The sequence below is a fragment of the Cervus elaphus genome, chromosome 12 (assembly GCF_910594005.1).
Source record: "Cervus elaphus chromosome 12, mCerEla1.1, whole genome shotgun sequence".
NCBI classification, from domain to species: domain Eukaryota; kingdom Metazoa; phylum Chordata; class Mammalia; order Artiodactyla; family Cervidae; genus Cervus; species Cervus elaphus.
In genome coordinates, this window is record NC_057826.1 from 93,289,458 (window position 1) to 93,433,636 (window position 144,179).

General features: G+C 43.9%; 1 long non-coding RNA gene and 2 pseudogenes across 1 annotated transcript; all 3 read right to left on the reverse strand.

The window, feature by feature from the left end:
• Window positions 1-2,063: 2,063 nt before the first annotated feature.
• On the reverse strand, window positions 2,064-66,593 carry LOC122705194. The gene is made up of 5 exons (XR_006344055.1): window positions 66,420-66,593; window positions 37,133-37,177; window positions 34,455-34,605; window positions 5,203-5,296; window positions 2,064-2,631 (listed from the first exon to the last, which is right to left on the reverse strand). It is a non-coding gene; the product is annotated as an uncharacterized LOC122705194 (long non-coding RNA).
• A 29,816-nt stretch (window positions 66,594-96,409) lies between these two features.
• Window positions 96,410-96,570, reverse strand: LOC122704411 (annotated as a pseudogene).
• A 5,114-nt stretch (window positions 96,571-101,684) lies between these two features.
• LOC122706012 lies at window positions 101,685-101,915 on the reverse strand (annotated as a pseudogene).
• Window positions 101,916-144,179: the final 42,264 nt, after the last annotated feature.

Consider the following 144,179-nt stretch of genomic DNA (forward strand, 5'->3'; position numbering starts at 1 on the left):
TCCAGTGTTCAGAATTAGCTGAGATGAAGAGTCATACAAAGAGAGCTCAAATTGTCACTGGCAATGCTGACGGGGAGCCATGACTTTAGACCTACAGCCATGTGGGTTTGCCATCAATTTACCCCAGTGAGATGAACTTACTTACCCAGGTCCCAGCCTAGCAGGACAAGTCAGGGACTCCCAGAGTGCTGGCCTTGACTCTGGTCTGACCAAAAACATATCAGAATGCCTATGTCCTGGAGACTTGCTTGTTCCAAAGTAAAACCACTGTTGAAGCAGTTCAATCATAGGTTGGAAAAGAATTTCCAGACACAGTGGGAGTGGAGGGGAGTGAGTTTATTAAGAACAAAGATCAAAGAAAGAGTGGGCCCTGCGAGCACTGTTGGCCAACCTCCTGACAGACCTGGGAAAATTGACAGTTTTCGTGGGTTAATAGCCAGTTTTTATAGCCTCAAGACAAAGACAATTCCAGCTGGAAGGTTGGTGTTAGCTGGTTGATTGGGGTGTGATAGGGTGTTTACTGGAAGGGGCATCTTTTCCTAACTGGGAGTCAGCCAGGCTTATGTGTGACCTTGTTAGTGATAATCAGGGGGCTTTGGGCAAGGTTACAAAGGGGCTCAGTCACCTTCAGAGGTGACCTTGGTTCTGGACTCCGCTTCTGTGGCCTTGGGGCAGAACTCAACAATAACCCCAAGGAAGACGATGGACCATGCTCAGTTGCTTCCACCAAATTCACCAGTCAGAAATCCCGCCTCCTCCCATGGGCAAGAAAGGGTGAGAGGTGATGAAACAGGTCAGGAGAACTACTCTAGCAGGAATTCCTTTGCATCAGAACCTGAGGCGCTGGCACTTCCCTCATGGTCCATGGCTAAGACTCTGCATTCCCAACGCAGGCAGCCCTGGTCTGATCCCTTATCAGGGAACTAGATCCCACATGCCCCAACAAAGATCGAAGATCCCACATGCTGCAACTAAGACCTGGAGCCGCCAAATTAAACAAACAAACCTGAGGCCTGAATCACTGGCTTTGGGGGAAGCCAGCTGCCGATCATAAAACTCTCAAGCAGCCCCGTGGGTGGGGAACTGAGGCCTCCCGCCAGCCGCCCACACTGACTCGCCAGGCTTATGTGTGAGCCACTTAGGAAGCAGACCCTAGCCCTAGTCAAGCCTTCAAACGCTGGTACCTGTTGCGAATGATAACTTTTGTCAGTTAAGCAAATCAGATCTCCATTTGATGAGCAGCTAATCAATGAAACAGATAACCTGAACAGCTGAGCGTGGATGAAGAAGATACATTTGATGTGTTGGGCAGTAAAAACAAGGTGTGTACTGAAAGGAATACCTGCTACTTGATCCTAGAGCTCGGTTCCACAGGCAAGGATGCAGTCTCGGTTAGAAAGCTATAATTTGGTCCCGTCCCTTCCTAACAGCTAGTGTCATTTTCTCTAATCTTTCATTTTCTCTTTTCCCATTCCTTTATGTATCTGTGTACAAGCATATTGCATTTGTTTGGGGCTTTAAAAATTTTTTTTTTTTTAATGGCCAGTGATGTGTTTTGACTAGCATCAAATGGACATGGGGTGAAGGAAAGCTGTTTTTGTTAAACCTTTTTTCCATAATGGCATGCTAGTTCAAACTTTATCTTTATTCTTCATATTTTTAACAAAGAAACTGAGGGATTTAAGATAAGGTCTGACTCTTGTAGGACCACACTGCCTTAAATCCCAAGAATGAAAACTCGAAGAGTAGAAACAAGAATAAATTGTACTGGCTTCTTGTGATTTAAGTTTATGCATGTCAGTTTCTTGGGCAATGAACTCAATATCCTCAACCAAAACAGACAAAAGGGTCACATAACATTGAATGTGATCTCAGTGAGACAGCAGTGAGCGGTTCTGAAGAGAGACTTAATTCCCTGACCAAGAATTGAACCTGAGTAGCCTGGATGAAAATCAGGAATCCTGGCTATTAGTCCACCATCGGCTAGAGGCTAGAAGCAAAGTGGCCTTGGCTCTGTCCCCCGTTAGAAAGCAAGAATGTTTCAAGGAGAAAAAATGGTGAAAACAGGTACAAAGTTTTATTATTAGAGACACAGCACAGCGTATGGGAGGGCACACAGTGAAGCAGTTTATTTAAGTGAGAGGCAAAGCAGAAATATAGGTCTGGAGAGAAAGGGTGTGGCGTCCTCTCTGATGAGGAGGAGCGTAATAAAGAGGTGATTTAAATCATTTCAATAGGACAGTCCTTCTGGGTCCTTGCCTTTGAACAATTATGTATTTTTTCACACCTGACCAGCCCTGGGACACTCCCCTAGTACATGTACACATCTTTTTGCTAAGATGGATCCCACCTCAGAGGCCTGTGGGTGCATGTCCACACTTGTTATGGGGGAGCGGTAGTGACCCCTCCCTTTTTGACCCCCAAGGAGCCTTCCTCCGCATGTGCAAACAGGGAAGTTTTCCTTGGTCTCAGGAGTGGTCATTTTTATCTCTTTACTTTAGCAGAGTCCAGCTTCTGCCTCTAGCTTTATCCTTGGAGTATCTGGGTGAGAAGAAAACTTCAGTTTTACTCCATTTGACAAACACCAGTTGTCCAGCCCAGGGGCCCGTCTGTCTCCTTCCTCATCTAGACCTGGAAACAAATAAAAAAGAAGCAAACAACAACAAACTCAACATCAAAAAGACATTACAACTCTAGAGGTCTCCTAACAGCATAACTGAAGAGATGCTGTGATGCCGTGTAAAACAGAGAAATGGTCAAAGGGAAAAACGATGTATAGCAAAGAAAGACAACTAACAACCATAGAAAAGGGTGAGGAAATATTTCCTGCTTGACTCTAAGCCACATGCCAGACAAATGTTCCTGGCCTCACTTTTGGAAAACCGCCTGATCCTGAGAACCAGCCATCATTGTTGTTCCACAGGAACGTGATCCACGAACTTGGGTGGGAGGTTATTGTTGTTGCTCAGTCACCCAGTCGTGTCCGGCTCTTTGCGACCCCGTGGACTGCAGCACGCCAGGCCTCCCTGTCCCTCACCATCTCCTGGAGTTTGCTCAAGTTCATGTTCATTGCATCGGTGATGCTGTCCAGCCATCTCATCCTCTGATGCCCTCTTCTCCTTCTGTCCTCAATTTTTCCCAGCATCAGGGACTTTTCCAATGAGTCATCTGTTGGCATCAGATGACCAAAATACTGGAGCTTCAGCTTTAGCATCAGTCCTTCCAGTGAATATTCAGGGTTGATCTCCCTTAAGATTGGAGGGAGGAGGGTGTCCTAAATCTTTGATAACTACAGATGAAGTTCATACATCACCAACAATGCTATCAAGTCAGAAAAGGAAAAGTGTTATTTGACTAGAAAACATCCACCATTTAACCATTGGCTTGAAAGGTGCATTCCCATCTTCCACACTTTCATTCCAAGAAAAAAAGACAATTGCTATAGAACCAATGGTAACAATCTACCTTGGATGTTGTTAGTCTACTTATTTGAAACCCAGAGAAGTTTTTTCTTTCCTTAAATAGAAGCATGCTCTAGCAGTACCTATATGCTGTTTTACCTAATTCCTCACGAATCTGTACACAAAGTAAGGCAGTTATTATGGCCCAGAGAGATGCTGTCATGTTCTGACTATGAAGACTCCAGGCCTCACAGTCAGGCACTGCAGGCAGGATGCTCATTTCCAAGGGTCAGGAGTTTCCCACATGCAGGCGTGTGTGAGCACGCGGGAATGCCGTGACTGCCATCGTCATACCGCTTGTGTTAATGTACACTGGGGGATTTCCCCGGGCTCCTCTGCATCAGATCGGAACTGGTGCCCACATTAATAAGTGACTTGATGGTGTCCTCCCTTCAAAAAAGAGAAAAACAGAGCTCCTGCTGCTTTTCCTAGTTTGGGGCTGTCCAGGGCAGCTCTGTTCACAGGTGAGGCTTCATGAAAACAAGATGCACCACTCACAGCTCTCTTTGAGCCCAGCAGGCTTCCAGAGCCCCTGTGTTAATTGTGAGCACTGGGTGGGTCCTTTGTTACGAGAGGAAGGAAGGACGTCGGAGGGCGAGGGCTGCCTTCGAGGACATGAATCTTCTTCCCCCTAGCCCACCTGGGTGGTGTCCGTGCACCGCCTCCAGGACAGCTGACTCAGGCCCCCCTGACCCCCTCGGCCAGTGCCCTCAGTAGCGCAGGCTCTGGTCAGCGGAGACCCTGCCTTTCCCCCGGCCCCATGCCACCTACTCACTTGGAGTAAGAGAAAGGGAACAGTTTTCTCCCTTTTCCCCCTTTCTCTATTGCTGCCTCTTTCTTTTTCTCCTCCTTATGTCCTCCTTGCCACATATGCATGCGCACGCACACACACACACACACACACACACACAGACACATCCTGTGATGACGTGATATCATAAGAAATATGTATTTGGTGTTCACACCAGTTCCTCACACAAAGCTTCTAAAACCCTTATAAATCCCTGAGCGCAGGTCTGAGAGATGCATCTTTCTTTATTCGTAATAAGCGCACCTGAGCTTGTGCCCATGAGGTGACTGGGAGGATGCGGGCTGGTTGCCAGAGGAAGCAAGCACAGTAAAGGGCTGGACTTCAGCCCTGCTCCCCAACCAGAGAGAGGGGAGAGGCTGCGGGTCCAGCTAACCACCCACGACTGGGGATTTAACCAGCAGAACCCACAAAAACCCTGAATGACTGGATTCAGAGAACATCTGGTGGATGGTAACTAGACCTGTGGGGTTCGTTTTGAAATGTGTAGAAGTATTTGTTGATTGGAAAAAATGCACAATGTGAGGGCTTTGAGTTCAGTTATATTCCCTGAATATCTTCACTGCAGGCTAGGAGATAGCCTCTCAGATAGCTCTGAAGAACTGCTCCAAAGTGATAGGGGAGGAGCCAGTGTACAGATGAATTTTTTTGGTTCAGAAACACATATAGCCAAGCACATGTCTTGCTAAAAGATAACAGCTGGTGGGAATTCTCTGGCGGCCCAGTGGTTAAACTCTGAGTTCTCACTGCAGGGATGCAGGTTTTTGATCTCTGGTCAGGAACTAAGATCCTGCAAACCTCAAGGGGAAAAAAAAATTACAGCTAATCACAAAAAACAGATAACATAAGTTAATAATTTTAGTGCTTATCTCTGGATGGAAAGATGCAACAATCTGGAATCACGGAAATTCTTCCTTAGCTATGCATCTTTACCGTCTAGGGGACTGGATATCCACAGCGCCGAATTCCTTCCAGGATGTCTTGCAGTTCTGGGATGGCAACAGGTAAAGACTTGATCCTTGCAGAACTGGAATGGAAGGCAACATCTTTTGTTTGTGTACTGAATCACTGTGTTGTGTAAAAGAGCTAACATAGTGTCAAGTTACACTTCAAAACCAAACAAACAAACTGTGGTTACCAGAGGTAGAGATGGGGTGAGGTACGATTGAATGAAAGCAGTCAAAGGGTACAAACTTCCTATAAGAATTGGGATATAAGGTACAACATAATAAGGACAATTAACACTGTTGTATGTTATATACAAAAGCTGTTAAGAGTAAACCCTGAGTTCTCATCACAAGGAAAAAAAGCTTTTTTCTATTTCTCTAATTTTGTTTTTATATTAGATGATCGATGTTCACTAAACTTGTGGTAATCATTTCCTCATGTATTTAGGTCCAATCATGATATTGTATTCCTTAAACTTATACAATGATGTGTATCTATTATATCTCAATAAAACTAAAGGGAAAAAAAGAAACAGTGGATCTGGTGGGTAGGAAGGAATATTCTCCAAGCATTCAGATATCCCGCATTTCATAGAGTAGTAATATTTACATATTTACATAGTTGGATTCTTTAGCATTTTCTTTTCCCTGAATTACTTAGTGTTCCTTTTTTGATTATTTCTTCACTTGAAACTCACGTTCATATATTAAATACCAACTTAAGACTGTGTCTCAGGTTACGCCAGTCAAAAGCAAAACAACCTCTCTTTACTTCTCTTCCCCAAACCATACATTACATCGATAAGTAGAAAATTCTAAATTCTGCAAGGGCAGGAATCTTTGACTATGCTGTGGAGCAACTAAGCCTGTGAGTCACAACGATTTCGCCTGTGCCGAAGAGCCCCGGAGCTACAACAACTGAGCCCATGTGTCACAGCCTCTGCAGCCTGTGAGCCCTAGAGCCTCTGCTCTGCAACAAGAGGTCACCAAAGAGAAGCCCGGGCACTGTGATTAGAGAGCAGCCTCCACTCGCCTCAGTGAGAGAAAAGCCCAAAGCAACAGAGACACAGTACAGCCCAAAGTAAAATATATCCCTACATAAATAAAAAAGAGTGCGTTGTCAAGGACTTCCTGGGTCCAGGGTTAAGACTGCATGCTTCCACTGCAGGGGGCAAGGGTTTGATCCCTGCAGAGAAGTTCTGCATGCTGTGCAGTGCGGACAAAGGAAAAAAAGAAAGAGTACATTGTCAAATGGGTTACCTCTGTGGGAATACGGGGCTCAGTCCCTCTGGGACCGAGGAACGGTAAAGCCGACTTCAGAACTGTCTCACTAAGAGGTGAGGCGCTGGACTTGGACTCCCAAGGCCAACGTTCGTTTGTCTAAGGAGGCTCTGTGGACAGTCACTCTCTGCACCCGTGGTCTGCTGCACTTGCAGGCTGAGCACACACCTGAACCAGAGAGAGGGAGGAGGTGGGAACCAGAGAGGTGGGAGGAACTGTAGGTAGTTCAGTAACCATCCTCCAGTGAGTCTCCAGGGCAAGCTTATATGCACTGAGAGCATCTGCTGCAAACTGCCATCACAACCAAGGCACCCTGCCTTCTGCCACTGGGTAATTGGTCCAGGCTAGCATATAAGATCTGAGTCAAGGCTAGTCATTCCCTCAGATCTTTGTGAACTTGCACTGAGACAAGTAAGGCATACCTTGTCTAGGGTCAGAGATGAGAGATGAGAGTCTGGGAGCTGCAGGCAGCTAGGTTTCAGTCACATGGAAGAAGCTGACGTGACAGAATGAGGTTTATCAGTGATGGAGGCGGGGATGAGATATTAGAGGGAGTTCCAGCTGCATTCCAGGCTCTGGTCCTTGAAGCTCGTTTTCCCCAGGCCTCCAGTTTACATCTACAAGCCAAAATATTTCTTCTTGTACCATGCACGTTCAAACTGGGCTTTCATAACTTGGAACCAGAGAAGTCTCGACTGCTTTTGAACGACCCCCTTTCCAAAATGATTTATTCCTCGAATCTGCTGCAGTTCCTACAAGTCATTCAAAAGAGAGCCACTCTCTGGAATTAAAACATTGCCCCTCCAGAATCCCCAGCAATGTGCAAATACCCCAATACATTTAACATCAAAAACCAAGATGCAAAATCATATCAGGCAACCTAACAACTTTAGAACAGGAAAGCGAAGTTCAGCTGTTCAGTCCCTCAGTCATGTCCGACTCTGCGACCTGGTGGACTGTAACACACCAGGCTTCCCTGTCCGTCACCATCTCCCAGAGCTTGCTCAAATTCATGTCCATTGAGTCAGTGATGCCATGCAACCATCTCATCCTCTGCCACCCCAAGTTTAATTGGATCATGTCTAAACTGAGAAATGGTTCTGAGGGCATCAATTAAATCTGTGACTCAAGGCATTTTATCATTTCCTCTGTGTAAAACTTTCGGCCTTCTAAAGAAATGGGCATGCTAATTAGAAAGGCAGGCACCGAGGGCATTTCCTGGCATCCAATGGTTAGAACCCCTTTCACTGCTGAGGCCCCGGAGCGATAGCTAAGGTCCCGCAAGCCATGCAGCACAACCAAATACATAATAAAAATGAAGTAAAGAGTAAAAAACAAGCGTTGAGAATGGAAAATAAAAGTTGGACAGTGTAAAATCTCTGTAAAATAGAAACAGCTCTGTGATAAGGTTGATAAGATCTCCAGGATATACTGTGTTAGTTTTTATTCAAGAAAGAGGAATAATAAGAATATGTATATGTTCACATAAATAAATATTGAAAGGTCATCCAAGAAGCAAAGGTGACTAATAAAAGTGGTTACCTGGGGGAGCTGTGTGGACAGGACAGGCAAGGAACAAGGCTCCTCAAGGTATGCACACCCTTATATATGTTTTGATTTCATGTGCATGTCTTACCTATTCAAACTGAGATTTAAAATATAATAAAGTTAACCCACTTTTCCCAAGAGCTGAAGTGAACAGCACAGAACTCCAGAGATGAACCATTGACAAGCCAACTGACGTTGACCCAGACAAGACAGCTGCATCTAATGAAGACTCAGGAATAATCCACCTACCTCAAAACCAAAGGGCTTTAAAAAATCAAAAGATTTTTTTAAACTGCATGCATCTCATTTTGAAAGGAGAAGGAAGAACTAATGATGTCAAGCACACAGGAAACTTAAACCTAAACATAAACTTAGGAAAATGCTATGAAGAAAGGAAAAGATTGGCATTTTCTCCTCAATGTTGAAAGAGGGAAAAAGAGAAAGAGGAAAATACAGGAGTAAATAATGTAAAAATGTGAGAAGTCCACACATTGCAGGGCTAAGTGTCTTTTTCATGAGGGCATTCATCTGGAAGTCATTTCTCAACATTGATTCAGACATGTCTTGATTAATACAAAGCAAAATTTATGAATGGGATAATGATACAATCTGAGTAATTCAATAAATTATTCAGACTTATTTAATTCCAATTCCATGGATATTAAAGTTAATTAATGTATATAAAAGCTTTTTGGGAAAAAATGGAGACTACTATAAAAATATTACTTTTTAAGTTAAAAAATGATCATTTTTAAATAAAGATTTAAAAAATTGGAATGTTTCCTGATTTATATCTGAGATAGTAATACTATTTCATTCTTATGATGTATATGAAGAGAGTTAATCAAAATGAAGATTTCTTAACTAATAACGCTTGTTTTCATATTTGCAGCAAAATTGTCATAAATAATCTCTCATTGCTATCATGTTATTAGGATTAGGTGTTTAAATGAAAATGATGAGAGTTGAAATATAGAAAAATGTAGACCAGAATAGGAGATAAATGGGTAGTCAGCAGACGGGCATAGGGAAGAGCGTTAGGGGACAGAACTGATGGAGACTGTCCAGTTCTAGGAGGTCTCGGTCCCCATGCCCAGCATCATGGAAGGTGAATGAACGCGCCAGCCCGTGGGAGCAGGCAGCAGCTGGAGAGCACCTGATCCGTCCACGGAGGGGACAGGAGGTTCAACCCCAGCTCATCACCTGGGCTTGGGGTTTCTAGGTCCTCACTTCTCTTTCTAAGAGGAGATGGAAATCTGGATTTTTATGTGAACTCAACTGTTTTTCATATCATGGCCAAAGCTCAAGAAGGCTGTAACCTATAACAGACTCAGGCATCCAGGTCTGTGGGGAGTCTTAAAATGATAGTGACTTATATGAAATCAGCCTTTTACCGTAAATAATAGGAATTAGCAAATTACAGCCCAGAGGAATCCAGCCTATCTCCTTTCTATAAACAAGGCTTTATAGGAACACCGCCACACACACTTGTTCGCATCTTGTCAGTGCTGCTTTGTGCTGCAAATGGAGTCTCAGATATTTACTCTCTGGCCCTTTACAGAAGAAGCTTGCCAACTGTCATCATATTTTGATCAGTAGCAGATCTGAATCTGTTATGTTGGATTATGGTTTAAGAGGATCCTACTAAATTTTAATGTCAAATTAAGCAAGAAAAATTTCTTTCCTGGAATATAGGTTAGACCATATAACTGTTTTGCTTTAAAAATTTAACTCAATTGAATCTTATAGGATATGGTTGTTAAGAACATTTAGTAAAAATTATTTTCCATATTTACTGACCTCTGTGTGTTGTGTTAGTCGCTCAGTTGTGTCCGACTCTTTGCGACCCCAGGGACTGTAGCCTACCAGGCTCCTTTGTCCATGGGATTCTCCAGGCAAGAGTACTGGAGTGGGTTGCCGTTTCCTTCTCAATACTGATCTCTGTAGATTATAGGTAAGTGTGTTAAGAAAAACTAAGCAGATAAACAGCAAGGTCTTATTTATAGCACAGGGAATTCTATTCAATATCCTGTAATAAACCATAATGAAAATAATATGAAAAAAGAGTATATATATATGAAACAGACTAAGAAAACCAAAAAATGTCAGAAATGCCTTTTCTATGATTATGCAGCAAAAGTAAACCTAAATCTTGAAAAAAGAGAAATTACTTTTCACTTGCACCATCTAGAGGTGGAAAATAAAATTGCATGCTATATCTTGGACCATTGCCTGCTGCTGCTAAGTCGCTTCAGTCGTGTCCGACTCTGTGCAACCCCATAGACGGCAGCTCAACAGGCTGCAACTTCCCTGGGATTCTCCAGGCAAGAACACTGGAGTGGGCTGCCATTTCCTTCTCCAATGCATGAAAGTGAAAAGTGAAAGGGAAGTTGCTCAGTCGTGTCTGACTCTTCACAACTCCATGGACTGCAGCCTACCAGGCTCCTCCGTCCATGGGATTTTCCAGGCAAGAGTACTGGAGTGGGTTGCCATTGCCTCCGTGCCTGCTAAGTCGCTTCAGTCCTGTCCCACTCTTTTCGACCCCGTGGACTGTAGCCCACGAGGCTCCTCTGTCCATAGAATTCTCCAGGCAAGAATCCCGGAGTGGGTAGCCACTCCCTTTTCCAGGGGATCTTCTCGACCCAGGGATGGAACCCGCATTTCTTACATCTCCTACATTGGCAGGCAAGTTCTTTACCGCTAGCACCACTTGGGACGCCCCATACCTTACCAGAATAAGGACTTCCCAGGCGGGTAAGGAACACGTCTACCAATGCAGGAGACTCCGGTTCCATCCCTGGGTTGGGAAGATCCCTCGGGGCAAGAAATGGCAACCTGCTCCAGTATTCTCGGCTAGAGAAATCCATGGGCAGAGGAGCATGGTGGGCTACAGTCCATGGGGCCACAAAGAGTTGGACATGACTGAGCAACTATCACACACACACACACACACACACACACACACACACACATTGTTTCTTTATGGCTAGACCGTATTTATTTCGGGCCCACATGTTGTCTTTTTAAATTTATTTATTTTTAATTGGAGGATAGTTGTTTTACAACATTGTGTTGGTTTCTGCCATACATCAACATGAATCAGCCACAGGTATACCCATGTCCCCTCCCACCTCCCACCTTATCCTACCCCTCTAGGTTGCCACAGTCATGCTGCTTAGATTTTAAACCTTCTGTTATTATTAGTCACTTTCTTATGTGACATTCAGTCAAAATAAACTTTTCTTTTGCCTGAAGGCCTCCTTTTAGGTCATCTTGAAAACTGAAAGGTGTAAGTTTTGGACATCCTTGTGTATGTGTGTTTGAACATCTTTGTCTTTTCTTAACAAGTACCTTCATTGTATCAATAGGTAAAGACTTCTTTGTAGGATTTTTATAATAACCCATATGTATATTCTCCAAGGGCTTCCCTGGTGGCTCAGATGGTAAGGCATCTGCCTGCAATGTGGGAGACCCGGGTTCAATCCCTGGGTTGGGAAGATCCCCTGGAGAAGGAAACGGCAACCCACTCCAGTACTCTTGCCTGGAAAATTCCATGGACAGAGGAGCCTGGTAGGCTACAGTTCATGGGGTCGCAAAGAGTCGGACACAACTGAGTGATTCTCCAAGTTATTTTGTACTTGAATCCTACTGTTAATCCTACTATTATGTTTCTGTCCAAACAAGGTGATCACTTGTATAATGAAAATAGATCACCCGTTTGTTTAGACTAGCTGCAACCCCTTTGTGAGTTTTTTTTTTTTTTTGGGCTACCAAAAGAGAATTTTGAAAATGTGTAGCATAATTTTATTGTTTTAGGTTGATTTCCTTATGTCATACAACTGAAAAGCAAAGTTTTTCTTTTTTTTAATATTGTTGGTCCCAAAACAGATGTCGTAAGAGTTGTCTTATTCCACTTTGACCTCCCATGTTATTTATGACCCAATTCTAGCCAACACCTAACTCTTTAGGTACCCCCCCACCTCCCCCTCTTTAACCATAACCATTCTACCCCTCTTCTCCAGGGGCTGTATTTACCCTTTTGAAAAAAACTCAGCTCTAGTAACAGCCCTGGGAAAGTCTAGGAAAATATTTGAACTCTTGAAAATGCTTATATTTCATTGAACAATCTGAGTTTCAAAGAGTTTCATTAAAAGCCCACTACTGTTTTTCCTGTTTCTATTAAGATATAGTGAAGAATTACTTTTTAAAGAAAAGCTTGCTTTTGAGACCATGCAGTACCACGTAAACCTCTCAAAGTCACAAATGTCTCTGACTTCTGAGAGTAACGTGAAGACTAGACAAAGTGAAGTTGCAGGTTGGTGCAATGGATTTACGTATTCTTGTTAAGAGAGGAAAGAGAAACTTCCCTCTAAGGTAATACTGGCCTCCAAACAGTCAAACTTATTTTATTTTTTTCCAAACAGTCAAACTTTTTAAAAGCACTAGGATAACAGAAACTTTTACTTTATAAGTACTTTTATTTTTATTTTATATCAGGAAAAAACAGAAAGTATTTTTGTTTTTCCCCAGGTTTATTGAGAAATAATTGACATACCTCACTGTATAATGTTAAGACAAACAGCATAATGGTTTGATTTACATATACTGTGAAAGGACTACCACCCTAGGTTTACTTAACATCATCTCATATAGACATAATGAAAAGAAAAGAAAAAAGCAATTTCTAAATTAATATTATTGCAATAGATGAAGATTTAATACCTGTACCTCTCTTTCCTCATCCTTTCCCCAAATTTTATCATACTTATAGTCATGTCAGTATATGTTTGCATCATTATAACAATGTAAATATTGTTCACTACAGAACCTATTAGAATACTGTGACTGCATGTTTTTTCTTTTCTCTATTTTTAAAATTGAAGTATAATTGACCTGCGACACTATGTTAGTTCCGGGTGCATGACACAGTGACTCAGGATAATCTATATATAACAGAATGATCTCCACAGTGAGCACAGTTACCATCTGTCGCTATGCAGAGTTATTACAGTATTGTTGACTATGTTCGCTGTGCTATGCATTTCCTCCTGGTGACTCACTGACTTTAAAACTAGAAGTTTGCACTTTTTCCTCGCCCTCACCTACTTCACTCAACCCCTCCCAGCCCGTAAGGACTTTTAATATCAAGAATAAATATCGAGAATGGGTAGCACAGCACTCCCCGGTGGCTGAGTGGTACAGAATTGCCTGCCGGCGCAGGAGCCGTGGGTTTGACTCGATCTGGGAGGACCCCACATGCTGGGGAGCAGCTGAGCCTGCGCCCCGCAGCTATTGAGCCTGTGCTGCAGAGCCCGGAGCTGCATCCACTGAGGCCGGCGCGCCCAGAGCCAGCGCTCCGCAGCAGAGCATCCCCACTCACCTCAGCGAGAGAGACGCCCACGCAGCAGCGAAGACCCAGCACAGCCGAAACCACACAAATACAATCGAAAAGAAGAGAATTCGTAACAGGCATGCATCAGCGAGAACCACAGCAAAGCCTAGCACGTGAGATTAATACTCCTCACGAAACACAAAGTGTTTAGGTCTTTAGTGAATAGAGTGGTGACTTCATTCGGGTAATTTATGCACATAGTTTTCATAGCTAAACAGGACAGCGGACTTTACTGGTGATCCAGGAGTTAGGATTCTGAGCATCCACTGCTGGGCGGGTGGTAGTTCAGTTTCTGGTCAGGAAACTTCAGAACTCACTCATCTATCTGAATCCTACGCTTGCTTCATTTCCCTCACTTTTTACCTGCTAAGCCAATGCATTAAATATATATATATATATATTCCATTTTATTTAGCATTCATAGATATTCTATACCAGAAGTGTTTTTCAGGATATATATTATATTGCCAGAAATGTAAAATCTCCCAAGTTAACTTTTAAAATTCTACTGAAGTTCCTTCCCTGGTGGTCCAGGGGTCAAGAATCCCACTGCCAATGCAGAGGGGACATGGCTCAGTCCCTGGGAAGACAATCCACGCTGTTCTAGAGCCTGCAAACCACAACTGCTGAAGTCCACGTGCCCTAGAGCCTGTGCTCCTCAGTAGACATCACTGCACTGAAAAACCTGCACCCCAGGACTAGAGAAAGGCCGCGGGTAGCAATGAAGACCCAATGCAGCCAAAAATAAATACATTTTTAAAATGGAAAAAGACAAATAAAATCCTATTGAAGTCCCATTATGCCTTTAAACACACACACACACACGCACGCACGCACATATAAAACATCTAGCAGATAAACTGTTAGTTTTTTTTAAATCACGTGATGCCAAAGAGTATGTAGATAAATAGTACCCTTCCACTTGTGTTTTAGTTAAGGGGGACAGGTACATGTCTTGTATACTTTATTTGTATCAAAGTGTTCAATACTTTGATATAAATAAAATACTTCTAGAATAATGCATCAATAACTGCCAACAGTTCCTTCCTGAGACAGAGAACAGGGGACTGGGGGTCTGAGGGAGGAGGACATTTTTATATTGCTTGAATATTTGACTCTGTGTTTGTTTTTGACTCTGTATGTGTTTAATTTTTAAAATGTACCTAAATTTTCTGAGAGGAGTTCTTACCTCTAGTTTCCACTGAAAATGCATAAGTGATATAACTTTTGTTGCAAGTCGCAACCAAACTGCTTTAGATTCACACGAACTTCTGCTTTAAAGAACTCATGTATTAAATAACTTCCTACTCTAACCTTTGAGATTCACGGAGGAGCCTGAAAAGGTGCTGAGGACGGCTCCAAGTCACAGCAGAGAAGTGCGGAAGCAGTCTGCTTGTAAGTTTTTTATCTGCTTGTTATGCAGCGCGGCTCTCTCTAAGATATAATCTTAGATTCTCACTAAAGAGGAAATGAGTGACTTCATCAGACCTCTCACATCCTCTTTGGTGGAACTAGATATTTCCCCCCAGAAGAATATATCTACAACTGAACTAATAGCAATGAATATAATACATTTTCAGTTTTAAATGGTATCTTTTTCTGTAAATAAACATTTATATTCATTGAAGTGAATCTGAGCTATTAATACTATAGAAGTAGCTCCAAAGCATACAATGAAAAAACTAGTTTTAGAACAATATATATATATAAAACCACTATAAGTTTAAAAAATTAGAGCCCAAACTTAAGGTTTTGTAATAAGAATATGTCTGTAGGACTGTCTACTCCTCTGTCTGTCTCTTGTCCGTCTACACCGTATTGACTTCTCTATCTCTCTCCCTCAGTCTCTCATCTGCGTCATATGTGTGTATGGATATAGATACATATGTACAGAGCTATTACCGTTGTAATTCTGCTTTACTCTCTCAGCACTGAACTTTTTATTGAAGTAAAAGAAATGGATAATGTGTTAGTTTCTGGCATACAGCAAAGTGATTCAGTTACATATATGTGTATATATATATTTTTTCATATTCTCCTCCATTATAGTTTACTATAAGATATTTAATACAGTTCCCTGTGCTATACAGCAGGGCCTTGCTGTTTATCTATTTTATATACAATAGTTTGTAGCTGCTAATCCCAAACTCCTAATTTATCTCTCCCCCTCCTCCTTTCTCCTTTGGTAAGTAACCATAAATTTTTTTCTATGTCTGTGAGTCTATTTCTGTTTTGTAAATAACTTCATTTGTATCATTTTGGGGGGCTTCCTAGGTGGCTCAGTGGGTAAAGAAACTGCCTGCCAATGCAGGAGACACTGGTTCAATCCCTGGGTCAGGCAGATCCCCTGGAGGAGGGAATGGCAACCCACTCCAGTATTCTTGCCTGAAGAATCCCATGGATCGAGGAGCCTTGGTGGGCTACAGTCTATGGGGTTGGAAAGAGTCAGACATGACTAAGCACAGCACACATAACTTTTTAGATTTTACATGTAAGTGATATCATATGATATTTGTCTTTCTCTGACTTATTTCACTTAGTATGATAATCTCTAGGTCTATTCATGTTGCAGCAAATGGCATTGTTTCATTCTTTTTTATGAATGAGTAATATTCCATTGTACATATGTATCACATCTTCTTTATCCATTCATCTGTCAGTGAACATTTTCTTCAAAATTTGGTACTAAATACACATACATACATGTACACACACTTTAAATTTCTTTAATTATTAGAACTATTGAAAAACATTAGATGTCTACTGACCACCTGTATTTCTACATTTTTAACACTTAACGTTTGTGCTTATTCCCCAAATAACAGTAATGACTTCACTTCCTAGTGTGTGTGTGCTAAGTCACTCAGTTGTGTCCAACTCCTTGCGACACTATGGACCTCAGCCCACCAGGTTCCTCTGTTCATGGGATTCTCGTGGCAAAAATACTGGAATGGGTTGCCATGCCCTCCTCCAGGGGATCTTCCAGACCCAGGGATCCAACCCAAGTCTCTTATGTCTCCTGCATTGGCTGATGGGTTCTTTACCACTAGTGCCACCTGCAAAGCCATGTGTGTGTGTTCTAGGTACTGAGAGATGAAGTGCACAGAGTTACCACAAGAGGTCCCTAGCATACAAGTTATATCAAAATTTGAAGTCTGTTGGGCTCAAGTTCCAACAAGTCAGCATCTTCAGGAGTAGACAGGTTCATTCATTCCCGTCTTAGAACCTCCAAACAACTGTCCTGGCCTCATAAGAACAGCCCTTCTAACAGTGACAAAAACTACTGAAGAGGACAAGGGGCAGGAGCTCCATCATTTAGAAAGCTACACTGGACTCTACACTCCACCTCCCTCCCTCCTTCGTTTATGAAGATCTCTTATAACTTGACTCTTCTTGTTAGATATAGTCACTCTCAAATTTCAAAAGAAATATAATCATTTTAAGCCTGAGAGGACTTTGCATCATTCATTTGATTGTCCCGTAAATATTTATTCCTCTTTTCATATTTAACCAAGAGAATGATGGGCCTTTTTTAAAACTCAGCAAATGAAGATTCACTACGATGTGCCACTATCCTATGTGCTGGGAATATAATGATGAGCAGAGCCAGACACTGACCCCGCTCTTGCAGAGCTCACATCGGTGCCATCTAGCTAGCACCTCGGAGCAGACTCTCAGGAAATTCATCCCCACAGGTGCCTTTGCCCTGATAGGAGACGTTGTGTGCAGCCCACACAGGAAGTATCTGCTGCTCCAAGGCCCAGAGCATTGTCTCCAGGACCCACGATTATGTCCTGGTCTGTTCTGCATTTCAAACCATCTAGCTCTGACGTCTGAATTGCTTTTTAAAAACTTTAGAGTGTAATATACCTACCCCCAAAAGAATTCAAATTATACTCATGTAAGGAACAAAAATGAAAATCACCCATAGCCACAGTCTTCACAGCTATTTGTAAACTCCTTTATAGACATATCATTATACATGTGCACATTGGACAAATACTTACTGACTACTCACTATGGAGAAAGCATATTCCAAGGGCTGTGTCTTAGTCTGCTTGGGCTGCCATGACAGAGCATCATAGACTGGGTGGTTTAAGCAACAGGAATTTATTTCCCTTCCGTTCTGGAGGTGGCAAGTCCCGTCAGTGGGTATCTGGGAGAAGCCTCTTCCTGGCTTGCAAGGGTCTCCCCTCTTGCTGAGTCCTCACATGGCCTTTCCTCTGCCCAAGTCGGGGGTGAGGAGGGAGCTCTCTGCTGTCCCTTCTTGTGAGGACACTAATTCTATTTGATCAGGGCCCACACTTATGACTTCATTTAACCTTAGTTACTTCCTCACTCCATCCAAATACAGTCATGCTGGGGGTGAGGGTCTCAACTGAAAAACTGGGGAGAGGAAAGCCAAACACGCAGCCTGTAACAGGCTGTGAAGCCTCTACAAATGAAGGAGGCACAATGCTTGCCCACTTCTCACTAATGTAGGAGTTCATGGTGCAAACTCTGTTTCTGTCTCTTTGTGCTTTCTTTACATTATTAGCTTTTGGAATTCCCACCAAGCCTGGATAAATGAGGTAAGGAAAGGAAGAGAGATTTGAGAAAGTTTTCTTTCCCTCTTGGGTTGGAAAACACTCTCTGGGAAAGGAAGTTTGAAGCTCTTACCTGTTCCAGAGATCCCCGCTGAAGCATCAGGTCTCATTTTCTGGCCTCTCCTCGAGGAAAGGAGGTTATTAAATATATAAGACATGGACAGCTCTCTACATTCATCTAGGCTACAGAGGAGCAACGATTGCAAATGGGCTGGATTCACTCCTTCAGAACACGCTGACTGCTGACACATAGAGCTGAGAACAGAGAAACGAGTGAAACACAGTCTCTCTACCCTCGAGGCACTCACGACCCAGTAAGCCAGTGACTAGAAGAAAGGGTGAGAAGTGCCATCTAAGAAAGAGATAGTAAACTCGAGGAACTCTAGAAAAAGAGAAAAAGAGACCCAGAAAGACTTCTGGGAAGAAATTACACAACCCACTGAAGTCTGAATAAAATCAAGAGTGCGTTCAAAGGAAAGGAAAAAGCAATCCAGGCAAGGCTATTAAAACATGGAGACCACCTGGACAGAAGAACTGTGTGTTAAGGCAGACCTCTGAAAGGGCAGGTTGCATGTGTTCAGCCGGGGCACCTATCTAGACTGTCTTTGGGTAGCATGACCCCTCAACAGGTTATCTTGAGATTTTATCAAGATGGCAAAAAAACCTTATTAGTTAATTAAAAAACATGCTATGCTAAGATGGCAAATCTCATCCCCAGAGAGGCCTGTGGGAATCCTCAGAGCGGCAGAGGAGAACGTACCTCTTCCAGATCGCTTTGTCACATATGCACATACATATCTTTGTGCTTTACTTCGTGAAATAATTAAATGGAATTGAGCTGAAATGAATTTCACAATCCACCTAGGAGCTTTTGCCAGAAGCCTGATATTCATTCTAGACTCCTTTTTTCTTCTTTCATTTCTTCTTTTCTTTCTTGTTTCTTCTCTTATTTCTCCTTTTCCTCTTTTTATTTTTGTACTAAACAAATAGCTGTCAAACATCTACTCTGGGCAGGCACACTATCAGACCCTGGAGAGACAGTGATGAGTAGGGTCCCTTCTCCATGGAACTTCTGACACATAGATAATCACACAAGTATATACATAAAATGTGCTATGAAAGAAACTCATGCCTTAAAATCAGGGCCCCTGATTTAGCTGGGTAGTGTGGTGGGATCAGGTAAGGCTTCTCTGAAGAAATAACACTTCGGCTGAAATCTGAAGTTGAAAATAAGTTAGCTAGGGTGTGTGTATGTGTGTATGTGCACATGTGTGTGTTTGCAGGTGGGTTTGGCAGTTAAGCAGACCTGACTGAGGAGATAAAAAGGCTAGGATAAAGTCTTTGAGGGAAAAAAGAACTTTCTAGTTCCTTCAAGGTCACCATGGCAGGAGTTTGGGCAGTGAGTGACAGCAGAGAGATGAGGCTGGTGATCTAGACAGAGGCCAGTCTTTGGAGGACATATTTTTTCATTTAAAGGGCAAAGGGAAGCCATTGCAATATCTATATCCTTCCTAAAATATTCCAAATTTTAAAAGATCATTTTATGGAGTATGTTCATATGACACATTGGATTTTGCAGCAGCCAGGGTTGAAATAATGTTGTAGGATTCTGACAATGACATTGGAAAGAAATGAAGAGATGCAAGAGATATTTTGGTCAAATAGAAAGGTCTAGGTGATGGGCTAAATACGAGAGGCAATACAGGAGAGGTTCTAATGGAGGGTGAGTCATAGGCTGGTGGCTTGCACTGCTAAATGGGACCTTTCCCCAAAGCAGGGAACATCTGAGGAGACCACAGCCCCACACGCCCTGTTTTAGTTTCAGAAAATCTCTCCATCTCCTCTCACTGGGTTTGGTTCCTTGCATGAAAGGCCATGAGTGGTCAGTCTCCTTACCCTGGAAAGTGACCAGTGTAACCCCAAATGAAACTAGATTTTTCAAAATGAAAGCCAGGAGAGGGGACTGTCTTATGCAACATCTCTTTTTGGTCTACTACACAAATGCCTCTGAACAAAGACACATAAAAGTTCTAAATTGGGGAAGAGAAATTACTGGAAGAAAAAAAGATACCAGGTAGGAAAAAAATCAGTAGGAGGACCATGGGATACATAGTCCTGGAACTCAGAAGAAAAGTCACCTCTCTGATGATAATTCCCAATAGGCCACATCCAATTAATCACAAATCCTATTGATCCTGCTTCCTTTAATAGCTTCTAAGTTAATCCTGTCACCTCTAGTTTCATTTCCCTGCCTTAGTTCAGAGTGGTGATGAGGCTCTCCTTACATCATTACCTGAATTGCTATAGTAACAATCATATAAGGATTGTGTTTGGCTTCATGTAAAAGAAACCCAACATAGAGTCTTAACCAAACTGAAATGAACAGTGTGGAGCTGGTGCAACAGCCCAAGGAAGTTAGCAAGGACTGACCAAGAGCCCCCTAACCGCACTGCAGGTAGAGAAGTGGTGAGAAGGGAGAGCAGCATCTTATCAGGAAAGGAAAACAGCTCCAGGAATTCCCAGCACAATTCTACTTCTGCCAGAACTGTCGTCACAACAGTTTCAAGGGAAGATAGAAATCATAGCTACTTAGCACTATTCCTACTCCCCTGGTGGTACAATGGATAAGAACCCGCCTGACAATGTAGGGCACAGGGGTTTGATCCCTGGTCTGGGAAGATTCCACATGTTGCAGAGCAACTGAGTCCATACACTGAGCCGTGAGCCTAGAGCCCACGCTCTGCACAAGAGAAGCCGCCACAATGAGAAACCCACACACTGCAGCCTAAAAGTAGGCCCTGTTCACCGTGACTAGAGAAAGCCCATGTACAGCAATGAAGACCTGGTGCAACCAAAAATAAGTAAATTTTAAAAATAAGGAATGGATAAAAATGGACAAAGACAAGGTCACGGATAGCATTTGCCACAGATGATTAGCTGGTTTCAACGTTGCTAATCCTGTGCCTTTGGCCATAGCCTTCTCCCAGTGACTGCTAGAGGTATCATTTTCAAATCAGATTGCATCACTTTCTTGCTTAAAATACTTCAGCGGTAATCCATGGCTTTCAAGATAAAATTCCAACTCCTGGCTTAGCACACAAGGCCCTCAGATTTGGTCCCCACCTCTCTCTCTCATGGCATCTTCCCTCTCTCTCCTGCAGACCCCACTGTTCCACCCACTCTTGCACACCCAGGAATCTATGATGCTGTTACAAATCCACACATTTGTGTGCTCCTCACTGTCTCCCCAGGGTCTAGTAGTGTGCCTGCCCAGAGTGGGCATTTGACAGCTATTTGTTGAATACTAAAAAATAATAACAAAATGAAGGAAAGAGGTAATTTTAGAATAAATAATAGGCTTCTGACACAAGCAACTAGGTGAATTACAAAATTCAATTTGGCTTAATTCAGTTTAATTCTTTTATGAAATAAAGCACGGGGATATGTGCAAGCATGCTAAAGAGATCTGGAAGAAGTACATTCTCCCCTGGTTTTATAAAAATATTGCTGTCATATTGTAACCTGAAAGGGTTAATTTTGACTCCATGCTGAATTTGTTCCTCTCACTTTAACCCTTGTTTTGCCATTTTTCTTATTATAAGCATATACACTGGCCTGTCTCCTGATGAGGGTTAAAGACAAGAGTGAAAAAGCTGGCTTAAAACTCAGTCTTCAAAAAACTAAGATCATGGCATCCAGTCCCATCACTTCATGGCAAATAGAAGAGGAAAAAGTGGAAGCAGTGACAGATTTTATTTCCTTGGGCTCCAACATCACTGCAGACAGTGACTACAGTCATGAAATTAAAAGATGCTTGCTCCTTGAAAGGAAAGCTATGATAAACATAGACAGCCTATGAAAAAGCTGAGACATCACTTTGCTGATAAAGGTCCATATAGTGAAAGCTATGGTTTTTCCAGTAGTCATGTATGTATGGATGTGAGAGCTGGACCATAAAGAAGGCTGAGTGCTGAAAAATTGATGTTTTGAACTGTGGTGCCAGAAAAGATTCTTGAGAGTCCCTTGGACAGCAATCCAGTCAGTCCTAAAGGAAAGCAACCCTGAATATTCATTGGAAGAACTGATGCTGAAGCTGAAACTTCAACACTTTGGCCACCTGATGTGAAGAACCAATTCACTGGAAAAGATCCTGATGCTGGGAAAGATTGAAGGCAAAAGGAGAAGAGGGTGGCAGAGAATGAGATGGTTGGATAGCATCACTGAGTCAATGGACATGAGTTTGAGCAAACTACGGGAGATAGTGAAGGAAAGGGAAGCCTGGAGTGTTGCAGTCCATGGGGTCACAAAGAGTTGGACAAGACTTCCTGATTGAATAGCAACAATGGCCTACTTCAGGGAACCCTGCCCCCCACTTTTTGACTGTTAAAGTACCTTCGTTCATAAACCCTGTCCACCTATAAGGTGCAGGAAGAAATTACATATCCCCCCACCTGAGGTTTGCCATCTAGAAGATATTTGCAAGAATTAAACAATCTTTTTACTGTGTTTCCTCACCTCCCTCCATCTGTGATCCATAAAATAACTTGGCATCCAATCCCTGACAAAATAGTTGTTTTGAGACATTAGTCAGCTATCTTCTAAGTCAGCTGACTTCTCGAATAAAGTTGTACTCCTTGCCTCAACAACTCATCTCCTGGATTTATTGGCCTATTGTGCAGTCAGCAGAATGAGCTTGGACTGGATAACAAGATTAGTAAACAAAGGATGTTGCAGCCATTCAGCCATCACGTTACAGCTGCCACAACAGTGAGCCCTGAGGGAACTCAGGATGGAGGCAGGATGCCTGCCATCAGATCATCAGACACTGCAGCCATCCCGATGGTGTACCCTAAGAAGATTCAAGAAGAGAAAACACAGAATACTGGCCCCAGATAGCTGAGCAGCCAGACTCTTACATCTTCCAATACGCAGAAAAGTGCTAAATTCCTTAACTTGGGATATCTGGTTTTCTTTAATTATCAACAATCTTTTTATGTTCCGACTACCTGGTCTTTGTTGCAAAAATTCCTATATATTTCCTGGCTCCCCATTTTGCCTCTTTGGAGCAGTTTCTCAGAGTTGCCTGAGATGCTGTGTCCTGGGCTGAAATCCTCAGTTTTTCCACTGAAGAAAACATAACTCAACTTAAAACAATTTTTGTATTTATTTACTTTTTAATTTATTTTTGGCCGTGCTTGGTATTCGTTGTTTCATGGGCTTTTCTTTAGTTGTAACAAGCGGGGACTACTGTTTAGCTGCAGTGGGCGGGCTTCTCATTGCAGTGGCTTCTCTCCTTGTGGAGCATGGGCTCTAGAGTGCAAAGTCATTAGTAGCTGTAGCACATGGACTCAACAGTTGCAGTCCCAGGCCCTAGAGTATAGGCGCAGTAGTTGTGAAGCATGGGCTTAGTTGCTCCATGGTGTGTGGGATCTTCCTGGATCAGGGATCAAACCTGTGTCTCCTGTGTTGGCAGGCAGATCCTTTCCAGTGAGTCACCAGGGAAGACCAACTCCCAACTTTTAAATTGTGCTTTTTTTTTTTTTTTTTTAAGCCAACACTCTCCTATTACAGGGGCTTCCCCCATGGCTCCATGGTAAAGAATTTGCCTCCAGTGCAGGAGACTAAAGAGATGAGAGTTCCATCTCTGGGTCAGGAAGATCTCCTGAAGAAGGAAATGGCAACCCACTCGAGTATTCTTGCTTGGGAAAATCCCATGGACAGAGGAGCCTGGCAGGCTACAGTCCAGGGGGTCACAGAGTCGGACATGACTGAGCAACTGAGCATGCACACATGCACACACAGCACACTGAAGCAGAAATAAATTGTGTTAAGGCAAAATTATGAAAGGGAAGGTTGACTTTGCTCCTTCAAGGGGATCTATCCAAGTAGGCTGGTTATCTTTAGGTTATCTTTAGACTTCATGAAGGTGACCAAAAACTTACTGATAGTTACAGAACATGTGTTATATAGACTTTGGAAGATAATGGTGTGTCAGTGTGGGTTCATTGATTGTAACAAAGGTGTCACTCTGAGGCTTGATAGTGGAGGAGGCTGCAGGTGGGGGAGACCCGGGTGAGTGTATGAGAACTTTCTGTACCTTCTGCTCAGTTTTACTGTGAACCTAAAACTCCTCTCAAAAACTAAAATCTATTAAAAACAATATGTTAAAGATAACTTACCCCAAAAGATAAAATCGTGATTCTCATTCAGAAATAAAATGAGCATGTTGAAGATTGCATTTTACTCAGAACTAGAGGGATCAGACAGATGTTAAAACTGGTTCAAAGGAAAAGTCAAAGAAGAACACTTAAATAACTGGAATATGGGGATGAATGTGCAACTGGAGGCAGATGAACTTCTTCCTCAGTGGGGGAGGGAATTCATTCGAATATCTGCTGGACAGGATAGAATTTGCCTGCCTGTAGACACTTGCATGCCTACAACACCAATCTGCATTTCTGTTACCTATGAGGAACACAGCACTGTAAAATAGTTTCCATAGAATTAGCATCTGGACCATGGAAGGACGTGCTATTGTTTGCCTTTGAGGCACACATTTCCCCTCAGTTCAGTTCAGTTCAGTCACTCAGTCATGTCTCACTCTTTGCGACCCCATGAATCGCAGCACGCCAGGCCTCCCTGTCCATCACCAACTCCTGGAGTCCACCCAAACCCATGTCCATCGAGTCGATGATGCCATCCAGCCATCTCATCCTCTGTCGTCCCCTTCTCCTCCTGCCCCCTATCCCTCCCAGAATCAGGGTCTTTTCCAATGAGTCAACTCTTCACATGAGGTGGCCAAATTATTGGAGTTTCAACTTCAACATCAGTCCTTCCAATGAACACCCAGGACTTATCTCCTTTAGGATGGACTGGCTGGATCTCCTTGCAGTCCAAGGGACTCTCAAGAGTCTTCTCCAACACCACAGTTCAAAAGCATCAATTTTTCAGCACTCAGCTTTCTTCACAGTCCAGCTCTCACATCCATACATGACCACTGGAAAAACCATAGCCTTGACTAGACGGACCTTTGTTGGCAAAGTAATGTCTCTGCTTTTTAAATATGCTGTCTAGGTTGGTCATAACTTTCCTTCCAAGGAGTAAGCATCTTTTAATTTCATGGCTGCAATCACCATCACATTTTCCTTACATGCATACAACAAACCATCAAGGTAGTAGGTTCAAAGGTTCCACTTCATAATTTCACCAACACTAGTGATGACCTGTCTTATTTTTATTATAACCACTTTACATTTTAGCAGGGGTGACATGTTATCTCATTGCAGTTTTAATTTGCTAATAACTGACGATGTTGAGCCTATCTTCATGTGCCTATTGGCTTTTCCTTGATCTTCTTTGGTGACATATCTATTCAAAGGTTTGCTCATTTTATGTATTTAATTATTTTAAAAGTTTACCCATTTTAAAATTGCATTGTCTTTTTATTAATGAGTTTTAAGAGTTCTTTACATATTCTACAATTGGGTATGTTACTTGCTTTCTCACAGTATGGCAGCCAGGTTCTAAGAAAGAGCCTTGAATGAGGAAGAAATTAGAAGCTGCCAGTTCTTGTAAAGCCTGGGCTTAAGTCCCAGAATGTCACTTCTGCCACATTCTCTTGATCAAAGTTAGGTACATGACCAGCCCGGATGGAAGTGGAGGATAAATGAGCTCCTCTTCTTGTTACAGAGAGCAAAGTACACATGTAGGAAGGGCATGGATTGGATTTGGCTATCTTTGGAGTTGGGCTGTCAGCCTTTCAGGTACTTTAATAATTCTAATATTTGTAATAAATTACATGAGTATGGTGGATGTTAAGACATTTTAAATGATTCAAAATAATTTTTGAATTTATGAAAAAAATTCTCTTGTACCTCTTGAATCAAATTCCAAATCTAAATCAGTTACTTATTTTTTTTCAGCCTCAGGACATGCAGGATCTTAGGTCCCAGAGCAGGCATCGAACCTGTGCCCCCTGCAGTGGAGGGTGGAGTCTTGCTGGGCTGTGGGGGATGCCAGGGGCGCTGCCTTTCTCTTGCTGGGTGGCATTTCAGAAGGTGTTTCAAACCTTTTATGTGTCTTTTGATGGTACTCATTATCAGAGCATGGGTTTCATAAAATGTGACTTTCCCATGGCTTTCTTGTCCTTATTTATCTTTTTAGCTCAGTTACTCTGTGGCACGTGGGATCTTCCCGGATAAGGGATGGAACTTGAGTCTCTTGCATGGTCAGATGCATCCTTTACCACTGAGCCACCAGAAAAGCCCCAGGTTTCTTTTCTTTTTTTTTTTTTTAAGCTTACTGTTTCTAATAGGTATGCAGTGCTACTTCACTGTAGTTTTAATTTCTAAATTTCTAATGATGTATGATTTTTGAGTATCTTTGATAATTTACTATCTGTATGCTTTGTTTGGCTAGGTGTTCAGATTTATCCATCTTTAATGAGGTTGTTTGTTCCAGATTTTTGGTATTATTTGAGTACAACCCTTTTTATCAGATATGTATTTTGTAAATGTATTTCTCTGTTTGAGGCTTGTGTTCAGGTTTTATGAATAAGGTCTTTTATAGAGTTTACATTTTTAATTTTTTAAAGATCATGTTATAAATTTTATATCCTTTTTTGGATAGACTTTAGTTTTTTTTTTGTTAAAATTCATAAGCAAAACTGAGGTACTGTAGACACAGCTTTGCATTTTATCTGTTGAGAAGTTTGAGTGAATTTGGTGTAAGTTGTAAGGTTTCTTTCTACTTTCATTTGATTCCATACGGTTTCCAATTATTTATATAACAATTTTTGGAGATGTCATAGGAAGTTGGTTTCCCCAAGTGAAACTGCGTCCATGAAACATCAACTCTTTTCAGCCGCTGGGAATCACTTTCTGCTTTTTCTATCTTTGAATTTGACTTGCTCTGAGGTGATTCCACTATTGAGATGATTCCACTATCTCATGCTAGTGGAATCACAGAATGTTTGTCCTTTTTTGGTCTTGTTTGTTTCACTTAACATAATGACTATAAGGTTCTTTCAGATTGTAGCATTGTCAGAATTACTTACTTTTAAAGGCTGAATCATATTCCATTGTGTGTGTACCACAGTTTGTTTATGGAATTGTCTGTCCATGGACACTTGGATTCCTTCCATTTGTTAGCCAGAATACGAGCGTAGAAATATGAGTTTGTTTTTTTCAGCCCATTTTTTCAAATCTTTTAGGTACATAACCTGAATTGGAATTGACATATTGTATGTTAATTCCATTTGCTAGTTTTTGAGGAGTTTCTGTCATGTCTTGCAGAGTGGCTACACTATTTCACTGTATTTCTTGTATAGTAGAATACTGCTGAAGTTTTTGCGTGTACCCTATTTTGCATATTCATTCACCCACTGATGGACAGTTGAATGGGTTCTACCTTTGGGCTATTGTGAATAATGTTGCTATGAATATTTGTGTGCCATTTGTTATTTGAACAGCTGTTTTCAGTTCATTGACATGTATATCCAAGAGTAGAGTTGGTGAAGTAAACAGTATGTATATTTTTATCTTAGGAAATGCCAAACTATTATACATATAGCCTGTACTATTTTCCATATCCACAAGCAAAGTGTAATGTTTCTGATTTTCTACATTGCTGTTAATATTTTGATCTTGATTATAACCGTTTAGTGAATGTGAACAAATATAGCACTGTGGTTTTAATCTGTATTTCCATCACTACAGAAAGGAAATATATGTCCATTTCTACTGAACATGTAGTGGGGTTACCTCACCTGCTGACTGACTCCTGCATTTATTGTTTGTAGATTTGTGAGGATGGCCAGTCTGACAGGTGGGATTTGATTTCCCTATTTCAGCCTGGGAACATGGGGTGCAGAGTTGCTGGCCTGAAAGTACAATCTTTCCTATTTCAGCCTGGGAACCTGGGGCACTGAGTTCCCCACCTGAGATAGGAACTTTCCACCATATTTCAGCCCAGGAACCTAGGGGAGCCCAGTTCCCCCCTATGAAATGGGAACTTATTCTAGTATTTCAGCCAAGAAACCTGGGGTGCTGCATTCCCTGCCTGAAATAGGAACTTGTCCCCCTAATTCAGCCCAGGAACCTAGTGGAGCTCAGTTCCTTGCCTGAAGTAGGAACTTCTCTCCCTATTTCAGCCTGGGAAACTGGGTTGCTGAGTTCCCCACCTTAATTAGGAACTTTCCCCCATATTTCAGCCTAGGAACCCAGGTAAGCCCAGTTCCCCATATGAAATAGGAACTTATCCCCAACCTGGGGTGCTGTGTTCCCCACCTCAAATAGGAATGTGTACCCCTATTTCAGCCCGGGAAACTGGGGCGCCCAGTTCCCCACCTGAGATGGGAACTTTCCCCCCATTTCAGCCCGGGAAGCTGGGCGCTGAGTTCCCTGCCTCAGTTAGGAACTTTCCCCCCTATTTCAGCCCAGGAACCTAGGGGAGCCCAGTTCTCCACATGAAATAGGAACTTACCCCCCTATTTCAACCCAGAAACCTGGGGCACTGCATTCCCTGCCTAAAATAGGAACTTGTCTCCCTATTTCAGCCCGGGAAGCTGGGGTACCCAGTTCCCTGCCTCAATTAGGAACTTCACCCCTATTTCAGCCTAGGAACCTAGGGGAGCCCAGTTCTCCACATGAAATAGGAACTTATCCCCCTATTTCAGCCCAGGAACCGGGGGTGCAGAGTTCTCCGCCTGAAATAGGAAATTTTCCCTATTTCTGCCTGGAAATTTGGGGCCCAGCATTTCCATAGTTCAGCCCAGAACCTTGGCATGCAGATAAACATTAGGGAAATACATCTTCAGAGTTAACAACTTTTGAATTGCTTTTGAAAAAATCATCAAAATTTTTATGTATCTTATGATGGCACTCATTATCTGAGTGTGGGCTTGGTAAAATGTGACTTTCCCGTGGCTTTCTTGTCCTTATTTATCTTGCTGGTAGATTCATTGGCCTCTTTTGACTAGTTAATTCTTTTTGAAGCAGAGCTTGAAATGGTCCATCTACTTTGTATGATTTTTAATAATCTCATCCAAAGTAATTTCTCAATTGTTTCTTCTATTGTATAACATTCCCCATTTTCATTTTGTTCTTTTTTTCTTCTATTTTCTTTTGTGTTTATAGCTATATACCCCATATTTTTTGTAGTTGAAGTACAGTTGATTAACACAACTATGTGTGTTGTGATACAGCATAGGGGATTTTTTGCAATATTTTTACGGAATCCACTTTATTGAAATATTAACGAATTGTGAGCTTTTGTTGGTTTTAGAGATGAATTGCTTGTGTGTATCTTGATTTGCAGATATTTCTTTGCATTACAGGTTGCCTTCTTCATTCCTGAAGGTTTACTTTTTTGGACACCTGCTTTGAAATTGAAGTAGGTTGCATTTTCCTGGTTTGGGTTTAATTCTCATCGAGCTAGGAGATGGATTCCAAAAGACCTCTCAATGAAGTCATCCAAACCCAAAAAGACCTTGTAGTTGATATCCTCACATTTCCTGCCTATGTTTCCCTTAAGAAACCCTCCTGACCTTTAGATACCTATGATTTGGAGTTCATTTCGCGTGTGGTGTTGGAGAGTGTTCTAACCTCATTCCCATTTTCTTTGTTTTAATAAGCCTCTCAGGATCCTTCACAGTGTCTCTTATCAATGTCTATTGCCAGCATCGGGGGAGGAGTATTCCCTCTTCTCCATGCCTTCTCTATCAGTTAGTGTTTGTCAGGTTTCTGACAATGGCCATTCTGAGTGCTGTGAGGTGATTCCTTCCTGTGGTTTCGACTCGCATTTCTCATATTTAGTGGAACTGACTTCTTTTCATGTGATTTCTTTCCAAGGGTGAGTTATGTTAGACTCTGCATGACTCTGCAACAGGAGTCATGTTAACCCGTGATGCAGCTACGTGTAACTCGACCCTGTTTTAAGTTCTTTTCTGATGACCACCCCTTGGATGTTTGTTGAGATCAGCTGTTTTTGACTTTCAGACCCTTTGGCCTTGAGAATATTCAATGCCCATCAGTACAGCTTTCCAAGCTGTTGTTACAGAAAATGGCCACAAGGCAGAATTACTCATCCCACAAGATTCCCCCCACCCCCTGTCATTTCTGTGTGATTATTTATTGGAATAGAAGTGATTTCTGATTTAATGTGTGTTTCAAGTGTATAGGAACTTGATATGTTTATCTATTCTCTTTCAAGTTCCTGTTCCCATCGGGGTGATTACAGCGTGTTCAGTAAACTTCCACCTGCTATTCAGTAGCTCATTTTGGTCATCTATTGGATACATATATGTGTGTCTACATTAATTCAAATCTCTTAATTTACATCACCAGTACCTAGAGATTGAGGGCTCCTGCAGAGGGCAAGAGGCACTCCACAAACATCGTGGGGTCACACTACCTACCACATCCTCCCAGGACCCTGAGCCCCAAAACAATCCAGCCTTGGGACCCAAGCCTGCCCAGTCTCCAGAGATTGCCAAGATAATCCAGAATTACCAAGAGATTAGTCAAGGTAACCATGGGATGAGGGGAATAGAATCAGTATATGTTTCTATATTTATTGTGTTTATCCAGTTATTTGAACTTGAGTATATAGGTGAATTACAAGGCAGTGGATTTTTTTTAATTTTTTTAATTCATAGTCACTTGATTCACTCACACATTGATGTACATATGCTGTATTTCAGGGACTGTTCCTGTATAGATTATGACAAAAACTGGAGTATCATTCCTAGTGTTATCCAGTAGGTCCTTGTGGCTTATTTTCTAAATAGGAATGTGCACGTTAAAGAATTAGCTTATTTCTAAGTGCCCAAACCTTTCTTCTCTGCTAACAGTGAGACAAGCTTTTCCTAAGTCTGTGAGCTGTTTATCTTGGCTCAAAGAGCTCCTATGTATCCATTTTTAGAGTCCACCTACAAGTGACATCATATTCCATTTTTCACTCCATGTCTCTCTTACTGCACTTGCTATGGTCATCTCTACCTTCTTGCCTGTGCATTCTTCCTTGTGGCTGACTCATATACCATTGTGTATATAGAACCCATTTTCTTTATTCGTTTCCTTGTCCTTGTACCCTTAGTTTTGCAGCAGCGTACCTTCTTTGGAAACCGGTCCTGCACGGGTGGCATGGGTACCCTTGTCTTCGAAAATGCTTCTTTTCCCTGACTGTATGCTCAGGCACGTGATTGCTGTTTCCTCATGCACGTCCATGTTTCATTTTCTGAAGATCCTTCATACTGTTCTTTCTAGTGGATGAACCAACGGAGACTTCTAGTACCCCCGTCCGAAATAATTTCATGATGGGAGTTTCTATTCCTAAACTTTTCCCATTTTTATTTTGTGAAACTTCATTCTTAATTATTTCTGGTGTTTGCAGCCATCCATCCACTCTTTCTTTTTCAATTGAGGTACAGTTGATTCACATTACTCTATTTGCTTTGGGATACAAGAGAGTGAGTCAATATTTTCATGGAATATATACCATTTAAACATATTGCAAAAATCTCGGCTATAGTTCTCTCTGCTGCATACGATATCCTATTATTTTTCTTACATTGTACATAGTGAATTTTATTTCTTAATTTCTATTTCAATCTGGCAACACCCACAACCAAATCCGCACAGGCATCCTTAGTTTCTGGATTTGTGAGTCTCTTTCTGTTTAATAGATAACTCCATTTATCTTGTTTTAGATGGAAATTAAGTGTGATTTCCTTTGGCAGTTTTCTTTGTGTTTCTGACAACCTTGCCTTAGGTGAGAATATGTAAATAAATTCTCTTGAAAGAATTCTCAGGAATAGTATAATGTGAAAAGGACTTTTGTTCACCTTTCAGCCCGCAGAGCTGCCGACCTGACATACTAACTTCTCCCTATTTCAGCCCGGGAACCTGTGGTGCAGAATTTCCCGGCTGAGATAGGAACTTTTCCCTATTTCAGCCCAGGAACTTGGGGTGCACAGTTGCCAACCTGAAATGACAGGAACTTTTCCTCATTTCAGCCCAGGAACTTGGGGCGCAGTGTTGCTGGCCTGAAATAAGAACTTTTCGCTATTTCAGAACAGGAACTTCGGGTTCAGAGTTGCCAGCCTTAAATAGGAACTTTTGCCTGTGTCAACCTGGGAACTTGGGGCACAGAGTTGCCAGCCAGAAATAGGAACTTCTCCCTATTTCAGCATGGACATTTGAGGCCCAGATTTTCTATAGTGCAGCCTGGAAGCTTGGGGCACAGATAAAAATATGGGAAATACATCTTCAGAGTTAACACCTTTGAACTGTTTTTGAAAATATCATCAAAATTTTTATGTATCTTATGATGGTACTCATTATCAGAACGTGGGCTTGGTAAAATGTGACTTTCCCATTAAATAAGGCTTTCTTGTCCTTATTTATCTTGCTGGTAGATTCATTGTCTTCTCTGGACTACTTAGCTGTTTCTGAAGCAAAGATTCAAACGGTCCATCTATTTTGTGTGATTTTTAATAATCTCATCCAAAGTAATTTCACAATTGCTTTTTGTATTGTATAACATTTCCCATTTTCCTTTTGTTCCTTTTTTCTTCTAGTTTTGTGTTTGTAGCTATACATCCCATATTTTTTTTTTGTAATTGAGGTACAGTTGATTAACACAACTAGGTGTGTGTTGTGATATAGCATAGGGATGTAATACTTTTACGGAATCCACTTTATTGAAATATTACTGAATTGTGAGCTTTCTGTTGGTTTTGCAGATGAGCTGCTTGTGTGTATCTTGGTTTGCAAATATTTCTTTACATTCCAGGTTGCCTTCTTCAATCCTGAAGGTTTACTTTTTTGGACACCTGCTTTGAAATTGAAGTAGGTAATGTTTTCCTGGTTTGGGTTTATTTCTCATTGTGTAGGAGATGGATTCCAAAAGACCTCACGATGAAGTCATCCAAACCCAAAAAGACCTTGTAGTTTATATCCTCACATTTCCTGCCTATGTTTTCCTTAAGACTTTTATAGAATCCCTCTTGACCTTTAGATACTTATGATTTGGAGTTCATTTCATGTATGGTGTTAGAGAGGGGATAGAATCCACCTGCCCTTTAGATACCTATGATTTGGAGTTCATTTCGTGTGTGGTGTTGGAGAGTGTTCTAACCACCTTCCCATTTTCTTTGTTTTAATAAGCCTCTCAGGATCCTTCACAGTGTCTCTCATCAATGTCTGTTGCCAGCATCGGGGGAGGAATATTCCCTCTTCTCCACGCCTTGTCTAGCAGTTTGTGTTTGTCAAGTTTCTGACAGTGGCCATTCTGAGTGCTGTGAGGTGATTCCTTTCTGTGGTTTCGATTTGCATTTCTCATATTTAGTGGAACTGACCTCTTTTCATGTGATTTCTTTTCGAGGGTGAGTTTTGTTAGACTCTGCGTGACTCTGCAACAGGAGTCATGTTACCCCTTGATGCAGCTCCGTGTAACTTGACCCTGTTTTAAATTCTTTTCGGATGACCACCCCTTGGGCGTTTGTTGAGATCAGCTGTTTTTGAATCCCAGACCCTTTGGCCTTGAGAATACTCAATGTCCATCAGCACTCTACCCAGGGTAGGAACCAAATAAATAAGTAAACAAACAAAGAAGAGAGCAGATATTAAATAATAACGATAATGAACCCAAACATCTGTGCAGAGACAGGCTCAAGGGAAAGTCACACTGTTCATTTCAGGAACTCCAGCAGTTAATTCCCACTTCCTCCCATCAGAGAAGCAAACCTCTAACACTGCAGGAAGAGTGTCCACTGGCCAATTGCACAGGATGGAAGGGAACCCACAGGCTTTATAGGACCTGGGGATGGAGAGGAACCACGGATGGGAAGGACCGAAGGATGGGAAGACCCTGAAGACGAGAAGGACCCATGGACAAGGAGGACCACCTAACGAGTTGACTGGGCTGCTTTTCCTCTCCACTATCAGCAACTCTGTGTTCCTAGCATCCAGTTTGACCTGTAAAACTCTGCACCCTGCTTGTACAAGCTCTCAGTAGAGATGAGATGCATATTCAGGAGATTTTTATAATTAAATTACAGCACCCCACAGGACACCAGGTCCTGGCTGGTCCTCTGGGAGCAGGACTTCCCCTTCCTCCTCTATTCTCCTTCCCAGTCAGATTGTACATGGAAGGGGGACTTCTGTCCACTGGGACTGAATCTGAATAACCCTTGATCCAACCTCTTCCCCAAATCCAAACCTAACTGCATCAAAGTCACACTGGAGAACATTTCCTTTGGGAAAAAAATCCAAACTCCATGAAAAGAAATATTGTCCAAAGGACTTGGGTGAACCTAAGAAATCTGAATATTTTATAGTCAGTCAGCACCTGGCCCAGTGTTGGCGCCCCCTTGGCCAGAAGACTGAGGGAGGGAGGGTCTGGTGAGGGAGACCTCTGGGCGCCGCTCACCTTCAGCTCCCCCCCGGGAGGCCTTGATTAAGATCGAGCTCACTTTGCTGCTTGTTGAACCAGTAGAGACTTAGGATCACAGGCTGTCTTTTCCTTAAATATTTGTAACATCCCTTCCACACTGAATGAATGAAAAACGCATCTGAAGGAACTGTGGGGTGGGGGGGAAACAGACAAATGTTAGCACACACTGAACAATTACACCTAGAGATTTTAATACACAGAAGGTTTAGTATTGCTTGGTAAGACATCACGACAGTGACAACAAAGATGACCTGTCTCTGTGTCCCCTCAAAGCAGGTTTATAAGAGGTGAGCCAAGCCCAGAGCAGGCAGCTTACTGTGAGATGCAGACACGCCTCTGTCGCTGGGGTGGACCCCAGTGCACCTGTGTTACCGGATCCACCAGGGCCTGTGTGCATGGTGAACTGGGACTGAGGACACGAGGTAAGATCATCAGTCAGGCTGACCTGGAAAATCACTGCAGCTACTTCACTCAATATCCAAGCCCACTTATGGGGGAAGGCTTGGGAGGCTCAGAGGAACCGACGCCTGCCGGGGCTCTTCTGCCCTCAGAAAGCCTGCGTTTCACAGCACCACTCTGTCTGCACAGACCCAGCTAATAGAAACAAAGCTGCTTTATTTCCCAAGGCCTCTATTTTGTAAGTAAAGCCAACCTTTCTTCTAGCTCTTCTGCTCTACTCTAATCCCCCGTATAAGAAACAGTCCAGAACTGGTAAGAAAGCCAGACTAAACGATGTCAAAAACAAAAGGCAAAAAAGTCTTCTTGAAACATTACAATTCATCTGGGACAGGATTTCTTACAAATATTATTGAGCTATTTTCTCTTTTCACTGGTCACAAAAAAATTAAACCTTTTCACATTTCTGCTAACAAATATACATAAAATCTTGCTATTTTTATAATACTGCTATAACATTTTACAGGGAAATTGATGTTAAATCTACATCAGTGAATGCACTCAATTTCTCTCTGGTTTAAATTGTCTCATGATATGTGTAAATTGTTTAACTGGACCAGATCCACTGTGAGTGGAACTGGTCAGAATGTATTTGTGGACTTCCTGGGTAGAAAGAAAGTTGCTTGTCTCCTTAAGTGTGTTTGTTAGCAAATGCACTTATGGCCACAACGTGACGAGGACAAAGCACAGTGTCCCTGGTCGTGCTTTTCTTTCCAGCCCTCGGGGACGTCTGCCTGTCGAGGTCCTATCACTGGCGGGTCAGGTGGGCCAGCCGGGCTGGGCAGCGGGAGCAGCGGCAGGTCTGCGGGGTGGCTTAGCTGTGCTCCGCTGTGACCACTGGGGACACGGATGATCTTCTTGGGTCCCTGTTCTCTGACCTGTTGCTGGTGGTTTGCAGCGTAAGGTAACCACCACAGTGGAGGTGCGAGACTGCCCCTAAACACAGAAGCCCATTTCATCAGTGCTTCCCTTCAGAGAGGATGGGCACACTGAGGCAGAGTCTGCAGCTCTGCGGCTGATTCGTATTGATATTTGGTAGAAACCAATGCATTATTGTAAAGCAATTATCCTTCAGTTAAAAATGAATTTAAAAAAAGAGCCTGCAGACTTTGCACTGCCCACGACAAAAGGAGCAAAGAAAACAAAACAAACACACCACCACCACCACCCATTGTATTTCCTTCCATTGAAGAAAGCCTTGCCTGGATAGAGCACTGATTTCTGTGTTTGATTTTTAAATAACATTTACATAGAATAGTCCAGAAAAAAGTTTATGGTAGGTCTTAATTTAAAAATTTTAAAGTACGTACTTCATGATGTACAATTCATGAATTCCTTTAACCATGTTGGAACTTTTTGCCTCATCTAAGAATTAAATGCAAAGCCCAGCAACTGTGACTGAACTATATCATTTCATAAACTCTCTATGCATTTGATCCTGGAACAAAGTTTATGTCTAAGAAACCAGTGTGAACACGTGAATAAAGAAAACACCAGAAAACACAACTTATCTAAGTGTTTTCCATTCTATTTTTTTAAAGTTTGGCTTACATTATAATTTGGGGACACACTGTCCTGTTTAAATATTCTGTAAATTTATAACAGATACAACAGGCCAGGTGATTTGGAGTAATGAGCATCTTCATTAGGAAATAAACCTGCACCTTTCCCATTTGCTACAGCGTGCATTAAGCAAGGTATCACACAGAACAGAAAATGAGAATTAATGTATTTGAGGCAGAGGGTGTCTGATGCTTGAGACATTTGGAGAAGGCTATAGCCCCACATTTGAATGGCTGGAATGCACAGCTGATGCTGTCATGATATGTTGTTTACTGTAGCTTCCTCGTGTGGAGGAAAAGACACACAACCCTGATTACAGGCTCTCCAGTATACCACATTCTGGGTCAACATCTGATGTCCACTTCTGCCTGCAAAGTTTCCAAGGCTCCTTTTAATAAAACAGCGTAGGACAACAATAGAGGTTTTCATTTTAAGTAAAGCATTCTTATTCCATTACTAAAACACAGTTATAAGAGAAAGAGGAACATGTGTGGGCTTGGTGTTTTAAATAACTGAAACATTAACTTTTTCATGGGGTAAAGCAATCAGAAATTTGTTTATTTGGTTGCACAGAGCATAGTAGAGAACAGATCACCTTATTTGATTTAAATCTGTAACTGTTCTGGTATACAAACCTGGAGTTTTAGCAACTGTTTCATAAACTTCTCTCATTCCTTTACCTACAAGTAAAAAGACACAAATTACCACTTTCAAAAAACATTTTTAATAAGTTTGAAAAAATGTCAAACTGAAGCAATGTTTATTTCTCCAGATTTCTTGAATGCACAAAATAGGAATATCTTATACATCCCCACTTTAAACCCATACATTCACAGTAGAATGTTGGGGTCCTTTAATGGACTGGAACCTGGTGGTACGGAGTTGATGATAAGAAAGTAAAAGAGAGAAAGAGAGAGAAAGACAAAAAAAAGACCCAGGGACCTAAGCTCTGATGGAGCAAAGGTGCTTTAATGATTTCTCTATGAGTATATATAGGCTGTGGTACAAGAAACTTCTTTCGGGAATGATAGAGATCAGAAAACCAAAAGTACAGAAACCGTTACCAAGGGAATAAGGGGTAATGTTAGTCACAAGGTCAGGATACAATCCATATCTCAAGAAAGGGGAACGAGACTAAGCAGTTTTGTCCTAAAGAGAATGTTTACTAAAGGAGACCCAAGCCTGCCTCACACAATGACCTCAGTCCCTGGGAGCAGCGTGCTGTTCCACTTGAAAAGGGACAAAGGACTCATGAGAGACAGCACTTAGGAATCCTCCCGTCAAACATTCCCTGACAGTAGAATATCCTTTGCTTTTGAGGGAAATCTGAGTTTCTTAGTGGAAATCAGTTTGGACTTAACTTGTGAATTCAATGTGTTACAACAGAGAGCCTTCTAAGGAGGGTGTATATATCCTTTCTTAATCCTTTGTGGGATCTCCTGCCCGTAAGGGAAAGGTAATTTACAAATATACTATAAAAGAACGATAATCCCTCTTAGTTTTCCAAGTCCCCACCCCGATCAATGAACTCATGAGGTAATAGTGAACAACATCAAAATATTTCCCCTGCAAAACATTTAAATCAACTTAGATTTAACTCATAATCTCTTCGCTTTCATAGTTCTGTATCAAACTACAAATTATCACTTTCTAAAAGTATGTGTTCAACTATTTCTGTGAGAAAGGGCCAAGAGAAACGTAAGTATCTTAACTCCTAATGTGAATTCGACAGAGAGATTTCTGAGGGCATTCAGACACATAGAGGGTTGTTTCCGGGGAATTCTAACAGAGTCAGAGGACTCCAAGGAAATCCTGACAGAGAGAAAGGGGTTTACGGGGACTCCTGAGAGGCAGAAGAGGGTTACCAGGGATTCCCACCAGATATAAGGTGGTTTCTGGGAGATTGCTCACCAATAGAAAGGGATTTACAGAGGATTCTGAGTGTAAGAAGGGCTATTCCGGGCTATTCCTGAGGGTCAGAATAAGGATTCCTGGGGATTCCTGAGGAGTACAAGGGGGTTTTGGGGATATTCCCCATGAAAGAATGTTTCCAGGGATTCCTTACAGACAAAGGGGTTTCCGATGGATACCCGACCAGCAGATGGAGGTGTCCAGAGGGTTCCCCACTGACAGAAGGGGGTTTCCTGGAATATTCTGAGCAGAGAAGGTGGTTTGCAGGGGATTCCCCACTGACAGAAAGGATTTTCCAGGGTTACTGAGGGCAGAAGGTGGTTTCCAGGGGATTTCCCACTGGCAGAAGGGGGTTTCCCGGGATATTCTGAGGACAGAAGTTGGTGTCCAGAGGATTCCCCACTGACAGAAGGGTGTTTCCCGGGATATTCTGAGGACAGAATGTGGTGTCCAGGGAATTCCCTACTGACAGAATGGTTGATTTCCTGTGATATTCTGAGGACAGAAGGTGTTGTCCAGGGGATTCCTCACTGACAGAACGGGGTTTCTGGGGATATTCTGAGGACAGAAGGTGGTGTCTGGGGGATTCCCCACTGACAGAAAGGATATCTTTGGGAATCTGAGCAGAGAAGATGGTGTCCAGACGACTCCCCACTGATAGAAGGGGTTTCCTGGGACATTCTGAGGGCAGAAGGTGGTTTCCCCGGGATTCTCCATCAACAGAAGGGGTTTCCTTGGATATTTTCAGGACAGAAGGTGATGTCCAGGTGATTCCCCACTGAGAGAAGGGGGTTTCCTGGGATATTCTGCGGACCGAAGGTGGTGTCCGGGGGATCCCCCACTGACAGACGGGGATTTCCCAGGATATTCTGAGGACAGAAGATGGTTTCCGGAGGATTGGCCAGTGACAGAAGGGGGTTTCCGGTGTATGTTGGAAATGTTTCCAGAATGTCGTGTCTGGGTATCCCCACTGGCAGAAGGGGATTCCCAGGATATTCTGTGGTCAGAAGATGGTGTCTAGGGGATTTCCCACTGACAGAAGGGTGTTCCTGGGATAGTCTGAGGACAGAAGCTCATGTCTGCAGGATTCCACTTTGACAGAAGGAGGTTTTGCTGGATATTCTGAGGACAGATGGTGATGTCCATGGGAATCCCCACTGACAGAAGGGGGTTTCTGGGGATTTCGCACTGATAAGAAGGGGGTTTCCCGGCATATTCTGAGGATAGAATGTGGTTTCCGGGGGATTTCCCAGAGACAGAAGTGCAGTTCCTGGGGTATTCTGAGGACAGTAGGTGGTGTTCAGGGGATTCGCCACTGACAGAAGGGGGTTTCCCTGGTTATTCTGAGGACAGAAGGTGGTTTTCCGGGGATTTCCCACTGACAGAAGGGGGTTTCCCGGGATATTCTGAGGACAGAAGGTGGTTTTCTGGGGATTTCCCACTGACAGAAGGGGGTTTCCCGGGATATTCTGAGGACAGTAGTTGGTGTGCAGGGGATTCCCCAATGACAGAAGTGGGTTTCCTGGGATAGTCTGAGGACAGAATATGGTGTCTGGGAAATTCCCTACTGACAATATGGGATTTCCCGGGATATTCTGAGGACAGAAAGTGATGTCCATGGGATACCCCACTGATACAAGGGGATTTCTCAGGGTTAATGAGGGCAGTAAGTCATGTCTGGGGGATTCTCACTGGCAATAGGGGATTCCCGGGTCCTTCCGTGGTCAGAAGCCTGTTTTCAGGGGATTTCCCACTGACATAAGAGCATTCCTGGGATATTCTGAGGACAGAAGGTGTGTCTGGGGATTCCCCACTGACAGAAGGGTGTAGTCAAAGCGGGGGGGTGGGGGGGAGGTCGATGGCTCTCAACGTGTACATGGGCTGGCGTGTTTCAGGCTGGTGGCAGGTGTGAGCTGAAATGTGATTTAGTTCATTAGTAAGTCCATTGTAGCCTAAAAATGTGTGTCTAAGGAAATACAGCAGAAGAGTTGGAAACAGCTATAAAGTGAGTTTACTACTTAAAATTGAGAATACAGGAGCTTTACAGATCACTGAGGTACTGCCCTCTGCAGCTTACAGCACAGCCAAGCCTTGGGGCTGCCAGCTCCCTCTCTTCCTGTCCCCCAACCCCGCCCTCGCTCTCTCCTCCTCCTCTGTCTCTGCCTCTGTCTCTGATCTATTTATCACCTATCATCTTTATTATCTATGCCTCTGTCTCTGCCTCTGTCTCTATTTATCATCTATCATCTATTTATTAACTATCTAATCTCCTTCTCTGCATATATGTGTGTATGTAATTATGTATAAATATTTAGAAATCACAGCTTTAAAATAAACACTTCTGACATACTGTTAAGATAAATAAAATGTTAAATTTCCTTAAAAGGGCAGTCCTTTAAACACAGATTAATGTGTATTTTGAAATATGCTTTGATTTTTGTCCAATGGCAACTAGAAAATTTACTGCCCACTTAAATGAATAATTAATTGTTGTCAAAATCCACTGTATGTTTAGAAAATTAACTGAAATATAGCTTCTTACTTCCTCTAAAAATATCATTTAGGAGTAAATAAGGTTGTAATTGTTTTTGTTGTATAGTTGCTAAGTTGTGTCTGACTCTTTGCAACCCCATGGACTGTAACCCGTCAGGCTCCTCTGCCCATGGGATTTTCCACAGATTTTTGGAAACAAACTAGTGGTTCCCAAATGGGCAAGGCACGCAGGGGAGGGATAAATTAGGAGTTTGAGATTAACATACACATATACTACTGTATATGAAAGAGATAATCAACAAGGACTTACTGTATAGCACAGGGAACTCAACTCAATATTCTGTAATTATCTATATGAGGAACAAATCTGAAAAAGATGGATATATGTAGATGTATACCTGAACTGCTTTGCTGTATACCTAAACTAATATAACATTGATAATAAACTATATCTGAATATAAAAAAATTAAATTAAAAAGAAAAACTGCCCCCAAATACCCAAATAATTATATGTTTTAACTTTGATATTGTGTGTTAAATCGCTTCAGTCATGTCCAACTCTTTGTGACCCTATGGACTGTAGCCCACCAGGCTCCTCCGTCCATGGGATTCTCCAGCCAAGAATACTGAAATGGGTTGCCATTCCCTTCTCCAGGGGATCTTCCCGACCCAGGGATCAGACCCATATCTCTTAGGTCTCCTGAATTGGCAGGTGGGTTCCTTACCACTAGCACCACCTGGGAAGCCCAAACTTTGATACTGTTTTATATTCTTTGGGCTTCCCTGGTGACTCAGATGGTAAAGAATCCACCTGAAATGCAGGAAGCCTGGGTTAATAATGTTCTTTTACCTTCAGTAGCAATATTTTATTTACAGGTAAGCCAACCCTATTTAAAATACGCATCAACACATTCACAATTGGAATCAACATTATTCAACACATTCTGCTGTTACTTACAACTAGCAAGAGTTGTGGAATTTAGTCATTTTATGTACACTGAATTACTGTCAGTAAATAAGTATATGCTCTTTAGTGGCTAAAAATAGTTTTGAAAAGCAAAAAGACATAGGGTGTCTGACTGAATTAAAAAAACAAGACCCTTCAATAGGCTGCCTATAAGAGACTCATTTCATGGTGAAAGATACACAGAGACAGAAACTTAGAAGATAGAAAAAGATTTCATGCAAGAAAGCAGGAGTAGCAATACTCCTATCAGACAAAACAGACTTTAAATCAAAGGGAAAAAAGGGGAAAAGAGCATCATATAATGGTTGAAGGATCAGTGCAAGAAGAGAACGTTTGTTAACATAGACACATCTAATATAAGATCACCTAACATATATGAAAGGGCTTCCCTAGTGGCTAGGTGCTAAAGAATCTGTCTGCCAATGCAGGAGATGTCGGTTCAGTCCCTGAGTTGAGAAGATCCCCTGGAGAAGGAAATGGCAACCCATTCCAGTATTCTTGCCTGGGAAATCCCATGGACAGAGGAGCCCAGCAGGCTACAGTCCATGGGGTTGCAAAGAGTCAGGCACACTTAGAAACTAAACATCAACAACATACATAAAGCAAATATTAATAGACATGAAGACAGAGATTGATAACAGGAGGAGCCTAACAGGCCAGTGACATTAAAAAAAACCAGATAAGATAGTAAAAAAAATTAAGTCAATCATAGTCTTAAATGATACAATATATCAGTTGGACTTACTTGATATCCACAGGTCATACCATCTAACAAAGCAGAATTTCAGGTGTTTTTAAGTGCACATGGAATATTTTCTAGGACAGATCATCTACTATGTCAAGAAATAAGCCTCAACAAATATAAGGAGATGAACTTATGTTAAGCATTTTTCTGACTGTTACATCAACTGAAGAAACACACTGGAAAACAACAAACATCTGGAGACTAAACATGCTTCCGAACAGAATCAATGTGTCAACAGTGAGATCAAAACAGAACTGTAATACCTCAGACAAATGAAAATGAAAACACAACTCTGTATAATTTACTGGACTCTGCCAAATTAGTTCTAAGACAGAAATTCATAGCAATATAGACCTTCAAGAAATGAAAAAAAAAAAAAAAAAAAAAACTCGAACAACTTAACCTACCAAATAAAAGAATTAGCAAAAGAAAAAACAGCACAACATGAACAGAAGGAAATGAAGATCACAGAGAAAATAAGAGATCAAAGAAACCACGCACTATTTTAAAAGTTAAAATTATCAGTTTTTACCCAGATTCACAAAAAAGAGAAAGGAGCCAAATAAAATGAGAAATGAAAGGATACGTAACAGGTACCATGAAAATCTGGAAAAAAAAAATCATATTCTTTGAACAGGTCAACAAATTGGACAACTTAGAAAATGAAAAAATTTCTAGAAACCTACAGATTGTAAAGACTGAGTCAAGCAGAATTAGACATTGATCTGACCACCAGAAGAGTATCTCAATCTGTAATTAAAAAAACAAAACAAAAAACTCTCAGCAAAGAAAAGTCTAACCCAGTCTAGTTCACAGGGGAATTTTACCAGGCACACAAGGATTTCTATCTATCCTTCTGAAACTCTTCCAAGTAACTAAAGAGGGAATACTCCCAAAGTCATTTCATGAAGCCACCATCATCCTGACACCAAAACCAGACAAATACACAACAAAATAAGAAAATTACAGGCCAACACCTCTGACAAACATACATGCAAAAATCCTCAACAAAATATTAGCAAACCAAATCCAATAATACACAAATAGTGTCATGGTCCAGGCGCAGGTTGGAAAAGAATTTCCAGACATGAGAGGGAAATAAAGTTTATTAGAATGGGAGATGCTGTTAGAATCTGGCATGACGGGAGATGCCAGCTCAAATGAGAACTGATGTTGAACAGGGCTCCTTAGTACACTTTTATACCCAGGGTACAAGGAATGGGATAGGGGTCTTGAGGTCATCTGCTGATTGGATGAGGCATGTATGTATACTGTGTGGGGAAGAGTAAAGCAAAGACCTTCTCCTTGTGGGGTAGGAGGGGAGACAGGTTATACTGCTCAGGAGGACCTGAAATCCGTTAATAGCTATAATATGGGGGAGGGAAGGACGATAAGAGTCTGGTTTTTCTGTTCCTGCATTCCAAGATCCTCCTTGGTTTTATCTGCTTGGTTTTTGTCCTTGGGTCACCACAATACTCCCTCTTTAACTTTAGGGCCAATTCTTTGGCCCTTGTTGATACCCTGCTCATGTCTAACTATCTACTTATTTCCCGTCTCAGGCATTTGGGGACCCAGTATCAAAGGAAAAGGGGTGATGACCACTCTGACTTTTCAGGCTATAACAGGGGCATTGTGGGGCCCTGGGTTCCCTTTGCCTGCTTTCTGTTAGAGTGCATTTACGGAGGGAGATGAGAGTCCATGGAATGATAAGGTGACTTGTTTCAGCATCGTCTGGTATCGGTCGGAATATTCTTGTTGTACTACCACTTGGAGATTTGTTGTATTCTAGAAGAAACAAACTTAACAAGAAAGTTAAAGGTCCGTGGCCCAGAGGTTAATAGAAGTAGAAAAGCTCCTCAGGGGCTAGCCAGGAGAACCAGGATCAGACACTGGTTCATGATGTTAGTGTTTCTCTAGGTATGAGAAGATGCAAGAATTGGGGCTCATAAAATCTTTACCCGAAAACATCTGACTATCTGAAGACCAGTTCTTCTGGGTTTTTCCCAGAGCACAGTTCAATTCAGTTTAGTCACTCAGCCGTGTCTGACTCTTTGCAACCCCACAGACTGCAGCATGCCAGGTCTCCCTGTCCATCACCAACTCCCGGAGTTTATTCAAACTCATGTCCATTGAGTCGGTGATGCCATCCAGCCACCTCATCCTCTGTCATCCCCTTCTCCTCCTGCCTTCAATCTTTTCCAGCAGTCAGGGTCTTTTCAAATCAGCCCTTCAAATCAGGTGGCCAAAGTATTAGAGTTTCAGCTTCAAAATCAGTCCTGCCAATGTATTCAGGACTGATTTCCTTTAGGATGGACTAGTTGGATCTCCCTGCATTCCAAGGGACTCTCAAGAGTCTTCTCCAACACCACAGTTCAAAAGCATCAATTCTTCAGCACTCAGCTTTCTTTATAGTTCAACTCTGACATCCATACATGACTACTGGAAAAACCATAACTTTGACTAGATGGAACTTTGTTGGCAAAGTAATGTCTCTGCTTTTTAATATGCTGTCTAGGTTGGTCATAACTTTTCTTCCAAGGAGTAAGCATCTTTTAACTTCATGACTGCAATCAACATCTGCAGTGATTTTGAAGCCCCCCAAAATAAAGTCTGCCACTGTTTCCACTGTTTCTCCATCTATTTGCCATGAAGTGATGGGAATGGATGCCATGATCATTGTTTTCTGAATGTTGAGCTTTAAGCCAACTTTTTCACTCTCCTTTTTCACTTTCATCAAGAGGCTCTTTAGTTCTTCTTCACTTTCTGCCATAAGGGTGGTGTCATCTGCATATCTGAGGTTATTGATATTTCTCCCAGTACTCTTGACTCTAGCTTGTGCTTGTGCATTTCTCATGATGTACTCTGCATATAAGTTAAATAAGCAGGGTGACAATATACAGCCTTGATGTACTCCTTTCCCAATGTGGAACCAGTCTGTTGTTCCATATCCAGTTCTAACTGTTGCTTCTTGACCTGCATACAGTTTTCTCAAGAGGCAGGTTAAGTGGTCTGGTATTCCCATTTCTTTCAGAATTTTCCACAGTTTATTGTGATCCGCATAGCCAAAGGCTTTGGCATAGTCAATAAAGAAGAAATAGATGTTTTTCTGGAATGCTCTTGCCTTTGCGATGATCCAATGAATGCTGGCAATTTGATCTCTTGTTCCACTGCCTTTTCTAAAACCAGCTTGAACATCTGCAAGTTTACGGTTCATGTATTGTTGAAGCCCGGCTTGGAGAATTTTGAGCATTACTTTGCTAGCATGTGAGATGAGTGCAATTGTGCGGTAGTTTGAGCATTCTTTGGCATTGCCTTTGTTTGGGATTGGAATGAAAACTGACCTTTTCCAGTCCTGTGGCAACTGCTGAGGTTTCCAAATTTGCTGGCATATTGGGGGCAGCACTTTCACAGCATCATCTTTTAGGATTTGAAATAGCTCAACTGGAATTCCATCACCTCCACTAGTTTTGTTCATAGTGATGCTTCCTAAGGCCCACTTGACTTCACATTCCAGGATGTCTGGCTCTAGGTAAGTGATCACACCATCGTGATTATCTGGGTCGTGAAGATCTTTTTTGTACAGTTCTTCTGTGTATTCTTGCCACCTCTTCTTAATCTCTTCTGCTTCTGTTAGGTCCCTACCATTTCTGTCCTTTATTGAGCCCATCTTTGCATGAAATGTTCCCTTGATATCTCTGATTTTCTTGAAGAGATCTCTATCTTTCCCATTTTATTGTTTTCCTCTATTTCTTTGCATTGATCACTGAGGAAGGTTTTCTTATCTCTCCTTGCTATTCTTTGGAACTCTGCATTCAAATGGGTATATATATTTTTTTCTCCTGTGCGTTTGGCTTCTCTTCTTTTCACAGGTATTTGTAAGGCCTCCTCAGAAAGCCATTTTGCTTTTTTGAATTTCTTTTTCTTGGGGATGGTCTTGTTCCCTGTCTCCTATACAGTGTCACAAACCTCTGTCCATAGTTCATCAGGCACTCTGTCTATCAGATCTAGTCCTTTAAATCTATTTCTCACTTTCACTGTATAATCATAAGGGATTTGACTTAGGTCATACTTGAATGGTCTAGTGGTTATCCCTACTTTCTTCAATTTCAGTCTGAATTTGGCAATAAGGAGTTCATGATCCAAGCCACAGTCAGCTCCTGGTCTTGTTTTTGCTGGCTTTATAGAGCTTCTCCATCTTTGGCTGCAAAGAATATAATCAGTCTGAAATCAGTGTTGACCATCTGGTGATGTCCACGTGCAGAGTCTTTTCTTGTGCTGTTGGAAGAGGGTGTTTGCTATGACCAGTGAGCACAGAGTGCCTTATTTCTGATCTCCACCCTGAACTCCTTCCGGGGGTGTTGAAGGTCAGCAGCTTGCAGTGGTCATGATGTAATCTTTGCAGAGGCAGCTGGCAAGTGCCAACTTCCAGTCAGCAGGGTCCCTTCATAGCCACATAGTTGACCACGCTTTGGGGGCATTTCATGGCCATTTTGTCCCGCGGTGCTGGGAAGGCTCATTCCCAGGTCTAGGGAAGAGGTCATTGATAGGCCACTCAGTGTGGTTTATTGGACCTGACCTTTCCTGTAGCAAAAGTCTCTGGACCATACCTGTCTTACCAGCCTTTTGGTCCAGGAAAATGTTCCCTCTTATTGCTTCTTCCCATATCTAGAGTTACATTATTACAATCACTGATGTCATATAGAACTGCATATCAGCGTTTTATCACAGGCTCAGTCACACATTTAGTAATGTAAGAAGCAATCTTCTGAAAGAAGCGACATAGCAAATAATATAACCAGCAGTTATTAGTAAGGTTACAAGCAAGAATTTAAGTCAAGGACTTTCATTAGGTATAGTCCGGTATACCCCCAGGTCATCTGACTTAGTTAAATGATTATAGTCAGGTATTAATCTCCTGGTTGTACCTCATGGAACATCTGACCTTGATCCAAAGATTGGTTATTGAGATAAGCTTTAGAAACAAACTTATAGTGTCCTTTTTAATAACTTATTAATTAAATCTTTTAGCAATATAACATAACAACAAGGAACTGCCTCAGAAGTGAGTCTTAGTAAACAAAGACCTTAATTAACAAAACTAGAACTTAATATCAGAGAAAGCAATAGCAACCCACTCCAGCACTCTTGCCTGGAAAATCCCATGGATGGAGGAGCCTGGTAGGCTGAAGTCCATGAGGTCATGAAGAGTCGGACACGACTGAGCGACTTTACTTTCACTTTTCACTTTCATGCATTGGGGAAGGAAATGGCAAACCACTCCAGTGTTCTTGCCTGGAGAATCCCAGGGACGGTGGAGCCTGGTGGGCTGCCATCTATGGGGTCACACAGAGTCGGACACGACTGAAGCAACTTAGCAGTAGTAGCAGCAGAAGTTAATATTAAGTGAAATATAATTTTTTGTCATTGTGAGGGAATTAATCTTGTATCCAGGGAAGGCTTTAATCCATCAAATAAAAATGAGGTTTGTCAAGGAGCCGGGAAAATCCAAGCAGCCATCTTGGATTTCCCATAGCCCTGGCTTTTTTATTTGCAGCTATTGTTCACCCCTTTTTAATTCCTCAATTTAGGAGTAGACTGTTGCCATGTTTTAAGGACATCAGGATAGCACAAGGGCTTATTTTTTGTAGAAGCAAAATGAGCTTTGTCTACATGTACCATAATCTTAAATAATGCTTCTTTACCAAAGTAACAAAATATTTTAAAAACAAATATAAATCACTTATAAGGCAAAGAAATTAACAATCTGTTATGGAAAGCTGCATTCTGCATTTGTTCTCTTAACATAGAGACAGACTAAATCCCAGTCTGGTACCAGCTTACCAGATAACAAACAAAATTGGTTTATCAGTTAATCTTAGAAAAATCTTTTCCATAAATTTTGAAGTAGCAGTATTCTTGCAAAGTCATCAGAGTGAAACCATAGAAGGCATGTTTAAAATTTGATTAAATTGTGATTGACAAAGGAACCTGGACATCACTGTGACTTTTAACACTTTAACATGATAACTAGGATTGTAACTGACATTTTACCAGGACATATCAGATTTTCATGAATTCACATAATTTCTAGGATTATCTATATTAGTAACATCAACCATACAATATAACCTGAGAAGATTCATCACTCCTCCAACAATACTTCCCATGTAATTTAACATGTCAAATGAACTCAGGTAGTCTGATATCTCTCTTTGGGATGTTTCAGGGGCCCTCTGAAGCATCCCAAAGTTAGCTAGAAGTCAAATGATTTAGGAAGTATTTTCAATAAATATCAAAAGGGTTTATAACAGTCAGATAGGATCATATAAGTAACTGTGAAACAACAGTTACTCACTAAGCCAAAGTTAACAAAAGATTTCAAAGGTAAACATAGAACAGATCACTTCAGAGGTAAAGAAACTTAAAATCCATTATCAAACGCAGTTCAACATCTCAAGAAAACCTGTATTTATGCACAAAACTCTTCCCTTGAGGTCCACTTTCCCTAAAACATTCGTATCACTTTTTGTACCCATTCCTTTGTTCTCCCATCCTGAAACAGCCGCCTGTAAGTCAGACCTACTTCTTTTTCCCTTCATAAAATGTAATTTCATTCCTTATACCTTCTTTACTGAAAACACACATCCTACTTTCTTTAAGCAACTAAGAATTGACCTTTACATTAGCATTCTGTAGATTGATGAACATAAATACCACTGATAGTTTCTAAAAAAAAAATTCTAGAGAGCATCTCAGCATGGCATCGAACATTATTCGTTAATAGTCCAAAATCACTAGTTTCTCTGTAAGAGGAAGTTAGTGTTCAGTAATGAATGTTTCAGAATCTTATTTTATTTGGAAATGATCTAGCTATTCAATAAACTTCCATCACTTAGTTTAGCACAACCCTAGAAATTCAGGTTACCAAAATCTAGAGAGACTGTTTAGACAGACATTTTTAAAGTATAATTATTCGTAATAGAGTTTATCCAAAAGCTCATATCTCATTTACCTTTTTTTTTTTTGTTTTTTGGAGTTTCTTCACTCCAGGTACTTTCCTTGCTGACAAACTTGTAACGATATAACAATATAACAATATTTCAGTTAAATTCAGTTCAGTCACTCAGTCAGGTCTGACTCTTTGTGACCCTGTGGACTGCAGCATGCCAGACTTCCCTGTCCATCACCAACTCCTGGAGTTTACTCAAACTCATGTCCATTGAGTCGGTGATGCCATCCAACCATCTCATCTGCTGTCATCCCCTTCTCCTCCTGCCTTCAATCTTTCCCAGCATCAGGGTCTTTTCCAGTGAGTCAACTCTTCGCATGAGGTGGCCAAAGTATTGAAGTTTCAGCTTCAGCATCAGTCCTTCCAATGAACACCCAGGACTGATCTCCTTTAGGATGGACTGGTTGGATCTCCTTGCAGTCCAAGGGACTCTCAAGAGTCTTCTCCAACACCATGGTTCAAAAACATCAATTCTTTGGCACTCAGCTTTCTTTACAGTCCAACTCTCACATCCATACATGACTACTGAAAAACCATAGCTTTGACTAGACAGACCTTTGTTGGCAAAGTAATGTCTCTGCTTTTTAATATGCTGGAGAAGGGAATGGCAAACCACTTCAGTATTCTTGCCTTGAGAACCCCATGAATATATAATAATATTTAACTAATTAATATTATTATAAATAATAATAAGGACTGAACGTGAGGAAATTCTGAGTCCTTTTCCTGCTTTTGGCAAAAGCTAGTGTGCTGTTCAGAGGATTTTTTTTTTTTTTTTGTCCCTAGTTTGAACTGGGGCCAGGCCTTTTGCAGGGTCAAATTTTTCCAGTTCCTAAGAATGCAGCCAAGGGGTGAGCCTGAGAGAGGCTCCCGAGATGTATCAGAACCCATCCTTAGCCTATATGCCGTAGAATGGGGTACTGAGAGTCACCGACTGGCAGAAAGGAATTCCATTTGTCTCAGTGACATCTCCCTGCAACTGAGGCACAAAATCTCCACCATCTCAACAGTCACACCGGACAGTGAGGTGACCCCCGAGAACCGTGCAGCTAAGGCACCATCTTACCTGGGCAGAGAAAGACAGAGATTCCTGGGAGCAACCGGGTGACTCACTGTTTGGTGATTCCCTGAAACAAGGAAGGCACTCTTGGGATGGCTCAGAGGCAACACCTAGGCTCATGTATATCAATCTGGAGCAAAAGGGAAAGAAGTGAAAGTGACAGGGAAGAAGGCTGAGGAATCCGCCTTAAAATCCTATTGGGGAGGCGGTGGCCAGGGGACAATGGTCTCTGTTTTGCTTTAACCACTATGTGCCTGGGTTTCCCAGGTGGCTCAGATGGAAGAGTGTCTGCCTACAACGCAGGAGACCTGACTGGGTTAAATCCTTGGGTTGGAAAGATCCCCTGGAGAAGGAAATGGCAACCCACTCCAGTACTCCTGCCTGGAAAATTCCATGGGCAGAGGAGCCTGGTAGGCTACAGTCCATGGGGTTGCAAAGAGTCGGACACAACTGAGCGCCTTCACTTTCACTTTCTTTCACTAAGTGCCTGACACATGCACAGAAGCTGTCTTGCTGGGGCGGCGGGGGGCGGGGGGGGATGCCCTTGTGGCCTGATCCATTCCGTGTCCCCCTCATCCTCACAAGGGAGTCTTCAGTGGCAGGTGCCCTGATGGCTTTTAAGTGCCTGACCCGTGCCCACACAGTATTGGTTGGCCTAGTCCTTGGGTGGAGAGAAGACAAAGGAGAGACCCCACCAGGCGGCAGCTACTGGGGCTCAGTGAGCAGTGGGGCCTTTGAAACACAGCAGAGGGTGACCCTGGCCAGAGCTCCTCAGTTGCTTCCACAGCACTTGCCTGTTCGCAGAGGGTCCCTATGAAAAAGGAGAGGCGAGGAAGTGGGGGAAGAGACCCCAAGTTCCCCGTAGGGGCCACCAAAAATGTCGTGATCTGGGAGTGGGTTGGAAAAGAATTTCCAGACATGAGACAGAATGAGAGGGAAATAAAGTTTGTTAGAATGGGAGATGCTGTTAGAACAGCGGGCCAGCTCAAGGGAGAACTGACGTTGATCAGGGCTCCTTAGTACACTTTTATACCCAGGGTACAAGGAATGGGATAGGGGTCTTGCGGATCATTTGCTGATTGGATGAGGCATGTGTACTGGATGGGGAAGAGTAAGGCAAATACCTTCTCTCCATGGGGTAGGAGGGGAGACACGTTATACTGCTCAGGAGGACCTGAATCCATTAATAGTTACAACATGGGGGAGGGTAGGATGAGAAGGGTCTGGTTTTTCCATTCCTGTATTCCAAGACACTCCTTGGTTTTATCTGCTCTTTAGCCCTTGCGTCACCACAAAAAGGATCAAATACCACTTTCAAACTGGATTCATTCTAGGGTTGCGGGGATGGTTCAACATATGCAAAACGAAAACAAAAACACAGTGTGGTAACTACACTAACAAAAAGAAAGACTGACACCTAATTTCATTTCAATAGATGCAGAACAGAATAGCTTTTGATAAAATTAACCATCCATCTAGGCTAAAACCTCTCAACAAAGTGGGTATAGAGGGAACACGTCTCAACATAAATAAAAAGTTACTAAAGCAAACCCACAGCCAACATAATAATCAATGATGAAAAGCTAAAAGCCTTTCTGCTAAATTCAGGAACAAGACAAGAATGCCTACTCTCACCAGCTCTATTCAACAGAGTATTAGAAGCCCTGTGGATAATAGAGCAAATCAGATACAGTAAGAAACAAACGGTATCCAGCTGGAAGCAGAGGTGCAAATGTCCAGATGACACTGTATCAAGAATCCTAATGTTAGGGGAAGCACACTGACTGAAACCGTCCACCCTGGCCAGGCACCATAGTAACCATTTGCATGAGTTGTTTTACGACAGGAGGGCCTGCTAAGGAACAGGGAACTAATAAGCCACCACCAATCAGAAGAGTTCGGGAAAGGTCAAAAGGAGACACCACATGTCCGACCACTTCCCAGAATCCTCTCAGGCATCCATCTTGGCTGAACAAGGCGTGCACCACCAGGAAGGACCCTGAGTCAGAATGATTGGCTAAGGACAACCCAGAAACTAATCCCATCACCATAAAACCCCGAGACTGCGAGCCATGTGACAGAGCTGTTCTCCTGGGTTCCCTGACCCTCCTGCTCTCCATCCGGGCGCCCTTTCCCAATAAAATCTCATGCTTTGTCAGCATATGTGTCTCATTCATTTCCAAGTGTTAGACAAGAGCCCAATTTCAGGCCCTGGAAGGGGTCCCCCTTCCTGCAACACTAAAGTCTCCACCTAAAAACTATGAGAACTAATGAATTCAGCAAGCTTGTTAATATTCAGAAATAGGTTGCATTCCTATATACTAATAATGAAATATCAGAATGAGAAAGTTAAAAAGAAAACCACCACCACCAATCCCGTTTAAAGTCACATTAAGGAAAAAAACCCTATGAATAAACTTAACTAAGGCACTGAAAAGACTATATTCTAAGAACAATATAAAGCATTGTTAAAAGATATAGAAGACGATTAAAAGAAATGGAAAGATACCCCACACTCTTGGATTGGAAGAATATTAAAATGGCCTAATACCTAAATCAATCTATACATTTAAGTCAATCCCTATCAAACTATGAGAATATTATCCACAGAACTAGAAATAATCCAAAACTGACAGAGAGCTATAAAACACTCCAATTCCCAAAGCAATCTTAAAAAAGAGAGCAAAGCTGGAAGTATGATACTCCCAGACTTCTGTCTATACTATGAAGCTGGGTAATCAAACCAGTGTTTTACTGGTAGGAAAATAGACATACAGCAATGTCACAGAGTATAGAGCCCAAGAATAAACCGACATACTTACAGTCAATTAATCTACAAAGGAAGCAAGACTATACAATGGAGAAAAGACCATCTCTTCAACAAGTGGTTCTGGGAAAGCTGGAAGGCCACATATAAAAGATTATTTTACTATGTGAAGTAACAGAACATTCTAAACTCAAATTATTAAAATTATTTTAAAATCTAAATGTAAGACATAAAAACATAGAACTCATATAAAGAACATAGGAACCTCTGACATAAATGGTGGCACCATTTCTTGATTCAGTCGCTTAATGCAAAAGAAATTAAACAAGACAAATTAAAAAATGAGACTAAATTACACATAAAAGCTTTTGCGCAAAAGCCATCAACAACAACAAAAAATGCTGAATGGAAAGTACTATTTGCAAATGGCATGATCAGCAAGAGGTTAATATCTAAAATGTACCAACAGTTTTGGTACAACTGCATACCAAAAAAAAAAAAAAATCCAGTCAAAAAAATGAGCAGAAAACTCCAATAGACTTTTTTTCCAAAGAAGACACACAGATGGCAAAGAGGCACATGCAGAGAGGCTCAGCATTGGTAATTAACGGAGAAATGCAAATCAAAACTACAATGAGGTATTATCCCAAATCAGTCAGAATGGCCACCATCAAAAAGCATACAAATAATAAATGTTAGGGAAGATGCAGAGAATAGGGAATTCTTGTACTCTTTTCATGAGAATGTAAAATGGTGTAGCCACTATGTAAACCAGCATGGAGGTTCCTTAAAAAGCCAAAAATGCAACTACCACATGATCCAGCACTTCTACTCCTGGGCTCATTTGGGAAAACAAACAAACAAACAAAAAAAAACAAAAAACACATACAAACACTAATCTGAAAACATATGTGCACCATGATATCATCCATAGCTGCACTATTTACAATATAGCCAAGATGTGGAGGGCACCTAAGTGTCCATTAACAGAAGAATGGATAAAGAAGATATGGTACATACACACAGTGGGAAAAAAGACTAAAATAAAATGAAATAATGCCATCTGCAGCAACATGTATGGATCTAGAGAATATTACGCTTAGAGAAACAAGTCAGAGAAAGACAAATACTATATGGTATCACTAACCCAAAGAACATCAAGGAGAGAGAAGAAAGCCTTCCTAAGTGATCAATGCAAAGAAACAGAGGAAAACAATAGAAGATCTCTTCAGAAAATTAGAGATACCAAGGGAATATTTCATGCAAAGATGGGCACAATAAAGGATAGAAATGGTATAGGCCTAACAGAAGCAGAAGATATTAAGAGGAGGTGGCAAGAATACACAGAAGAAATATACAAAAAAGATCTTCATGAACCAGATAACCATGATGGTGTGATCACTCACCTAGAGCCAGACATCCTGGAATGTGAAGTCACGTGGGCCTTAGGAAGCATCACTATGAACAAAGTTAGTGGAGGTGACGGAATTCTAGTTGAGCTATTTCAAATCCTAAAAGATGATGCTGTGAAAGTGCTGCCCCCAACATGCCAGCAAATTTGGAAAACTCAGCAGTGGCCACAGGACCGGAAAAGGTCAGTTTTCATTCCAATCCCAAACAAAGGCAATGCCAAAGAATGTTCAAACTACTACACAACTGCATGCGTCTCACATGTTAGCAAAGTAATGCTCAACATTTTCCAAGCCAGGCTTCAACAGTACATAAACCAAGAACTTTCAGATGTTCAAGCTGGTTTTAGAAAAGGCAGTGGAACCAGAGATCAAATTACCAACATCTGCTGGATCATAGGAAAAGCAAGAAAATTCCAGAAAAGCATCTACTTCTGCTTCAGAGTACATCATGCGAAATGCCAGGCTGGAGGAAGCACAAGCTAGAATCAAGATTGCCGGGAGAAGTATCAATAACCTCACATATGCAGATGACACCACCCTTATGGCAGAAAGCAAAGAAGATCTAAAGAGCCTTTTGATGAAAGTGAAAGAGGAGAGTAGAAAAGCTGGCTTAAAACTCAACATTCAAAAAACGAAGATCATGGCAGATAGGGAAACAATGGAAACAGTGGCAGATTTTATTTTTGGGGGCTCCAAAATCACTGCAGATGGTGACTGCAACCATGAAAATTAAAAGACACTTGCTCCTTGGAAGAAAAGCTATGACCAATCTACACAGCATATTAAAAAGCAGAGACATTACTTCGCCAACAAAGGTCGGTCTAGTCAAAGCTATGGTTTTTCAGTGGTCATGTATGGATGTGAGAGTTGGACTATAAAGAAAGCTGAGTGCCAAAGAATTGATGTTTTTGAACAGTGGTGCTGGAGAAGACTCTTGAGAGTCCCTTGGACTGCAAGATCGAACCAGTCCATCCTAAAGGAGATCAGTCCTGAATATTCATTGGAAGAACTGATGCTGAAGCTGAAACTTCAATACTTTGGCCACCTGATGTGAAGAACTGACTCACTGGAAAAGACCCTGATGCTGGAAAAGACTGAAGGCAGGAGGAGAAGGGGACGATAGTGGATGAGATGTTTGGATGGCATCACCGACTTGATGGGCATGAGTTTGAGCAAGTTCTGGGAGGTGGTGTTGGACAGGGAGGCCTATGGCATCGCAAAGAGTCAGATAGGACTGAGAGGTTGAACTGAACTGAACCCAGAGTGGGTAGCCCCCATATGGGAGAATAGTTACAACTGCAGAGGTTCTCCCCAAGGAGCAAGAGTTCTGGGTCCCCTATCAGGCTCCTGAGAATGGGGTCTTGTAACAAGAATATAAGACCCTAGACAATTTGGTTCTGAAGTCCAGTGGGGCTTACCTCCAGGAGGCTGGCTGTCCTGGGCTCATAGCCACTGGCAGCAGACATCTGGGATCTCACAGTACCACAAGGACACATGCCGGCCAGCACCCCTGTGGGATCCTCCCTCTAGCAGGTCAGCCTCAGGACTCAGCCCTGCCCCTATCCAACAGCCTGTGGGCACCATGACAGGTATCCTCAGGCTCCACAACCAACTGGGCAGGGACCAGCCCCACCCACCAGACAGGCTGCTTTAAGCTCCCCCCTCCCCCCAAGCCCACAGATGACCTTGGACATGGCCCTGCCCACCACAGGCCCCAGGACCTGGCCTCATCCACATGCAGTGCACAGTCCCTAGCCCATAGACACCCAGAGCCCTGCAGCCAGAGACCCCAGACCAAGCCCTGCTCTAGCCTTGAAGCCATCCTAACCTAGCAGTGGGCAGACACCAGCCCCAGGACAACTACGGCCAGCTGAGACAGGACCCTGCCCACTCACCAGCAGGCCAACAGAAGCTCCGGGATGCCTGTACTTCACCCATCAGCAGTCTGACACCTGCCACCGAACTGAGGCCCTCAGCCGGACCCCAGGACGGGCTCTTCCTGCCAGTGGGTCTGCACTCGCTCCAGGACCTGGTGGGTGGGGAACAGCCCCGGGGTTACCTGGACCCCCACTCGCCTCACCTGTGAGCCAACACTAGCCTGCAGCCCTGGGGGCCCCTGTAATTCTGCAGCCACCCTCTCAGGACCGCCCCCTCCAGCCAGAATCCAGAAGCCTCTGTGCAAGGCAGGGCCTGGCAACCAAACGGGTGGGCAGGCCAGCCACGCCTCCCAGCCCACCCAGAGCATTCACCCAGAGCCTGTGAATGCCCTGCACAGGGCCTGTGCAGCCCTCAGGGGGAACCACAGAGCTCACAAGGGGGGAGTGTGCTTCTGTTCGGTGTCTCCTACAGGGGCCACTTGTCCAGGTTCGGGAAACTGAACCAAACATCACAGACACAAAGTGCAGCAATTCAGGCAACGGGAGGAGACAGAAGAACATGTTGCAAATTAAGAAATCAGTTCTTCTTCTTAGAAGTAACCTGAAGACAGGGAATCTACCTGAGGATGACGATCATAAAGCTGACTGAAGAACTAAGGAGAAGAATGCATCAACTGAGTAAGAAGACAGAAGTTTTAAACAGCTAGAAAATATTAAAAACCCACCAAAGGTGAAGTTAATGTAACTGAAATCAATACAGTAGAAGACATCAACAGATTGAAGCAGAGGAATGATCAGTGAACAATTGGTTTTGGAAAGCAGTTCTCATAAGACAGGAAATGGTATGTCAAAATGTAACAGGTTTACTATATTTTAACAGTCATTACACGTGAAAAGGGAGATGAGCATGGACACAGCGCAGCAAATCTCAGCTCCACACTCTCCTCTGTGAAGTCAGGGGCCACGGGTCTGAGAGCAGACACGTGCAGACGCTGCCCCGCCATCCTTGGGTCCCGTCGTCCACCCCCAATGCTTGTCAGGAAGTACAAGACCCAGGTAAGAGGGGTTCCTTCCTGCTGTGGATTCTGACGTGGGGGCAAGGTCAGGCTCATCTCCCACTCTGGGGGCGACAGCCAGGAGCAGGGTGGGGTCACTGACAGGAAGTTGGTGAGAGGAAAGAGCAGGGGTGGGGGTGTCTGTCGAGCTCCTGTAACAGCAGGACCACGAGCTGAGTCCTCAGGGTCTGGAGGACAGATGTTCAGGATCAGTACCCTGCAGACTCGATGTCTGGTGAGGCCCCTTCCCAGTTCACACACCGTGCCACCTCCTGTGTCTGCAAGTGGCCGAAGGGCTGGGGGCACTTGGCTCCCCTTCATGGGGGGCTCCACCCTCATGACCTCGTCACCCCACAATGGCCAACACCACCACCCTGGGTGTTTGGATTCGACTTCAGTTTTGGGGAGATACACACTCAGACTGTAGCAGAAAGACCCCATTAAACCCCATACAGGATTTGTGCTGAGGGCAGGCAGGGAGGGGATTAGCCCTCATCATCGGGAGGAGGGGCACAAGCAGTCTGGTCAGATGTTGAGCCTGGGGGGCTCTGGCTGATCTGACTCAATGGGAATCTTGCTAAAATTGGACAATAAAGAGACAGACCCTGAAGCCTGAGGAATCAGGACCTTGCCAGGAGCCACTCAGAGGAGCCTGACTGGAGTCTGGTCCGTGAGAGGTTGTGACGCTCCTCTGCGCCAGCCCGCTTGTCACCGTCACACTGGCCCAGACTGTCCCTTCTCCACGGTGCAGGGGGCCCCACAGTATCCCTGGACTCCCCAGAGCTGCTTGCAGAACTCCACAGGCTCCCCCGAGGTGAGTGACAGGCAGGCCTGGGAGAGGACTGGGGTTCACTTCTGTCACCGGGACTTGATCCCACAACATGAGTCATGTGAGCTGGCTGGAGTCCAGTGCAGATAAAGCTCGCTGACACCACACTTCGGTCTGTTATGTGGACAGACTGACGTCTGAACAGTACACACACGGTAATACCTCACTGCTAAAAAAATGCTAAGCAGCACCTGGGTTTTCCGAGTCAGAACAGTAAGATCACGGGTTACAAATCAAATAATGAAAGCCTGAAACACCCCAAGAGTAACTAAAATATGACAGAGTGAGCAAATGCAGGCTTGCCATGGACCTGCGATCAGTAAGAAACAGCATCTGCAGAGCACAGAGCAGAGGGCGCCTGCGTCCATGGGAAGCCCCCTGTGTGGGCAGCAGCTGCCCGGGAGAGATGTCTGCTCACTGACCCAGGGTCCCCTGAGGAGCACCCACCCTCAGTGCAGGGCCACCCCTCAGCCCCTGGCCCCTCAACAGCGGTCGGGGGACTCGGCCCTTATCCTTCAAGTTCAGATCCCACTGTCTCTGGACAGCTGAGTCTGGAAAAGCACTCCTGATGTCTGTCCACACCCCCTGGATCCTGGTCACACAGAATTCCTGCTGCCCTGGGCCTCCCTGACCTTCCGCCCCAACTCAGGAAGCGCTCCAGCCAGGAGGGATGGCTCCAAGTTCCGAACTGGAAGATTGACCACTTCTGATAACGAGTTACGTGGTCTTCAGGACTGACTGGCAAGGCCAGGTCTCTGAGGATGCTGAGCCCAGCTGCACTGGGTTGCCCATAAGTGGCTGTCTGGGGGTGGAGCATGCAGGCCCCTCCTAGACAATATGTTACAAGTGAACTACTATCCCTGTTAGTGGACCAGGTCTGTTCTGTCTGATGCACAGCCAGCCAAGAGGCTAAGATGGTGGCCAGCAAAGGGGCTTCCTGCTGAGGCAGCCATGCGAGGAGACTGGAGAACACATCTCAGGTCTGCCTCCCAGGAGGCACAGGGCCGAGGAACTGACAGGGTGGTGACCAGGGCCACATGGGCACTGGGATTAAAAAGGTGCCTAACCGTCCTTGTGCACAGGCATGCCTGGGCTCCAGGCCGATGCGTGTTCACAAGGTCACCAGTGCATATGCAAATGCAGGTGAGGGGTTGGTGGTCCTATCCCATCTCAACCAGCTCAGCCCACACTGAGGACAACTCAGATAAACAGCTTACTGATTAGGCTCTGAACTGCTTGGAGGACATGCAAGCCCGTGCAGCCTTGATTAGGGACAGCGGGTAGAATGGGTATAGCCCACAGGCTCTGGGTTCAGTACCCCCACCATCTTGTGATCATGCCTGAGTCTGGGGGAGAGGGGTGAGGACAGCTCTGGCTACTTCCCTCTGTAAGGGGAGTAGACCCAACAAGGGCTCGAAGAGTCAAACTGCTCAGCACCTGTCTGAGCGTATTTTCGTAGTTCTGGTCTTACGTTAACACTGACCCCGACAACACACACCTCCTGCGCACTAACTGTCAAGGCAGCCGCAGACCCAAGGCTGGGAACTGAAACTGCAAAGACGCACCCTCAAGGGGCACCCAGAGTGCCAGCCATGGCTAACATTCAGGATGTTTAGGGGTTTTATCCAGGGAAAGGAAAGGACAGGTGATCAGACCAGTTGATAGGTTACATCTGAAGTCAGTGAAGTTAGCTGTGGTCAGAAAGTTGACCAGCACATTCAAGGGGTCACCACGATCTGGTACAGAAACAGGTTTTATAAGACAGAGCCATTGCCAGAGCGATTACCCTCTTTACCAAAGTAGCAGAAATCCTCATCATTCTCTATTTATACCAAAGCAGAAGTCCTTCCAAGCCCAGGAGGTTAGAAACAAAGGACTCCCAAAAGAACACATCCTCCTTAAAACCTAGCAAGTCATTGCATTGCCTTCTGAAGGGTCTGACTTGAACAAAGCCACCACTGCAGCGCACCCACTCACCTTGGTTTCTTTCTCACAGCTTTTTTTTTTTTTTTTCCCTCTCGGCAGTTTCTGAAAAGCAACCTGAGATCTGTCAGGGCTGTTCTGCTCTGGAAGCAGCCAGTGTCAGGGGCAGGGCTGGAAGCAGGGTTTGGGCAACGTTGGTCGAGGTTCTCCTGCAACGTGGCTTCCATTTCCCATTCCAGTTCTCCTGGGGGCCTGTCCAGCAGGGATGGAGCCTGTCTTCTAGATATTCATTTTCCAGATTCCAGCCTAGAGGTCCCCTGTCTCCTTTAAAAGCGTCCCTAGAAGGGTTTTCTGTGAGTCCAAAGGTCCAGATGTGGCAGAGTCCGGTCACTCCTAGGACCCCCCAGTGTCTTCTGGTGGCAACTGCAATCCTGGTTAGAGCTCCACCTCCACCCTCCAGCTCCAGTCAGTGGGCAACTCTCTGTCCTTGTGTTCAAAACCCCAAATATTTAATAGAGGGCTGAGAGTCTGCCTTCTTCCTAGATACCTTACATCCTCGTTCAGTCAAGAAGTCTGAAGTCAAACCTGTACCCTGGTCTCAGGTGTCCTCTGTCTCACTGGTGATCAGAGCATCGTCCGCGTCCTGAAGCAGAGTCTCCCTGTTTAGTTCAAGGTCCCCCAAGTCTGGCCAGGGCTTCTCCAAGTTATTGTGAACGTGAAAGTCCCCGAGGAAGTGCTGTCCAGCAGTACTATGGTCTAACTCCTTTATCTCCATCTTCCCACTCAAAAGCCGACTTGGGATTCAAAACTCGAGGGTGTGCAGAAAAGGCCTCCTTCAAGTCCAAAACAGTCACCCAACAAGAGTCCCTGGGCAAAGTCTTGAGCAGAGGACTGGTTGGAGTCAGCAATGCACTCCTACAACCTACTAAGTGCTCTTCAGTCAGGTACAAACACTCAGCTGTTCACAGCCAATCACAAAGTGACCAGCAGGAGCCTACTGGGTCATACTGGAGGAAGGCTGTTAAAAGTCCACCCCCAGCCTTGCTTCCTCCTTTTCACAGATACTGCATAAAGTCTGGATGCCTGCCCCCGGCAGATTATGGCCGTATAGCTGTGGCCATCTCCCCTCTTCCCAGCACCCCCATCCACCCACCCCACAGACTCACCCTCTGGGGTTTCTCTCCCAGAACCGCTGCGCTAGAGCCTGCAACTCGCAGGACTACTCTGGGGGTGCAGACGCTGGGTCTGCCCAGTGTCCAGGTGCGGAGGGTACCCTGGCACTTAGTTCAGTCAGTCTCATCTCAGAGGGGAAGTGAGACCGTCAGGCACAGGCAGAAAGCCATCAACGGCTCTTCCCCTACTGGAGAAAAGCTTTTCTCTAGGGTCCTCTGACACCCCTTGCTACTAACAGCCTGAAAAGAGAGTTTAGAAAGCCGGGTACTTAAAATCAAGTTCCCTGACTCCCAAGTAGTGCTTTCCCAGGGCTCCATGTGGGAGGCAGCGATGACTCAGCAGCATCACCCTTGGTCACTGTCATCGTCAGTTACCTGATCATCGTCAGTTACCTGATCATCATCAGTTACCTGATCATCGTCAGTAACCTGGTCATTGTCAGTTACCTGATCATCATCAGTCACCTGATCATCGTCAGTCACCTGATCATTGTCAGTCACCTGATCATCGTCAGTAACCTGGTCATCGTCAGTTACCTGATCATCGTCAGTTACCTGATCATCGTCAGTTACCTGGTCATCGTCAGTTACCTGATCATCGTCAGTTACCTGGTCATCATCAGTAACCTGATCATCGTCAGTTACCTGATCATCGTCAGTAACCTGGTCATCGTCAGTTACCTGGTCATCGTCAGTTACCTGGTCATCGTCAGTAACCTGGTCATCGTCAGTTACCTGGTCATCGTCAGTTACCTGATCATTGTCAGTTACCTGATCATCGTCAGTAACCTGGTCATCGTCAGTTACCTGATCATCGTCAGTTACCTGGTCATCATCAGTAACCTGGTCATCGTCAGTTACCTGATCATCGTCAGTAACCTGGTCATCGTCAGTTACCTGGTCATCGTCAGTTACCTGGTCATCGTCAGTAACCTGGTCATTGTCAGTTACCTGGTCATCGTCAGTTACCTGATCATTGTCAGTCACCTGATCATCGTCAGTCACCTGGTCATCGTCAGTCACCTGATCATCGTCAGTCACCTGATCATTGTCAGTTACCGGGTGTCAGGTAACTGACACGTCATGTCAGGTACCGGACATGCTGCCTGCTTGCCTTCTTTAAGAGTCTCAGCACAGAACACTATTCCAGGGTCCCTCCTGCTTGCAGCATGCACATTAGTGTGGTCCCACTATCGGGTGCCCTATTCGAGTGGTGGTTTGAGGCCTCCTACCTTTTACCGAGTCCCCTGTGGGGGCCTCAATTTAGTCCACTCTTCCCTGGGTTCAGGCAGCCACCAGCCCAACAGCCTGTTTCATTCTCCATGGTTTCCTTTTCTTCTGAAACTGGTCCTTGCGATTACAAACTTAAGGCCATTCCAACAAGTTGACACACAGGCATCCTTAAAGCCCCTCCCATCTTTCGCAGCTTCTTCAGTTTGTCAGAGTGGTTCTGGCCAATGTGCATCATAGGGACCATTTAACAATTCCCTGGTCCTCATGGTCTGTACTGCCAGTAGGCTTGACAGACCCTGCCCAGAATTCTGAAGGCTCCTCATTCAGTCTGTCTTACCGTCTATACTTCATTAAGGCGTCTTTGTTTTGCTCCCTCCTCACAGCCCTGCAAGAGGCAATCTCAAGAACATTCACGGTTCAGATTGTTCCCAGCATTCAGATCCCAGCATTCAGATCCCACCACTGGCATCTGCTGTTCACACAGCTACGCTTGAGCTGGGTCACCAGGGGTTTCTGTAAGAAATCCATCTGCCTCCTGCTGAGCTTTATCCTGCCCTATTCTACGTTCTTCTGAAGTGAGAAGGCTGTTTCATACACTTTGAACATCCGCCCAGGTCAGGTTGCAGGTTACAAGAGGAAAAAAAAGATTGAAAAAAATGTTTTCTATTCCCTTGGGGTCATCTCTGTAAGTTGGCATACTGTTCTTCCAAATAAATTCAAGGTTGCAGAAGAGTAGACTCAGATTCATCCCCTCACACCTCACATTCACACCCCCAAGAGGAACTTGCTTTAACAGATGATGCTCCACCTGAGTGTGGGTAACTTTCTGGCCCAATTGGGTGCCCAGGTGGGTTCAACTGACAGCAAGTCATTCTCTTTTTCACTAGGACCAAGCATTTTGCTTGGTTTCTATCCTTCCCTGTGGGACTTTACATCTTCTTGGCACAGGCTTATTCTGATATAACACAGGAGACTGTAAAAAAGCATTTCACCTTCCTGTTTACAACATACATCTGGTTGAAAAGTTGTATTGTAACTGAAGAATTCACTTCCAGGCTGTTGGAGTCTAAAGGATGGTGTGTGTTGGAGTCTAAAGGAGTGTGTGCCTGTGTGTGGAGTCTAAAGGATGGTGTGTGTGTTGGAGTCTAAAGGAGTGTGTGTGTGTGTGTGTGTGTGTGTGTGTGTGTGTGTAAGGGAATCACAAGGGGGAACCTTGCAAAGCTTTGCTTCCAGTGCTCATAGCAATGAAATGGAAGGGTCCTTGCTGTGGTCACCAAGAAGCTCAGACCCCAATACCAAATCTTGTTTTTCTTAGAGAAGCTTACTTACTATAACACAAAACAGGAAACACCACAGATGTCATTCATCAGGCAGATCAACTGTAATACATCCATACAATGATACAGTACTTGGCAATGAAAACAAAAAGACTACTGAAGCCCTCAATCCGTATGAATCTTCAAAGAATTATTCTGAGTGAAAAAAGCCAAAGGTTACATACCGTATGATTGCCTTTAAACAGCATCTGTGAAATGGGGAAATGACAGAAATGGAGATAAGGATGAATGAGGTAGCATGAGGGACAGAAGGAAAGCAAGTGTAACTATTAAAAGGCAGGCAAGGAACAAGGTCTTTGTGGGCACTGAAATGTTCTGTATGTGACTGTACGGTGGCGCTAGTGGTAAGGAACCTGCCTGCCAGTGCAGGAGACATGAGAGACACAGGTGTGATCCCTGTGTCAGGAAGATCCGCTGGAGAAGGGCGTGGCAACCCACTCCAGTATTCTTGTCTGGAGAACCCCACAGACAGACGAGCCTGGTGGGCCGCAGTCCATGGGGTCACAAAGAATCAGACACAACTAAAGCGACAGCGTGTGACTATATCAGGGTCAATATGCTAGCTACTATGCTTAACTGCAGTTTTTCATGGGTGTTATTACGAGGGAAATTGGGTAAAAGGCATACAGGATCTCTGTATTACTTCAACTGTTCAATTTCAACAGTTATCCACAAATACAAAGATTTACAAAAGAAGTTCACCACATCAGCCCTTTCATCCACACACTTCTGTACTCTAGACAACCTCACACAGGCTAAAGTGTATTTTCTTAATTTGTATAATTTTCCTAGAGTTGATGGCTTAAAGTGTTTGGTGCCGCTGGATCTCCGAAGGAGATGATTTAACTCCAGAACCAAAGTCGGGTCTCAGTCACTCAGAGCTTTGTGCAGATTTTTATTTAAAGTGAAAGCGACAGAAAGTTTCTGACACAGACATCAGAAGGGGGTAGGAGAGTATCTGCCCCCACTAGTTAGGCAGGGCACTATATACTTTTCAACTGGATGCTGAGAATAGATAAGAAGAATACCTCAAGGTTGTAAGTTTCACCAGACCCTTTCCCAAGGCATACATCCTGAGATAACTTTGGCACAGCATTTTATCTTGCCAAGATATACTGTTGTGTAATCATGGGTACAAGTCTTGAGAAACAGGTTCCCAGGCAAGATTTGTTACAATTATAATTATTAATATGGAGCCTAAGAAAACCATTTCCATGAGTAAGACATTAGGCTGTGTGATCACTAGCTCCTAAAGAGGCCAGTTCTGGGACAGGAGGCATTGTGTGTTGAGCTTAAGGAAAGCAGGAGCCAGAATGTTCACCTCCTCCTTAAAGGGCCCTGGACTGCCTGCCTAAGCTTTACGTCTTTCAGAGTGGAGTGGCATATTCAGTTTATTGCCATTTTGGATAACTGTTTCTTGCACAGAACCAAAATCTGGGGCCATTCTTTTATCACCAATAACCCAGCAGCCAATTCTCAGCAGTTAACACAGTCAGACACAGACGTGAACACAGGAGGCCAAACGCCAGTGCCAGGGCCTCTCAGTCGTGTCCAGCTCTTTGCGACCCCATGGACTGTAGCCCGCCAGGCTCTTCTGTCCATGGGGGTTCTCCAGGCAAGGATACTGGGGTGGGTTCCCGGTTTCTTCTCCAGGGGATCTTCACGACCCAGGGGTGGAACCTGTGTCTCTTGTCTCTCCTGCATTGGCAGATGCTTTTTTTTCTTTTTTTAAATGAGCCACCCAGGAAGCCCCGCAGCTGCCGGACTTTCCCTAGTTGTCTCCAAACCCCTCCAGCCTGCCTCCAGCCCGGCCCTGGTCAGGACCACCCGGCAACCTGGCACTGGAGCGTCTCTTTAACGAGGCTACACACCCAGAGACGTCCTCCTACCCGAACCCCCAAACCGCTTTTCTGCCACAAAACGAGATGGAGCACAGGAGGCCAGGGTGCCTGGTGGGGACCTGGGCGGCGGCCCGAGCGGATGGACCCGAGGCTCAGGCTGGGCCTCTCGGTCCCAGTCCCCTGTACCGCCTCCTTTCCAGCCTGCCTCCAAATCCATCACCAAATTAATCACCGAGTTAGTTCTGTTCAGCGCAAAACAAACAGGCGAAGCACGGAAACGGGTTACTCACAGCTGAACGACGAGAGAGGACGACAAGCTTCCAAATCACCTCAGTCTCTCAGTTGTGTCCGACTCTTTGCAACCCCATGGACTGCAGCGCACCAGGCTCCTCAGTCCCTGGGATTTTCCAGGCAAGAATATTGGAGAGGGTTGCCATTTCCTTCCCCAGGGCCAAAACACCTCAGCGAAGCCCAAAGACTGGCTGGAAAGAGGAGGCAGACTGCTGACTTGCGCTGCGTGGACGTGGGAATGCAGGCCACGGGGGCGTGGGTGTGAGAACGCAGGGCGGGGGTGTGTGTACACGAGAGAACCAAGGGCGTGAGGGTGTGACCCAGCGGATGGAGGGCGTGGGGGGCGTGGACATCGTGCGTGGGGGGCATGGACGAGGGGACCAAGGGCGTGGGGGGTGTGGCCCAGGGACGCAGGGCGTGGGGGGCGTGAACGTGCGGACACCAGGCGTTGGGGGCGTGGACATTGGGCGAGCGGGGCGTGCATGACAGAACCAAGGGCGTGGGGGTGTGGCCCGGGGGATGGAGGACGTGGGGGGCATGGATGAGGGGACCAAGGGCGTGGGGGGCTTGGACGTGGGGGACATAGGGCTTGGAGGGCGTGAACGTGGGGACACTGGGCGTTGGGGGCGTGGACGAGGGGTCTGAGGGCGTGGGGGGCATGGACATTGGGCGTGGGGGGCGTAGATGAGGGAACCAAGGGCGTGGGGATGTGGCCCGGGGGATGGAGGGCGTGGGGGGCGTGGACGAAGGGACGCAGGTCGTTTGGGGCGTGTACCTGGGGAATCAGGGCGTGGGGTACATGGACGAGGGAAAGCAGGGCGTCGGGTCGTGTTATGTGGGGACACAGGGCGTGAGGGGCGTGGACGAGGGGACACAGGGTGTGGGGTCGTGTATGTGGGGACACAGGGCGTGGGGGGCGTGGACAAGCGGATGCGGGGCGTGGAGGGCTTGGACACCGGGCATTTGAGGCGTGTGGGGAATGTACATGGGAACGACGGGTGTAGTGGCGGGGACGTGAGGTGTGGGTAACCTGGGGGTGTGGGGAACCTGGGAGAGTAGGCAGCTGGAGGGGGACCGGAATCCCGACTGGAAAAAGGTGTCTAGCTGTCCTTGTGCGCTGCCACAACTAGGCTCCAGGCCTCCAAACATCACAAGGTCTCCAGGTCTGTGCAGACCCAGCTGAGGGTCCTATCCAGGCTCAACCGTCTCACCCCAAACTAGGCCTCTGAGCCCCCAAGGAGGTGTTAGACATGGCTGTGATCAAGGGACTAGAGCCACCAGGAGATGTTGCATTGTGAGGTTGAGACCCAGCCTCACTGTTAACAGGCTCCTGGAGGGACCAGACTGTCTCCTGCCTGCCTTCTTTAGCAACTTGGCGCAAGGCCTCTGAGGAGTTCTGAATGACCTAAGATAGCTGGACTTAATCTCTTATTTTAAAGTGACAGCATTTTCGAGGATCAGAATCTCAGGGACAAAAGTGGCCTTAAAAATCATACAAGCAAAGTTTAAAATGCTATTTAGAGTGTCACATAAGTAAGCAACCTGACTCATAGGAGTTCAGAGGAAGAAGAAACTGCCAGACTGAGGGGGCTACAAAGGAGATAAGACATAAGTCCCCACGTTAGATGGGAGTAGAGGGCACAGGTCTGGCCTGAACGGATGTGCTGGTTGTTGACTACACAGGGACTTGTGGCAGCTGAAATCCAAGAGCTCAGCTCACAAGCCCTGTACTTCCACTTTGTGGCCTGCAAGAAGGACAGGGATGAACCTTGTATAGGGAAGAGACTCCGTTAGTGTGGGTTTAGGGAGAAGGGCTGGGCCACGTTCTAGAATCAGGCTTCATGGAGGGAGAAGGGAGCAGACTGGGGAAGTGGACTGACAGGAGGCCAGTTTCAGCAGAAGTGAAATAGGAATCCAGAATCCCTCAGAACCTCCTGGGTTGCAAATCATAGTGCTACAAGCAATAAATATGTGATACAAGTAATCAATAGTAGTACAAATAAAGGAAAGAAATGTTTCAGAAATTTTAGAAAGTGGTACCATACTCCCATTGCAAATCAGTGTGTTCATTTTATTCACCTTCTTCAACACAGTGGTCTTGTTTAAGTTTTATTTGGGGAGGAAATAGAAAAACAACAATCTAGTGAGCACACACCGAGTCATAGCTTTTCCACAAATGCTTTCAAATCTTGGCTGGAGTTGACCCATAAGGGACCAGGAGCTAGAAAGAACGGGGCTCTTTGTTTTTGAGACTAGCTTCTTTGTTGTCTGCTTGTTGAATAATTCAGATTAAGTTTGGGGACAATGAAGTGAAATCAAAAAAGGTAAAAAGTGATAAAAGCTAGTTAAAGGTTTGATTTTGGATGTAGGAGGAAAGCTGAATTTATTTGTACTGAGGGCTTGCCAGTAAGACTGACACCTTATGGGGGAGAATCTGAGGGCCTGAGAGTGGCTCCCGGCACAGAACTTCACATCCGGAGCCTTAGATGTCGTTAATACCTGTGACAGTATGGCTCTGGTTGTTGCATTCTACCCAGGCAAGCTCGCAAAACCCAGCAAAGCTACAATACCATGCATTTGGAACTATAATACAAAACACACTGTTTCTATACACACAAGTAAACCAAAGTGAAAAAAATTGAAAATAGTATAACTAAACATGAAATTATTTATATTTTATATTAAGTATTGCTGCCCCCCACAAGTAAGTTTAATTAAAGAAGATAGAGGAAGAGCCTTGAGACTCTGAAAAAACCCGAAGGAATGATGGACTTCAACATTCATAGTGTTTCTTGATCACATTAAAACTCACTTCAGATTCTGCCTCCTCTTTACTTTCATAGCCAACTCCCTTGGGGAAAAAAAAAAAAAGAACTCCCTTAAGGGACAATTTGCATACTATCAAGGAATGGGCTCATTTTAAATGTGTAGTGAGATAAGTTTAGAAAAACACAGACGCTCCTGTTACTGGCAGCCCAGCCAATATCTCCATCAGCCAAATGACCTCAGGGCTCCTCCCAGGCGTCACGTCCCATTTTAGGCTTCACTGAAGATTATTTTTGCCTGTTCAAGAACTTCACATACATGGGAATAGAGAGTCTAGGTATCTTGTTTCTTTCAGATTTATCAACATTGTTCTTTTTAAAATGCTGAGGAGCAGAGGAAAGCATGGCAACCCACTCTAGTATTCTTGCCTGGGAAATCCTATGGACAGAGGAGCCTGGCAGGCTACAGTCAATGGGGTCACAAAGAGTCTGACACGACTGAGCGACTGTACAGCAGCAACTGCATTCCACTGCGTGGATGTAACAGGTTTGTTTCTCTAGTTACCTGCTGTTGGGGTGTCTCTCCACAGGCACTGTTTCGAATAAAGCTGCCAAGGACACTTGTTGTACAAGTCTTGTAGATGCAAGTTATCATGTACTAGGGATAAATACCTCGTGGATTTGCTGGATCAGATCGTACTTACATGCTTAATTTATGAGACTGCAGATGGTGTTCCTGATGAATTGTTCTGTCTGCACTCCCAAAATCAACAGGAGAATTCCAGTCACCGCCCCCAGCCCACTTCGGCCCCAGACTTGCCAGCACTTGGTGTTGTCGGAATTCTCCACCTTACCATCCTCATGAGCAAACATCTCCTTTTAAATAAAGACTAGGGTCATTTTTTTTTGGAGGATTACAATCAGGATGAAGAGAGGGACACTGCAGTTAAGGGCTAGGTCCCATAGATGCCCAACTCCACACACCAACCCACACCTCTCCCGCTTCGGACTAACCTGGGCTCCCTTCCCTGGGTTCAGCAATTTGCTCACGGTGAAGAGGAAAAGTTAAAATTTTACATAACCTCCTTCTCCTTCTGCCTCTGTAACTCGGCTTGCCCCTTGCAAAGTCTAGATCATGTAGGTCACGTAGTCTCAGAAAGTGGGGACTTGCAATACTAGGAACTGGAGTTTATATCACTCACCCTTGTCCTGCTCTTTGCAATCACCCAGCCCCTGCAAATCATGCCTGTCCAGGCCAGGCATCCCCCTCCCCGTCTTGACCACTGTTCCCTCAAGCGAAACCCCTTAGTTTAAGTCAGCCTATTAACAGCTAGTGCTGCCCACTACAGTCTGTCTACAGAAACTCTGTAACCCCTTTGTTTGGGGCTCAGAGCTTGGAGTGTTAACTCCTCTGGGCCCACCGGCACCTGCGTAATGAACCTGATTCTCCAAATCTGCGAGTGAGTGCTTGTTTTCTCAAGTAGCGGTTTCTGTGACTATGGAACTCAGGGAACTTAGGTTTGCTGGTTTGTTATCTAATACAGAGAAGGATGAGGTTAAAGGATACAGACCAGCAGTCAGATGATGAGGCACAGAGGCGAGGGCTGGGAGTGTTCGGGAGCTTCCACCCTGTGGATCTGGGGCTGTGCCCACACTCCTGGAAGCTCTCTGAACCTCACAGTTTTGTGGGTTTCAATGGAGGCTTCATCACATAGGCACAGCCACGATCCACCATGAACTCAGTCTCCAGCCTCTTTCCTCCCCCAGGGAGGCAGGTGGGGCTGGAAGTTTCAAGCCTTTAATCCCGGCTTAGTAATTTTGGGCCGCCCCCCCCCAACCCCCCAGTCCTGAAGACTACCTCGTTAGAACAAATGAGCTCCCAGCACCAATGAAACCCCACGGGATTGAGGGGTTCTGGGGCGGGCCCTGGAGCAGACACACTTCTGTCCTCTGGGTCACAGCTGTGTGACCATGGCCAGGCGGGAGAGGGGCAGCAGGCAGGAGACTGGGAACTGGAAGCCTGCTCATCTCAGCTGGAGTTCTGCAGACACAGACAAGAACTGGTGCAGAATTCCCATGAAGGGTCTTAGAAGCTGAGGTGGACCCGCAAAGACTTTTCTGAGTTTATAAATGAAACCAAAGCAAAAACACTATTTTTTTTTTAATTAACCCTTGCATTTTAATTCCTAGTTTACTTATTTTGTATGACTCAGGTTAACTATTAGTATCCTCAGCACCTTTAGTTAATATTTCCTTAGGGGTGATCTGTATGCCTTGTCTTTCCCACTATATAATTAAATAAGAGCAGTAATCACCTTATATAAAGCCTATTTAAATATACCAATTTTTATACTTTAAATTCCACCAGATTCTATACCTTTAATTTTTGTTTCATAAGGATCTTAGTAGAGAGTTTAGAAGGCTTTTGTTGTTGGTGCAGTTGTTCATTGTCTATTTCACCTACTTTTATGTAAAAGGATATCCTATCCCCAGAGTCAGGAAAAGCTGAGGAAGTCACGCCCTTTGGCCTAACTGTCCCAAGATAGTTGGTCAGATATCTCAATGTAAAGTTTTCTAGACTCTTAACTAGATGAAACTGGGGCAAATAGAACAGATTAATTTAGCTGTTAATGTTAGAGACCAGTAGGAGGTCACTCATGGCTTGTTAACTTTGTTGTTACTGTGCAGTTGATCAGTCAGGAATGACTCTTTGCAACCCCATGGACTGCAGCCTGCCAGACTTCAGTGTGCTTCACTATCTCCCAGAGTTTGCTCAAACTCATATCTATTGAATGGGTGATGCCATCCAACCATCTTATCCTCTCTTGTCTTCTTCTCCTCCCACCTTCAATTTTCCCCAGCATCAGGGTCTTTTCCAATGAGTCAGCCCTTCAAATCAGGTGGCCACAGTATTGGAGCTTCAGCTTCAGCATCAGTCCTTCCAATGGATATTCAGGACTGATTTCCTTTAGGATGGACTGGTTGGATCTCCTTGTAGTGCAAGGGACTCTCAAGAGTCTTCTCCAACACCACATTTCCAAAGCATCAATTTTTTGGTGCTCAGCTTTCTTCACAGTCCAACTCTCACATCCATACATGACTATTGGAAAAACCATAGCTTTGCTAGATGGACCTTTGTTGACAAAGAAATGTCTCTGCCTTTTAATATGCTGTCTGGGTTGGTCATAGATTTTCTTCCAAGGAGCAAGTGTCTTTTAATACCATGGCTGCATTCACCATCTGCAGTGATTTTGGAGCCCAAGAAATTAAGGTCTGCCACTGTTTCCATTGTTTCCCCATCTATTTTACATGAAGTGATGGGACCAGATGCCATGATCTTCATTTTTTTAATGCTGAGTTTTAAGCCAGCTTTTTCACTCTCCTCTTTCACTTTCATCAAGAGGCTCTTCAGTTCCTCTTCACTTTCTGCCATAAGTGTGGTGTCATCTGTGCATCTGAGGTTATTGGTATGTCTCCTGGCAATCTTGATTCCAGCTTGTGCTTCATTTGGCATTTCGCTTGATGTACTATGCATTTAAGTTAAATAAGCAGGGTGACAATATACAGCCTTGATGTACTCCTTTCCCAATTTTAAACCAGTTCGTTGTTCCATGTCTGGTTCTGACTGTTGCTTCATGATGTGCAAACAGGTTTCTCAGAAGGCAGGTAAGGTGGTCTGGTATTCCCATCTCTTTAAAAATTGTCCACAGTTTGTTGTGATCCTCACAGCCACAGAACTGGAAAAGGTCAATTTTCACTCCAATCCCAAAGAAAGGCAATGCCAAAGAATGTGCAATTTATGGCACAGTTGCATTCATCTCACATGCTAGCAATGTGATGCTCAAAATTTTCCAAGCTAAGCTTCAACAGTACTTGAACCAAGAACTTCCAGAAGTTCAAGGTGGGTTTAGAAAAGGCAGAGGAACCAGAAATCAAATTGCCAACATCATCTGGATCATAGAAAACAATATATTTCCATTTTACTTCTGCTTCATTGACTATGCTACAGCCTTTGACTGTGTGGATCACAACAAACTGTGGAAAATACTTAAGTGAAAGTGAAAGTCATTTAGTCGTGTCCATCTCTTTTTGACCCCATGGACTATACAGTCCATGGAATTCTCCAGGCTAGAATACTGGAGTGGAGAGCCTTTCCCTTCTTCAGGGGATCTTCCCAAACCCAGTGACTGAACCCACGTCTCCCATATTGCAGGCAGATTCTTTACCAGCTGAGTCACCAGGGAAACCCAAATTCTTTAAGGAAAATTCTTAAAGAGATGGGAATACCAGACCACCTCCCCTGCCTCCTGAGAAACCTGTTTGCAGGTCAAGAAGGAACAGGTAGAACCAGACATGGAACAACGGACTGATGCAAAATTGGGAGAGGACTACGTCAAGGCTGTATATTATCACCCTGCTTATTTAACTTACATGCAGAGTACATCATGCGAAATGCTGGTCTGGATGAAGCACAAGCTGGAATCAAGATTGCTGGGAGAAATATCAATAACCTCAGATATACACATGACACCACCCTTATGGCAGAAAGCAGAGTTACTAAAGAGCTTCTTGATGAAAGTGAAAGAGGAGAGTGAAAAAGCTGGCTTAAAATTCAACATTCAGGGACTTCCCTAGCAGCCTGGTGGTTAAGACTCTGCCTTGTAATGCAGGGGACACAGGTTTGATCTCTGGTCAGGGAAGTAAGATCCCACATTTCACGGAGCAACTGAGCCTGTGTGTAACAAGTAAAGAGTCCGTGCACCCCAACAAAAGATTCCACGTGACATAATGAAAATCCCACAAGCTGCAACAAAGACTGGATGCAAATAATAATAAATACTTAAAAAAAAAAAAAAAAAAAAAAAAGACTGGAACACCCATGAATGTTAACATATATAACAGTTTTAATTAAAAGTAACTTAAAAAACTCAACATGCATAAAACCAAGATCATCCAGTCCCATCACTTCATGTAAAATAGATGGGGAAGCAATGGAAACAGTGACAGACTTTATTTCCTTGGGCTCCAAAATCACTGCAGATGGTGACTGCAGCCATGAAATTAAAAGAGGCTTCCTCTATGGAAGAAAAGCTATGACCAACCTAGACAGCATATTAAAAAGCAGAAACATAGTTTGCTGTCAAAGGTCTGTATAGTCAAAGCTATGATTTTTCCCATAGTCATGTATGGATGTGAGAGTTGGATCATAAAGAAAGCTGAACACCAAAGAATTAATGCTTTTGAACTGTGGTGTTGGAGAAGACTCTTCAGAGTCCCTTGGACTGCAAGGAGATCAAACCAGTTCATTCTAAAGGAAATCAGTCCTGAATATTCATTGGAAGGACTGATGCTGAAGCTGAAGCTCCAATACTTTGACCACCTGATGTGAGGAGCTGACTCAGTAGAGACGACCCTGATGCTGGGAAGGATTGAAGGCCAGAGAAGGGGACGACAGAGGATGAGATGGTTGGATGGCATCACCGACTTGATGGAAATGAGTTTGAGCAAGCTCTGGAGGTTGGTGATGGACAGGGAAACCCGGTCTGCTGCTGTCCATGGGGTTGCAAAAAGTCAGACAGGCGAGTGTGACTGAACTGAACTGACTGATAAGGCAAAAATCTAATTAACCTGAGAAGGAGAGAAACTGGTTTAAGGAAGTGTCATTGTGCTGTTCCCCTCAATGTCTCTTACAGATGCTAATAAGGACAGTTAAAAATATCAACAGGAAGAATTTGGAAGGAAAATCTAGCTATTATTGAAAGGAGGTAAAGTAAAAAAAAAAAAAAAAGATTCTCAGCAAATAAAAAAAAAATCTTTGTATGTTTATTTGGTATGGGATAAATAGAATGGACATTTATGTGATTAAAACAAGATTTGACATTACTACACTACCTAAAGTTAATGAGCCAAGAGAGGCTGCCTACTGGTCCCCAACAGTAAAACCCAAGCAAGTGTGTTTTGTTTCCCTAGTTTTAAGTTATATATTTAAGGGGCCAGAAAAATTCACACAGAAATATCTGCTCAGCAATAATAAAAATAGGAGTTTTTCTTTGGCTCAATTTATAAATTCAAAAAAGTCTGTGCTGAATACCTTATACAAGCTTTGAAGGAATAATAATTTAACTCTGAAGTTAAAGAACATAGAACTTCCTAAAGTAAATTTCAGTTTGATTAAAAATCTTGTCCCTCGTTTTAATAACTTTAGGCAACAGAACTGTTCTTTAAACAAGTAAACAGTGTCTTTGTCTTGCAAATGTCTAAACCAGAATACAAATACAGGCCTCAAGGACCTGCAGCCAAGGAAAAATTATTTTTATTAGTTGGAGGCTAATTACTTTACAATATTGTAGTGGTTTTTGCCATACATTGACATGAATCAGCCATGGATTTACATGTGTTCCCCATCCTGAACCTCCCCCCACCACCTCCCTCCCCATCCCATCCCTCTGGGTCATCCCAGTGCACCAGCCCCGAGCACTTGTCTCATGCATCCAACCTGGACTGGAGATCTGTTTCACACTTGATAATATACATGTTTCGATGCTGTTCTCTCAGATCATCCCACCCTCGCCTTCTCCCATAGAGTCCAAAAGTCTGTTCTATACATCTGTGTCTCTTTTTCTGTCTTGCATATAGGGTTATCGTTAACCACCTTTCTAAATTCCATATATATGCATTAGTATACTATATTGCTGTTTATCTTTCTGGCTTACTTCACTCTGTATAATGCGCTCCAGTTTCATCCATCTCATTAGAACTGATTCAAATGTATTCTTTTTAATGGCTGAGTAATATTCCATGGTGTATATGTACCACAGCTTCCTTATCCATTCGTCTGCTGATGGGCATCTAGGTTGCTTCCATGTCCTGGCTATTATAAATAGTGCTGCAATGAACTTTGGGGTACACGTGTCTCTTTCAGATCTGGTTTCCTTGGTATGTATGCACAGGAGTGGGATTGCTGGGTCATATGACAGTTCTATTTCCAGTTTTTAAAGGAATCTCCACACTGATCTCCATAGTGGCTGTACTAGTTTGCATCCCCACCAACAGTGTAAGAGGGTTCCCTTTTCTTCACACCCTCTCCAGCATTTATTGCTTGTAGACTTTTGGATAGCAGCCATCCTGACTGGCGTGTAATGGTACCTCACTGAGGTTTTGATTTGCATTTCTCTGATGATGAGTGATGTTGAGCATCTTTTCATGTGTTTGTTAGTCATCTGTATGTCTTCTTTGGAGAAATGTCTGTTTAGATCTTTGGCCTATTTTTTGATTGGGTCATTTATTTTTCTGGAATTGAGCTGCAGGAGTTGCTTGTATATTTTTGAGATTAATCCTTTGTCCGTTTCTTCATTTGCTATTATTTTCTCCCATTCTGAAGGCTGTCTTTTCACCTTGCTTATAGTTTCCTTTGTTGTGCAAAAGCTTTTAAGTTTCATTAGGTCCCATTTGTTTATTTTTGCTTTTATTTCCAATATTCTGGGAGGTGGGTTATAGAGGATCCTGCTGTGATTCATGTCGGAGAGTGTTTTGCCTATGTTCTCCTCTAGGAGTTTTTATAGTTTCTGGTCTTACATTTAGATCTTTAATCCATTTTGAGTTTATTTTTGTGTATGGTGTTAGAAAGTGTTCTAGCTTCATTCTTTTACAAGTGGTTAACCAGTTTCCCCAGCACCACTTTTTAAAGAGTTTATCTTTTTTGCTTTGTATATTCTTGCCTCCTTTGTTGAAGATAAGGTGTGCATAGGTACGTGGATTTATCTCTGGGCTTTCTATTCTGTTCCATTGATCTATATTTCTGTCTTTGTGCCAGTACCATACTGTCTTGATGACTGTGGCTTTGTAGTAGAGCCTGAAGTCAGGCAGGTTGATTCCTCCAGTTCCCTTCTTCTTTCTCAAGATTGCTTTGGCTATTCGAAGTTTTTTGTATTTCCATACGAATTGTGAAATTATTTGTTCTAGTTCTGTGAAGAATACCGTTGGTAGCTTGATAGGGATTGCACTGAATCTATAGATTGCTTTGGGTAGTATAGTCATTTTGACAATATTGATTCTTCCAATCCATGAACACGGTATGTTTCTCCATCTGTTTGTGTCCTCTTTGATTTCTTTCATCAGTGTTTTATAGTTTTCTATGTATAGGTCTTTTGTTTCTTTATGTAGATATACTCCTAAGTATTTTATCCTTTTTGTTGCAATGGTGAATGGTATTGTTTCCTTAATTTCTCTTTCTGTTTTCTCATTGTTAGTGTATAGGAATGCAAGGGATTTCTGTGTGTTAATTTTATATCCGGCAACTTTACTATATTCATTGATTAGCTCTAGTAATTTTCTGGTAGAGTCTTTAGGGTTTTCTATGTAGAGGATCATGTCATCTGCAAACAGTGAGTGTTTCACTTCTTTTCCTATCTGGATTCCTTTTATTTCTTTTTCTGCTCTGATTGCTGTGGCCAAAACTTCCAAAACTATGTTGAATAGTAGTGGTGAGAGTGGACACCCTTGGCTTGTTCTTGATTTTAGGGGAAATACTTTCAATTTTTCACCATTGAGGATAAAGTTTGCTGTGGGTTTGTCATATATAGATTTTATTATGTTGAGGTATGTTCCTTCTGTTCCTGCTTTCTGGAGAGTTTTCATCTTAAATGGATGTTGAATTTTGTCAAAGGCTTTTTCTGCATCTATTGAGATAATCATATGGTTTTTATCTTTCAATTTGTTAACGTGGTGTATTACATTGATTGATTTGTGGATATTAAAGAATCCTTGCATTCCTGGGATAAAGCCCACTTGGTCATGATGTATGATCTTTTTAATATGTTGTTGGATTCTGTTTGCTAGAATTTTATTAAGGATTTTTGCATCTATGTTCATCAGTGACATTGGCCTGTAGTTTTCTTTTTTTGTGTGACATCTTTGTCTGGTTTTGGAATTAGGGTGATGGTGGCCTCATAGAATGAATTTGGAAGTTTATCTTCTTCTGCAATTTTCTGGAAGAGTTTGAGTAAGATAGGTGTTAGCTCTTCTCTAAATTTTTGGTAGAATTCAGCTGTGAAGCCATCTGGTCCTGGGCTTTTGTTTGCTGGAAGATTTCTGACTACAGTTTCAATTTCCTTGCTTGTGATGGGTCTGTTGAGATCTTCTATTTCTTCCTGGTTCAGTTTTGGAAGGTTATACTTTTCTAATAATTTGTCCATTTCTTCCAAGTTGTCCATTTTATTGGCATAGAGCTGCTGGTAGTAGTCTCTTATGATCCTTTGTATTTCAGTGTTGTCTGTTATGATCTCTCCATTTTCATTTCTAATTTTGTTAATCTGGTTCTTCTCCCTTTGTTTCTTAATGAGTCTTGCTAACGGTTTGTCAATTTTATCTTTTCAAAAAATCAGCTATTAGCTTTGTTGATTTTTGCTATGGTCTCTTTTGTTTCTTTTGCATTTATTTCTCCCCTAATTTTTAGGATTTCTTTCCTTCTACTAACCCTGGGGTTCTTCATTTCTTCCTTCTATAGTTGCTTTAGGTGCAGAGTTAGGTTATTTATTTGACTTTTTTCTTGTTTCTTGAGGCAAGCCTATAATGCTATGAACCTTCCCCTTAGCACTGCTTTTACAGTGTCCCATAGGTTTTGGGTTGTTGTGTTTTCATTTTCATTTGTTTCTATGCATATTTTGATTTCTTTTTTGATTTATTCTATGATTTGTTGGTTATTCAGAAGCGTGTTATTTAGCCTCCATATGTTAGAATTTTTAATAGTTTTTTTTTTTTTTCCTGTGATTGAGATCTAATCTTACTGCATTATGTTCAGAAAAGATGACTGGAAAGATTTCAATTTTTTTGAATTTCCCAAGGCTAGATTTATGGCTCAGGATGTGATCTATTCTGGAGAAGGTTCCGTGTGTACTTGAGAAAAAGGTGAAATTGATTGTTTTGGGGTGAAATGTCCTATATTTATCAATTAGGTCTAGCTGGTCCATTTTGTCATTTAAAGCTTGTGTTTCCTTGTTAATTTTCTGTTTAGTTGATCTATCCATAGGTGTGATTGGGGTATTAAAGTCTCCCACTATTATTGTGTTATTGTTGATTTCCCCTTCATACTCGTTAGCATTTGCCTTACATATTGCAGTGCTCCTATGTATGGTGCATATATATTTATAATTGTTATATCTTCTTCTTGGATAGATCCTTTGATCATTATGTAGTGTCCTTCTTTGTCTCTTTTCACAGCCTTTATTTTAAAGTCTATTTTATCTGATATGAGTGTTGCAACTCCTGCTTTCTTTTGGTCTCCATTTGCGTGAAATATTTTTTTCCAGCCCTTCACTTTCAGTCTGTATGCGTCCCTTGTTTTGAGGTGGGTCTCTTGTAGACAGCATATATAGGGGTCTTGTTTTTGTATCCATTCAGCCAGTCTTTGTCTTTTGGTTGGGGCATTCAACCCATTTTCATTTAAGGTAATTATTGATAGGTATGGTCGCATTGCCATTTATTTTGTTGTTTTGGGTTTGCGTTTATACAACCCTTCTGTTTCCTGTCTAGAGAAGATCCTTTAGCATTTGTTGAAGAGCTCGTTTGGCCATGCTGAATTCTCTCAGCTTTTGCTTGTCTGTAAAGCTTTTGAGTTCTCCTTCATATCTGAATGAGATCCTTGCTGGGTACAGTAATCTAAGTTGTAGGTTATTCTCTTTCATTTCTTTAAGTATGTCCTGCCATTCCCTTCTGGTCTGAAGAGTTTCTATTGATAGATCAGCTGTTATCCTTATGGGAATCCCTTTGTGTGTTTTTTGTTGTTTCTCCCTTGCTGCTTTTAATATTTGTTCTTTGTGTTTGATCTTTGTTAATTTGATTAATATGTTTCTTGGGGTGTTTCACCTTGGGTTTATCCTGTTTGGTACTCTCTGAGTTTTTGGACTTGTGTAACTATTTCCTTCCCCATTTGGGGGAAGTTTTCAGCTATTATCTCCTCGAGTATTTTCTCATGGCCTTTCTTTTTGTTTTCTTCTTCTGGGACTCCTATGTTTGAATGTTGGGGCGTTTCACATTGTCCCAGAGGTCCCTGAGGTTGTCCTCATTTCTTTTGATTCTTTTTTTCTTTTTTCCTCTCTGCTTCATTTATTTCCACCATTTTATCTTCTACCTCACTTGTCCTATCTTCTGCCTCCATTATTCTACTGTATAGTTGGAGAAGTCTTGAGGCTACTGGAAGAATAAGACTGAAATCCAGAGGCAGGAGACTTAAGTCCAAAACCTGAGAACACCAGAGAACTCCTGACTACAGGGAACATTAAGTGATAAGAGATCATCCAAAAGCCTCCATACCTACACTGAAACCAACCACCACCCAAGAGCCAATAAGTTCCACAGCAAGACATACCATGCAAATTCTCTAGCAACGCAGGAACATAGCCCTTAGCGTCAACATACAGGCTGCTCAAAATCACACCAAACACAGAGACCCATCTCAAAACTCACTACTGGACACTGCATTACACTCCAAAGAGAATAAATCCAGTTCCACGCACCAGAACACCGACACAAGCTTCCCTAACCAGGAAACCTTGACAAGCCAGTCGTCCAATCCCACCCACTGGAAGAAACCTCCACAATAAAAAGAAACCACAGACCACCAGAATACAGAAAGGCCACCCCAAAAACAGCAATCTAAACAAGATGAAAAGGCAGAGAAATACCCAGCAGGTAAAGGAACATGAAAAATGCCCACCAAGCCAAACAAAAGAGGAGGAGATAGGGAATCTACCTGAAAAAGAATTTAGAATAATGATAATAAAAATTATCCAAAATCTTGAAAAGTGACGCTTTTAATGTAAATGACTAAAATATTCCTCAGCCAAACTTACAGATAGCTGGCCTAGGTCATCTGAATGTGCAATTTTAATATACACCAGCTGCTTATAAACTGGTAAGTTTATATAGTGATTCCTAATTCATAACTAAGCTTGTAAGTGAAGCCATGAGATCTCTTGAAGGAGGCAGGAAATGTGCCAGACCACCTTACCTGCCTCCTGGGAAACCTTTATGCAGGTCAAGAAGCAACAGTTAGAATCAAACATGGAACATCGGAATGGTTCAAAATTGGGAAAGGAGTATGTCAGCGTGTTGCAGGGAGGAAGTCAATTCTAACTCCATGTTGGAAACTGTTTCTTTGACTTGCTTTTATTATTATAATCATACTCAATGGCTTGCCTGGAGGATCCTGCCCCTCTACTTGACTGTAAACTAAAGTGCCTTTGTTCAGCTCTTGCAGAGATAGTTTGTCCCTGCCCACCTATGAATAGAAGAGATTAACACACCCCTTCTGAAGGCTGGACATTCATTCCCTTGGAGATGTTTTACTAGACTGAAGACCCTTCTATTTTACTTCCCCACAGTGTCTCCCTCTCTATTCTGCTTTTGACTTTAGCTCCTCATTGCTACTTTCTCTCTGACCTATAAAAGAACCTGGCATCCAGGCCCCAATAAGATGGTTATTTTGAGGTGCTAGGCTGCCATCTTCTTGGTCTGCCAGCTCCCCAATTAAAGTCTGTTTCTGGCCTCAATATTTCATCTCTTGGATTCATTGGCCTATTGTGTGGCAAACAGGGTGAGCTTGGACTTGGTAACAAAGACTGTATATTGTCACCTTACTTATTTAACTTATATGCAGAGTAACCCTGGTCTTCCATATTGCAGATGGATTCTTTACCAGCTGAACCACAAGGAAAGCCCAAGAATACTGGAGTGGGTAGCCTATCTGTTTTCCAGGGGATCTTCTCCACCCAGGAATTGAACTGGGATCTCCTGCATTGCAGGTAGATTCTTTACCAACTGAGCTATTAGGAAAGCCCTTATATGCAGAGTACATGATGCGAAATGCAGGGCTGGATGAAGCACAAGCTGGAATCAAGATTGTTGGGATAAATATCAATAACCTTAGATATGCAGATGACAACACCCTTATGGCAGAAAGCAAAGATTAAAGAGCATTTTGATGAAAGTGAAAGAGGAGAGTGAAAAAGCTGGCTTAAAACTCAACATTCAAGAAATGAAGATTATGGCATCTTATCCCATCACTTCATGGCATATAGATAGGGAAACAATGGAAACAGCAACAAACTTTATTTTCTTAGGCTCCAAAATCACTGTAGTTGGTGATCACAGCCATGAAATTAAAAGACACTTACTTCTTGGAAGAAAATCTATGACCAGCTTAGACAGCATATTAAAAAGCAGAGCCATTACTTTGCCAACAAAGGTCTGTCTAGTCATGTATGGATGTGAGAGTTGGACCATAAAGAAAGTGAAGAGTGTTGAAGGATTGATGCTTTTGAACTGTGGTGTTGGAAAAGACTCTTGAGAGACCCTTGGACTGCAATGAGATCCAACTAGTCAATCCTAAAGGGAATCAGTTCTGAATATTCATTGGAAGGACTGATGTTGAAGCTGAAACCAATACTTTGGCCACCTGATGTGAAGAATTGACTCATTTGAAAAGACCCTGATGCTGGGAAAGATTGAAGGCAGGAGGTGAACGGGACAATAGAGGATGAGATGGTTGGATGACATCACCGACCTAATGGACAAGCTCCAGGAGATGGTGAAGAACAGGGAAGCCTGGTGTGCTGCAGTCCATGGGGTCGCAAAGAGCTGGACACGACTGAGAGACTGAACAACAACAATGAGAACTCTAGTCTGCCTCTTCATGTCTATGTACATATTATATATGAAGTATCTCTACTTCTAAAAGGTAATATCAATATGAAGAACGCTGAAAGAGAAACAAGAGTGTGGCCACAATACTCTTTAGACTCTGGAGAAAATTGGCTAAGACAAAATTTCTTTTGAAATTACAAAATCACTTATTTTTGAGTATGCAAGTAAGACCAGGTAGCTTGTTAAAAACTTGCCTAAAAACAAACACACACACACACACACACATGCAAAAAAAAAACCCTTGAGGTTAACTCTTATCATGTCCTTGAAATACACAGCCTTCCTTGCCTTGGATTTAGAGCAAAAAACAAAAAAACAAAAAATGGGGGAAGTGAGGCACAGGAGATGTAAGCTTGGCTTACAGGTGACTGTTTCTGAATGGGAAAAGATACAGAAAGTAAAAAGAAGTTTTGTGGAAAGTGGAATCCGAGAAAAGAATTTCATCCATGGTACAAGTTTTATTAAGATGTCTGCCTTTGAAATCTTCCATGGTTTTGTTGCAGGAAGGTGAACCGACCCTTTCCAGGGCCCAAATGAGGCTCTTGTCTAACATTCGGAAGTGAATTGTCTCAGGAGACACAAGTGCTGACAAAGCAAGAGACTTTATTGGCAAGGGGCGTCTGGGAGGAGAGCAGCAGGGTCAGGGAACCCAGGAGGACTGCTCTGCCAGGCGGCCTGCCGTCGCGGGTTTTATGGTGATGGGATTAGTTTCCGCACTGTCTTTGGCCAAACATTCTGACTCAGAGTCCTTCTTGGCTGTGCAGTCATCACTCAGCCAAGATGGATGTCAGCGAGGAGGATTCTGGGAGGTGGTTAGATGCGTGGTGTTACCTTTTGACCATTCCTGAGCTCTTCCGGTTGGTGGTGGCTTATTAGTTCCATGTTCCTTACCAGGACCTCCTGTCGTAAAACAATTCATGCAGATGGCTATATGGTTAGATGGTGCCTGGCCAGGGTGGGCAATTTCCGTCATTGTGCCTCCCCTAACAGTTATTCCCTCCCTCCCTCCCCTAACAGATATTCGGCTAAGTGAATATCTATTGTTGAAATCAAACAGTCAGGGACACTTGGCTTTCCTGGCCCCCTGACAAACCTCATTTTTATTTCATGGAATAAAGCCTTCTCAGGCTTCGAGATTAATGCACCCACAATGAAAAAATTTTTTTCTGTTTCATTAAATATTAAATTACAGTTTTGTTAATTAAGGTTTGTGTTTGCCAAAACTCACTTCCCAGGTAGTCGCTTGCTCTTGTGTTTTATTGTTAAAAAGTTTACTTGAGCTATCAAGGGACACTCTAAGTTTGTTTCTAAAACTTATCTCACTAATCTATCTTTGGATAAAGATCAGATGCCACCTGCCCTGCAACCAGAGAATTATACATTGTGAAAAAGACATAATTCAAAGGACTATCACCAATCTATGCTTCCCTGGTGACTCAGAGGTTAAAGCATCTGCCTCCAATGCGGGAGACCTGGGTTCGATCCCTGGGTTGGGAAGATCCCCTGGAGAAGGAAATGGCAACCCACTCCAGTACTCTTGCCTGGAGAATCCCATGGATGGAGGAGCCTGGTAGGCTACAGTCCGCAGGGTCACAAAGAGTCAGAAACAACTGAGCAACTTCACTTCACTATCACCAACCTGGACAGAGTATAATGGAGAAGGGTTAACTTTAAATTTACACTGGACCTGCTTCTTTAACCCTTTAACCTTTAACCCTGAGACTTTAACCCTTTTTTGTTATTATAAACTTACATAATGGTCTGCCTGAGGAAGGTAGCCTGAGCTGCCCACCTGTGAAGGCTGTAAGGAAGTGAAACTAACACATTCCTCTGCCTAAGGCTTGCCCCCCCACCCCCCAGTCTAGGGGACATTTGCAAGGATTGAATAGTTTTACTTTGTTTCCTTACTCCCCCCTGCCCCCCATGCATCTCTGATCCATAAAAGAACCTGGCAACCAGGCCTTGACAAGATGGTTATTTTGAGACACTAGCCTGCCATCATCTTGGTCAGTTGGCTTTGAGTAAAGTCTCTTCCTTTCTTCATCCCCTCATCTCTCAGATTCACTGGCCTGCTGTGTGATGAGAAGAGGAAGCCTGGACTCAGTAACAATTTGGTGCAGCCAGGCAGGTGCCTTGCTGCTGGTGGCTAGCTGGCCCTAATCAGGGAATACTGGGACCATTTGTCCTGAGGGTATTTTCTTCAAGATTCAGTGTAGTGGCACTGGCTGCCCCCAGTGCTTGGCAGTTGAGACAAGGAACTGACAAACTTCCTAGAGTTGATGGACTCGATTTAATTTGTAGAGTAAGTCTACCCAATCCAATAGCTGATTCAACTAGTTTGCTTGTTCTGTGTGCCCTTTTGTGTTAGGAGCACATGGGCTGAGTTTTGGAGGGTAAGTCACTCCAGTGTGCACACTGGGAACATTTTCTCTTATCAATTTATGCTTTTCCTTTAGGGGAGAAGTCAATTTGTTTGGGGTACCCTGTTGGAGAGGCGAGGTGTTGTTGGACTCTACCCTGAACTGGCTCATTTGGGAACTAGTTCTTTTGGGGCAAGCCCACCCTAGTTGGAATTAGCTCATTTGTTTTGTAGGGTAAATTTGTTTACCTGATTTGGGAATTGGCTAACTTGGAACCAGGTCATTGGGGAGCTAGTTCTTGTGGGGGTGGGTAGTCTAGTTGGAATTAGTTCATTTGTTTTGTAGGGTAACTTATTTACCTGATGAGAAAATCAATTCATCTGTATACATTGATGCTGTAATGAATCTATCTGTGCTATTTTTGTTGGACTTTGTGTCTTGTGTGTTTTGGTGTTATGAAGCTTATAAACATGGGAAATATTTCACCTATCCAGAAAGAAAGATCTTTGGGGTGCATATTAGATTTGTTAAGATCAGAAGAGCAATTGCTTACAATTAAGTAATCTGGCAGTCAGAAGCACTGTACGAAGGTGAGGAACACTCTGATAATGAGCAGGCCCGCAGGCTCCCTTGAACATGAGACATCCAATTCTAATTTCCCCTACAGAAGCCCTGGATAACCTTGACGGTGGGGAAGAAGTTGATTAACTTTGTGATAGATACTTCTTTCCTTTGTAAATTAAATGCTCAAATAGCCTTTTCCCCAGAACAGCTTGACATCAGGGTCCCACAGGGGCCTTTGTGACCTTGTCCAATCTGGGGAACTTTGACTTCCATCTGGGGCCTTTGACTCCAATTAGGGGTGTTCTCCTTGTGAAGGGAGACTCTGTCTACCAGGCACTTTGGAGAAAGGTCACTGGTTTAATGGGACTGGAAAGTCATGCTAATGTGACTTTCCGGCTGGCTAGGTTTTGGTTCATTCGGCTTACTTTGGTAATGCACAGATATCTGGTACTAACTGCTTCCTCTAAGGCTTCCTCTAGGGTTTTCTCATTTCTTTCTCCTCAAACCCTCTGCGAACAGGCTAGTGGCTGTGGGAACAGTTGAGGGACTCTGGCCAGGGTTACTTTCTGGTGTGTCCCAAAGGCCTGCAGCCCAGGGTGCCCCGGTAGCTGCCACCCAAGGGGGATGTCTTGGCATGCTGCAGTCCATGGGGTCACAGAATCGACCGAGCTCCTAAACTGAAGGAAGCTTTGGTGGTAACGTTGTAGTTACAGGAAATGTCCACACGTCAGCAGCAGTTCTTCACGTCCAGCTTTGGTTACTCGGCAACCAGAGCCTTAGGGAAAGTCAGCTTCTGGCTGCGAAATGGAGTGGAGTGTGTCTGGGCTTTGTCTCACTATTTCCTCCCCTAAAGTTTCACACCTTGTTTGCAGGCACATTCCAACCCGGGCCACAGCACCCACCTGAGGGTGCTCAGGTGCCTAGAAGGATGCACTGGCAGGAAGGAGGCTTGAACTGGGAGCTCAGGAGAGGTGACTTTCCCCCAAAGGTCCTTGAGGCCAGAGGGTCAGAGCACCATCCTCTGGGTGCGTCAGGCACTCTGGTCCCCGAGAGGTGACCAGACAGTACAGGTTTAAGAGGGAGCTCAACTAAGGGCACCGGCCTGGCATGTCGACACCACCCCAGGGCAGCCAAGGCACCCAAGCCTGCCCAGACTCCAGGGACGGGATAGCAGAGGTAACAGCGTAGGGGCAGCTTTTCCGTCCTTCACATTATGCCGAAGTCATGCTGGAGTACAGCGGATCTGCAAAGTTGGGCTCAGTGTACGGCCACCCGATTCAGCTATTATCTATCCATGGGATATCCTTTTCTTGGAATTTTTGCCACAGAAGGTTGAACAGAGTGCTGAGCATCAGGTCCTTGGAAATGCTTTATCTTCGATACACTTTTCGGTATATACAACAGAGAAACAATAATTGTTGTAGATTATCTCTTAGAGATACACACTTCCATGTATAGGGAGAGATACAGATTTTTGTGTATATGTGCAAGGAAGGAAGAAAGGAAGAGGATAATCCTTGTGGGTTATCTATTACAGATACAGGTTTCTATGTTTATGTTAGTCTGGAAATCCTAATCATTCTAGGTCCTTCACTTTTTTTTTTTTTCTTCTGGAATCCTTTGTCTGACTTTGAATTCTCAGAATCTCTTTTTGGATTGTAAATTTGTTGCCTTCTATGTCATTTTTACTTTGCCTGGAAGGTACATCACATACTATAGTCTTCATCTGCCTGACTGACTACTCTTAGTGTATGATTCTCCAAGGACCATCCCTGTGGTTACCAGTGTCATAATTCCCTCATTTCAGTGGCCGCTTTCTGGGAGTGAGAAACAGTCCGCTGTATAAAGGTGCCACATCTTGTTGAGCTTTAAATTATTGGTGGAGATGGTGCAGGTTATGTGTCTTGGCTATGGGGTGTAGGGTTGTAGTAGTGTTCCTTGGAGTGCACATGCCTTTCATCGATGGTTTTCTTGGAATATATGTAGGCCCCCGTGTGGGAATGCACACCGTAGACTTGGTTCCCTTTCATAGTTTTTTCAGTCATTTGGGGACTGTCCATTACACTGGCTGCGGCCACAGATAGCAGAGGGGCTTCTTTAGTCTCCAGGCCCCTCTCCCCGTACTGTTCGCAGGCTTGTGACAATGTCCGTGTGACTGCTGCCTTCTGATATCTCACTGTCATTTGGTGACATTCCTACAGCAATTAGGGATGCTGACAGTAATGCTCAAAATTCTCCAAGCCAGGCTTCAACAGTACATGGACCATGAACTTCCAGATGTTCAAGCTGGTTTAGAAAAGGCAGCGGAATCAGAGATCAGATTGCCAACATCTGCCAGATCACTGAAAAAGCAAGAGAGTTCCAGAAAAACATCTACTTCTGCTTTATTGACTACATCAAAGCCTTTGACTGTGTGGATCACAGCAAATTGTGGAAAATTCTTAACGATATGGAAATACCAGACCACGTGACCTGCCTCCTGAGAAATCTGTATGCAGGTCAGGAAGCAACAGTTAGAACTGGACATGGAACAACAGACTGGTTCTAAATTAGGAAAGGAATATGTCAAGGCTGTATATTGTCACCCTGCTTATTTAACTTATATGCAGAGTACATGATGTGAAATGCCAGGCTGGATGAAGCACAAGCTGGAATCAAGTTTGCTGGAAGAAATATCAATAACCTCAGATATGCAGATGACACCACCCTTATGGCAGAAAGTGAAGAAGAACTAAAGAGCCTCTTGATGAAAGTGAAAGAGGAGAGTGAAAAAACTGGCTTGAAACTCAACATTCAGAAAACTAAGATCATGGCATCTGGTCCCATCACTTCATGGAAAATAGATGGGGAAGCAATGGAAACAGTGACAGACTTTATTTCCTTGGGCTCCAAAATCACTGCAGATGGTGACTGCAGCCATGAAATTAAAAGAGGCTTCCTCTTTGGAAGAAAAGCTATGACCAACCTAGACAGCATATTAAAAAGCAGAGACATTACTTTGTCAACAAAGGTCCATCTAGTCAAGGCTGTGGTTTTTCCAGTGGTCATGTATGGAAGTGAGCGTTGGACTATAAAGAAAGCTGAGCGCCAAAGAATTGATGCTTTTGAGCTGTGGTGTTGGAGAAGACTCTTGATAGTCCCTTGGACTGCAAGGACATCCAACTAGTCAATCCTAAAGAGAACCAGTCCTGAATATTCATGGGAAGGACTGCTGCTAAAGCTGAAACTCCAATACTGTGGCCACCTGATGTGAAGAACCAACTCACTGGAAAAGACCATGATGCTGGGAAAGACTGAGGGCAGAAGGGGGAAACAGAGGATGAGATGGTTGGATGGCATCACCGATGCGATGGACATGAATTTGAGTAAGCTCCGGGAGTTGGTGATGGACAGGGAAGCCTGGTGTGCTGCAGTCCATGGGGTGGCAAAGAGTTGGACACGACTGAGCGACTGAATTGAACTGAACTGAGTGAGCACAAGTGGTCATGTTGTAGTTACAGAGAATGTCCACGAGATGGCAGCACTTTTTCATGCCCACCTCCGGTTCCCTGGTAGCTCAGTTGGTAAAGAATCCACCTGCAATGCAGAGACCCTGGCTCGATTCCTGGGTCGGGAAGATTCACTGGAAAAGGGATAAGCTACCCACTCCAGTCTTCTTGGGCTTCCCCTGTGGCTCAGCTGGTAAAGAATCCACCTGCAATGCAGGAGACCTGGTTTCAATCCCTGAGTTGGAAAGCTCTTCTGGGTAAGGGAAAGGCTACCCACTCTAGTATTCTGGCCTAGAGAATTCTATGCACTGTATAGTTCATGGGGTTGCAAAGAGTCGGACATGAGTGAGTGACTTTAAAATCTTAAAAAATAAATAAATAAATAAATAACCTGTTTCCTGCGGAAGCCTTAGGGAAATTATGCTTTCTACCACTGTGAAATAGAGTGGAATGTGCCTGAGCAAACACTTCACGGCTTGAGTCTCACTACTTTCCCCCCTCAAAGCACCATAGAAACACCCTGTCCAGATTAGTCCCTTCCAGAGCCACTGCACCCTGCTGAGTGTGCTGAGGGGCCAGGAGGCTGCTCTCTCAGGTCAGAGGCTCGAGCTGGGAACCCCAGCACCAGGAGAGGTTGAAGCTAGCTGAATCTTGCCTTCAGTCTCCTCCAGGCTTTGATGCCACATGGGACTCTGGTTGCAACCAGAACATAGCAGACAGTGGATCTTTAAAAAGGGTCAGTGAATGGAGAAGGAAATGGCAACCTGCTCTGGTATTCTTGCCTGGAAAAGTCCATGGACAGAGGAGCCTGGCGGGCTGCAGTCCATGGGGTTACATGACTGAGCATGCATGTGTGAGGGTGGAGGGAGATGGGTGGCAGCAATAAACTGGTAGAACTAAAACAAACAAACAAACAAAAACAGGTCAGTGAAGGGCACCGGGGCCAGGGTGTGTCAGCCCCACCCCAACCCAGCAGTAGGACCCAAGCCTGCTCAGCTTCTAGGCACTGCTTTTCTTTCCTTTTCTTTAACATCATGCGGTAGAGACAAAATACAGTGTAGGGATTGTTGTCTGTGTATAGCCCGCTAATTGGGGTATTACATGTCTATGGAGTATCTCTACTCTGTTTTTGTTTTTTGCCATAGATTTTCAATCAGAGTGCTGAGATTTCTGTGTATATGAGAAAGTTCAGTTCGGTTCAATTGCTCAGCCGTGTCTGACTCTTTGAGACCCCATGGACTGCAGCACACCGAGCCTCCCTGTCCATCACCAACTCCTGAAACTTACTCAAACTCATGTCCATTGAGTCGGTGATGCCATCCAACCATCTCATCCTCTGTCCTCCCCTTCTCCTCCTGCCTTCCATCTTTCTCAGCATCAGGGTCTTTCCCAATGAGTCAGTTTTTCTCATCAGGTGGGCAAAGTGTTGGAGCCTCAGTAAATGAGGAAAGAAGGAGATAAACATTGTGAATTACCTCTCAGAGATACAGATATCTATGCATACATGGCAGGCAGGCAGGGAGAAAGGAAGGAAGCAGATAATCCTTTGTTGTTGTCAGTCACTCAGTCACATCTGACTCTTTACAGCCCCGTGGACTGCAGCATGCCAGGTTTCCCTGTCCTTCACTATACCAGAAACACTGATTTTTTTCAAACAAAAGATTAAAAAAAAAAAAAAAAGAATTTATTGTCTTGGAAGAATAGAACAAGTCTCTTTGGCAAATAATAGGCCAAACAACAACATCAAGATGGTGAAGTAGGACGTGCACTCATCTTCTCTTGCGAGAACTCCAAAATTGCAACTCGCTACTGAACCGCCACCAGCAGGAGAACGTTGGATCCCACCAAAAAAAGATACGCCATGTCCAAAGGCAAAGGAGAAGCCCCAACAAGACTGTAGGAGGGCAAAATAGCATTTAGAATCAAACCCCATACCCGCCAGAGATGCTCATCAGAGGACTATGTGTTCATGCTCATCAAGTAGTTAACATCTTCCATTCGGGGGGGTTTGGCATCTGTAAAACAACCCAGGGAGTGTGCATCAGAAGCCGTTACCTCCGTACTTCAGAGAGGAGCTGCAGCAGAGGATCCGGGACGGAGTCTGTCCTGGGAAGGCCCCATGGGCTCCTGCTCGGTTATACCGGGTGTCTGGGCTCAGCAGCCAGGGAAGGTGGGGCTGCCTCCTGGGCGTGGGGAGCAGCAGGACCACAGTCCTCCAAGGGTCTGTTAGCTCCCAGGGTGAGACGGGGAGGCAGTGGATGGACAGGCGCATCTGGCCTGGGAGAGGGGTCCAGGCTGGAAATGTCACTGGAATCATCACCAGGAGGAAGAGGAGAGGCCGGGGTCGGGGTGAGGGCTGGACAGGCAGGTCACAGCCAACTCCACACAGGTGATGGTGGTACTGTTGGAAGCAACTCGGAGCCGGAAGGATTGATGCTCAGGAGCTCAGCTTCATTCTTTTGTTCCTTTGTGAAACACGGTGTCAGAGTTTGAGACGCCCTCAGAGACATCTGAGCCCACCCAGTGCCACTGTGGCTGCATCACAGGGGCTCAGGCCCTGCCCACGTCCCCACTGGGGATGAAGCCCATCAGGAAACTGGGGTCTGCATACTTCAGGGAACCCCACCCTCATGGCTGGTCTCCCTTCTTCCAACCAGCTACTGGTCAGAGGCCCACATTCTCCAATCCTGATTTTACTCCCAGAGCCTGAGGAGTATTCCAGTGTATAGATGGACCACTCAGTCTTCATGTTCCTGTTGCTGGACATTTTGGTGGACCCTATGTCTTGGCTATTGTAAACAGTGCTTCCCTGTTGAGGTCCTCTAATGGGCCGGAACCTGGTGGTCTGGAGTCAATGATAAGAAAGTAAAAGAGAGAAAGAGGCTGATAGTCCTTGGTTTACGCAGAAAACCAATAAAGCTCTTGACACAGACCTTCCACTGCTTCATGTAGGCACCGGGCGCCCTCTCAAGGGGATGAAGGCACAGTGCGCCTTCTCCAGACGGTTTTAGAAGCCCGGGCAAGAAAGTGAGCTCAGCCGGCCTCCAAGCTCCAAAGAATTAGCCTGAGAGAGAGAGAGAGAAGGAAAGAAAGACATGGGGACCCAAGCTCTGATGGAGCAAAGGTGTTTTATTCAACACAGTGTGGGTACATATACTGTCTTACAAGGTAGCTTTTTTCAGCAAAGATAAAAATCAAAAGTCCATACTTACAAATTATCAAGGAAACATAAGGCAATCCATACCAAAGAGAGAGAGAGTAGTAAACAATCACTTTTACCGTATGGTTCATAAAAGAAAGAGGGTCGTAAATAGTTATTTATCACTGTATGGAGAAACTAACGAAGGAAATACGTGCATTCCTCAGCCCTGGGAGCAGCATGCCACTCCTCTTAATTCCTGAATATTCAGGACTTAATAAGGAACAGAGGATTCATGACAGATCCAAAACAGCACACAGGAAGCCTCCTCTTAAATGCTTCCTGACACTTCCCTGAAAACAGGGGTGCACATGTCATTTCAAATTGTGATGTTCTCCAGCTCTGAGCCCAGAAGTGGGGCTGCAGGACCCCCTGGCTCCTCTGTTTCCTTTCATCAGGAACCTCCGTGCTGTTTTCCATCTTGGCTGCACCCTTGTGCACCCCACTCAGAGTGCAGGAGGATTCCGTTTTCCCTACGTCCTCTGCAGCATTTCTTCTTTGAGATCTTTCTGATGATGGCCATCCTGACTGGTGGGAGGGGATTCCTCAGTGTAGATTTGATCAGCATTGATTTAATGATGAGTGGGTCTTCCCTGGTATGGCTCAGCAGTAAAGAATCTGCCTGCAATGCAGAACATACGAGAGATGTAGGTCCGATCCCTGCGTCAGGAAGATCCCTGAAGGAGGAAATGGCAACCCACTCCAGTATTCTTTCCTAGAAAATCCCATGGACAGAGGAGACTGGGAGGATACAGTCCAAGGGGTGCAAAGAGTCAGACATGACTGAGCAACTGAGCACAGTAATGAGTTTGGGGTGTGTCTTTCCAAGCACTTGACTCATGTATAGCTGGACACATCATGTTCTTTTCCAGGTTCTCGTTCCCTATAAGTTACATGGAGCGTTGAGGAGGGTTCCTTGTGCTATGCACGGGGTCCCTTGTGGATGATTTTGTAAAGAGTAGTGTGTGTATGTTAATCTGAACCAGCTCGCTTCTCCCTTCCCTCCTCTTTCCCTCCTTGGGAACCATAAGTCTGTGAGGCCTTTCCTCATTGGCAAAGAAGTGCATCTGTCTCCAGTTTTAGATTCCACCTAGAAGTGATACCATATGATTCTTGTCTTGCCCTGTCTCCCTTACTTCATTTAGAATGACACCTTTACCTTCCACTCTGTGGCTGGAAGTGTCATCATCTGACCCTTTTTACTGGCTGAATAATACTGTATTACGTCCAGGTACCCCATCCTTATCCGTTCCTCTGTGTTCTGCCCTTAGATTGCTACCGTGTCTTGTTTACGATACCTAGTGCAGCTGTGATCACAGGGCTGCCCGCGTCTTTTCCAACTTTGGTTTCCTCCATATCCACACCCAAGGTGGGATTTCTGGATCCTGTGGTACTTTTAGGATTAGTTTTTTAAAAGAAACTTCCAACTCTTTGCCTAATGGATGCACAGATTTACACTCCCACCAAGAGGGCAGGGGAGTTCCCTTCTCTCTGCAACCCCTGCAACATGTATTGTTGGAGATTCTCTGAGACGGCCTTTCTGACTGGTGAGGTGAGAGCGCACCGGACTTTTGATTTGCCTTTTTCTAAAAACTAGTGATGCCGAGCATCTTTTAAAGTGCTTAATGACCATGTATATGGTCTTCATGTATATGACCTTCTTCATGAAAAAATGTTCCTTGAGATCTTTGGCCCATTTCCTAGTGAATATTTTTGCTTTATTTTTGATACTGAGCTGCTTGAGTTGTTTGTATGTTTTGGAGATGAAATCTTTGTGGGGATCTTTGTTTTGGAACTTTTTTTCTATTCTGAGTGTTTTTTTTTTTTTTTTTTTTCATTTAGGGTTTCCTTTGCTGTGAAAATGCTACTAAGGTTAATTATGTCCTTTTGGCTTATTTTATTTTTCTTTTTCATACTTTCTCATAATGGTTTAATGTAAGGTACTGAATATAGTTCCCTGTGCTATACAGCAGGTCCTTGTTTATCCATTTCATATATAGTGTGCATGTCAGTCCCAATCTCTTAGTTTATTCCTCCCTCCTCCTTGTTCCCTTTTGGTAACCACAAGTGTTTTTCTCCATGTCTGTGAGCCTATTTCTGTGATAAGTTCATTTGTATCCTCTCTTAGAGACTCCACACATAAGCAATACCATGTGCTATTTGTATTTCTCTCTCTGGTTTTACTTAGTATGGAAATCTCTAGGTCCATCCATGTTGCTGCAAATGGCAATGCTTCATCCTTTCTATGGCTGAGTGACATCCCACTGTGTATATAAACCACATTACCCGTTCATCTGGCAGTACTTCATCCCTTCTATGGCTGAGTGACATCCCACTGTGTATATACCTCATTACCCATGCATCTGTTGATGGACATGTAGGTCGCTTCCATTTCTTGGCTGTTGTGAATAGTACTGCTACGAACATTGGGATCCATGCATCTTTTCAAATGAGTGTTTTCCTCTTTTCCAGGTATATGCCCAGGAATGGGACTGCAGGATCCTAGGTAGGTCCACTTTTAGTTTTTCAGGACCCTCCTTACTGTTCTCCGCCGTGGCTGCACCAGTTCACGGTCCCGCCATCAGTGTGGGAGGCTAGCCTTTTCTCCACACCTCTCCAGCAGTTATTATCTGTAGACTTTTTTGATGATGAAGTTGTATTCTTTCTAAAGTTCCCTGGCCTCCAGGAAATACACAGGAGGTGAAAAAGGCTGGTGCAGAAAAGTAGCACATGCCACTCCTTGCGTTAAAACGTATAAAGCTGCTGTGGACTGAAAGTATGTCTCTCTGAAATGTGTGTGTATATTGACACCCCAACCCCCTAGAGCAGCTGCATCCGCAGAGGGTCCCCGAGAACGCTGTCAAGGTTAAATGAGGTCCACAGGGTGTGGCCCTGATCCCCTAGAAGCAGCGTGTCCGAAGAGTCCCCAGAGAGCTCCCCAGCTCACAGGCCCAGGACAGGCCATGTGAGGCCGTGGTGAGAGGCCTTCAGCCAGGAGCCAAGCCTGCCGGAAGTGAGCTCAGGCCCCGCCCTCCGAACCGGAAGAGGCTCCCCGGGAGCTTGGTGGCCTGTTCTCTGGTGGCCGCCCAGGCAGTCACGACATGGCGGTTTAAACAGAGGGGCTGTTTCTAGCCCCCTCTGGGACTTGGCAGGAGGTACACAATCCATCCTCCTGCACCTACTCATGTTTGTATCCATGGCAACCGTTTCAGTGTCTAGAGGTTCTCAGGTGCCTCCCTTCAAGACCTAGAGCCTAATATTCCCCCTGAAGGAGATGAGGAGACTGCCTGAGACTTCCGAGTCTCTCGTAAAAGGCACCCCCGACCCCCACCCACCATGCTGCAAAGAGGCTCAAGTCACCCCTGAGAGGCCCACCTGCGGAGGAGCCATTGAGGGTTTGAGGGGGCCTCGTGGAAGCCCCACCCCCTGCCCACCCCTAGCCCACCATGAAGCTGGTGCCTCTGCTGCAAGTTCGTGAGGGACCCTCAGCCAGCACCGCTCAGACAGATCACGCCCAAACTCTCAGCGAGGGAATGTTTGTCCTAAGCCACCAAGTCAGGGGTAACGTGTTTAGGCAACAAGAGAGAGAACCACCGTGCAAGTTTCACCCACCACACACCTGAAATGATCACACCTTGTCTGCCGGCCCCTGGAGACCCAGACCTGCGCAGTGTTGGCGCAGAGGCATCCCCCGGTCACCGTGGCCAAGCACGAGCACGTGCAGGCGCGCAGGTTTCAAAGCGTGGTTTAATGCCGTGTGCGTCCACACAGCGAAGATAATTCCACCAACGGAGGAAATGAACGCGTGCCAGGTACTTCCTAGAGTCTATCTGGGGAGCCTGGGCTGTTCCAGATGCAGCGGGCGGGAGGCAGCCCCAGCAGACATCACAGGGGCCTGACGGGTGAGTTTCACTAGTCGTCCTTCTTGAACTTGCTGTTGATGTAGGGCACCCAGTCCAGAATCAGCCGCCAGTCAGTGACACACCAGCCCCATGGTGCCCCACGTGCTTGCCAAGGGGACCTGGTTTCTGGCCAGCCGGTGGTAGCTCAGGGCCCAGGAACCTGGTCAGCATCACAGCGTGATCCCAGCTCACGGTGTCCCTTTGGTTTCTTTTTGTTTTACTGTTTGTTACTCTAAGATGTGGATTTGAAAAGAACTTGCTGCGATTTACAACAAAGCGTTTTTTGCCAATATTTTCCTCAAGGGTTTTAGAGTGTCTGTCCTCATATGAGATCTGTAAATTATTTAGAGTTTATTTTTGTGTGTGGTGTTAGGGAGTGAGAAATGGATTATTTCCTGCTGTATCAGCAAACAAGGATGTCAGCTGTTTAGTGCAGTTGCTCAGTCATGTCCCACTTAGCAGGTTAACAGTTCAGTCACTCAACACGTGTCTGATGTGCCGCCCAATGAACTGCAACAAACCTTCCCTGCCCATCACCAACTCCCGGAGCCTGCTCAGACTCGTGTCCATTGAGTCGGTGATGCCATCCAACCATTTCATCCTCTGTCATCCCCTTCTCCTCCTGCCTTCAATCTTTCCCAGCATCAGGGTCTTTTCCAGTGAGTCAGTTCTTCACATCAGGCCAAAGTATTGGAGTTTCAGCTTCAGCATCAGTCCTTCCAATGAACATTCAGGACTGATTTCCTTTAGGATGGACTGGTTGGGTCTCCTTGCAGTCCAAGGGACTCTCAAGAGTCTTCTCCAACACCACAGTTCAAAAGCATCAATTTTTCAGCGCTCAGCTTTTTTTATAGTCCAACTCTCACATCCATACATGACTACTGAAAAACCATAGCTTTGACTATATGGACCATTGTTTGCAAAGTAATGTCTCTGCTTTTTAATATGCTATCTAGGTTGGTCATAGATTTTCTTCCAAGGAGCAAGCATCTTTTAATTTCATGGCTGCAGTCATCATCTGCAGTGATTTTGGAGCCCAGAAAAATAAAGTCTGTCAGTGTTTCCACTGTTTCCCCATCTATTTACCATGAAGTGATGGGACCAGATGCCATGATCTTAGTTTTCTGAATGTTGAGCTTTAAGCCAACTTTTTCACTCTCCTCTTTCACTTTCAACAAGAGGCTTTTTAGTTCCTCTTCACTCTCTGCCATAAGGGTGGTGTCATCTGCATATCTGAGGTTATTGATATTTCTCCCAGCAATCTTGATTCCAGCTTGTGCTTCTTCCAGCCCAGCGTTTCTCATGATGTACTCTGCATATAAGTTAAATAAGCAGGGTGACAATATACAGCCTTGATGTACTCCTTTCCCAATTTGGAACCAGTCTGTTGTTCCATGTCCAGTTCTAACTGTTGCTTCCTGACCTGCATACAGGTTTCTCAAGAGGCAGGTCAGGTGGTCTGGTATTCCTGTCTCTTTCAGAATTTTCCACAGTTTATTGTGATCCACACAGTCAAAGACTTTGGCATAGTCAACAAAGCAGACATAGATGTCATGCTGCTGCTGCTGCTGCTAAGTCACTTCAGTCGTGTCCGACTCTGTGTGACCCCATAGACGGCAGGCCACCAGGCTCCCCCATCCCTGGGATTCTCCAGGCAAGAACTCATAGTCATCTGCAATTGCAACTCTCCAGTGTGAGCCGGTGAGCCCTCAGGGAACTCAGGAAGGAGAAGAAAGTCTGCTCTCTAGCAGCCAGCAGACTGCAGACACCCTAAGGTGAACTCTGAGAAGAGGAAGCTGAGGATGTGAAAACAGGATGCTGACCCATACAGGGGAGGTGCATACGAAAGGAATGATTTCAGTGAGCCAGGACTCGTGCATCTTCCCATACACAGAAGAGCACGAAATTCCTTGGCTCAGGATATCTGGTTTCTTTAACAGTAATCTTTTGATATTCAGACTACCTGCCCCCTGTTACAAAGTTCTATGTAACCTGGCTCCTCCCCTCCCCTCCTGGAAGCAGTTCTCTCAGGGTTACTTAAGATGCTATCTCCTGGGCTTGAAGTCCTAAAGATTTCCACCAAATAAAACATAATGGACTCTGTGGGAGAAGGCGAGGGTGGGATGTTTCGAGAGAACAACATCGAAACATGTATATTATCTAGGGTGAAACAGATCACCAGCCCAGGTGGGATGCATGAGACAAGTGCTCGGGCCTGGTGCACTGGGAAGACCCAGAGGGATCGGGTGGAGAGGGAGGTGGGAGGGGGGGATTGGGATGGGAAATACGTGTAAATCCATGGCTGATTCATGTCAGTGTATGGCAAAAACCACTACAATATTGTAAAGTAATTAGCCTCCAACTAATAAAAATAAATGAAAAAAAAAAAAAACAAAAAACATAACTCTCAACTTTTAGGTTGTGAATATTTTTTAAGTCGACAGGAATATTGTAATTTTGTTCCCATTTCCATTGTTTAAGCAACTTCCACGCTGTCTCCATGGGCTTCCCAGGTGGTGCCAGTGGTAAAGAACCCACCTGCCAATGCAGGAAACATAAGAGATGTGGGTTCGATCCCTTGATGGGCAAGATCCCCTGGAGGAGGGCTTGGCAACCCACTCCAGCACTCTTGCCTGGAGAATCCCATGGACAGAGGAGCCTGGCAGGCTACAGTTCACGGGGTCGAAAAGAGTTGGACGCGACTGAAATGACTTAGCACGCACACACACTGTCTCCATGGTGGCTGTTCCCAGTTGGCATTCCAGCGTCGATGGAGGAGGGTTCTCGTTTCTCCACATGCTCTCCAGCCTTGCTTCTTTGTAGAGTGTTTGACAGTGGCCATTCTGACCAGTGTGAAGGAGATGGGAATACCAGACCACCTGACCTGCCTCTTGAGAAACCTGTATGCAGGTCAGGAAGCAACAGTTAGAACTGGACATGGAACAACAGACTGGTTCCAAATAGGAAAAGGAGTACTTCAAGGCTGTATATTGTCACCCTGCTTATTTAACTTATATGCAGAGTACATCGTGAGAAACGCTGGGCTGGAAGAAGCACAAGCTGGAATCAAGATTGCTGGGAGAAATATCAATAACCTCAGATATGCAGATGACACCACCCTTATGGCAGAGAGTGAAGAGGAACTAAAAAGCCTCTTGTTGAAAGTGAAAGAGGAGAGTGAAAAAGTTGGCTTAAAGCTCAACATTCAGAAAACTAAGATCATGGCATCTGGTCCCATCACTTCATGGTAAATAGATGGGGAAACAGTGGAAACAGTGTCAGACTTTATTTTTCTGGGTTCCAAAATCACTGCAGATGGTGATTGCAGCCATGCAATTAAAAGACGCTTACTCCTTGGAAGGAAAGTTATGACCAACCTAGATGGCATATTAAAAAGCAGAGACATTAATTTGCCAACAAAGGTCCATCTGGTCAAGGCTATGGTTTTTCCAGTGGTCATGTATGGATGTGAGAGTTGGACTGAAGAAAGCTGAGCAGTGAGGAATTGATGCTTTTGAATTGTGGTGTTGGAGAAGACTCTTGAGAGTCCCTTGGACTGCAAGGAGATCCAACCAGTCCATCCTAAGGGAGATCAGTCCTGGGTGTTCATTGAAGGACTGATGCTGAAGCTGAAACTCCAGTACTTTGGACACCTCACACGAAGAGTTACCTCAGTGGAAAAGACCCTGATGCTGGGAGGGGTAGGGGGCAGGAGGAGAAGGGGACGACAGAAGATGAGATGGTTGGATGGCATCACCGACTTGATGGACATGACTTTGAGTAAACTCCGGGAGTTGGTGATGGACAGGGAGGCCTGGCGTGCTGTAGTTCATGGGGTCACAAAGAGTCGGACACGACTGAGCGACTGAACTGAACTGAATATTTAGCAAGGTTGACAGCATTTCCTGTGTTTTTTTTTAAGGGTATGAGTGAAACATCTAGCAATTTACTTTTGAATGTCTGCCCTGTATTTTGATGAACACTCCTAGAACAGTCCTTGAAGGCAGGAGTTATTTAACTCAACCCCACGGGCCTTCTGAATATTAAGTCCCCATCAGCACAGCTTTCCACCTGTTGTTATGGAAAGTGGCCACAAGGTGGCAGCATTTCTTCATGCACCTTTCTTTTTCTTTCTGTGCAATTTCATTTTGATCTTATACTGGAATACAGTTGATTTCCAATGTTGTGTTTGTATAAGATGCACAGGAACTTGATTCAGTCACGTATAAATGCATACCTATTTTTCAGGTCCTTTTTCCCATATACAGAAGATCCGAAAAATTACTGAGAAGCAAGAGTCAGAGAAGAGAATAAAAATGTAGCAAGAGGTGGTGGAGGTGTTGGAAACCAATGCAAAATCCAAGAAATGTAATCCTGTAGAAGCAGGGCTCTACAAATTTAAAGCGCGAAAACTGGATTCCGGAGTTCTTTACAGTGGGCACGTTTTCCCTAAGAAACTAGCCAGAGAAGCCACCCCCAATGCCTTTGATTTTGGCTTTGATTTTGAAATGGAGAAAAGAATCAAGCAGCAAAAGGCAAAGAGGGTACTGGAGGATAAACATTTTAAATTTATGCAAAGCCTTGCCCTTATCGTATCTTGTTAGGTGTTGTGGGTGTTCCCAATAAGAAAGAAATTCCAGGCACTGTCCCCAGGTCACCTGCCTTTGTTCGGAAGAGAACCCCAAACCCACCCAAGAAGATGAGGATGAGGAGCAGCCAGTAGTGATAAGAGGTCAACAACTGCCCCATGACAGTACCTCTTAAGCCCCAAATCCCGGTGAGGAGAACTGTGGAAATGCGCCCTTTCTCTTTCAATTCAAAAGTCACTCACAGAAAGAGAGGAAAATAAAACCGCTGCAGAAAGGGGAGGTGCTCGAATTCTAGGCGCTTCCTTTGTCTCATTTTTACCACCATTAACCTGCAGGAGAAAATGAAGACCAGAACTTAGGTTGAGCCTTCTGCTTGGAGCTTGGCAGAAGTGGTGCCTGAAGGCACAGACTTGGGTTCTCTCCGTGGCCCGGTGACAAAGAAGGCTCCTCCTGGTGTGATGGAAAGAGCAGCTCTGGTTCCCAGACGGTGTCTGCAGCCTTCTAGCCGTGGAATTTACTGGAGAATTTGGGTGGGGCCCACATAGCCAAGGGCTGCTCACTTAACAGTAATTTGTGTTGCTTCCATCCTCCCCCTCTTTTTTATATAGAAGTCAGAATATATAGTTGATTTAGTTTGTAGTTTATTCACTTAAAGTGTCATTTTTACTGCTTTTATCCTTCACTTTTTTTTCTAAAAAAAACGTGGAATGCTTCACAAACTTTCGCGTCACTCTTGCTCAGGGCCACCCACTCCAATGTTCTTGCCTGGAGAACCCCAGGGACGGGGGAGCCTGGTGGGCTGCCGTCTATGGGGTCGCACAGACTCAGACACGACTGAAGAGACTTAGCAGCAGCAGCTTGCTCAGGGCCACGTTAATCCTCTGTGTATCGTTTTAATTTTAGTATATGTGCTGCCGAAGCGAGCACTATCCTTCACTTTTTATATTTAAATTTAAAAATAAAGATACTTGATGTAGTTTATAGTTTATGTCTGATTCTTTCCTCTTCTCTGTGCAAATGAATTTGGAGTTAAGGGGCCCTTTGCTCTACGGGGGAGCCTCGTTAACCGCCTGCCGAGGCAGAGCCGTGACTGCCGGGTCCCTCAGCGCGGCTGTCTGCCGGCCTCAGGCGGAGCTGCTGTTTGGGCGCCCTCTGCCCTTGTTGGTGTTGACGATGAGGGAGCGCCGAGCAGGGCTTGCTGTAAGTCCTCCTGTGACCTGGGCTGGCATCAAGGTTTGTCTTACCAAAAATTTTAAAAGGCAGTTCCATACTCCTCTCCACAGGGATTCTTAGCATTTCCATCTCATCAGCACCGTGAGTGCTCACAAGGAGACAGGATTCCTCCCTGCCCTCCTCCTGTTACTAGAATAACCAGAGCCTTAAGTTTACCCCTAGTACGTGCTTTCTTCTGGCAGATGCCAGCAACCTGTGTCTCATTAATCCTTGTGTTTTTTTAAATTTAAACTTAATGTTTACTTCTTTCGGAGGATAGCTGACTCACAATGTTGTGTTTGTAGGTGTGAAGAGCCTTCATCAGTTGTCCCCATACGCATACTGATTCATCTTTGTTTTTTTCACAGACACGTTATTATAGGTTGTGGAGTACACCACCCTTTCTAAAGCAGGTCCGTTCGACTCTATATCCTACATGCATTTGTGAGTATGAATTAATCCCCACCTCCTAATTTATCCCTTCCACCCAGAGCTCCCCTTCTCAAACCATGTGTGTTTCCTAAGACTGTGTGCGTATTTCGCTTTTATAAAATAGCTCATTGATATCAGTTTCTGAAATATTACACTCACTATGATTGTTCTAGATTAATCTTTGATTGTTGTAGATTATCCCTGTAAATGACATTATTTTTTCATGGCTGAATCACGTTCCATTCGATGCATAGATGACTTCTTTATTCATTCATCTGTCCATGCACACTTTGGTTACTTCCATGTCTCAGCTGTTGTAAATGCCGCTGCTGTGCATGCTCGTGTGCATTCTTGTTGCTCAGTCGCTACTTCTGTCTTGCAAAACCGACAGTCCCTGGGAGACACCCAGTCCCCGTTCCCCTCCCTCAGCCGCTGGCACCTACGATCCTGCTTTCTGTGTCTTTGGAGCCGACTGCTCTGGGACCTTGTATGAGTGGACTCAAACTTTTATTCTTCCGTGTCTGGCTTATGTCACTGAGCATAATGCCTTCAGGCTTCATCCACGCTCTAGGCTGTGTCAGAACTGCCTTACTGTCAGGCTGGTCAACATTCATTGTGTGGATGGACCGTGGTCTGCTTGTCTGTTCTTCTAGGACACATGGAATATCTACATTCATCTCTCATGTCTTGTCATATTTGTGGAATAGCTTCAGAAAGTCCCATGATCCAAGAGTCATTCACCATTACCTACTTTATAAACTTTTTTATTTTGAAATCCATCAAAGCTCAGAAGCGGGGAAGAGTGTTTGTGAGCTTCACCTGTATTTACGAACAGATGCTTTAGGATATTCATTTTATTGCCCGTGTGTGGGCTATGTGTGTGTGTGTGTGTGACTGTTTGCGGACATGTGCTGGTAGGGTGCAGGGTGTGCGTAGGTGTGCAGCGCACTGGTGTGCGGGGGCGGAGGGGCTTGGGGCCCGAGGCGGGCAGGCGGGTGCAGGCGGGAGCTCCCTGTGGTTCTCTGCTCTGGTGGCGTCTATGTCCCACCTCTTCCCGCATTCCCGCTCGGATGCAGTGTGGGGCGTGCATACGGGCGTCAGCCCTGGCACGAAGTCACCTGAGTGGGAGCCTAGGAGGTGTCAGCCATCCTCCCCCCAACCCTGTAGGGAAGCAGGAGCTGAGCGTGCTCCATCCCCTAACTGACCATCAGGATGGACGGACCCGCTGTCTCCACGGGACCCCGCAGGACGGTCCCTCCCGGGCGTCGGGGGCAGCGCCTCCTGCTGGAAGCCTGGGACGCTGCAGCCAGGCCACTTCCGGTCTGTCCCTGCGGGACCCCGGGCTGCGCTCGAGGTTCCTGGCTCTCCCTGGCCCCGAGAACCACGTGGCCACAGAACCTGCTCACTGCTCTGTTCTGCCCCTTGAGATGTTAGTGACGAAGCTTTTGTTCCGTTTCCTGACGTGGGTGAAGTGTGGAGCCCAGGGGTGCTCTCTTCTTCAACAAGGGTAGATCCTAGTTCCCACATGCGGGTGAGCCCCCCGTCCAGCGATGAGACCCCAGGGGTGTGACCTGTGCCTCCTGGGAGCGCAGCCCTAAGCTGCTTTGAACCTGACCACGTTCTGTCTACATGGTCGATTCAGACCTCTCCAGGTCCTGTCTACACCGATTATGTTTAGATGAGGCCGTGCTTCTACGATGAGAACATTTACACCTGACCGGGTTCTCTGTGCGGCAGGACGCGGAGACCTGGGTAGAGACCCGGCCTGGCCTCTGTCACGGAAAACTCCGTGTCTGCGTCTGAATGTCAGCGCTCAGCTGTCTGGGGTCTGGAGCTGAGGTGCGTTTCTCTGGGTAACCGTGCTTTTCTCTGAGTGGGCTTCCACGGCCCTCCCGGGGGTCAGTGCTGAGGTAGGGCTCTTAGGCTTTCCCTCGACAAGTTCACCTCCGCTGGGACTCATCGAGACACCTCAGGGAGGCTGCCTGGCGCTGTTCAGTCTCTCAGTCGTGACCAACTCTCTGTGACCCCATGGACTGCAGCTCGCCAGGCTTCCCTGTCCTCCTCTATCTCCAGTGTTTGCTCAAGTTCACATCTGTTGAGTCAGTGATGCCATCCAAGCATCTCATCCTCTGCCATCCCCTTCTCCTGCCCTCAATCTTTCCCAGCATCAGGGGCTTTTCCAATGAGTCAGCTTTTCCCATCAGGTGGCCAAAGTATTGGAGCTTCAGCTTCAGCCTCAGTCCTTCCAATGAATATTTAGGGTTGGTTTTCTTTAGGATTGACTGGTTTGATCTCCTTGCTGTCCAAGGTCTCTCAAGAGTCTTCTCCAGCACCACAGTTTGAAAGCATCAGTTCTTCCGTGTTCAATATGGTCCAACTCTCACCTCCATACATGACTACTGGACAAACCATAGCCTTGACTAGATGGACCTGGCTTGTTTACATATTGGGGTCCTGCTGAACACAACCATGGTGTCTTGACCAAGGGGACGTGTGGCCCCAGGTGGGGGGATCTGGGGGCTGTGTAAGTCTCACCCCGTCTGCCTGGGTCAGAATCATGTGCAGAGGGAGACCATAAACACAAAACTAAGAAAAAGGAAGGATACATGTGAGCTTCACTTGTGTTTAAGAATTAATGCTTTACAGTATCACTTTATACAGGCCTGTGTCTATCCCCTTTTTACCCCTGCGAGTTCCCCATGCCTGGGGCTCCTGGAGGCTCCTCAGGTGAACTACCTGGTAATTATTCCAATTTACCAGCACGAGCCTCACAAGAAGGGAGCAGGTTTATCTGGGCAGTTGATTGCAGGGCACATGGATCAGGCAAAAAGCCAATGGGCAGCAGGTGAGGGAGCTGCTGTGATCTCCTTCCAGCAGAGCGTCCGTGCTCAGCAGAGACCAGACCGGCCCCTCGTCTCCAGCCCAGCTTCCGGTGTGTTTTCACAGCACCTCAGCGGGACAAAAGAGCCTGGGACCCCAGCACCGAGGTAGTGTGTTCAACATTACCACGACAGCTGTGAGAACAGTTAATATCACAGAGAACCGAGGGGAAAGAGGAGGACTTCTCTGGGACAAGTGGGGGAGGAGACTGACACTTCTATCTGCCAAGCCAGGAGGTTACAGGAACTCACTCCTTTCCACCGTAGGGGCCCAACCAGCAGGGACCTGGTGTCCTCACCAAGGGTCTTCCCACCAAAGGTGCAGGATCTGGGAGGGGTCACCCTGGAGACTGTGGACATGTGACCCCAGGTGCAGGGTCTGGGAGGGGGTCACCCTGGAGACTGTGGACGTGTGACCCTGGGTGCAGGGTCTGGGAGGGGTCCACCCTGGAGACTGCGGACGTGTGACCCCGGGTGCAGGGTCTGGGAGGGGGCCACCCTGGAGACTGCGGACGTGTGACCCCGGGTGCAGGGTCTGGGAGGGGTCCACCCTGGAGACTGCGGACGTGTGACCCCGGGTGCAGGGTCTGGGAGGGGTCCACCCTGGAGACTGCGGACGTGTGACCCCGGGTGCAGGGTCTGGGAGGGGGTCACCCTGGAGACTGCGGACGTGTGACCCCGGGTGCAGGGTCTGGGGAGTCACCCTGTGGATGTGTGACCCCGGGTGCAGGGTCTGGGGTTGTGTGGGTCTCAGCCCCTCCACGTGGGTCCGATCCTGTACCCACAGACCCCACAGGCGCTCTTCACCTCAGAGCCTCTTGTTGCTTCTGAATCTCCAGCGTCTGACTGAGGGTGCAGCCCTGACTGGCCCGCGGTCCTTTCTTCTCTGTGTTGCCGCACGCACACGGGGTCCGGCGCCTTTGAGTGAGCTGCTGCCCTGTGCCCCGCTGAGGGAAGGAGAGCCTTTGGCGGTGTCAGATCACTCTCCTGGCAGATCGTGGGTCTGACTCATAGGCTCCCCGCTGGCTGGTCTCCTCTAGACCGAGCTCATGTAAGTTCATCTGTAATTTGCTGTTATTTTATATTGGGGTAGAGTTGATTTCCAATGTTTTGTTTGTTTTGGGTGTACATGAACTTGACTCAGTTATACATAGATGGACATCTGTTCTTTTTCTGTTTTTCCCTCATATGGGTTAGTACAGTTTGTTCAGTAGAGTCCCCAGTTCTATTCAGTGGGTCCTTTTTCTTTTTCAACTTGATATATATTAGTGTGTGTATTTTCTTTCCAAACTCTTATTTTATCTGTCGCTTTCATTTGATACGGCTTTCCTGGTGGCTCAGACAGTAAAGCATCTGTCTGCAATGCAGGATACCCGGGTTCGACCCCTGGATCAGGAAGGTCCCCTGGAGAAGGAAATGGCAGCCCACTCCAGTACTCTTGCCTGGAAAGTCCCACGGATGGAGGAGCCTGGTGAGCTACAGTCCATGGGGTCGCAAAGAGTCGGACACGACTGCATGACGTCACTTTCTTTTCTTTCTCCTTTCTTTCCTTTGATAATCATAATTTGATTTTCTCAGTCTGTGAGTCTGTATCTGCTTTGTAAATTAGTTCATTGGTCTGAGCTGATAGATTCCACCTGTACATGATATCTTAGGATGTCCTTTTCTCTCTGAAAAGTATTTATAGTATGATAATTTCTTGGTATATCCAAGCTGCTGCCAATATCATTATTTCGTTTGGTCTTATGGCTGGGTAGCATTCCAGTGTATAGATGTACCACATAGTCTTCATTTTTCTGTCAGTGGACGTGTTGGTGGATTCTGAGTCTTGGCTGTTGTGATATGCTGCCCTGAAAATGAAGGTGTACGTGTCATTCTGAATGGTGATTTTCTCTGGACCTAAGCGAGGAATGGGATTGCAGGATCGTATGATATCTCTAATTTTAGTGTTTCTAGGCACCTCCAAGCTGTTTTCCACCGTGGCTTCACCATTTACATTCCCACCAAGACTGTGGGAGGATTTTATTTGCTGCACATTCTCTGCAGTAATTATTCTTTGTAGATCTTTTCGATGACGGCCATGGTGACCAGTGTGAGGTGATACCTCGTAGTTTTGTTTGGCATTGATTTAATAATGACTGATGTGGACTATATTTCCATGTGCTTTTATTATTATTTTACATCTTGTGAGGACAATTTACCTCTTCAATCTGGCTTCTTGAAAGTTGGCCCTGTTTGGAATTTTTTCCCCATGATTTACCCCATGACATTTCTTGAGGACAGGTGTCATTTACAGCCCTCTCGGACTTGTGACTATTATGAGCCCTTTTAGCATCTGTTTTAAGGTGTATATATTGATCTGAACCAGCTAATTACTCCCTGTCCCTCTGCCTTTCTTTTTTTGGTAACCATGAGTTTCTTTTCTAAGTCTAGGAGGCTGTTTCTGTTTTGTAAAGTTTATTTGTATCCACGTTTAGATTCCACAGGCAGTAATATCCTATATTCGGCATTCTCTATCTCACTTCACTTAGTATGATTCTCTGTAGTTTCTTTCTGGTAACTGGAAATGGCATTATTTCATCCTTCTTTACGTCTGAGTAACATTGCGTTGTGTGCATGCACCCCATTTTCTGCCTCATTCATTGATCCTTGTACATTTAAGTTGCTTTCGTGTCTTGGTTATTGTACCTAGGGCTGCCCTGATCGCTGGGTGCAGGTGTCTTTTTAAATTTTGGTTCCCTCTGGGTCTCCGCCTAGTTATGGGATTGCTGGGTCACTGGGTAAGTCTATGTTTTGTTTTTTAAGAACCTCCATAATGTTCTCCCTAGTGGGTGTACTGACTGACATTGCCCCCGACACTCCCCCCCTTTTCTCCACACCCTCTGCAGACTTTATTGTTGTAGGGTTTCCAATGTGGCCATTCTGATCAGTGTGAGGTGACACCTCATTGTACATTCGATTTGCCTTTCTCTAAGAACTGGTGATGCTGAGCATTGTTTTATGTGCTCTATGGCCATCTCTATAACTTCTTTGGAGAAATGTGCATTTATTCTTTGGCTGATTTTTTAATTGGGTTATTTGTTTTTTTGATATTGAGCTGTACTAGTGGTTAGTATGTGTTGAAGAGAAATTCCCTATAGGTATCTTTGTTTGCAAGAATTTTTTCCTGTTCTGAGGGTTGTCTTTTTCTTTCACTGATGGTTTCCTTTGCTGTGCAGATGCTTTTAATGTTTATTAGGTCCCATTTGTTTATTTTTGTTTTATTTTCATGATTCTACGAGGTGGATCAAAAAAGAACTTGCTGCATTTGATGTCAAGGTGTGTGCTCTTTTCCTTGAGAGTTTTATAGTATCTGTCCTTTTATTTAGATCTTGAATCTAGTTGGAGTTTATTTTTGTGCATGGTGTTAGGGAGCATCTGGGTTTCCTTCTCATTTTCATTGCTGAGGAACCTGCCCGGGGTCCTCCACAGTGGCTGCTCCCAATTTCCATTCCCAGCATCAGTGTAGGAGGGTTCCGTTTGCTCTACACCCTCTGCAGCATTTATTGCTTGTAGAGTTTCCGTCTATGGCCATTCTGGCTGGTGTGAGGTGATACCTCCTTGAAGTTTTGATTTGCATTTCTTTCACATTTAACGATGTTGACATCTTTACATGTGATTTTTTAAAACAGTGTGAGTTAAACTTACTCATTCAAATTGGCTTCTTGAATGCCTGCTCTGTTTTTAATATTTTTCTGTTGACCTCCTCTGGGACATTTCTTGAGGGCAGGTGTTTTTTACTTCCAGCCCGCAGGCCTAGTGAATATTAAGTGCCCGTGAGCAAAGGCTTCAAAGTTGTTGTTATGGGAAATGGCCACAAGGCGGCAGCATGTTTTTAGTGCCCCTACCCTGGTCACTGGGGGAACCAGAGCCTTGGGGAAAGTCCTGTTCCTGATCGTCAGTTAGAGTGGAATGCGCCAGAAGAAACACCCAAGGCTTGCGTCCCATTCCTTCTTCCTTCCTTACCCCTGCCCCCTGGACACATCCCGATTCCTGCAACACCACGCTGTGGAGGGTGCTTTCATCGTAGTTGGGGTGACCCTAAGGAAGGAAGCTGGAGGTGGGAGCCCCATCACCTGGAGACGTGGAGCCCAGGGGGCTTTCCAGAGCTCCTCCAGCCCAGAGGCGCCACGTCCTTTGGGCGCAGTAGGTGTGGTTTCACTGCAGGAGGACCCGCCGGGATCTGGAGGCTGTGGGCCGGTGCAGAGGGGAACAGGCTCACCAGGTCCATGGGGCAGGGCTCATTGGCTGGCGCATCCTCCCCACCTCCCTCAGCCCCAGGACAGTCCATCCAAGGGACCCAAGGCTTCAGGGATGTGGCAGCAGCCCAAGTCACTAAGGCCCGAAGGGAAGAGAGTCAGCATTCTCTTCTTGTAATTTGTGTTTTGTGTTGGTGTAGAGCTGACTTACAGTGTTGTAGAGAGTGTGTGTTTGTTTCAGGTGTAGAGCGACATGACTCACTCGTGCATGGCCATGCACATGCTCTTTTTTGGGTTTTCTTCCCATGTAGTTTATTATGCAGTGTTGATTAGGGGTCCTCATCCTATTGTGGGTTCTTGCTGATTATTTTACACAGAGTCGTGTGTGTATGTTCATCTCCGCCTTCTCATTTCCTTTGCCCACCCCCTTTCACTTTTGGTAACCAGAATGCGCTTTGCTATGTTATAAGGCCGTTTCTGTTTGGTCAGGAAGCTCATTTGTCCCCATTTTTAGCATCCGCCCTATGACACTTGTCTTCATTCGTCTTACTTCAGTTAGTGTGATTGTCTCTACTTCCGCCCTTGCTGCCGGACGTGGAGCGATGCTGCTCTGTGCCTATTCCCCACCCTGCTTACCTGTCCGTCTGTCCCCACCACGTAGGCTTCGCCCGTGTCTGGGCTCTTGCCCACGGTGCTGCCGGGAACACTGGGGCGCACTGTCTTTTCTCTGGACCTGTGCCCAGGAACGGGGTTGCCAGGTCCTGTGGTGCTTCTCCACTCAGTTTTCATGACGCTTCGTCCTCTTCGCTTTCATGGGCTTCCTGACTTTCATCCCCACCAACAGCAGGGAGGGTCCTTTCCCTCCATCCCCTCTCCAGCACTTACTGTTGAGATTTTCTATGCTGACCTTTCTGATGTGTGAGGTGATGTAACATTGTACTTCTGATTCATAGTTCTCTAATACTTATAGATTCACGGTTCTCTAATACGTATAGTTCTGTAATATTTGTATAATACTTTGTTATATGAACAAAGCTAGTGGAGGTGATGGAATTCCAGTTGAGCTATTTCAAATCCTAAAAGATGATGCTGTGAAAGTGCTGCACTCAATATGCCAGCAAATTTGGAAAACTCAGCAGCGGCCACAGGACTGGAAAAGGTCAGTTTTCATTGCAATCCCAAAGAAACACAATGCCAAGGAATGTTCAAACTATCCCACAATTACAGTCATCTCACACACTAGCAAAGTAATGCTCAAAATTCTCCAAGCCAGGCTTTAACAGTACATGAACTGTGAACTTCCAGATGTTCAAGATGGATTTAGAAAAGGCAGAGGAACCAGAGATCAAATTGCAACATCCACTGGATCATAAAAAGGCAAGAGAGTTCCAGAAAAACATCTATTTCTGCTTTATTGACTATGCCAAAGCCTGTGACTGTGTGGATCACAGCAAACTGTAGAAAATTCTTAAAGAGATGGGAATACCAGACCACCTGACCTGCCTCCTGAGAAATCTGCATGCAGGTCAAGAAGCAACAGTTAGAACTGGACATGAAACACTAAACTGGTTCCAAATAGGAAAAGGAGTACGTCAAGGCTGTATATTGTCACTCTGCTTATTTAACTTATATGCAGAGTATATCATGTAAAATGCTGGGCTGGATGAAACACAAACTAGAATCAAGATTGCAGGAAGAAATACCAATAACCTCAGATATGCAGATGACACCACCCTTATGGCAGAAAGCAAAGAAGAGCTAAAGAGCCTCTTGATGAAGGTGAAAGAGGAGAGTGAAAGAGTTGGCTTAAAGCTCAACATTCAGAAAACTAAGATGCCATCTGGTCCCATCACTTCATGGCAAATAGATGGGGAGACAGTGGAAACAGTGAGAGACTAATTTTTGGGCTCCAAAATCACTGCAGATGGTGACTGCAGCCATGAAAATTAAAAGATGCTTTGTCCTTGGAAGAAAAGCTATTACCAAGTTAGACAGCATATTAAAAAGCAGAAACATTACTTTGCCAACAAAGGTCCGTCTAGTCAAAGCTATGGTTTTTCTAGTGGTCATGTATGGATGTGAGACTTGGACTACAAAGTAAACTGAATGACAAAAAATTGATGCTTTTGAACTATGGTATTGGAGAAGACTGTTGAGAGTCCCTTGGACTGCAAGGAGATCCAACCAGTCCATCCTAAAGGAGATCAGTCCTCAATATACATTGGAAGGACTGATGCTGAAGCTGAAACTCCAGTTCTTTGGCTACCTGATGCAAAGAACGGACTCACTGAAAAGACTGATGTTGAGAAAGATTGAAGGCAGGAGGAGAAGGGGAAATGACAATAGGACAAGGTGGTTGGATGGCATCACCGACTCAATGGACACGAGATGGTGAAGGACAGGGAAACCTGGCGTGCTGCAGTCCATGGGGTTGCAAAGAGTTGGATACAGATCCAGACTGAACGACTGAACAACAATAACTCCCATATTATGTCGTTCAGATTGTTCCAGCTCTGGTCATCGTGAGCTCTTTCGATTGTCTCCTCTGTCCCTTCAATGATCCTACTGTTAAGTCGTGGATTATTTTTTTGGGATTCATCTTCTTTGCAGCATGTGGCATGTGGGATATAGTTCCCCGACCAGGGGTGGAACCCACACCCCTGCACTGGGAGCATGGAGTCTTAGCCCCTGGGCCACCAGGGAAGTCCCTGGACTCAGTATGTTTGCTTCCTCTAATTGCCACTGCCCTTCCTTTTGTGAGACATTTTGTCTTGTGCTTGCGCATTTACTGTTTGAAACAAATTCCTATGGCTCTGTTTTTTATGTACTTTTCTCTACTGCAACACGGTATCTTAGATTCCACCTGCGTTAGGTCATGGAGATGAGAGTGAGTGAGGAGGTGTGTGTGGAGCTAATAGTACCATCAGTCCCGGTTTTCCCAAACACGAGTTTAGAAATAGTCTTCCCTCCTCCATCTCTGAGTCACTCTGTTCTGTGGGATGCGCCTGGCACAGCTGATGAAATAGAGCTGCCAGGGTCCAGCCCCAGCAGGATCCAGGGGAACCCTCAGGATGAACGGCGTTGATGAGAAAGAGAGAGAGAGAGACCAGACTGGGGAGTGTGCAGCAGGGTCTGGCCTCCGCTTTATTTTTCACCATCACTTTTATACCCTAAGTTGGTACATTTCTAAGGGGCAGATAAACACACAGACTCAGTTTAACAACATCAGCTTGTCCTTCACGAAACCAGGTGTGCTCTGCATACTTTTTGTTTATGAGAGTCTTTCCCATAGATTTTTTGTACATTATCTTCTGGCCTTGAGCTTAGCTGAAAACAGAAAAGTGGCAGTCTCATGATACAGCAGGTTGTAACATAGTAGAAATACAATCTTGTTAACACAAAGGTCAGTCTTTTTGCAGAAGTTCTCAGCGAAATTTATCTAAGAAGTTTAGCACACAAAGATTCTGCGGCTCTGGTGAGGGAGCTCCTGTTTAGCACTCCTGGTCAAAATCAACAATTATCTTATTGTTTTTACACTAGGGCTAAACTCTTATTTTTCTAAATCCTTAACTATAACCACTTTTAGAATAATATTTTTGTGTTCTCTAATAGGGCTTCCTCACCCCCCGGAGGGCTCTGTGCCTTCTAGGGCCTTTTTTATGGTTAATCTCTATGTATATCTTTTGGCTTTCAGGCCTGTTGACATTTTATGGCTTGCACCTGGTGTAACTTTAAGCAACTTCAGTAGCCAATCCTGTCTTTCTTGTGATTAATCTATTTTCTTTCTATTAGGTGTAATCTTCATGGGAACTAGATAGGATTACATTTCTACCGAACAGAAATGCAAAGGATTGCAAAAACAGCAGATATAGCACAAAACAGGCTCTTAGTCTAAAAGTTAACTACCTGCAAGAAGTCACCAGCTAATCTCTATCTAAAGTATTTTCTATTAGGCACATTTGTGACTATTATTTGTGGAGCCTTTCTCACCCCGTGGAGGGACCTATGCTTAATGGTTTCTTCTGTTAGCGTACTGTGCTTAGGATGTCTAGAATAATCATGAGCATTTTTTGCAATGAGAGCACACATTTATCAAACAAGCCAGAATGCCAGCAAAAGGGTTTGAATTGAAGCATTTCTTTCATCCCTGGCCCCTTCATAGGGTACCAGCGTCCAGGAGATTTATTAGTTAAGATTTTAAGTTGTTCCTCAGTCAGTGAAAGAGGAGCAGGAAAGCTCTTGGCAGGCAACACAAGAATCTGCAGCAGGGCGAACAAGACCAACAGCAGAAAAGGGGGAGGATGCAGGGTGGGGTAGAGGCCGAGGCCAACCTGGAGGGTCCCTTGTGTCCTGAACGGCCTTGCGTGTCAGGTCTTCTCATGACCTCGTCATGGGTGGGATCTCCCACAATGGCTCCCGGCATAGAGCTTTACTGTTTTTCTCCAATCTGTCATTGTGTATGGGCTTCCCTGGGGGCTCAGCTGGTGAAGAATCTGCCTACAATGAGGGAGACCTGAGTTCAATCCCTGGGTTGGGAATATCCCCTGATGGAGGGCATCGTAACCCACTCCTGTATACTTGCCTGGAGAATCCGCATGGACAGAGGAGCCCGGTGGACTACAGCCCATGGGGTCGCAAAGAGTCAGACACGACTGAGCAACTAAGCCCAGCACAGCACATCATTGTTTATAAGCCAATTACAGACCTCCTCGGTGGCTCAGTGGTAAAAGAATACACCTGCAATGCAGGAGTCACAGGGGACAAAGGTTTGATCCCTGTGTCGGGAAGATCCCCTGGAGGAGGAGATGGCTACCCACTCGAGAAATCTCGCCTGGAGAATCCCGTGGACAGAGGAGCCTGGCGAGCTACTGTCTTTGGGATCACAAAGAGGAGGACTCGACTAAAGCCTGTACCCACGCGTGTGACAGTTACACTTCAGTACTTCAGTGAAGCAGTTTAAGAAACAGTAACTTCCAGTAATCTAGATATTTCCATTGTACTTCTATAAAAGTAACAGGGACCACTTCTTTAAAAACTGGATCTTATATTCACTTTGTTTTTGTTCAGTTGCTGAGTTGTGTCCAACTCTTGGTGATCCCATGGACTGCTGCCTTTTCATGCTGTTCATGGGCTTTTCCGGGCCAGAATACTGGAGTGGGTTGCCATTTTCTTCTCCAGCGGACCACGTTTAGTCAGGACTCTTCACTATGACCTGTGTGTCTTAGGTGGCCTTTGCACGGCATGCCTCATAGCTTCACCGTTATGCAAGCCCCTTCGCCAGGACGAGGCTGTGATGTGGAAAGTAGATAAACTAACGAGAACCTACAGAACAGGAGACTACTCAGGGCTGTGGGGACTTAAACGGGAAGGAGACCCGAACAAGGGGGCACGTGTGTGTACATGGGGCCCATTCACTTTGTTGTATGGCAGAAATTAACACAACAGTGCAAAGCAGCCAACTATACTCCAGTAAAAAAGGAGAAAGTGAGACTTCCAATTCGGTTTAAAGGCATTAGAATGAGCACAGCTCAGCGAGAGATACACGAATCTTCGAAAGCCTTATCAAGCACTCAGAGTGTAATTCACGAGATAAGAAGATGATGAATGAGAAGATGGATGCTAGCTGAGCCTACTGTGGTCATCATTTCATAGTACACATCAGTCAAAACTGTCATGCTCAATGCCTTTAACTTATACAGTGATGTATGTAATTATTTCCTAATAAAGCTGGAAAAGTAATAAATTTTAAAATTAAAAAACAAAATATATATAGGTCTTCCTGGGGTCATTTAGATCAGCCCCTGAACAGCCTCCTGTCTTCAGGGGGTTTTCCTTCGAACACCAGCCTCCCCTTCCCAAGTTTCAGTGTTTCCTCCATTCCTATTTTAATGTGCAAAATCAAAGCCTCTGAAATGGTACACAGAAGTGCTCCTAATCTGAACCCTGTAAATCGCCCTCACCTTCTCTTATGCCCAAACACTTCTTCGTCTTAGGTATGCAGAGTCATTTGTGATTATTTCTGTTCATCACCTCTGCAAACTCTCAATATCCTCTGAGAGGTAACCTGAGTGTTAACTTCTCTAAATTGAATCCTATTCAGGGAGTGCACTTGAGCGCCTCTCCTGAAAGCTTTCTCCTGGACCCTGGACCTGCTTTCCCTGCCCTGGAGCCTGGCCCAGCCTGGCGACCCACTATGCTGAAGCCCCACAGTGAGCTGTATGTGCCGTGAATAATTTGTGTCATAACGTCGGGCACCACTGAGCGACTGAACAAGGACTCAGAAGCGAAACTTTTACGGTTGCTATTGCAGGGAATGACCACAAGGTGGCAGGCTTTTCTTAAACCCAACTGTGATTACCTGGGAATGAAAGTTTTTGAGAGTTTTATTTCAGAGCTGTGATTTAATGTGGAATGTACCTGAACGAACACCAAAAAGCTTTTGCGTTTTCCCTGAGTATTGTTTTTTAAATTAACCTTTATTCCATATTGTAGTAACATTAGTACACAGCGTGTTGTCGGTGGCAGGTGAACTGAATATATTTTCAATTTTGCTGTTGTGTTATTTCAGCTTTCTCACCATTGTACCCGGATTAAATTTTAGACACATAACTTATGTTTCTTTTTAATTTACCATCTGAGACACTAGGGAAGCCCCTCATCTGCGTTAGTAAAACAAAAATAATACCATCAAAGTTAAACATCTGATTATGAAATAACACATTCAAAATTATTTGGAAGTAGTTAGGTCTTTCTTTTTGAAAGGAATGATTTTGAAATAACCCAAACTTTGGTGATCTTGCACTTCTGTGTTGAAATAGCAGAGGTATTTGAAAAACATTCTTTCCTGTGTTAAAATGAGTTCAGTTTAGCCACTCGATCCTGTCCGACTCTTTGCGACCCCATAGACTGCAGCACGCCAGGCTTCCCCGTCCATCACCAACTCCTGGAGCTTACTCAAGCTCATGTCCATCGAGTCAGTGATGCCATCCAACCATTTCATCCTCTGTCGTCCCCTCCTCCTTCTGCCTTCAATCTTTCCCAGCATCAGGGTCTTTTCCAGTGAGTCAGTTCTTCACATTAGGTGGCCAAGTTCAGTTCAGTTCAGTCGCTCAGTCGTGTCCGACTCTTTGCAACCCCATAGACTGCAGCACCCCAGGACTCCCTGTCCATCACCAACTCCCGGAGTTTACCCAAACTCATGCCCATCGAGTTGGTGATGCCATCCAACCATCTCAACCTCTGTCATCCCCTTCTCCTCCTGCCTTCAGTCTTTCCCAGCATCAGGGTCTTTTCCAATGAGTCAGCTCTTTGCATGAGGTGGCCAAAGTACTGGAGTTTCAGCTTCAGCATCAGTCCTTCCAATGAATACCCAGGACTGATCTCCTTTAGGATGGACTGGCTGGATCTCCTTGCAGTCCAAGGGATTCTCAAGAGTCTCCTCCAACACCACAGTTCAAAAGCATCCATACATGGTGTTAAAATAGCAGAGGTATTTGAAACATTCTTTCCATTTATTTTGAACTCTTCTGAGAGAAACTAAACCACACAGTGTTTTTGCCCATTAGGCTCAGGCAGTTTGATAAAAGAGAATGAAAAAAACAAGACACCTCAGTTGTCCTAAGACAGTCTGGTAAGTGATTTGTCTCATAAGAAACTTGGAGGCTTGAATTCACTGCTGCTAACGTATAATACACCTCATAAGCATGGAAGGGTCACTGATGTACACACATGTCATTGAGCATAATCTTCAATCAACCAGAGACCAAGGGTTTCAGGAGCTGGGACAGGAAGCTCTCACCTCCCACTACTCTGAATCTCTGTGACCACCCGAGCTCCTTGAAAGTGAAAGTTACTCAGTCATGTCTGACTCTTTGCTACCTCATGGACTATACAGTCCTTGGAATTCTCTAGGCCAGAATACTGGGGTGGGTAGCCTCTCCCTTCTCCAGTGGATCTTCCCGACCCAGGAATCGAACTGTGGTCTTCTGCATTGCAGGCAGATTCTGAGCTCCTTACTTTAATGAATTCTGTCACCTTGCCCTTCCTCCTTGTTGACTGATGGTGTCAGCAGCCCACAGAGCAGAAGGTCTGGTCCAATAACTGACTACGGTTATTTTCCCTTTCCAGGCCTGCCTTTTTACCTCTTTCTCTCTTTCTGCTCCTTGCTCACCTTTGCCATTACCATTGGGAGGCATTTCAGTTCAGTTCAGTCTCTCAGTCGTGTCTGACTCTTTGCGACCCCATGGACTGCAGCACAAAGGCTTCTCTGTCCATCACCAACTCCCGGAGTTTACCCAAACTCATGCCCATCGAGTCGGTGATGCCATCCAACCATCTCATCCTCTGTTGTCCCCTTCTCCTCCTGCCCTCAATCTCTCCCAGCATCAGGGTCTTTTCCAATGAGTCAACTCTTCCTATGAGGTGGCCAATGTATTGGAGTTTCAGCTTCAGCATCAGTCCTTCCAATGAATATTCAGGACTGATCTCCTTTAGGATGGACTGGTTGGATCTCCTTGCAGTCCAAGGGACTCTCAAGAGTCTTCTCCAACACCACAGTTTAAAAGCATCAATTCTTCGGTGCTCAGCTTTCTTTATAGTCCAACTCTCACATCCATACATGACCACTGGAAAAACCATAGCCTTGACCAGACAGACCTTTGTTGGCAAAGTAATGTCTCTGTTTTTTAATATGCTCTCTAGGTTGGTCATAGCTTTTCTTCCAAGGAGCAAGTGTCTTTTAATTTCATGGCTGCAGCCACCATCTGCAGTGATTTTGGAGCCCCCAAAAATAGTCTCTCACTGTTTCCATTGTTTTCCCACCTATTTCCCATGAAGTGATGGGACCAGATGCCATGATCTTAGTTTTCTGAATGCTGAGTTTTAAGCCAACTCTTTCACTCTCCTCTTTCACTTTCATCAAGAGGCTCTTTAGTTCTTGTTTGCTTTCTGCCATAAGGCTAGTGTCATCTGCATATCTGAGGTTATCGGTATTTCTTCCTGCAATCTTGATTCTAGTTTGTGTTTCATCCAGCCCAGCATTTTGCATGGTATACTCTGCATATAAGTTAAATAAGCACGGTGACAATATACAGCCTTGACGTACTCCTTTCCCAATTTGGAGCCAGTCTGTTGTTCCAAGTCCAGCTCTAACTGTTGCTTCCTGACCTGCATACAGGTTTCTCAGGAGGCAGGTCAGGTGGTCTGGTATTCCCATCTCTTTAAGAATTTTCCACAGTTTATTGTGATCCACACAGTCAAAGGCTTTGGTGTAGTCAATAAAGCAGAAGTGGATATTTTTCTAGAACTCTCTTGCTTTTTCTATGATCCATTGGATGCTGGCAATTTGATCTCTGGTTCCTTTGCCTTTTCTAAATCCGTCTTGAACATCTGGAAGTTCATGGTTCACATACTGTTGAAGCCTGGCTTGGAGAATTTTGAGTATTACTTTGTTAGTGTGTGAGATGAGTGCAATTGTGTAATAGTTTGAACATTCTTTGGCATTGCCTTTCTTCAGGATTGGAATGAAAACTGACCTTTTCCAGTTTTGTGGCCGCAGCTGAGTTTTCCAAATTTGCTGGCATATTGAGTGCAGCACTTTCACAGCATCATCTTTTAGGATTTGAGATAGTTCAACTGGAATCCCATCACCTCCACTAGTTTTGTTCATTGTGATGCTTCCTAAGGCTCACTTGACTTTGCATTCTAGGATGTCTGGCTCTAGGTGAGTGATCACACCATCATGATTATCTGGTTCATGAAGATCTTTTTTGTATAGTTCTTCTGTGTATTCTTGCCACCTCTTCTTAATATCTTCTGCTTCTGTTAGGTCCATACCATTTCTGTCCTTTATTGTGCCCATCTTTGCATGAAATGTACCCTTGGTATCTCTAATTTTCTTGAAGAGATCTCTAGTCTTTCCCATTCTATTGTTTTCCTCTGTTTCTTTGCACTGATCACTGAAGAAGGCTTTCATATCTCTCCTTGCTATTCTTTGGAACTCTGCATTCAGATGGGTGTATCTTTTCCTTTCTCCTTTGCCTTTAGTTTCTCTTCTTTTCTCAGCTATCTGTAAGGCCTCCTTAGACAATCATTTTGCCTTTTTGCATTTCTTTTTCTGGGGGATGGTCTTGATCCCTGTCTCCTGTACAATGTCATGAACCTCCATCCATAGTCCTTCAGCCATTCTGTCTATAAAGATCTAATCCCCGTAATCTATTTGTCACTTCTACTGTATGTCACCTGTATGTCTACTGTATGTTGGTCACTTGTACTGTAAGGGATTTGATTTAGGTCATACCTGAATGGTCTAGTGGTTATCCCTACTTTCTTCAATTTAAGTCTGAATTTGGCAATAAGGAGTTCATGATCTGAGCCACAGTCAGCTCCTGGCTGCTTTTGCTGGCTGTACAGAGCTTCTCCATCTTTGGCTCCATCTTTGGGAGGCAGTGGACAGGCATTATTCTTCATCCAAAAAAGAACAAGTGAAAATGCATGCTATCCTGTTAGAGCATTTTAATTTAGACATAAGAGCAGCTCACAGCGAATATGGGCTTGTACAATTTTCCGTAGATTTGTTGTTGTTCAGGCACTCGGTTGTGTCTGACACTTTGTGACCCCGTGGACTGCAGCGCACCATGCTTCCCTGTCCTTCATCATCTTCTGGAGTTTGCTGAAATTCAGGTCCATTGAGTCCGTGATGCAATCCAAACATTTCATCCAATGTTGCCCTCTTCTCTTCCTGCCCTCAATCTTTCCCATCCTCAGGGTCTTTTCCAGTGAGTCGGCTCTTTGCATCAGGTGGCCAATGTATTGGAGTTTCAGCTTCAGCATCAATACTTCCAGTGAATATTCAGGGTTGATTTCTTTTAGAATTGACTGGTTTGATCTCCTTGCAGTCCAAGGACTCTCAAGAGTCGTCTCCATCACCACAGTTCAAAAGCATCAGTTCTTCAGTGCTCAGCCTTCTGTGTGGTCCAACTGTCACATCCATACATGACCACTGGAAAAAACAGTAACTTTGACTAGACAGATCTGTGTCAGCAAAGTAAAGTCTCTGCTTTTTCATATGCTGTCTAGGTTGGTCATAGCTTTTCTTTCAAGGAGCAAGAAGGTGGGCATCAAACCCAGGCTTCCGCATTGTCATCGTCTTCATGTCAGTGGCGTGGGAGCCATCTGGGTTCAGGGGGTCGACAAGATCTGGGATGAGGAGATGCAGGGCTTCCTGGAGCTTCATGGGGATGAAAGGTTCTCAAAGCCCTTCATTAATTTCTTAATAAATGAGAAATTCCTTATTAAAGGGAGGAGGAAATCCCTCCCTAGAAGGGAGGTGTATAGTATTGAAAGTGCTTTAAGCTTCATGTTTTAGAAGTTGGAAATATCCCCTAGGGGAATGGGCAGGGACTCCATTTCCTCTAATGTCTGGGGCTCTGTGAAGAAAGAAGGAGAAAAGTTCGAGAATGAAATTAAATAGTCTCCTTTGAGCCTCATCTTCAATTAACATGTGGGCCTGACAGAACACATCAAGGTAGCGATTCCAATAGTGGGGTGTGTTTGTGTGGCTTTAAGAGAGGAGGTTTCAAATGCAGTGTCCACCCTCATTTCTCAACCTGGGAGCAGCTTCTTGCTCCAAGGGCCTGATATTCCTGTGGCAGTGTGGCCTGGGGTTAGCTGGGCTGGGGCAGGGGCAGGGGCAGGGTGGAAGCCTGCCTGCCCCATCCCTGCTGGGATAAGTAAACAAGGAGGCAAGGACAGAGGCCAAGGGCATCGCATCCCAATTATCTACTTGTCCTAAATGCTTCCTGTGAGAACAATTTGTCATTGACATACTTAATTAGACTCTTGACCAGTATTTTCCACATGGGGGGATTTTTGCTAAAAGCCAGATGTTTTCCATATTTAATAAGACAGCTGAGGCAAACCCTTGACACAAAGGAACCACAAAAGCTACGTGCTATGAAATCATAGCTTAGTGGGTCAAGAAAGAGGACCCATCAGCCTCGGGGCCTTTCAAAAGAAATAGACATCAGTGGCAAAGACAAAGCGTCACTGAGGGGGTGTCTGCTATGGCCGAGGCCCTGGGTTTCTGCTCTCTCCAAGCCAGCCTCAAGGCAGAGAAGACCTTTGGTCTATTTTACTTACAGAGGCAACAAGGAGAGAGGCCCTGGGAGCAGGACTGGTAGAGTCAAGTTAGGATGAACCGAGAACCTGTCGTGCAGAGTGAAGTAAGTCAGAAAGAGAAAAAAAAAATTATTAAGGCATATATGTGGAATCTAGAAAGATGGCACTAATGAACCTATTTGTAGGGCAGGAATAGAGACACAGACATAAAGAATGGGCTTGTGGACACAACGGGGAGAGGGGAGGATGGGATGAATTGGGAGATCAGGATTGACATATAAACTCTAGTGTTAAGTCGCTTCAGTCATGTCCAACTCTTTGCAACCCCATGGACTGTAGCCCACCAGGCTCCTCTGTCCATGGGATTCTCCAGGAAAGCATACTGGAGTGGGTTGCCATGCCCTCCTCCAGGGGATCTTCTGGACCCCGGGGTTGAACCCGGGTCTCCTGTATCCCCTGCTTTGGCATCTCCTGCATTTCCTCTATTGTTCCCCCTGCCAGTGCAGGAGAGAGAAAAGACACAGGTTCGATCCCTGGGTCGGGAAGATCCTCTGGAGAAGGGAATGGCAACCCACTCCAGTATTCTTGCCTGGAGAATCCCATGGACAGAGGAGCCTAGCAGGCTGTGGTCCATGGGATTGCAAAGAATCGGACATGACTAAAGCGACTTAGCACAACACAGCACATATACACAAGCACATGCTACTGTGTGCAAAAGAGATAGCTCATGGGAACCTGCTCTGCGGCACAGGGAGCTCAATTCAGAGCTCTGTGGGTGACCTAGAGGGGTGGGATGGGGACAGGTGGTGGGAGGGAGGGGGTATGTGTGTACGTTTAAGTGATTCACTTTGTGGTACAGTGGAAACTAACACAACATTGTAGAGCAATTTTTCTCCAATTAAAAAAATTAAAAAAATAAATGCAGGGCAAAGCAAACCCACCTGGGGGTCAGTTCCAAGAGCCCCCAAGAGCCAGCCTCTGTCTGAGAGGTGGAGCGGCTCAGAGTCAGGGCTTGCTCGGGCTCTCTGGCCGGTGCTGTCTGCATGCCACCCCTCCCCAGCCCCATCACGGGGACAGGAGGAGGCCTCCGAAGAGGGAGCAGAGTCAGAGGCCCTGGGCCCCACTCCTCTCAGCGGTTCTTGCTGTCTTCCCCCAGCCCAGTTACAGGCCTGTCTGCCTCCCTCACACAGTGACTCCGCCAGGGTCAGAGGACAGAGCTCACGGGTTGTAAAGAGCAGACACTCAGCATAGGGTCGCTGTTCTTGTGCTTAAGAATGACCTGCTTTGGCCTCAGCCAGTTTCCATCTCAATCAGACCTTCTATTTTCTTGCAATTGCCAAAATCCTAGCTTGGGCATGTGGCTGGAAGGGATAACCTTGCCAAACACAGAAGGCTGATGACAAATCAGTTGTCTTCTTTCTTTGATCTAATTCCATCAGAGAGGTGTGTGTGTTTTTAAAGGATAATCTCAATACATGCACCCCAGTGTTCACAACAACACTAGTTACAATAGCCAAGAAATGGAAGCAACTTAAATGTCCATGCACAGAGGAATAGATGAACATGTGGTATATATACAATGGAATATTATTCAGCCATAAAAAATGAAATGGTGCTTCTTGCAGCAACATAGGTGGACCTGTGATCTAGGTAGAGACAGTCTAGGTAATCTAGAGATTATTTAGATTATTTAGGTATCTAGAGGTTATCTAGATAATCTAGGTAGAGTCAGACAAAGTGAAATGAGTCAAAGATAAAAACCATGTGATATCACTTATATGTAGAATCTTAAAAAAATCATACAAATGAACTTACTTAGAAGACAAATAGACTCACAGATTTGGAAAAAAAACTTATGGTTGCCAAAGGGAAAAGAGGGGTTAAGGATAAATTAAGAGTTTTGAATTAACAGATACACAATACTAAGTATAAAATGGATAACCAACAAGGACTTACTGTATAGCATAGGGAATTATACTCAATATTTGTAATAACCTAAAAAGGAAAATAATCTGAAAAAGAATATAAATATATACAAGATAACACACATATATGTGTGTGTGTGTATGGAGTAGGAAATGGGAACCCACTCCAGTATTCTTGGGAAATTACATGGACAGAGCCTGGCAGGCTATAGTCCATGGTGTTGCAAAGAGCTGGACATGACTGAGGGACTAATATACACACACATGTGTTAATACACACACACACACACACACACACACACACACACGTGTGTGTGTATATATAAATATATGTATGAAACTGAATCACTTTGCTCTATACCTGAAGCTAACACAACATTGTAAATCAACTATACTTTCTGGTGGTCTTTTTGGAAATTCTGCCAAAGATATTATGGAGTCATGGATTTTTAAAAAGTTAATATATTAAAAACCATTACTTTCATTATTTGTTGTGTTGCTCAAATTATTCCAAATATGATCAATGGAAGCTTTTCAAGCCATCTCCCACATCCTTTGACCTGACCTGTATCTCTGAGCACTTCTGTGTTCCCTGACTCAGCAAAATGTTCATCTGGTATCAGCTACTTCTCTAAGAAGGAGGTAGGAGCTGTCGAGGGACCAGCAGGGAAGGAAGTTGGTCTTGATTTCTTCTTTCTCACTGATCAAAACTATTCCATAGAAAACACTCAAACATTTCACTGGAGAAGTTCATTGTTGGTTAATATTGTTAGTGCTACTTCTTCTACTAATAAGGTTCACTTCTGTGGTCACCACTCTTCATTAGGTCAGCAAACTCTATGTGCAGTAGATTTCAATTTTAAAAGACCAGAACTACAGCATCCTTGTCTATTAAAGATGCTATTTCTCGGTCCTGGCTGACATCCATTACAATCCTCCTTGGCCATGGTGAGGCTCAAATGAGTTCTGTTAAAACAAAAAAGTCTAAATCACAGATTGGAAAAAAAAAAACATTTCCAGAGAGACCAAAATGCCAAGTGGAGGAAGGAACAATGAGTCAGATGTGGACCTCTAAACATAAGACCCAGAAATGCCATTAAATCCAGACTGGGGAGCGATTTCAGAAAGACAGAAGATATCAGCCCCATTTGCCTTATGCCCTTCACAGGCTCACAGAGCCAGCCAGGGTAGTAGGTCCTATTCCTGATAGACCTAAAACTGATTTTTAAAAATTTTTAATTGGAGGATAGTTGCTTTACAATATTGTGTTAGTTTCTGCCATACATCAACATCAATCAACCACAGGTATACATGTGTCCCCTCCTCCTTGAACCTCTCTCCCACCTCCCACCCTGTCCCACTCTTCTAGGTTGTCACAGAGTACTCGGTTTGAGCTCCCTGCATCATAGAGCAAATTCTCATTAGCTATCTATTTTGTAATTGGTGTCTGTGTGTGTTTCAATATTACTCTTTCAGTTCCTGTCACCCTCTCCATCCCCCACTGTGCCCATGAGTCTGCTCTCTATGTCTGTGTCTCCGTTGCTGCCCTGCAAATAGATTCATCAGTGCCACCTTTCTAGATTCCATATATATGTGTTAATATATGAGGCTTGTTTTTCTCCTTCTGACCTACTTCACTCTGTATAATAGGCTCTAGCTTTTGCACAGAAAAGGAAATGATAAGGTGAAATAGCAACCCTCAGAATGGGAGAAAATAGTAGCAAAAGAAATAACTGGCAAAGGATTAATCTCCAAAGTATACAAGGAGTTCACACAGCTCAATACCAGAAAAACATGTCTGACTCTTTGAGACCCCATGGAATAGTCCATGGAATCCTCCAGGCCAGAATACTGGAGTGGGTAGCCTTTCCCTTCTCCAGCGGATCTTCTTGACCCAGGAGTCAAACCTGGGTCTCCTGCATTGCAGGTGGATTCTTTATCAACTGAGCTATCAAGTCAACTATAGTCCAGTATAAAATAAACATTTAAAAAATAAATAAAATTTTGCTACATTGATTCCAAGGAAAGAAATATTTACTTTCTATTAGTTGATGTCCTCCTATTCATGAACACTCCACCAATTGGGATACTTCTTAGAACTTTGCAGATTTCCCAGGAACCCAACAGACAGGTAAAGCAGCCAGCTGAGATGACATACAGCCCATGGCCATGCTCTTGACAGCTGACTTTGTTGCTCTGATAAATGGCTCAGTTGCATTAGGATTTTTATTTATTTGGGCAGAAATGTATGGATCCCATTCTGAAAACACAACAGATGTCAGCATGGTGTACTGTCCCAGAACAAAGCACTGTTCTAGGGAATCACAGCAAACGGGGAAGGCTGGGGACCGGGCAGCAAACCAGCGCAGTCTCTCTGTGCTCTAAGCAGAGCACTGAGGGCCAGGGAAGTTCAGCTGCTTGACTCAGGCCACACAGCTAGGTGTGACCAGAACTGGAGTTGGAACCACGTTCTGCTCCCTCATGCCAAGCTTGTTGGCCTTCCTGGCGTTTAGACCTGTCCACCCCTCTGTCGAACTCAGCAGAAAAGCAAGGTAGTTTGGGATTCATATAACCCACTGAAAGAAAAGGCCAAGTTAAATGATGGTGACAGTGGCCTGGCTGCAGCTGCTGGAGTGGATACTGACCATTCAGACCGCATCTGGCACTAAATGGCCCTTGGCGGTGGGCTGGTGGTCCTTGCAGGAACACTCATGTCAAATGACTGGCTGACACCGAAATATAAAGGCCTCCCCACTTGCCTCACTCTGGGATAAACTGAATGGACCACAGTGGGTCCTCATCTCTGCCAGGATCCATCAGCTCTGGCCTCAGTTGCAATTGCCTTGCAGCCCAGCTTCTCCCTGCTTCACACCCAGTCAAAAGTGTTTCTCCTCCTGACTTCCTTCTTCAGGTTTTGGGTTGCCCTGCCTGCGAGATTCTACACATGCACAAGACTCTATGTGTATATTCTTATACACATATATTTACATTTTAAAAGTAAAAGAAATGATGAGACATAATACAGGTAACAAAATACTATATATAAAATAGATAAACACAAGGTCTTACTGTATAGCACAAGCAACTATATTCAGTACAACAGAGTCACTTTGTTGTACACCAGAAACTAACAGAACATTGTAAATCAACTATATTTCAATAAAAAAAAGAATATCCATTTTCTATTAGTTGATGTCCTATGTATACTTTTAACCTTCTACCAATTGGAACGTATAATACAGTGTGATACAGTTTTTCTTTTTTTCTTTTTTTTTACAAAGCAATATCCTTTGGAGATCATACTATTTCACACACTAAAAAAATTATAATTCATAGGATTCCAAAGTGTGAATGAATTGATTTTACCTAACCAGTCTCTGAAGTTGAACATTTAGGTCCAGATTTCTTATATTTCAATCAATGCTACAGTATTTGTATCGCCTGTGTGTTTGTTTATGAGCCTGCTTATCCAGCTAGGATCAATTCCTAAAAGTGGAACTGCTGGGTTTAATTTAATCTTCTGCTTTTTAATTTTGTTACAGTTTGGCAAATTGCCTATCAAAGAAATGATGCTAAATGGTACTCCCAAGCCCCCAAAGTATCTCTTTCTCTATGGAATATATACCAGACAAATGAGGCCATCTGCACAGAGGAGACAGGCACTCACTCTGTGGCTGTTAGATGAGACTGAAGTCTCACCAGCCCACTCTCCATAACAGGATGGGCAAGGGAGGAGACATACAGATGAGGGCCCACAGGCTTCTCTGCTCTGAAAAGCCTGCATCTCTTATGTGGTGTTGATCATCCTGTCAAAATGAGAGCCTTCCTCTCCTCTGGTAAAGTCACATTTCCATACAAAGTAGGTGAGTCCCCATGGAAACCCCAGCCCCGTTGGCCCTAGAGGGAAGCACTATTACCTAAAGCACTGAAGGCATATTAATGTAGAATTATAATAATGAAAGGCATTATTGGCATAATTTTAGGTCTTTGGGGCTTATATTCATATTTTTTCCTCCTTAATCTCCCATGACTTGCACATTCTCATCTTAAATGGAGCCTTCAATGGAGACATCTATCACTATGGTGTCAAAGAATCCTGTTGCCCTTTCTGGCATCAGATATGTGTGCATGGCTGGGACCATCACCTCCAACCAAAATCTTCTGGATGAACACTTAACTCATTCTCATGAGAGCCAAGCAATGCTTTCTCACTCAACACTTGACCAGTTACATGCTAATCAGACCAAATTATCTTTAAACAAACTGATTGGTCACTGAGTCTCAACCAGGATTATTGAGTGTCAAAATGTCCAGTGAACAGTATGAGGCTTACCTAATCAGAAATAATGACAGACCTCTAGAACATCAGCTCTTCATAAATATCACAAAAGCATCTAGATAACTGAATGATTTGAGACATGGATATTTAATATAGAAATGTCTTTAATGTACAGATATTGTATTTATTAAGAGAGAGATTTAACATTCTCAATTATTGCACTTTCCCCGAATAAATCTCTCCCAGGGGCATGTGGAGTTTAAAGAAAGCTATTTCACTTGCTCTGACTTAGCCTGTGTTATAACAGCTATCCTCTGCAGCTTATCCTGGGATTTCCTTATATTTGCTTTTTTCTGAAATTTATGTGCAGCCCCATCTTTTAGGAGACTGGTGACTTTGGTGAAGGTCAATGGTCAGATGGGACAGAGTGGGAGTGTGTAATGTGTAATGTACAATGTATGTGCAATGTATGAAGTGGTTCATAGGGCATGGGAACAGGATTTGGGGGCCAGGACTCAATCCCATTTGCTTTATAACCTTGCACAATCTGCACAACCTTACCTTCCTAATCCTTCTGTAATCCCTGGACACAAAGGATTCTATCACAATAGACTCTGGAATGGTTTTCTCTACCTCCAAATGCAGTGACTTAGAACACTCATCACCTCTTAACTGCTGCATCTCAATTTTCAATTTAGGGAAACTTGATTTTGGTGGGGTTTTGATTCTCTTGAATCAAATTCAAGAGATATAATTGATGCAAAAATATTTTCAAAAGCAGAAAATGTTGCAAGCATGTGAAAGGGCAGTTTACAGCCACTTTCTGTCATCTCTCCCAGAGACTGTCCTCTGAGTCATCACCTACAGGCTCTGATGGATCATCTACAGGCTGAATCCCATAAGTGGGTCAAATCTGTCTATATACTGAGAATCGACTATGATACCACACTTGTGAGAAGCAAATGTGAGTTACTGGGAAATAGGAGGGCCAACAACTTGTCTGCCAACCATTCTTATTGCAAACAGGATTCCCAAGTGAGCCCTAAGCATAGAATAAGAATGGATGGGCAAGTGTTTACTATCTAAGTGCAAAGTTTCTGTGACTGTCCTGAATGTAGTTTTGTCCTGAACCCTCATGGCCAGGATTTCTGAAAACCAGATCTAACGTTTAGTCCTGTGAGCTGCTCATTTACAATGTAAATTAAATTCTCAATTTCATGGGGGCTCTTTTATTAAAGTCAGGGGACTTATTCCAATGAATCTGGAACCTGAACACCTAAATTCTGTTGAACCATGTTGACCATTAGGATCAACACTTCCCCCACAGTCTGAGATAGTTATCTTGTAGGGCACTGCTGATTTTCCTCAGGACCTACCCCCAACCCCCCCACCAGCCTCTCCTTGTATCTAGATCTATAACCAAGCTTAAGTTCCAGCAGACGCCCAAAGGGTGAGGTACAAAGTATGATCTATGATGAGGTGTGATCCATACCAAATAATTGCTATGATTTTGCCAAGTTAAATGGATGGACTTGGGGAACATGTGAGATCTTGAGGGTTTAAGATAAAAGTGGAAGGAATATGAAATTGGATCAGGTTGAATCAGTCAATATTAGTCATTAATAACAAATTCAGTGTTTAGTTTGAGGGGCTAGGAGCAGCTCTGATATTTTGCTTGGTGGGTTGACTGGACTATGGACTCCCAAATAGCCCAGATTAAACGAAATTGAAAATGAGAGAACTTCCATGCTATACTGTACAGGGTTACCTAAAAGCTTAGGACTATTGGAATGCAAGAATGTGTTTACCATTGAAGACTTACTCATATTCACCAGGAGAGTTCAGAAAACACACTTCTCACCATGTGGGAAAAAGATTCATGTAGGGGAACCCTGGAAACCTTGAAGTTCTCTGTGATTGCTCTTTTTCTAGAAGTCAGAAATTACCACAGGGAGCGCTGCCACTGAATGGGGTCTCCAATGCAGTAGGGATAACAGGGTCCAGGGTGGTGGTAGGGACCAGGAGGTGGCACTTAGTCACCATAGGCAACTGGGTGTGGCTAGAGTAATGGACAGAAGAACCAAAACACCAATCAGAGCAGTCGGAATCACAGACTTTTGACGTCGACTAGTTGACCATGGCAACTCTGAAACTAAAGTAGAGGGGCAGCCTACCCAAGTCTTAATTGATCTGAGTAAGCAGAAAAACTCTAGGTTTAATGAGTGAAACTCTACCTTGAGGAATCAAAACAGAAAATTATGAACCTTCAATCAGTTCCCAGACTTGAGCCAATTTATAGACACAGAACTCTTTGGATGAAGAGGAACCTGGATCCCCTTGAAGAGGCCTCTGCTTCACCACCAAAAATGTATATTCCTAATCTCTCTCCTCAGTCTTCCCCAAAGGAATCTGTGAGTATTTTCCAGGGTGGCTCTAAATTTGGGAAGGGGAAATAATTTTACTTTTCAATGACCATCTGAAATTTTCTCTGAACTGACATTAATTGTTGAAGACCTCAAACATAGCTGTAGTTCACCAGTCCAGAGATTGGGTGATCAATGGTGTCCTGGCTCAAATCTATTCCAGTGTGTGCCTACTGGGCCCCAGAACCCACCACCTGGTCACTTTGCTTCCTGTTCTGAAATGCAGAGTTGCCATATATGCACTGAGTAACTTGTAGAATCCCTACATGGGTTATGCAACCCACAGAGTGAGAACTGTTGTGATAGGAACGACCGAGTGGAAGCCAATAGGACTGTGTCTACCAATGAAAATTTCAAACTTTATTGATACATAAATCAAAATCCTGGAGGGATTGCAGAGATTAGTGCCACCTTCGAGGTCATGAAAGATGCAGGAGTGGATTCTTGCCATATCCTCATTTAACTCACCTATTTGACCAGCATAGAAGACAGATCAGAGAATGGCAGATATTCATCACAAAATTAATTAAGTGGTGACTCCAATTGCAGCTGCTGTTCCAGGTTTTGTTGCTGAAGCAAATCATTACCTCTTCTGGCACCTTGTATACAATTATTGATTGGCAAATGTTTGTTCCTCATTATCTGTTGGTAAAGACCATCAGAGGCAATTTATTTTCATTTAGCCAAGCCAGCAATACACCTTCACTGTCCTAACTGAGGGATATATCAACTCTCTAGTACTAAATTATGGTGGAGTCTTCAGAGACTTTGATCACCTTTCCCTTCTACAGGACATCGTGATAGCATTACGCTGATTGGATCTGGTGAGCAGGAAGTGGCAGCTGCTTTAAATGTGTTAGTGAGACACCTGTACAGAAGAGGACAGGAAAGATATCCCACGAAGCCTCAGGGTCATCTCACCTTGGTGAAATTTCTAGCTCAGTGGTCTAGGACCTGCCAATATACATCTTCTAAAGAGCAAGTTGCTGACCTGGTCCTTCCTACTACCCAGCAAAAGATACAAAGCCCAAGAGGATACTTTTTACTTTGGAGGCAACATGTATGTAATCTGAGTCCCTTTACTGAGTGCCTTGAAAGGGATCCCAACAAAAGAAAGTTCTGCAGCTGGCATGAGCTGCCATACAAGCTGCTCTGCCATTTGAACTATATGACCTGGTGTAAACAAGGGTCCTTAAAGTGTCCAACTAGAAATGCTGTTAGGGTAGCCTTTGGAATACCCCTATAGGTGAATAATGCAGACCTGAGTGTTTTTGAGCCAAGACCCGGTGTCTTCCATGAATAACTATTCTCCTTTTGAGAAACAGCTTCAAGCTTTTTACTAGGCCTTATCAAAGATTGAATATTTGACCATGTCACCATGTGGACTGAACTGCTCATTATGAACTGAGTATTGTCTAACTCATAAAGCCATGAAGTTGGGATTCAGAGAAGCATCAAACTGTCAGTGTTCACATACAACATGAAGTGAAATGATACATATGGGACCAAGTTCAGATAAAAATAAAGTACATGAGAAAGAGGCTCAGATGCCCATAGCCTCTTTTCTTGCTTCGTTGCCTTCTCTTCATCACCAGTCTTTATCTATGAACTTAGGGCAAGTTCCCTACGGCAAATTTCAGTTTTCTGAGAAAGAAGAAAACAAATGATTGACTTACATGATGTGAAGGTACCACCCCAAAGTAGACAGAACAGTGGTATAGCTCTGTTCTGGGATGGATTTGAGGAAGAGTGGTAAAGAGAAATCCTCTTAGAGTATGAAACATGAGACATTGTCTTAATGTCTTACAGAAATGGGAACAATGCATCTGATTGTTAATTTTGTATGAAAGGAGACATGGCAGGAGATCTAGATCTATATTGTCTTGAGTGCTGTGGCTAAAAGTTTGGTGACATGGTTGGTAACATGGAAGGAACATGATTAGAAAGTTACTGGCAAGTCTGGAGAAGAAGTATGTGGATGAATTCTAATGGGCACAGATGCAAAGATATTTGTGTGTTGTGTGAATGCTTACCAAAGGCTGACCTCAGGAGAAAGCTCTGTGGACATTGGTCAGCCACCTACTGTAGCCGCTTCTGTCATCGGCCAATGGACTCATGCACAAAATGGTCAAGGTGGCAGTGATGGAGATGACATATGTGCTCAATACAGACAAAGACTTCCATTTAGCAAGGCTGATCTGGTTGTAGATGCTACAGAATACCAAATCTACCCACAGGAGAAGTCAACTGAGCCTTTGATATGACACCATTCCTTAGGTCCATTACCTTGTGGAAGATTGATTACATTGGACAGATTCCATCAAAAAAGGGCAGTGGTTTGTTCTTTCTGGGATAGTTACTCTGCATATAGATTTGTCATCCCACTGTAAAGATTATTGTGTTTTTCAGGAGTATTTAATCTGTATGTTTGTGTGTGATAAATTTCTTGTTATATTTATTCCCAGTACTTAATCTTAGTTACATTTCAAATGGGGCTTTCTCTGACTACATGTCATCTTATTTATTGTTTGTGTACATTAATACTATTAATTTTAAAAAATATTAATTTTTAGTGTATCAGTATTAAATTATGTAGAAGACAAAAGGTGGAGTTATGAACAATTGTTATAATATCAATTATAATTACTCATGTGTTCACTTTTATTAAAATATTTGTTTCTTTATATAAGAAGAAATAAAGATACTGGCTAGTTTTCATTTCCAACTGCAAGACTCCCCTTAACATTTTCTGCAGGGCAGATTTAGTCGTTATAAACGCTCTCAGCTTGTATTTATCTGAAAGTATTAATATATTAATTCCTTCCCAACTTTTGAAGGACAATATTGCTATAGATACAGGATTCTTATTTCTTTTAGCACTTTGAATATGTCTTTCTGGCCTTCAAAGTTTCTGGTGAGAAATCTGGTGTTAATCATATTGAGAATTCCTTGTATGTAATGAGTTGTTTCTTGTTGCTTTCAAGATTCTCTCTTGGTCTTTATCTTTTAATTGTCTATAATATAACTTTGTTTTGGGTCTCTTTGAGTTCATCCTACTCCGAGGTTTTCTTTTTTTTTTTTTTTTAGTTTCTTAAATGTTTATATTCACATCTTAAATTTGGGATGTGTTGACCCTTATTTCTTCAAATATTCTCTTTTTTTTCTGGGATTCCCACAATGTGCATTCTATTTTGGTTGATATTGCCTTATAGTTCTTTTAGATTTTGCCCGTTTTTTTTTTTTTTTTTAAAACTTGTTTACTTCCTGTTCCTCAGATTTGGTAATTCATATTGTCCTTTCTTCACTTTTTGCTGATTCTTTTTTCCATCTCCTCAAATCAGCTTTTGAGTCCCATCAGTGAATATTTCATTTCAGTTACTGTATTTTTCAGCTCCAATTTTCATTTTATTGGGGCAGGGGGTCAGGTTTCCTATGTCTTTACTGATACTCCTGTTTTAGTCATGCACCTTTTTCTTGATTTTCTCTGTGTCTTCCTTTAGTTCTTTGAGCTTCTTTAAAATAACTGTAAGGTATTTGTAGATCTGCCACCAGGTATTTTTCAGGGACAATGTCTGTTGACTTGATTTTTGTTTTTTTGTCTGTTTTTGTTTTTTGTTGTTGAAAACTGGCCATTTGAAATAAATGCAATAACCCTGGAAATTAGGTTCCTTCCTCTGACCTCTCTCCAAGGTTGGTTGTGCTTTTGTTTTTGTGATTGATGTAAACTGCCACTGGGCCAAGATTAAGTGTTAGGTATAGACTTAAGACCTTCTCATATATTCTCTGAGCTTGCACCTTTCCTGGGCATGCAATGACTTTCTAATACCCTTCACATATGTGGTTACTTTTGAATGCCCCCGATTCACTGTGTGGTTCCCAAAAGGGGAAATAGAGGGAAATGGAGTGGGTGGGGAGGGGAGGGGAGGAAAGCACTTTCCATTTATATACCTTCAAAGTCACTTCAAGCAGAAGGAGGGGGGCTTGAAACAATGAAGAAGGGGCAAGAACAGTGGCCATTTGCCTTTCCGTCTGCACGTCTGTGCCAAAGTAGCAATCCGCAATCAAAGCACAGGTCCCCCATGTTGTTAGGAGGACAGCGTCCTTTTGTCCACACTGGCTCCCACAGTCACGGCTACCTGCCATGGGGCTGAAGGCTATGAACTGGGTAGCCACTACTGTGCTAAGAGCTGAAACTGACTGAAATTAACTGCAATTTACTGCTCAAAAGTTTCCCTGGAAGTTTCAAATCTTTACTAGGCTCCTGAGTTCCAAAATAGTTCTATCAGACACATTCAGCTAATGCCATTATTGCACAGGTGGGGAGACAGATTCTCGGTGCTTCCTCCTGTACCAGCTTCTCAGGATCCTCTCAGTAAAGGCTATTGAGTTTTGTATGTCAACTCTGTTTAGCTATTTCACTGAATTATTTTATTGCTTGAGTTAGCTTTTTAAAATCATTGGTTATCTGGAATTTTCCAGGTATACTATTATATCATCTGAAAATAAGGATAGTTTTACTTCTTTTCCCATTCTTGTGCTTTGCATTGATTTTTCTTATCTAATTGCATTGGATAATTCCTTTAGTGTGGTAGAAGAATAATAGATGCAAGCTACCAGTTTTTGATAAAGAAATCACCATTCCTTCCCCAAGATAGAGGTCTATGCTACATAAAATTAGAGTCTCAGGCTTCCCTGATGGTCCAGGGGTTAAGATTCCATGCTCCCACTGCAGGGGGTGCAGGTTTGATCCCTGGTCAAGGAACTGAGATCCCAGAAGCTGCATGGTGCACCCCAAAACAAAACAAAACACTAGTCTCAACAAAGTGTTAGAGTTTTATCAAAAAAATAAAGCAAGAACATTTCTCAGAAGAGAGGGGTGCGAGTTTTCTTAACTATCCTGAAATAGTTAAGGAAAATGTAAGTCTGATTACAAGCAATCACAGCCCCTTAATATTTCATACTCTGAAAAATCAAGTTACTGGGTCCTCCTTCCTGATAAACTGTGAAGGGACAAAAAGAATGGGTACAGGCAGCCCCGCATTTGAGTAGCTGGGCTGAAATCCTTCCTATTACAAATGCAGTGATGTATGGTTGCAGGAATGAATAAGAAAGCATCCTTTGAAGTTTTTATTGCTGACTCTTCACCATGGCCTAAGGGTCAAGAAAGAGTTGGGTCCTTTAGGTTTTGTTTACATCTATTAAAAATATAATATATATATATATATATATATATATATATATATTTTTTTTTTTTTTTTTTTTTTTAAGAGAAAGATAAGTGAAAGTCAAAGCTGCTTAGTTGTGTGCTACCCTTTGAGACCCCATGGACTGTACAGTCCATGAAATTCTCCAGGTCAGCATACTGGAGTGGGTAGACTTTCCCTTCTCCAGGGGATCTTCCCAACCCAGGGATCGATCCCAGGTCTCCCACATTACAGGCGGATTCTTTATCAACTGAGCTATGTGGGAAGAGAAGGGAAGAAAAATGTTCCATGGAGTCATGACTATCATTTGTCAATCAGATGCTTTAAAAGTGAAAAATTCACTAGAAAATCATATCAGTTCTTGTCAGGTAGGTAGTTGCTCCAAATTGTGCTTACTAAATCATTTGGGAAATTGACAGAATTTTTCACTTCTGTCCAAAGTATTTAGTATAATGTAGACATTCAATTATTTATTCAATAAATACTTGAGTTAGAGTAAGGAAAACATCCACAAATAAATAATTCCCATAGAGTGAAATGGATTCTAGAATAGACATGTACCCAAAAGAAGTAGCTCCTAATTTTAATCCTGCTAGGGGGCAAATGAGCCTTAACATAAGAAGTTCCTTTATTAATAAAAGAAGAGCAAAAAGGTCTTCCTAAGCAGAAGGAACAAGCTGGTACAAAGAATAGAAACTTGAAATGGAATACCAGTTTAGAAAATGATAGGTGAATTGTTACGAGGGACTGGCGTTTAAACTTGGCCTTTGGCTTTAGACTATTCATGTTAACTTCATCTGACGGTGTTATAAGACACTGTGGCTCTTCCCATCAGTTCCACTCACTGTCACTCTTGGATTAAATTACAAGTACTCTCTGAAGGGTAAAGGTCTCAAGAAACATTGAATTCCTTATGTTCACTTCAAAACCCCAAATCTCTGCATGCTTCCCCTTCTGACCTGAGCTTACTTTTTGAAGCAGTTTGCTTTTCCTTTTATCCCTCAGTCTAAGACACCAGGGCAGTCTCCACCTGATAAAACTGAAGTTAATTAACTCCTCTGTTGCTCTCTGAGCGCCTAGTATCTGAGAAATAACAGAGAAACCTGCTTTTTCCAGGCAGAAATATCCTTCTCCAGAGATTCAAGGTAAGGATGACTGGAAGGGATGCCAGGAAATTCTATTATTTTCCAACCAACTCTTGCACTTTCTGTATGTTTGTGAACCAGTTTGAAAACTTAAGGTTTTCTAGGATACAACCTTTTCCTAAAGTACACTTTTGTTTGTGGAAATGAAAATTAAGTAGACTCTGAATATATCTCTCAGCCCAGACATTTTGAGATGGATTTTCCAGCTATGGGATCCATCAACAAAGCCATTAATTCACACACTGAGCTCTGATATTTCAACACTCTAAATGTCTGAAGTACATTAGCATAACTAACAGTCTTCATTCAGCATATACTGAACTCAGCTCCATTCAAGTGCCCAGGCATGATAGCTCAGAAGCATTTTAACTTATTCCTGCTCCCTAAATTCTGTTTTTAGAAAAGGCAGAAGAACCAGAGATGAAATTGCCAACATCCGCTGGATCATCGAAAAAGCAAGAGAGTTCCAGAAAAACATATATCTATTTTATTGATTACGCTAAAGCCTTTGACTGTGTGGATCACAATAAACTGTGGAAAATTCTGAAAGAGATGGGAATACCAGACCACCTGACCTGCCTCTTGAGAAACCTGTATGCAGGTCAGGAAGCAACAGTTAGAACTGGATATGGAACAACAGACTGGTTCCAAATAAGAAAAGGAGTACATCAAGGCTGCCTATTGTCACCCTGCTTATTTAACTTATGTGCAGAGTCCATCATGAGAAACGCTGGGCTGGAGGAAGCACAAGCTAGAATCAAGATTGCCGGGAGAAATATCAATCACCTCAGATATGCAGATGACACCACCCTTATGGCAGAGAGTGAAGAGGAACTAAAAAGCCTCTTGATGAAAGTGAAGGAGGAGAGTGAAAAAGTTAGCTTAAGGCTCAACATTCAGAAAACTAAGATCATGGCATCTGGTCCCGTCACTTCATGAGAAATAGATGGGGAAACAGTGGAAACAGTGTCAGACTTTATTTTTTTGGGCTCCAAAATCATTGCAGATGGTGACTGCAGCCATGAAATTAAAAGACGCTTACTTCTTGGAAGGAAAGTTATGACCAACCTAGACAGCATATTTAAAAGCAGAGACATTACTTTGCCAACAAAGATCCATCTAGTCAAGGCTATGGTTTTTCCAGTGGTCATGTATGGATGTGAGAGTTGGAATATAAAGAAAGTTGAGCACCAAAGAATTGATGCTTTTGAACTGTGGTGTTGGAGAAGACTCTTGAGAGTCCCTTGGACTGCAAGGAGATCCAACCAGTCCATCCTGAAGGACATCAGTCCTGGGTGTTCATTGGAAGGACTGATGCTGAAGCTGAAACTCCAATACCTTGGCCACCTCATGCGAAGAGTTGACTCATTGGAAAAGACCCTGATGCTGGGAGGGATTGGGGGCAGGAGGAGAAGGGGACGACAGAGGATGAGATGGTTGGATGGCATCACCGACTCGATGGACATGAGTTTGAGTAAACTCCGGGAGTTGGTGATGGACAGGGAGGCCTGGCGGGCTGCGATTCATGGGGGTCGCAAAGAGTTGGACATGACTGAGCAACTGAACTGAACTGAACTGAAATTCTGTTTGTTATCAAACTCTGGTAGTGTTGCCAAGGAAACATCTTCTCTTCCTCCTTCCTTCTCTCTCTGTCTTTGATAAGAAGTTACTGAGTGACTTCTTTGTGAAAAGATCTTTTCTGTTTGTGTTTTCTTATCCCAGACTGAGGTCTGCCGGATCCTATTGCCAGATCTTCCACTTTTCCAAGAGAAGCCAGAACATATCACTTTATTATCTTTTTTTCTTTACCTTTTGACCAATTTCACCTATTTCACCCACTCTATACCCCCTGCCTCTGGCAACCACCATTCTTTTCTCTCTAGCTATGAGTTCAGAAAGCTTTAGAATCTACATATAAATGAGATCATACAGTATTTGTATGATACAGTATTGTATGATACATACAATACAGTATTTGTCTTTCTCTGGCTGACATATATAACAACATGATATTATATATAGTTGTATTATATGTATAATGTGATATCACATTTTCTTTGTCCAAAATTCTTCTTTATGTCTCTCACTTTCCCATCAGATTGTGATCTACTCCCAAACAGGAATTTTGTCCCTTAAGTGCTTGGTACATGGTATGAGCTACTAGACAATCAGTTAGACAATCCTTTCAATATACTGGCCCCTTAGTGTATTACCTGCTCATCACCCATGCTCTTGTCCCCTGTGCTACCTCATTTTCTTATTGACATGGGCATGCCCTATTGTCATCACCAATAACTATGCTCTCACCCATTCGTCTATTTCCTGCTGGCCCACTCTCTGAATGCTACTTCCTGTCACTCTACATTGAGTACCTCAAGCCCAACATCTGGACCCACCAGAACCTTCAGTCCAATCCCTCCTCCTGTCCCTTATTTTTCTCCCCACCCAGTTTATATTCCATGGTCTGACATTCTAAGCACTGCATTACACATACCCTCAGTCCCTTGCAATTGCTATGTGGTTGTACGACAAGAGTGCAAAGTTGGTTGCATCCAGCTCTCCACTATTTCAAGTCTGCACTCAAGCAGCAAATGTGGCTGAAGATAAAACCACTAACCATGCCAACCCTCTCATTCAAGGATGACCACAAACCTCGAGCAGCCATGTGGGATACCAAGCAATCTTTGTGTCCTTTTCAGGTCTATTCATTCTCCTGCTTTCCCAATACCATGATGCATCTTCTTCTCTCTCCTTAAGCCTCTAATAGTGCTTCCTCACCAAAGAAGGGCCTGATTTTTATTTTGTTGGGAAAATTGAAGCAATGCAAGGAAAATGTCTAATAGCATTCACCACATCTACTTAACCATGTGACTTTGTACCTACCTCATCTGTCTAACTATACATCTACCAATCTACCTTCTATCTATCCACCTATCCATCCATCCCTCCTTTTATCCATCATCTGTTCTTTTTCTTCCTGGTACAACAGATGAGTTGTCCTCTCTCTTATCCCTGGCATTCTCTCTACATGCTAGCTCTCCACTTCTCTCTTCCACTCAATGATGGCTTTCCAGCAGTTGGCTCCACTCTTCACTCCCCATTGCATCATCAGAATTTCACTTCTTGGATCAATCCCTCAACAAATAGACATGCTGTTGTTTCTCCTATGAGTGAGTGAGCGAGTGAGTGAGTGAAACTCACTCAGTCGTGTCCGACTTTATGCGACTCCATGGACAATACAGTCCATGGAATTCTTCAGGCCAGCATACTGGAGTGGGTAGCCTTTCCCTTCTCCAGGGGATCTTCCCAACCCAGGAACTGAACCGGGGTCTCCTGCATTGCAGGCAGATTCTTTACCAACTGAGCTATCAGGGAAGCCCATTTCTCCTATACTAACAATAAGCTCTCTCAACCTCCACCAATATTTGTTCTATTTTTCCACTCTCCTTCAGAGCAAAACTTTTCAAAAAAGTGTCTGTATTCACAGTCTCCATTGCTTCTTTACCCATTCTTTTTTTTTTTTTTTTAAACCTACTCCAATCAGATTCCCGCCCCCCGCCCCAGCATTCTGCTTAAACTGCAACTGTTACAGTTGTCAGTTTGATAAATTCAATTTTTATCCTCCTTATCAGTAGAGTGGTCATATAGTAATTTATCTTCCAAAACAATACTTTTCAAAGTGACATGGTGCTATTTACTATCAGTATTTTTTATAACTTGTATAAAATGGGGCCACCTCAGGAAAACCTCTAACACATATTTATTAATTTATTGCTAAATTCTTAACTAGAGAGTACGTCACTTAGAGTCTGATATTTATGTCTGTCTTTTCACTAGGTTTCTTCTGAGCCCAGAATAGCTGTTGAGTATTAGATGCGTGATTATTCAGGGAGAACATAGTAGGTTCTTAATGAAAGTTGAATAACCGGTGGTTGAATACATAACAACCTACCCCATGATGATTTTCAGCTCAAGGGATCCAACTGATGTGGACTCACTGTGCATTCATGCCCCGTGACTGGAGGTTTCCTTCTGAGTGGAGAGCAGCGCTGGAGACACCTCTTTGGTGGCATCGCTGCCAGCTCTTTATCACAGCACTTTGGCCAGTTCCTTGAGCAAGCTTCTGGGTGTGTCTCACCTGGCATTGACTTATTTGCTTTCTCATCCTAGGATTAGAAGCATCACATCAGAGGTAACCCAAGAGAGGACCATCTCCCCATTGAGAGAGGACCATCTCCTCATTGAGAGAGAACCATCTCCTCATTGAGACAGAACCATCTCCCCATTGGGCCAGTGAGCCCTCCTGTATTGCAGATGACTCAGAACTCTCATTTTGCCCCTGAGATAATCCTCTCTGGGTTCAGAGGAAAGGAAACTGCAAGAGATCAGGAGCAATTACCCCTCCCCAAAGAAAGGATGACAGGCACTCACTCGGTGTTGTTTTAAAAATTATTTTTAATTCTGAACTGAACCTACTTATCCTTTCTTGTATAAGGTGAGACCATAACAACTCGGTGTTATCCGGCCAGAAGCAATTTTCCATTTCAGTAAAAGCTCCACCCTCATAATCATTGACCCAATATATTCACACACAGATATATGTTTACATAACAAGATATCTACCTAAATATATATATCCAACTATATACAAAAAAATTATACATCTTGTGCATTTGTGTACCTCTGAATTTTTGTGTATTACATACATATTTTAATTTACTCACCATATGTAGAGAGTACATTTTTTCCTCTCTTGGAACTCAAAGCAATTTGTCACAGCTTTGCCAGTCTGATCCTTCTTAAGGAACAAGGATTGGCAAAGATTTTTAAGGAATCGTTTGAAAAACATGTGACCTGACAGTTAAGTAGAGTGTTCTTAGAGTGTGCCTGACAAGGACAAAATTATGTATAATTGCCACCCCCATCATCCTTTCTAAGGAGGAGGGTGTGGCAGCTATGGCAGCCTCTTTGTTGACAAGTGTGGGTTGGCAGGTTGAGAGGCTGCCTCAGAACAGGGAGATGTCAGCGCGCAGAGGAGCCCTGAGTCTGCATGGCTGGTGACAGGTGGGCACAGGCAAACCCCTCGTGATGTTTGGGAAGGAGGCATGCGAAGGGGGATTTTATGAAGCCTTGTGGGGCACATAACCTCTTCACTACATAATGTCTTCACTACAAAGTTTTCAGTGATGTTTGGAGGCAAGCAGATTCTTCTAAGCAATACAAAGTACATCCAGTCCTTTTCAAAGTCCTCACAGTGGACAGCAGATAACTGGACCATCTCTCATCAAATGCCCAACTCCTCACCCATGGTCAGAGGATGCAGCCATAGGGACAGGTACTAAGGTTGACCAGAAAGAGGAACATGGAGGTTGCACATTGAGGTTTTTATTACAAGGGGAAAAGCGAGGAGAATGTGAGAGGCAGTGTGTGGGAAGGATTCTTGGAAAGCCTGAGTGCCTCTTCTGATCTTTGTTTTTGGGACCCACAGACAACATTAGCTCTGTTGGCTTTGGTCCCTAAAGTACAAAAGACGATGCACAGTTGATGAGTGGGGATTCAGTTCAGTCCAGTCCAGTTATCAGAGCCATTTACAGGCCAGGAGCTGAGGATCCCAACATGCAAATCCACCTGAAAAGTCGTTCTGCTTCCCTATTCGTCAGTAACATGAAAAAGCTGTTACGTGGTCTTCGCAGGCATGTGGTTCCTCCTCTGTCTTCATTTCAAAGAACAAAAAATGGGGCTTTGGGAGGTTTAGTCACATGCTGAAGGTCACACAGCTGAAATCATCACCATCTTCTTCATCATCACAGTCATTACCATCCTCGGAATCACTGTGAATTACTCTGTACCATACACCGCACACGTGACCTTTCTTATGGAACAGGAAACTAGAGAAGCCCAAGTGCCACAATGAAGACCCAGCACAGTCAAAGAAAAAAAAAAAAAAAAGGCAGACCCAAGACTCAAACTCAACTTTTATCACGCCAAGCAGTATGCTTATTCCTCTTCTCTCCCGCCTCCACCCCTCTGCCAGGCCAACAGTAAAGCTAACTTAGGATTCTGGAGAAAAGTTCTGACACATAAGATCGATGGCGATTCCTGAGAAAGCAAAAAGGAGATTGCTCCTGCACTAACCCAGGAAGAAACAGATGAGACTAGGAAGCAGGAAATCTTGCTAGCAATCCCTCATTTATCAAATACTAACATATAAGTGTGTTTTCTCAAGTTCGCTGTGTTTTTTATTCCTCTGTAGTTCGGCCTGAGACTCAGGACTTTGGTCTTTTATCAGAGAGAAGAGAAAAGCATGGGACTGGAGTGGAAAAGTGTGTGTTCAATGGGGATTTCTGGTTCTAGAATGAAAATAATGTAGGTCATGCTTGTCTAGTTTTAGTAATAAAGGCAGCACAAGTAGATTCTCACTCTAGGGAGTGGGAGCTCGTCCGGCAGATGTCTACTGGGTCGTTATGCTCGATTCTAATGGCATTTGTCTAAAGTGAAAGATTTATACACAGATATCACCAGATCACACAACCATACTGGCAATTATAAGCATTTTACATTTAATAGGAGATAGGTTACACCACGTAGCAAGGAGGAAAGAGGTAGTTAAAAAGCAATGAAAGAAGTACAAAAAATACTTAGCAGTAGAAAAAGAGAAAGAAAGAACCACAACGGTGTTTCCTAGTTATTGTATTAGCAGTTTCCTTAGTACTTCATGGCTTTACTCCTTCCTTTGGACCAGAACTGTGTGAGTAGTCCAGGTACAACACATTCTGGAAGGAGGAAGAAGGAAAGCCTCCCTCTCTCAGCTTCCTTCGTGCACTTTCATTTTTCTGTGGAGTTGATGCATTTATCACCGAGAAGTATGCTTTCTTGCCGAGAAGCTTCAGGGGTCTCATGTAGGCAATCTCAGTCAGCACAGGGAAGCCCTGCTCTTTCTCTCTCTGGATCATCGATGTGGGAATTTGGAAAAGGGAACCTTTGAAACTGTGGAGTCCAACACGCTCCTTCCTTAGTATCACATGCAGGGTCGCAGTCGTGGTGGCGGTTGTGTCTGCTGGTTTCTGAGGGGCGCTGAGCAAGACACCTTCATCTTAGGTCTTACTAGGGAACTGCAGCCCATTTAATCCCCACAGTAGATCTGTGAGATGGGGAGTTTGTAAACCTCAATTTCTCTCCTAATGCCCGAAATCTCTTCCTGAGGCTACTCTAAGAACGAATCTTGTCACTCTTAGGTCTTTCCTTAAAAGACACCTACAAGAGGAGAATTTTCCGGAACATCCTCTCCTCTCTGTGCTGGTCTCGATCCAGTCAGATTTCTTTCCTGTGTGGATCAT